This window comes from Mus caroli, unplaced genomic scaffold (genome assembly GCF_978045245.1).
Source record: "Mus caroli unplaced genomic scaffold, Mus_caroli_1 scaffold_6, whole genome shotgun sequence".
Lineage (NCBI taxonomy): Eukaryota > Metazoa > Chordata > Mammalia > Rodentia > Muridae > Mus > Mus caroli.
Genome location: NW_028227261.1, coordinates 119,576,583 through 119,720,761, shown reverse-complemented (window position 1 = coordinate 119,720,761; position 144,179 = coordinate 119,576,583). Strand labels below are relative to the sequence as shown.

Here is a 144,179-nt window from a genome sequence, read left to right as displayed (position 1 = left end):
TTCTGACATTATTAGAAACAAATTCTCACAGGAAACTCTTTGATCCTAACCTCCAGCTCTTGATCTACCTAAGTGCTGGGTGCTGAGATTATAGGCCAAAGCCACCAAACCCTAGTTCTTCACCTTTAGGATAAAAGGAAGAAAACTTTATACTCATAGGCTAGCTTTATGTTTCATCTTGACTTAACATGAGCTATATCTAATTATAAATTATCTCTAAGTTTCTGATTACAGAACCAAAATCCTTTTTTACTTAAAATTAATGAGAAATCAAAAGTCATAATTTATATATAAGTTTTATCTATTGACGTTAACAGAATTAGTAGCTAAAAGACGATTTAAAAACACATTTATCAGTCAATACAAAATAACAATAAATTAATTATATCTCAACACAAATACTTTTATGAAAAATATTTTCCCAAACAAAATATATTTGGCGAAAAGACTGGACTAGGTTTACATTCATTTGCAAAATTCTTTTATGTATGGCGTCAAACAAAGCTGTTTTTCATGTTATTTCAGTGTATTGTGACACCCTACATATTAAAAGTCTTTTAAAAATAACACTCATTAGAGAAAGAGAAAAATAAATAAATAACACCATCCTCTTGTCAAAGAATGAGTTTATTTCTGGATGTGTGTGTGTGTGTGTGTGTGTGTGTGTGTGTGTGTCTGTGTCTGTGTGTGTCTGTGTGTGTATGTGTGTGTGTATGTGTGTGAACACATCAAGGATATAGTCCTTGTTATATGAAGTGTGTTGGGGGAGAAAAAGAATGTGCAAGAAGCAGTAATTAAGAACGTGTGTGTTTTCCTCTATATATTTCTGTAAAGTCAATATTTTAATGTATTCAGCTATTAGTTTACAAAGGAAAGATGAGGAACTAACACATCCGCAACAGTACATGAACCCGGTTGGAAACAATGATCCCTGAGTGTTTATGGAAAGGTGTTTGTTGATCCTTCTCAGCCTTTTAATACTGGAGATACAAAATGAGAAACATAATATTGAGAAGAATCACTGTTTGCTGAGAAGGAGGATGGAATATGACTGAGAGTAAGACACAGGACTTTCCATGAGTGTTGGCAACTCTCAGTCCCTTAGGCTCACTGTTAGATACTTGAGCTGCCATTTTCCTTAACTCAACCTCTCTGTCCCTCCTCCCCGCCACCTCCTTCCCACTTCCTCTCTCCTACATTCGTGAATATCAGTGTTTGATATATCCCACAATAGAACCAAGAAAATGTTGGGCACTGTTCAGTTCTATGCCTTAGCCTTCTTTCTTTCTCTAGGTGGATTTTAGTGGAGTCAGATGCTAACTCGCAGATGTGTTCTCTGGAGTACCTTTTCTCTTCTTTGATAGCTTTCTGCGCAATCTTTCTCTCTTCTTCCCTGGCTCTCTTCACAGCCTCCATCTTCTCCTGGTGACACTCCATCATAATTCTCTGGATCCGATGGACCATACGCTGCTCTGCAGCTGTGTGCTCTCTGTTCAGCTCTTCTTTCATCTGTTGAATCATATTCACCTTGGTTTTATCTTCTAGAGCCTTAAAGAAAGGGAATGGAAAACTGGGCTTAGATCCTCCAGGTTTGGTGTCTTTAAATGAAGACTAAGAAGCAAGAGCCATCATTTACTTGAAATGATGCGTACCTATTAAATAGGTGATTTCAAAGTAGGTGTGAATCAATCATACGGAATTTTTAAATTTAAGTAAAATATTCAAACTGTGTGTGTGTGTGTGTGTATGTCTGCGTGCATGTGCACACAAACACACACACACACACACGAAAGATCACATTGAATGGGGGGTGTGCAAAAAGGGAAATAGGTTAGAAAGGGAAATAGTTTAGAAACAGTTTTCTGACTGTTTTTAATTTTCTGTTCTTTTCAGTGCTAGTGACCAAACCTGGGGTCTTACAGATGCTAGGTTATCACCAGGCTACAGTTCCAACTAATGCTTTTATTGTCACAGTGTCAGTGTACATGGAAATATAGATATGATATTGGAAAATGGCAGAAGTAAAAGCCATGAAGGGAACCCGAGGCTCAGGCAAGCAACAATTTACTGGAGCCTGTCTTCCAGTCCCCACTGCTGTTCCACATTCCATTTCATTAGGGCAGCCACCCTTCCTCATTCATGAGGGAGACAAGAACTCCATTGTTGTTAGGTAGAAGGACCTATGGAATATTTTCAACCAAGAGAAAGGAAGCGGAAGCCAAACCATTATTTGTGAAGTCTCACAAAAGTACCTAAAGGAAAAACCTGTCACTATTTGGACATGCCTACTCACTCCACAGGATGCCAGCGCTCTGCTGGGCAAAGACACTGCAAACACAAATACTCTTGGGTCTCTTCTCTCAGAGGACTCACTGTACACTGGACGACACCAAGTATTGCATTAGCAGCCAAGATTTGATATTTGTTCCTTATAATTGCATAGTGAGTGCTGTATCAGAAATATATTTAAGAAGACCAGTTGTTGCGTTCTGAACTTTCAAAACCTTCAGTAAGAGGTAAATCTTTGTCTCCTCCAGTCTTGTCAGAGAATATTAAGGAACTGAGTTACTTCATGTGTCCCCTCATCATTGCCTAAGATGTTGGAGTCCTTCAAGAAAATGTCACAATTTTGTAAGAAAACATCAGTCTAACCTTCTCCCCTCTCTTCTACCTTCACTCTTTCCCCTCATTCATTCCTCTTTAGAGCAGAAAAGCCTCATTTTCAAGTGAAATCTTACTCAGATATAAAGCACTAAAACCACCAAGGGGTCTCCTGGTTGAATTTTCTCAACCTCTTTTTGTGCCTTTTCTGGGTCTTGAGGGAGCGGCTTCTTGAATGTGTATCCAGGGTGTCCTCGCTGAGGCTACACAGCAAGAGGACTCCAAATGGCAAGGAAACATGCAGTCACTTGCAGCTCCTTAAAAAAAACTATCTCAATAATAACAATTATTGATTAGAAGAAGCATGTGTACAGGTCAGTGATAGAGCAATTTTAGCCCTAGCATAAGAGACACACTGAGTCTAATCCCCAGCACTGAAAAACTGTTAGAATCCAGGGTCCTCAAGGGAAAAAGATTTTTCTTTTTTCAAAGATTTATTCATATATTTTATGTATCTGGGTTTTTGTCTGCATGAATGTCTGTGCATCAGAAGAGGGCATCAGATCCCATGGGACGACAGTTATAGACAGTTGCAAGCCACAATGCGGGTGCGAGGAACTGAACTGAGGGCTGCCGGAAGAACAGCTAGTACTCTTAACTTCTGAGCCATCTCTCTAGCCCAGGAGAAAAAGTTTCAACTCCTCATTTTGGCTACTTTAAGAGTAAGGGAAAACTGGGTGTGGTAACACATCCTGGCACCCAGAAGGCAAGAAGAGCATCTTGAGTTTGAGGCCAGTCTATGTAGTGAGACCCCAAAAAACAGAATCTGGGGCCGGGGAGGAGACTGAGGAGAGTTAACAGTGCTTGCTGAGCAAGCATGGGGGCCTGAGTTTGAACCTCCAGCATCCAAGAAAGGAGCTGGAGCACGACTGATCGATCATTCTTGTCACCCCAGTATTGGGAGACACAGACAGGTCAACCCTGGACTGTCGCTGAGCCAGTCAACCTGCTCAAATCAGCTAGTTTCCAGTTCAGGAAGAAACCTTGTCTAAAGGCAATATGACAATAAAGAAAGACAACCTGGGTTCAGGAAGATAGCGTAGCTGACAAAGGAGTATGCTACCAAGCTTGACAGGATGAGTTCAATCCCTGGGCCCACATAGTAGAAGGGAGAGAAATGACTCTAGCAAGTTGTCCTCTGGGCTCTATATCTACATACTAAACATGTGTACATGTGTATCTTCACACACACAATGCACAACACATACCCCAAAATCAAAAGAGAAACAAACAACAGAAACAGAAAAAGAGAAAAAAAAAAACAGAAAAGAGAAGGAAACAATAGACTCCAACTTTAAGAATCTTTACAGAATGGCTTCCAGTGGCAAATTTTGAAAACAGTTATAGAAAAAAAATTTGGTTGTTTAGAAATGTTACCTTGGTTTTCACTGCAGAAGGCTTTGTCTCTTAAGAATCACATTTTCAATAGTAAAACATTTTGAAAGATAATATTTATAAATGTCTTTAACACTTAGCCTATTTCAGAAAAAGAGTACAATAAAATGTTCTAGTATTTGCATCGTGCTCTCGAGTTCTTGGATTGTTTTCACTATGGACATGTTGATTTATAATTTCCTGTTTCTACTGAAGTTGGGCAGCAAGCTCACAGAGCCAACCCTGACCAGTAACCATGCCAAACATGGCAGGAGTGGGCTGCTGAGGCCAAGCAGGGATTATCCTGTGTAGGGACTGTGGCAGAGCTCCCTCTCCCTGTTGGTCCTAGGACAAAGACAGTTCTTTTAACCTTATCGGCACACAATTAGTATATGCGAGGTGCTCCTTGTGGAATCATGAATGTTTCGTTTGTAGTCCTGAAGTTTCCTAAGCTTCTTATCCATCATGTTATTGGGATCTCTGCCACTTTCCTGCTCTGCCCATGCATCTAGTCCTCCTGCCTATCCTTTGGAGACAGTTCCGTACAAAGGTGAAGACGGTTCTGTACTCTGGTCCTTTGCACAGGTTTTGTGACAGAGATATTGAATTAAGCAGTGAATCCCTCTGTTTGCAATGTTGACCAGTTTGTAAGTTACAAAGTTCCTCCTAGCCAGCCTCAGTGTCTAACCACAGAGAAGCAGATTCGGGAAATGTGGTATGTACACACAATGGATTCTGTTGTTGTTGTCAGGGAAACTGACGCAACTAGAGATAATTATGAATTAACTTGGTCTCTGACAGGAATATCATGCTTCTGTCATGTGTGGTTCCTGGATGTTATGTTGCTACATAAAATCATGTATGTAGATATGATAGGAAAGTAAAAGAAAACTGTCCAGAGAAACAAAGAAAACTAATGGGAATGGCATGAGAATGAGAAGAGAGGGTGTGGAGGTAATACTTACAGATACAATGTATGCATGTGTATGCTGAAGTGTCACTATGTACCACATTTTTGTTCACAATGAATACATATAAGAGTGAAAATTTAAAAACAAAACAAAACAAAAAACAGTTCCTCTTATCTCCTGACCACTAGTCCTACTGGAATACTTCAGAGACAGCTAAGACGTCCCTCTTTACGTAGGTAGACAGGAAATACATCTAGATGTATGTCTGCTTCTGATTGGACCTGGTGGTAAATATGTATCCTTGTGGGCTGCCTTTTTTTTTTTTTAAAGATTTATTTATTTATTATATGTAAGTACACTGTAGCTGTCCTCAGACACTCCAGAAGAGGGCGCCAGATCTCCTTACGGATGGTTGTGAGCCACCATGTGGTTGCTGGGATTTGAACTCTGGACCTTCAGAAGAGTAGTCGGGTGCTCTTACCTACTGAGTCATCTCACCAACCCATGGGCTGCCTTTTGAAGCCTCTGAAAAATGTGACTCATCAGAATTTCCTAAGAACCCAGGGATGGACCTGGCCAGAGACTATCATCCTGGTCAGCACTTAATTAAAGCTTGCTTCAAATTTGGCTCAAAAACAAAACAAAACAAAACAAAAACCAAATTTAGGAAAAATTATGAAACCAAAAGCCCAGAAGGAAGAGGACAGGTTGATCTATTGATTTAATCTTTTAAGTCCCTGCTATGTTTGTCAAGGCACAGTACTGGACAGGGCTAGCAGAGTGACAGGACAGACTGCCCCTGTGGAGGCCATGGTCATGTCAGTGAACCAGACATTAAACAGCCAATCATACACCCAGTTATTTAGTTCCAACGGTGACGCGTGCTGTGAAAGGGCTATTACAGAGCTCATATCTGAGGTTCCCTCCAAACTTTTATGAAACACTCATCTGAACTTTATCAATGGCTACTCCACCCACTCCTCCCTTGTCAACTAACAGAAGCACTTTCTCTTTACTGACTTAAATGCTTTTTAAAAAAGACAATGGACAAGTCCTTATAGAGAGAACCTTTAAGTCTTTTTGATGTTGCTCTTCCAGAACCCGAATTTCAAATTTGTGTCTGGCTTCTGCATCTTCAAGTGCTTGATCCACGGCTTGTTTTTGGAGCAGTTCAGCCTTAGAAACAAAAGGTTCATGTGTCTATTAATATTTCAAGGTAAGCAGAGAGGGAGAAGCTGGGTCACTATTGAAGGAGTTGCTAAGTTAAGTGTTCTTGCTTAATGGAAGTTAGCACCCACCACAGAGTCCCTAATGGCAATGTTTCTACCCCCACTTCCCACAGTAGCTGCCTTAGTCTGGTGCATATAATACCCTGAGACCTGGCCTTCCTTTGCTGCTTTAGGAATTACTAAAGATAGGGAAACTATAATGTATATGCATATGCAGCTGAGTAGGTTAGTCTAGAAACCATAGAGAAGGGAACAGACACATAAAGCTGAAAGGAACTAAGCAGGGAGCATGAACACTCCTGAGTTCTCATCAGACATTGAGAAAAGAATTTAGAGCCAGGCAGTGGTGGTGTATGCCTTTGATCTCTGCACTTGGGCGGCAGAGGCAGGTGGATTTCTGAGTTCAAGGCCAGCCTCAAAAAACAAAAACAAAGAGAGAGAGAGAGAGAGAGAGAGAGAGAGAGAGAGAGAGAGAGAGAGAGAGGAAAAAAGAAAGAAAATAATTTAGATTAGATTTAAAGAAAATACGCATGCCCAGGGTCAGCTTATATTCAAACAGTATACGATTCATAAAATATGTTGGGATATTTAAGTAACTGATGGCTTTCACCATCGGATTTTTATTACTTCTAGATTCTGTAGGAATCACCATGGTGACTAGAAGCCCCAAGGACTTTAAAGACAGTAAATAAGAAGAGTCAGAGAAGATAAGGCATTTGGGGAAATGGGCATTTAGTTTAGAAGTTTTTATTACATAGTACACATATTAATAGTCCCGAATAAATAGAAAAGCCCATAATAAACAATTTACAACAAAGATCCCCTCTTTAAGTTTCAGTCGAATGAGAACAAAGTGGCCAGAGCCATTCAGGCAGAGAGAAACTTAGAAGGAAGAAGGTTCTTGACGGGACCCTCTTCTTCCTAAGCCTCACCTAGTGTCAAGTCCGTTCCTTGACTGAACCCTCCCAGCAGTGCTTTGAGAAGGGAGTTATTACTATCCCTCCTACAGATGAAGAAGCCCAGAATCCAGAGGGCAAAGAACATGGCCAAGACTCCAGTTTGTCGGGACGCTGTGGTCTATCTCTTGCCTGCCCTTCTGAATTTACAGGTGTAAATAAAGGCAGCATGGGAAAACATGGCTTGGGTTTATCTCTGAGCTCCTTTACCTTTTCCCACACTTTGGCTTCTGCTTTTTTGATTTGTTCCTTGAGCACAGCCTCTCGAAACTCTTCTTCTTTGTTCAGAATATTTGCCCCAATATCTGTGTATTTGGAGAGAAATGATTACAGGCCCCTGTAGACTGCTCTCTGCCTTGCCTTTCTATCACTGGTGAAATTGTTTATGGCAGCTGTCTACAAGACACATCTTTTTAGGTGATGTCAATCATTTAGATTATTTTTGGCACTAAGAACTGGCCCCATCATGCTAAGTAAGCATGGACCTTTCCACTCAGCTATACCACCACCACTCCCACTACCACCCCGCCTGCAATCTTTTCTTTAAAGATACTCATCAGAAAGGGAAGTTTTCCACTAGCTGATTAAGATGGAACTCACCACATAGGCCTGAAGAGGGTCCATTAGCTTTATTATACTCAGTCCAAACAGCAGGAGATGAAAGGTCAATGCCCTGCAAACTGTGGCACACTCAAAGCAGAATGCAGATTCACAAAGCTTTGGAGCCTTACTCACCTCCTCTCTCCCTGCTCTGTCAGGGTGCTTCCTTTAATACATCATTAATATATGCCTTTCATTAGTATGATGGTCTTTTTTACTCTGTCAGCTGTGGAGTGCACTAAAGTTTCTAGTTTATTATTTCTCTGTCAGTGATCTAATTTGACTTCCACATTATAACACCACAAATTACCATCTTCACTCAAAGTGTGACTCAAGGGAAGGTAGGGAGACGCCCAAAATCAGATAGGTGGGGACAATTCTGAACCAGGAGCTAAGAACTGAACCTTTCAGCCTGGTCTCAGTGTTGGCTCATGATCTCACCTGAGATAGCCTTAAAATTATTATAGGACCTAGTCTGAAAATTCTTACAGTAAGGTGCTGTAGACATGTGAGCTTGCTCAACATATCCTGCTGTGGTAACAGGCCTTGCTTCTCTTAACTCCCTCACTTGACTATCATGCATCATCTCCCTCCCTCCCTCCCTCCCTCCCTCCCTCCCTCCCTCCCTCCCTCCCTCCCTCCCTCCCTCCCTCCCTCCCTCCCTTCTATAAACTAGTCTGGAATTGGGCACATATTCAAGCTACACTCTTCCCTAATTTTTTGCACAGAGGACATAAAGAGAAACTAGCTTCTTTCCTTCTGGGATTTCTAAATCGGGGTTAAGAGATGTTAAAACCATTTGTATTCATATCTTTTCTACATGCTGGAGTAGGCCTGATGGCAGTACCAGCCCAGACAATTGACTGAGTGTGCACATGGTAGACTGAAATCTTGACGACAGATTCCACCTTGAGTTCTTGTTAAGAGGATCAAGAAATTCCATCACAATTTTATGTGTTTTGTTCTAAGTTGCTTCCATCATCTACAACTGGCAGATATATTGTGTGGAATTAAATGCTACCACTAGATCACGAATGAGTATTTTAAATTTTATTATTATTATTATTAAAGGATTTATTTGTATTGTTTTAAATTGTGTGTAGGTGTGTATAATCAGGCTCCCTCAGGAGCAAGAGATTCCCTGGAGCTATAGCAACAGTCGATATGGGTGCTGGAAACTGAAGGTGGGTCCTCTGTAAGAGCAGCAAGTGCTCTTAACTACTGGAATCTCTCCAGCACCCCCTGCCACATTAGTGAGTCTTTAAACATAAGCAGTAAACACTGTTATAGAGAAGGATGCGGATTATATTATAAAATCTCAACCCTGTGTACATGCATCACATTCATAAAAATGTAATGCAAAGCAGGGTGCTGTTATCCTTTTGAATGTTTAAATATCATTCTATCTGTTGTTCTCAGCCTTAACTGCAGAAGTTATCTATAGGACATTTAAAAAAAAAACATGCTGAAAAAGGAGACACTATTAGTAAAACAGCTGCGATGAGTCTAAAAACCACTTTGCAGATGAATATGTGTCAAAGACCACATATTATATGCCTTTGTTCCATACCATTGGTTCCATGGTGATAACATCGTGAAGACCGTGAAATCAGTGAATGGCTGCTGGAATTTTGAAAAGTACCACTGATTATTAATGGATAGAGTGAAGACGTTTCTTTGTGGTGATTGTTACATAAATAGACATGCAATCCATTTTTTAAAAACTGCACTTCTAAGGGGAAAGAGACTTGTAAGTTATGTACCAGACTTGAGAGCATCATTCTTATTATGCAAACTCCCTGGTTTTGACAATGTACCAAGATTATTGGTTTGAAAAGTTGAGGTTCATGGGAACTCTGTGATCCCATTTTGAAAGCTGTGAATCAAACTATTCCAAAACAAAGAGTGTTTTAAAAGTGTAAGAAAAAAAATGTACATGATAGAACCTGCCCCTGAAGGTTGTTAACAGCAACTAGAGAATCCTCTTGTATAGATACTTCAATGAGCTCTTATTTATAAAGGAGACTTTTCACTCTTCTGACTTATAATAATTTAATGACAAATACAGGCAAGCAAATATAAAATACTGACTTCTACATACATTTATCTGTCCATATAGCCTATAAAGTATAAGGAATCCTTAATGTATATCAAAGAACGTGGATAGCATTGTCTTGGGTCTAAAAATTACTTTAGAAATTACAATTAATAATTCATATAAAAATTTTGCCAAAAGTTCAAGTCAGTTGGAACTGATGTCTTAGAGGATGATTATAATTCTATCTCCCTTGTCTTTTAGTTCAGATTTGTCACTTCTCATTTGGTAAATTAGGCATGAAACCAAGTAACCATGAGCTTACCACATACATGGGAAAGAAAACAGGGAAAATATTTAAAGAGTCCTTTTCAAATATACATAAAATCTAGGATTAGATGGAAATTTTCTCGATATAAATGAGAAATAGAAATATGAATTTTAATTCATTTGCTTATATACTATATATATGTGCTGTAAATATTCCTATTTATTTGTATGTATCTGCTTTTGTCACTATCTACAAAGTAACGGCTAAGTTTCTCCCAGTCACTTATTGGGGTATTTAGGTATTTTCTCTTATACGTACAGGACATCCCCAAGAATAGGCAAAGTTAAAAAGAACACACATTTACTATGATGTCACAGATGTTGAATAGGTATGATATTACATTAAAGCTCTGTACTAGTTAGGGTTTTACTGCTGTGAACAGACACTATGACCAAGGCAAGTCTTATAAAAAAACAACATTTAATTGGGGCTGGCTTACAGGTTCAGAGGTTCAGTCCATTATCATCAAGGTGGGAGCATGGCAGTATCCAGGCAGGCATGGCACAGGAGGAGCTGAGAGTTCTATGTCTTTATCCAAAGGCTGCTAGTGGAAGACTGACTTCCAGGCAACTAGGGTGAGGATCTTATACCCACACCCACAGTGACACACCCATTCCAACCAGGTCACACCTATTCCAACAAGGCCACACCTTCAGATGGTGCCACTCCCTGGTCCAAGGATATACAAACCATCACATTCCACTCCCTGGTCCCCATAGACTTGTTCAAAAACATGAGTCTATGGGGGCCATACTTAAACATAGCATAATGCAAAATGCACTTAGTGCAACTTTCAAAGTCCTCATAGTCTATAGCAGTTGCAACAATGTTAAAAGTCCAAAGTTCAAGGTCTCTTCTGAGATTCATTCAACTTAATTAACTGTAATCCCCAAAGCAAGGCAGGAAACCAGCTGGGCAAACTCCAAACTCTGCATCTCCATGTCTGATGTCAAAGTGGTCTTCAGATCTCCACTCCTTTTTCATCTTTTTTGACTGCAACAAACTGCTTCCTCCTGGGCTGGTTCCACTCCCTGTTAGCAGCTTTCCTCAGCATGTATCCCATGGCTCTGGCATCTTTAACATCTTTGAGTCTCCAAGGCAATTTCAATGTTACAGCTTCTTCTTTCAGTGTCTGGGATTCCACTTGATCTTTTGGACTCCTCCTAAGGGCTGGCATCACTTCTCCATCTCTGTCCTCTGTAGCACTCTAAGCTCAGGTTGATCCACTCCATTACGGCCTCTGTTCTTGGTGATCATCCCATGGTACTGACATCTCCAATACACTGGGGTGTTCCACTCCAACTAGGCTTCACCAATAGCCTCTCATAGGCTCTCTTCAGGGTGCCAAGCCTCACATCCTTTGCATGACCCCTTCAATCCTGGGCCATCAACTACAGCTGAGGCTTCACCTTCTCCAATGGGCTTCCCTGGCCTCTCACAGTGCTAAGCCTCAGCTTCTCTCCATGATCCCTTCATTCCTTCACAAGCAGTACCACCTGAGTGACTCTTACACATTACCAAGTCCAGCCGCAGCATGAGGTACAACCTTGGGTATCTCTGGAACACAGCTTCTTTGTGCTCCCAGAAAACAATTTCCAGAAGATTTCACCTCAACGATGCTGGTCTCTTCTTAATCACCGCTAATTCCTTAGCTCCAGCTAACCAGCATCAATTTTCCCAGTAGTTCCTTCCATTCTTAATTCTAGAGCCAGAGGCACATGGCTGAAGCTGCCAAGTTCTGCTGCTTACAAGAACTAGAACATGATCCCCTTGTATTATTACATTATCATTATGTTTTCTAAATCCTTCACTGCCTAAGCTTGGCTATCCTGGTTCTTGCTCTGTAGATTGACCTTGAATGTAGAGATCAGCATGCTTGTCTCATGGGATTAAAGGTGTGTACCACCATGCCTGGATCTAATTTAGCTGGGTAGGATCTTGCCCCAAGGTCCCACTCCCTTAATCTTTATCTCCTAGAACACAAGATTTTGCTCCATTTCACTTCCTGGTACTCCTTTAATACTCAAACCATATATTTTATATTTTTCCTTTCTAAGCTTGCTATACTTGTTCAAACTTTTCTTCATAAGACTTAACCAGAGAACAAAGTCTCTGCTGGGCTTTTTTGAAATTTCTTTTGTCGATGCAATTAATCCAAGTCTCTTCACCTTAGCCTCAGGCAAACTTTTCAGACAAGGGCAAAAAGTAGCCACATTCTTCACCAAAATACCACAAAACCAGTCTTTATGCCACATTCTAAAATTCTTCTCCTTTGAAATCTCTTGGGCCAGGTCAACACAGTTCAAATTACTCCCAGCAACAAAGTCTTCCATATTCCTACTAGGATGACCCATTAAGCCCCATTTAAAGCATTCCACTGCTTTCCAAATCCAAAGTCCCAAAATCCACATTCTTTCAAATAAAAGCATGGTCAGGCCTATCACAGCAATACCCCACTCCCAGTACCAACTTGTACTAGTTAGGGTTTTACTGCTGTGAACAGACACTATGACCAAGGCAAGTCTTATAAAAAAACAACATTTAATTGGGGCTGGCTTACAGGTTCAGAGGTTCAGTCCATTATCATCAAGGTGGGAGCATGGCAGTATCCAGGCAGGCATGGCACAGGAGGAGCTGAGAGTTCTATGTCTTTATCCAAAGGCTGCTAGTGGAAGACTGACTTCCAGGCAACTAGGGTGAGGATCTTATACCCACACCCACAGTGACACACCCATTCCAACCAGGTCACACCTATTCCAACAAGGCCACACCTTCAGATGGTGCCACTCCCTGGTCCAAGGATATACAAACCATCACAAGCTCCAAAACAGTTTAAAAGATACATAGTAATGTTCTTATTTACAACAAGAAACAGTAAGAGGTTGAAAACTCTATCCCATTCACAAAACTGTTAAGTTAAATTCCAACTTGTTACCATTTCATCATGGAATTCTTACAGAGACCAGCAACTTCAAACAGGGCAAACCTGAGAAGTGTGGCACCCAGTGCTATTCTACCTTAGAACAAAGAAAAAGAATAAGATCACTGCTGAGCGTGGTGATGCACACACCTTAACACCAGCACACAAGAGACAGAGGCAGGTGAATCTCTCTGAGCTAGAGGCTGGCTTGGTACCCAAAGTGTGTTCCAGGATAGCCAGACCTATGTAGAGAGACCCTGTCTCAAAGGATTCCATTACCACTGCCACCACCCTGCCAAAGAGTAAATCACTTACCCAAGATATCTTTGTGAGTATAGAAGCGTGTCTTAAATGGCTTGTAGTCATAGATCCGTTTGAAGGTTTCCCCAAAAGGGGCTGGTGGAATTATTTTGTTGCAAACGGCACAGCAAACAAAATCTGTATAATTTGGATTTCTGATCATAGTTAAATTTCTGATCCCTTTTACTACTTCAAGTTAAAACAATATCAGGATCAGAAAGAAAAAAAAAATGGTGGTTTCAAGAGACGCTAGAAATCTGAAGGGCAGTCCAGGGTTTCAAGACTCTACTAGAGCCTGGCAAAGACTAAATAAGTCATCATGATTTGGCAGTGGCTGTATGTCTAAAGAATGGTGCTACCAGCCTCTGCCTTTCAAGGTTGAGCACTGGGTTGGGAAGGCATAAGTCGTTTCTCCCTCCCAGTGTCTAGCATTAAGTTGTCAACTTACTTAACAACTGTTGCTAGGTAAGACAAGCTTTGCTCATAAAAGCAACCTGAAATAATGTCAAATGAGAGCAGAAATAGCTGCTATTCATTTCCCTGAGTTTCCTCTTGCTGCTGTAAGTGAACACAGTCTTCATAACTCATCTACAACACAATTTATCCAATTGAATTTTGGGAAGCCAGAGTCCAAAATGATTTTAGGGCTAAAATGAAGCTACCAGGAGGGGCTGGTGCCTTGTAGACCTGCAGCAGTTCTCAACCTGTTGGTTGTTGTCGGGCAGTGGGTGTAGGGGAATAAAGGGAGTGGGAGAAAACCCATGTCCTGCCAGAGTTCCGGTGCTCTGGGCAGTCGGACTCAGGAGGACTGCTGCACACTTCTGCCGCATGCTTTCCACACGGCCCCAGGTGGGTGTCTGGCTGTGGGAAGCCACGGACCCCAGCCCACTGGGGGGTGGACAAGAGGCAGTCTGAGGACTATGGGCTTCAGGGAGGCCAGAGATAACAGATTCTCAATCTCGGGCATCCCAGATGCAGCTGGACACCACAGAAGAGCTGAGAACAAAGTGGGGGCCCTGTGGGTGGATCGGCCAGCCTCAGAGCCAAAGAAAGGAGAGGGTAGGGAGAGAGGGGGTGCTTGGTGGTTCCCACGCGGGCAAGAGTCCTTGGTTCTGTCCATGGCTGGAGTGCAGAAAGGCCTTCTGAAGGGAGGTTAGACTCTGTTCTTTAGGGGAAAGCCTAACCCATCGTTCAAGCATGGCGGGCCTTGATGAGCAGAGACAGTATATGGTTTTAGAGCTTTATTGTAGAAAGGCAAAGAGAAAGAGAGATGATAAAAGAAAGAGAGGGGCCAGCCATAGCCACACGGAGAGAGTGGGGAGGGAGAGAGAGGAGGGCTAGAGATGAGAGTAAGAAAGGTGAGAGCTTAAGCGAGCAAGGAGGGGTCAAGCAGTTATAGCTCCTTTTATAGTGAGCTAGGCTATCTTGTAGTTATCAGGTAACTGTGGGGGTGGAGTCTAGCCAGAATGCCAGGAGCTTGGGGGCTTTGTCTGTGTGACTGATAGTCACAGAATTATGGAGTTGGGGGCTCTGTCATGTCAGGCACCTGTCTCTGTGAACGTGGCTCACTGTTCCATCCCTTGTAGAGTTTTCTACTGGGTCTCTGGAGCAAGCCTAACTCAACCAAAACAGGCTGCCTTTCACAGTCCCACAGGTTGTGACCCCTTTGGCAAACCTCTGTAACTATTTACATTACAATTCATAACAGGAACAAAATTACAGTTTTGAATTCTCAGTGAAAATAATTTTATTATTGGGGGTCAACACAACATGAGGAATTGTATTAAAGCGTCACAGCACTGGGAAAGTTGAGAACTAGTGTTGTAGAGGCTTTGGGGGAGAATGTTTCTTATCTTTTCCAGCTTCAAACAGCCATACATCTTCCTAAGATTCATGTGCCTGCTTCTGTGGAGGAATCTCCCGCTCTGATCCTCTGTGAACCTCTGTGTCTATACCAGGCATCTCCATATGAGCCAGGCTGATCCTGTCATCTCAAATCCTACATGTGATCAGAGACACCAGGTCTCTCTCATCGTATATTTACAGGCGTCAGTTGTCAGGATCTGGCTGTCGATGGGAAGGGACATTCAGTTGGCCACTTCTTAAGTGTGCTTTTGTTAAATAGTTAATTTTTAATTAATGGACAGTGGAGGCAGTCTCTGAATAATATTTAGGCGATTATGAATGTGCTTTGGTGGCACAGCAGTAAAACTGGGAAATGTAGTGGTATTCTAATGGAAAAATTACTGTCACTAAATCAGTATTCACAATCACAAAGCCTGATTTTCAGATTTTTAGGATGTGCAACTTGGTCACTTTTCTACTGCTGGAATAAAATGCTATGAAGAATGACAGGAAGCATTCAATTGGCTTATGGTTTCTAAGGGTTAAGAGCCAATTGGCTTACGGTTTCTGAGGGTTAAGAGTCTGTGATGGTGGAGTAGAGGCATGGTGGCAGAGCAACTGGAGAACTCACATCTTAAGCTGCAAGCAGAGGCAGAGATGGGACACTTTTGAGGATTTTGTTTGCTTGTGACAGGGTACATCACCATGGCTTACCCAGAAATTGATTTGTAGGTCACACAGATCTTAAATTTGCAACAGTCCTCTTACCCTGTAATTATAGGCACATGCTACCACACCATCATGGTATGATGGTTTGTATATCCTTGTCCCAGGGTGTGGCACCATTAGGAGGTGTGGCTGTGTTGCAGTAGGTGTGTCACTATGGGCACGAGCTTTAAGACCCTTGTCCTAGCTGCCTTGGGAACCAGTCTTCTCCTAGAGGCCTTTAAATCAAGTTGTAGAAGGCTCAGCCCCTCTTGCACCATGCCTGGCTAGACGATGCCATGCTCCCACCTTGATGATAATGGACATAACCTCTGAACCTGTAAGCCAGACCCAAATAATTTTGTCTCTATAAAAGTTGCCTTGGTTGCTTCTAGATTCCCCACCCAACCCCACCCCAATATATCTGATGTTCCCCTTAAAAAAAAAAAAAAAAAGAGTTGCCTTGGTCATGGTGTCTGTTCACAGCAGTAAAACCCTAACTCAGACAATGGGTTTTAAACATCATAAGTAATTTGCTCCTATCATTTTAGAGAGAAATTGCTCTAGAAATTCTGCCTGTTATAAACATCTGTTCTGCTGATTATATGAAGCTATTGAAATTGTTTTCAGCCAAGTGTGGTGGCGCACGCCTTTAATCCCAGCACTCGGGAGGCAGAGGCAGGCGGATTTCTGAGTTCGAGGCCAGCCTGGTCTACAGAGTGAGTTCCAAGACAGCCAGGGCTACACAGAGAAACCCTGTCTTGAAAAAAGAAAGAAAGAAAGAAAAGAAATTATTTTCATTTTTGACTGTGTCACATAGTATCTCCAGTAGGGTTGGTTTTATTAAGGACCTGAACCTTCATTGAGATGAATTTCAACAAGAAAACTCCTAGAGGTCTCTGTGTCTTCCAAAAGTTAACCTAGAATTCCTTAATTAACCATGGGTTTTATTGACTATTACGGCCTAATACCTGTCTGAAGTTTAAATAAGTATATCAACTGGTGTCAGAAAAAAAAATGGTGGGAAAAAATGATTAATTAGATTTGGGAGACTGGTTAAAAAAGAAATGAATTCTACCTGAAAGCAGATCAGGTAGATACCTGCTGTATCAACATGGTTAAAGATCTAGATAGAGAATGAGGTCAGCTCTGTCAACATGACTGCCCTATGTACTCCTGGATCCTTTTCCAGAAGTGCGATTATGAAACTTCTGGTGTATCTGAAGACAGTGACAGTGTACTCATATACATAAAATGAATAAATTTTTTTAAAAAATCTTAAAAAAAGAAAACTGCTCTTTGTTATAAAACTTTTCAGTTTTTTTTTTTTCAACTCCATATCACAAGAACTTCTTTGGTGTCCAGCAAACTTCAAGAATTGATCACAATGGAGATAATATATAAAGCTAATAAACAATTGTTTCTCCTACCAGAGCTGGTGAGGTTATGGATCTTAGAGGTGACTCTACAACAGTCACCTTACTAAATCAATATAATTACTAACAGCATTGAAAATACTTACACTCACAGGTAAGTGTAGCTGTCATTCCTCATCAAAGAAGCTTGCAGTAGCCAGAGACCATTACAGAAATCTGTAAATTTAGATTTACAAATGTAGAGAAGAATGGATTATGGCGGGAGCCCACCCCCAATGGTTACATCTACAGCACAACCCTTGCACCTAAAGGAACACCTGCTGAGGGAACATCAAGAAAGAGGGGGCAGAAAGATTATAAAAGCCACAGGCCCAGGAAATTTGTGAGATTATGTCTCCTAGAAACGACAGGAAAGCTTCACCCATGATACTTTAACAATATGGCTGCCTGAACGAGACCTGAACAGTGGTAACATCAATAGGCATGGTATTGTGGAAGGGGTAAAAGTTCATGGAGCCCCACCCTAGTCACAGACCTACAACCGAGAACGGTTAAAATTTTAAATTAAAAATAAACGGGGGAAAAGAAATCCACTTAGACTAGAGTGTGACAGATGCCTTTAACATCAGCTCATGGGAGACAAAGAGTAGTCAGTAAATCTCTGAGAACTTCAGATCAATCAGGCAACCAAGGCTATACAGTGAGACCTGTCTTTTTAAAAATGGAAATAAATTCTTTCCAAAAAGTCTATTTTGTTTATTAGAGGTGTGTATATGTGGCACCGTATACATGTAGAAGTTAAATGACAACTTGTAGGAGTCTGTTCTCGTCAGTCATGTGGGTCCTAGGAATTGAACTCAGGTAGTCAGATTTGGAGGCAGGCCCCACTTAGCAACTGATCCATTTTGCTACTCAAACTTGAAGCAATCCCACCAAAATTAGGGACAAGACACAGGTGCCCATTCTCTCTGTACTTATTCAATATAGTATTCAAAGTTCTAAATAGAGCAATTAGGCAACAAAAGGAGGTGAAAGAGACACAAATCAGAAAGAAGTCAAGATGTCACTATTTGCAGATGATATGATAGTATACTTAAGTGACCCAAAAATTCTACCAGAGAACGCCTAAAACTGATAAACAACTTCAGCAAGGTGGCTGAAGTTGATATAAAATTAACTCAAATAAGTAGCCTTTCTCTACACAAAGGATAAATAGGCTGAGAAAGAAATTAGGGAAACAACACCCTTCACAATGGTCACAAATCATATAAAATATCTTGGTGTGACTCTAACCAAGCAAGTTAAAGATCTGTATGACAAGAACTTCAAGACTCTGAAGAAAGAAATCAAGGGAGACCTCAGAAGATTGAAAGATCTTCCATGCCCATGGATCAGTACGGTTAACATAGTAATAAAGGCCATCTTACCAAAAACAATTTACAGATTCAATGCAATCCCCATCAAAATTCTAACTCAATTCTTCACAGAGATAGAGCAATTCTCAACTTCATCTAGAATAACAAAAAAAACCCAGGAGAGCAAAAAAACTCTTAACAATAAGAGAAGTTCTGGGGGAATCACCATCCCTGACCTCAAGCTGTACTACAGAACAATTGTGATAAAAATTGCATGGTACTGGTACAGTGACAGACAGGTAGATCAATGGAATAGAATTGAAGACCCAGAAATAAACCCACACTCCTATGGTCACTTGATCTTTGACAAAGAAGCCAAAACCATACAGTGGAAAAAAAGCATTTTCAATAAATGGTGCTGGTCTAACTGGAGGTCAGCATGCAGAAAAATGCAAATCAATTCATTCTTACCTTTTTATACAAAGCTCAAGTCCAAGTGAATCAAGGACCTCCACATAAAACCAGATATGTTGAATCTAATAAAAGAGAAAGTGGGAAAACACCTTGAACATATCAGCACAGGGTAAAATTTCCTGAACAGAACACCAATGGCTCAGGCTCTAAGATCAATAGTTGATAAATGGGACCTCATGAAACAGAAAAGATTCTGTAAGGTAAAGGACATTGTTAATGTCCTACAGACTGGGAAAAGATTTACCAATCTTACATCCGATAGGGGACTAATATCCAAATATCCGAAGAACCCAAGAAGTTAGACTCCAAAAAACCAAATAACTCAATTAAAAAATGGAGTACAGAGCTAAACAAAGAATTCTCAACTGAGGAATCTTGAATGTCTGAGAAGCATCTAAAAAAATGTTCAACATTCTTGGTCATCAGTGAAATGTAAATCAAAATGACCCTGAGATTCTACCTCATACCAGTCAGAATGGCTAAGATCAAAAACTCAGGTGACAGCAGGTGCTGGTGAGGATGTGGAGAAAGAGGAACACTCCTCCATTGCTGGTGGGATTGCAAGTTGGCACAACTACTCTGGAAATCAGTCTGGTGGCTCCTTAGAAAATTGGACATAGTACTACCGGAGGATCCAGCAATACCTCTCCTGGGCATATATCCGAAGATGCTCCAACATGTAATAAGGACACATGCTCCACTATGTTTATAACAGCCTTATTTATAATAGCCAGAAGCTGGAAAGAACCCAGATGTCCCTCGATGGAAGAATGGATACAGAACTTGTGGTACATTTACACAATGGAATGCTACTAAGCTATTAAAATCTACAACTTCACGAATTTTGCAAGCAAATGGATGGAACTAGAAAATACCATCCTGAGTGAGGTAACCCAGACCCCAAAGGACATTGCATGGTATGTAATCACTGATAAATGGATATTAACTCAAAATCTCAGAATACCCAAATCACAGACCATATGAAGCTTAACAAGAAGGAAGGCCAAAGTGTAGATGCTTCAATCCCACTTAGACAGGAAAACAAAATAATCACAGGAGTCAGAGGGAGGGCTGCCTTATTTGGCATCAGTGGGGGGTAGTGGAGAAAGAGGAACACTCCTCCATTGCTGGTGGGATTGCAAGTTGGCACAACAGCACTTGGTCCTGTGGAGGTTTGTTCCCTAGTGAAGGGGGATGCTAGAGGGGTGAGGTTGGAGTAGGTGGGTGCGAGAGCACCCTCGTAGAGGCAAAGGGGAGGGTGATTGGTGTGCAGGTTTGCAGAGGGAAGACTGGGAAGGGGGACAACATTGAAATGTAAATAAATAAAATAATAAAGAATGGAAAGTTTTATTTTGACTGTTTGATCATGCAACCAATCATAGTGGGGACAGCATGGAGTGAAAAAACTGTTCCTGAATTCTAAAATTGAATGATGTTGCAGGTATGCTATTTGCAGATATGGAATGCTGGCTGTAAATGATGAAATGCAGAAAAACAAGAAACATAAATGAGACGAGAACTGCCAAGGAACAGATTTCCTGGCCATAATTGATAAGTAGACAACAATATAAATAAAAGAAAAAATAGAAATTCTCTAACATTTCAAGCATAATATAATCTGTAAGATAAATATTGTAATATATAAGCACACATTTTCACCAAAAAGTAGAGAACATACTGTGTCAAACTTCCAATGCTATCATCAGGACCAGAGAACATAACAGTCAACAGCATTTTTTCAGTAGGTCCTAAAATTATTACACAAAGAAATTTTGATAAGACATATATCTGCGAAGCACAGCTGTATATCTAGAATGGAATTTCATTCTTAGACATGACTTGGTGTGTGTGTAGACTTCTGCTTGATGCCACATTTGCCTTATGTGTAATTGTTTTTATTTCTCCTGCTTCTAAAATGTAGAATTGTCTTTGTAATCAATTGCTCATTATTCTGTTTCATTCTTGTTATGGTCAATAATTCTTTATGCTAAATGTTTCCTAGCTAATTTCTTATGTGGGCAGTCTCTTGGTTGAATAATGAATGACCACTAATAAATTTTACAATGTGATGTGACTGAATATTCATGAAAGGAGGTGGTAATGATTTGATTAAAGCTCTGTACCAAACAAAAGTGGGGACATGATGCTTAGCGATGAAGTCAGAAACTCTCGCACTGATGGCGTTCTTGAGAGAAGCTTGGAGCTAGAGTTAGTTACCATTGTGAAAAGGGGAAAAAAAAACTTGTGATAAAAATAAAATTTGTTTAAGAGAAAAAGAAAATTCTTGATCTTGAGTGTATAACATCATTGCAACTATTTATAAAAACAAACTAGGCAGTAATAAGCTAAAGACAAGTAACCATTGTGTGTCTGGCATGCGATGTGTGTGAGGACAAGTAGGTGGTGTATATGTGGAGGGTGGAGAAGGAGATCGCCATCCTTGTCTCCTCTGTTGTTTCTGTTAGGTATGCCAGCCTAGGGGGTCCAAGGGCTTTTGGGGGGGTTCTGCTGCTCCCACTTCAGAGCTCACTGTGGAACCCCAGGATTAATCATTCATTCGACTATGCCTAGTTTTAAAGGGATTCTGGGATTCAGACTCAGGTCCTCTTGTTTGGGTGGCAAGAGGCTTTACCGACTGAATCATTTTCTCAGCACCATTATATCACCCGTGGCGACTGGCAATAGATTTTGTTCTCATACAATATATCTTGATTACAGTTTCCCTCCATCAAGTCCTTTCAGTTCCACCTCCTCTCCTCCCCTCCCCTCTGGATCCATTTCCTTTCTGTCTCTGACTAGAAAATAATAGGCTAAGCCAGGTGTAGTGGTGCACGCCTTTGATCCCAGCACTCGGGAGGCAGAGGCAGGTGGATTTCTGAGTTCGAAGCCAGCCTGGTCTACAAAGTGAGTACCAGGACAGCCAGGGCTATACAGAGAAACCCTGTCTCAAAAAAACAAGCAAACAAAAAACAAACGAAAGAAAGAAAGAAAGAGAGAGAGAGAGAGAGAGAGAGAGGAAGGAAGGAAGGAAGGAAGGAAGGAAGGAAGGAAGGAAGGAAGGAAGGAAGGAAGGAAGGAAGGAAGGAAGGGAAAGAAAGAGAAAGAAAGAAAACAATAGGTTTCTAAGAGATAACAATAAAACTTGTCAAAATAAAATATAAGGGGGCTGGAGAGATGGCTCAGTGGTTAAGAGCACCGACTGCTCTTCCAAAAGTCCGAAGTTCAAATCCCAGCAACCACATGGTGGCCTACAACCATCCGTAATGAGACCTGATGCCCTCTTCTGGTGCATCTGAAGACAGCTACAGTGTACTTAGATATAATAATAAATAAATCTTTAAAAATAAATAAATAAAATAAAAGATAAGATAAAAACACCACACTGAAGTTCGACAAGGCAATCCAATAGAACGAAAGGAGCCTCAAGATCAGGCACAAAAATCAGAAATCCCTTAAAAATACGAAACTGAAAGCATATATATACACACACACACACACATATATATATGTACACACACACACACACACACACACATATATATATATATATATATAAAATCAGGGGCCCCGATGCAATGCAGACCTATGTCGGCCCTGTGCTGCTGCTTCACATATAAACTGTGTGCTCATATGAACTTTGTTCAGTTGATTTAGAGGAGCTTGTTTTCCTGGTGCCCTTCATTCCTCTCTGCCTCTTGGGGTTCCCTGAGTTCTGGAGGGAGGGGATTTAGTGGAGACATCCCATTTAGACCCATGTGTTCCAAGGTCACCGTCTTTCTCATCTGTCTCAGTCTATCTGTCTCTGTCTCTCTGCCTAGTGTCTGGCTGTGGGTCTCTGTATTGGTTCCCATCTGCTACAGGAGGAAGCTTCTCTGATGATGACTGAGCAAGGCACTGATCTATGAGTACAACAGAATGTTATTAGGAGTCATTTTATTGTTCCTTTTTTTAAAGACATTTTTTGACTTGACCCTAGGTTTCTGTGATATCTTGTCTCTGGTCTTGGTCACCTAAGCAGTGTCAGGCATGGGTTCCATCTCCTGAAATGGACTCTAAGTCAAATCAGACAGGTTGGTGTCTTAGGGTTTCATTGCTGTGAAGAGACACCATGACCATGGCAACTCTTATTTAAAAAAAAAAAAAAAAAAAACAAAGACAAGCCACTTAATTGGGACTGGAGGGGTTTAGTCCATTATCATCATGGTGAGAAGCATGGCAGAGTGCATGCAGGCATGATGCTAAAAAGGGAACTGAGAGTTCTACCTCTTGATCTGCAGGCAGCAGGAGACTGTGTACTACACTGTGAATAGCTTGAGCATAGGGGACCCCAAAGCCAGCCCCCATAGTGACACATTTCCTCCACCAAGGCCATATCTATTCCAGCAAGGCCACACTTCCTAATATTGCCACTCCCTATGGGCCAAGCATTCAAACACAGGAGTCTATGGGGGGTCATTCCTATTCAAAGCACAACTGGTTGCTTTCACAAGCTGAGTCACCATTGCCCTAACATACTTTGTAGTCAGTACAGCAAAGGGTTTGTGGCTGGGCTGGTGTTTACGTTTCTTTTTTGGTAGCCTGCAGAATACTTTCCCATTCCAAAGACACTAGAATATAGGGTGAAGGTTCTCTGAAGACACCAGCTCAACCTCTCCATGTTCAATGAGCTCTGTGGATGTTGTCTTCAGCAATGGGGCCTGGCTATCAGTTTGTGGACCGCAACCTGTAGTCTTGGCAACAGCCTGGGTTGTTTGGAGATTCCCATGGCACCCTTTGTCTAACAACTCAATTGGATGCACCCCAGTACTGAAAGTCTCATTTGATGGCAAGAGCTGGCCAGTTGGGACTCCATCTCCTCCATTATTTGGAGACTTTATTAAAATCACCATTATATATTTTAGGAAGTTTCCTCTACACTAGGTTTCCATACCACCTCTCAAATGCCCCTCTATTCTAGATGTCTCTCCCCATACATCCTCCCCCTGCCCACTTCACCCGTAGCCCATCCATAAAATCTACTTACTCTCTCCCTCCCAGGGAGATCCATGTGGCATCAGCACCCCAGTTCCTTCCTCTATACCTAACCTCTCTGGGTCTATGGATTGTATCTTGGTTATCATTTGCTTAGTGGTTAACATCCACATATAGGCCAATGCATACCATGTTTGTAATACATACCATGTTTGTAATACATGTTTGTCTTTCTGGGTCTGAGTTTCCTTACCAGAAAAGCTTTATTATTAATATACCACCAATAGACATAAAACCCCAACAGTCCCCGGCCCCAGTGAGGGAGTTGAAAAAAACATTAACAGAAAGAGCCTACGCTAAGGAGTCAGAAATTTTGTGATGTGCCATCTCTGCTTTGGTGCCCAGAAGCAAGTGTAAGACTCTTTAAGGCTTCCAAAGCTTTGGAAAGCCCAGGATCATTTTTGAGAGGACTCCTCAGGGTTCTGCCTGGTGGTCCCTCTTGGTGTTGAGTGGTAACTCTTGTACCCAATTCTTGTACTAGAGGTTGGTTAAACTAATACTTCCACCCCAATCCTTGGTTCCTTGAGTTGTACACAGACTACAGCTTCAATCGCTGAGCCTCAGACAACCACTTGAGCGTCATCTTATTTATGCCTTTCCTCAAAGAACCAAATCCTAACGTCTCCTTTTGTCAGTTTGAGCGCGTCAGCCAGGCCTCCAGAGACTCCTCCTTAGGGAGGTAGTCTTTCTTGAAGCAGTTTTTTAGCTCCTGGAACTGCTCATAGGTGAACCCAGATTTTCCATCCCAGCAGGACAAACTCTGAGTTGTCTCCATCTCAGATACTTCTATCTTGGCTGCAGCTCACTCCATATCCATACTTCTATGGAGGGACATCTAGGCTGTTTCCAGTTTCTGGCTATTATGCATAAAGCAGCAATGAACATGGTTGAGCAAGTGTCTCTGTAGAAGGATGTAGAGTCCTTTGGGTATACACTCAAGAGTGGTATACCTGGATCTTGAGGCACGTGGATTCCTATCTTTCTGTGGAACTGCCCTATTTATTTCTATAGTGGCTATACAAATTTGCACACACCCCCAGCAATAGATGAGTGTTTCTCTTATTCCATATTCTTAGCGGCATGAACTATCAACTTATGCTATTGATCTTAGCCATTTGAGAGGTGTAAGATGGAATCTCAAAGTAGTATTGATTTGCATTTCCCTGGTGGCTAAGGATGTTGAACATTTCCTTAAATGTTTCTCAGCCTCTATTGAGAATTCTGTTTAGATTTGTACCGTTTTTAATTGGATACAGTTTCTTGATTTCTTTTTTATACTTAGGATATTAGTCCTCTATTGAATGTGGAGTTGGTAAAGTCTTTCCCCATTCCATAGGCTACTGCTTTGTCCAAATGACAGTGCCCTTTGCCTCATGGAAGTTTTTCAGTTTCACGAGATCCCATTTATTGAAGATCTTAGTGCTTATACTAATGCTGTTGTGTTCAAAAAGTCCTCTTCTGTGCCAGTGCACTCAGGATATCACCCACTTGCTCTTCTACTGGGTTCAGTATTACAACTGTTTTAAAAGAAAAACTCAAACCACTTTGTTTTATTCTTTCATTTAATTATGATTTTAGTAACTGAAGGGGTTGTCTTCTCTACTAAACAGTAAAGCATTGCTGCAAAGGCACAATCCACTTTAAAACATTAGAAACTCCATGCAAATGTAACAGTACTGGGTACTTTTATTATACAGAATTTAATACCTTCAGCTGGAATGAGACTAAACTCAGCACAGTGGACTACTTTCGATTTTATATTCTCCCTTGTTAACATATTATGGAACAAGAAACAATTCTGTGCACTAACAGTCTTTCTTTCAAAGGTGTCGGAGTCTATAATAACACTCCACCTGAAGGAAGCAGCAGTTAGTCCCACTTGGATGTTTTTCTCCTCATGTACCGATGCCCTTCACTGTCAATGGCTTCATAGAGGTCCTTTCTGTTCTCTTGAGTTGCATGCAGATAACCAATGTAAGCCACACAAAGTGAAAGGGTTACCAATCCAAAAGCCATCACAGGTTTGTTCTGCCAAAGAAAAAGAAGTGTGAAGTGTCAGTAAGACTAATGATTTAAGGAGAGCACTTCCCTTTTGGCATGACAAGTCATGATTGCCACTCCGGCATTCTAACGCTGGCATTTTCATTCATTTGATAGTTACAATCATTTATCCAATCAGCTTAAAGTTACAACCATTTATCCAATCAGCTTAACTGCTGAGTAATTACAGGAGATATAAGACTCTTGCTTTTCATCTCCAGCTTTCTTTCTGTGGCCTGGACAACTTAGGCTTCTGCTCCAGGAAGGTGAGAGGCCACTGAGGAGGGAGGCATGGGGCTATTCTGGAGCTGTCACCTCTCTGAACTGCAACTGCAACTTAGTTTACTTTATTAGAACTTGAGGAATGTGGTACACATGCTATTTCTCTTGCCCAGCACATGGACAACTGTCACAGAAACCTTTCATAACTTATATAATGCACAGCAATGGAAACATAAGACCCTCTGCTTAGGGAACCTACACTATTCAAGAAATGTAGCAATTGAAACAGATAGTATGCTGTTTTAAGTACCCTGAAGTATTGCTGGGAGACTCAAAACTCTTAAAATCAAAGTGATATAGTGTAGAGAGCTCTTGGTGCCCCTTCAAGGATACTCACAAGAATATTTACATTGGGCTAGGACAAGGAAGTATGCTCAGGCAAGAATTTGACACTGGGCCTCACACTTGCTAGGGTCATGTTATAATGGTGTCTAACTGCCTTTTTTTTTTTTTCTTCTTTAATCCTCACTCCCTTCCTCGAGACCCTGTTGACTGACAGAGCTAGCTCATTTAATAGAGCTTTGAATTAAAGAGATGGAAAGTTTCAAGAGAAGTACTTGTCTATCTTTGCAATCCTTGTAAATATATAAATCAGACGTGCCTACCTTTGCACATGTTTACACTCATTAAATTGTTTTTTCTTGGATGATGCACATGCATGGTAGCAATACAATTAGTATAATAGCTTCCGCTTCCATGCCTCCTATATTAATTAATCCCCCTTGCCCATGGAGGATACATTTTAAGAACCTCAGTAAATACCTAAAACCAAAGATGGTACCAGACCCTCATACAGCATGAACTGTAGTTTTCTTGTAACACTTGTCTATGATAAAGTTTGATTTGTAAACTAAACACAACGCACAATTAACAACAATAATAAAATAGAACAATTATAACAGAGTAAGCAATTTTATGTTCTTTTCCTCTTTGGTCAAAACAAATATTAATATTTAGGGGTCATGGTTGAGAGAGAGCCTAGAAAGAAAAACACAAGGGGGAAGTACTGTATAATTATTTTCTCAAAGCTTAGTCTCAAAATAAGTGTCTTTTTTTTTTTTTTCAATCTGGATAAACATCTAGGAAAGGCTACAAGCTCAGAGGAGTTTAAATTTGCCACTATGAAACATCTTCAACAACTGAAATTACATGAAAGCTAAGGGTTTTTTTTTGTTTTGTTTTTTGTTTTGTTTGTTTGTTTGTTTTTCCAGACAGGGTTTCTCTGTGTAGACCTGGCTGTCCTGGAACTCACTTTGTAGACCAGGCTGGCCTCGAACTCAGAAATCTGCCTGCCTCTGGCTCCCGAGTGCTGGGATTAAAGGCATGCCCCACCACGCCCAGCTCAGCTAAGGGTTTTTAAATCCTTTAATGACTTAATTAAGTTGTTTAGCTTTAGAACAATTTATAGTCACAACTATTATTAAAATTCATATCAAGTATGAACTAATTCAATAATTATATTTAAATTTTTATTTCATTTATAAGTAGAATTTATATTTTAAAATAAAATTCATTAAATGAAATACATTCACTAGTTTGCAACACCAATAGAGATAAATTACCTACCTCCGAAACAGTATATAAATACATGTTTTGGAGTTTTCCATGTGACAGAGCATTTAAAATTTCCTTTTACCTTCTAAGACAGGTTATAGCCCCAGGCTGGCCTCGAACCCTGTTTAATCTCCTGCCTATTCTCCCAAGGGCTAGGATTATGGGTACATGCCACCATGACCAGCTTAGGGTCTTCTTAGTCGGCATAAAATTTCCTCCCCATACACCAAAGCTACAGGAAAGCGAACGAGTCTCCTGGATGTTTTTCTTACGGGTTTAATGAAGAGCTCGGGATTCACAGCTCGAAATAAGGTGGTTGTGTGCGTCCCTCGGAGGCCTGGGCTTTCAAAGTTTTTCTCTTTTAACGGTTCTTTTTTAACTGTTGGAGGATCAGGTGCTGAAGACATCTTGGCTACTGAAGATTACTACCTAAAAAAAAAAAAAAGTGTTTATTTATTTTCTTTGTACTGTTTGTTTGTTTGTCTGTTTGTTTGTTTTTCCAGACAGGGTTTCTCTGTGTAGCCCTGGCTGTCCTGGAACTCACTCTGTAGATCAGGCTGGCCTCGAACTCAGAAATCTGCCTGCATCTGGCTCCTGAGTGCTGGGATTAAAGGTGTGTGCCACCATGCCTGGCTTCTGTAATTATTTTTCAATAAACTTCTCTTGTTTATTTGAGACAGTCTTGCTATGCAGCTTTGGCTGGCCTGGGACTCCCTACCAGACCTTGTCAGCCCTGAACTCACAGAGCCCTGGGGGGTGGGGCGGGACAGCCCCAGCTGTTGTTCTTGCTTGTTCTTGGGTCTTCTTGAGGCAGCAGAGGAGGAAGAGCATCAGTGGGGGTTATGAGATTTTCAGGTTGCTGCATAATAATAAAATATTTATCTGCCTTAAGTCTACAGTGACTTTGCTGAGTGAGGTAGCTGACCTGCCTGTCTGAGTTCCTCAGAGGCCAGAAACTGTTTAGCACCTCATCATAAAACAGCAGGGGGGGCTGGTGAGATGGCTCAGTGGGTAAGAGCACCCGACTGCTCTTCCGAAGGTCCAGAGTTCAAATCCCAGCAACCACATGGTGGCTCACAACCATCTGTAAAGAGATCTGACTCCCTCTTCTGGAGTGTGTGAAGACAGCTACAGTGTACTGGGTTTCATATAATAAATAAATAAATCTTAAAAAAAAAAAAACAGCAGGGGATGAAGTGAAAGGATTTATTGTTGGTGCTCCTTTCTCTGGCGAATCAGCCAGAAGCCTCTCTGGCTACGCTGGTTAACTCTTTGTGAACCAGAGAGGAAGGAAAGGAAAAGAATTAAGATGTTGTATACAGGCAAATATGCACATACACATTCAAACATTCATACATCCACACTCTGGCCAGACTGTCTGTCACAATCAACTCCATAGTATTCATGCATGCTTACACACATAAACATATACCCTACATCCAAACATACACGTTTGGATGGATGGATGGATGAGCCAAAGCTCCCCAAGCCAAACCATTCAACCAATCACCAACTTTATTTCTTTTCTCTGGGTTTTTTGTTTTTTTTTTTTTTTAATATCTTCTAAGACAAAACGTCCTTTAGAAAATAACCTCATGGGCTCAGCAGTTAAGAGTGCTGACTGCTCTTCCAGAGCTCCTGAGTTCAAATTCCAGCAACCACATGGTGGCTCATGACCATCTATAATGGTATCCAATGTCATCTTCTGATATATCTGAAGACAGCTACAGTGTACTCATTTAAATAAAGACATCTTAAAAAAAAAAAAAGAAAAAAAAAAGAAAAGAGAAAATAACCTCAGAGGTAAAATGTTACGTAAAATGGGAGTTACGGAATGATGCTGATATTAAGTTCAGTGTTTCATCATAGTATACTCATTAAAAGTTCAAAGCAACCATTTTTAGATGGCCTTACCTTATCATAGTGCACACCGGTGACTTTATCCTTGGATCTAAGTGTTTTTCCTTGAACACAAAATTGTCCTAAGTCTATTTCTCTTATTATTCTTATTCTTTTCTTATATTATTTATGAAAGCTCATTATATTTCTTATTATGCAGCATTTACTATTCTGAGGAGTGGGCACATTCTATTCTTGATTCTAACTTTATTACATCTTTCTAGCATAAGACCATCTCTAAAGACTTTCTTCCTAAAATTACTTGAATCAAATCAGGATTTCTATAGAATTATTATCTATTTGTCTATATAGCACTACAAGATCGTACATCTTCATTGTTCTGCAGAGATCTGCTCAAAAGTGTGGCCTAGTTCCTAGTGATGGTTATATACTTAATAATAACAGGAAAAGCACATTCATAGCAGGAATCTTTCTTAAAATGAATTTTTTGGGGGCCTTGCCTATTGGAGCACATCTGTTATGGATTTTAATCCAAGGCAGATTCGTCTCAGGAAGATCACCTGCTCGCTATGAGCTCCTCCTATGATGGCTCCTGCAGAGACCTGCCTCCCTCTGAGTCCCAAGTGGTGGGATTAAACGTGTGCTCCATCATGCTGGACCCAAAGCTCTTAAAACAAACAACAAACAAACACTCTTTTTGATCCTAGATGTGCTCCAAGAATGATGGCCACGTGTTTCCTTTTTAGTTGGTGCTTTAGGTCTTGCTGGGTAAATTGCCTCTTCCCATCTCTGTTTCCATTCTTCTCTCCCTCCTTCCCCCTCTCCTGTCCTCTCCTTCCTTTCTTGAGTATGACAATACAGGTACAAGTTGGAAGTCACCTGGTTCTGGTTACACTGTATGCAGCCAGGGCTAAGGCAGCGATCAGAGTATAACCAACCATTCCTTCATTTCTGCCATCTTTACTTCTCCCCACCACTTGCCCTTCCATAGCAGCCTGAGGAAGACTACCATTCCTTTCTTACTATCTCCTCCAACCACTTAGCCCAGCTCATACTCCTCTCAGCCTCTCTGTTATCCTCCATGACCCCCAAAGCCTTAAGCCCTCCCCTGTCCAAACAGTAAGAAATGGCAGCCATTTCTACCTGTTCTCAGCCCAGTCGGCACCCTCCAAATGAGGACAGGACCTGCTACCTCCTTAATCTAAACACTTCTCTATCTAGTTAAACCCAAATGTGTCTTTTGTCTTCTGGTTCGTTTTGCTTCCAGGTATCATTCCTACCACATAATGCAGGGAAGTAGACATTTCCCCACAGACTCAAGTTAACAACCACACAGGGGAAAGACTGCAGCTTCCTACGCAGTAAATGTTATGAAGATGTAAACATTCCTACTCAGGTACTGGTGCTTTGTACACCAATTAATTCTCGGCCATTAGCTCTTCTGTTTCACAGGAATGAAAAGCAATATTTTTGCAACTTTATGGTTATGGAGAAAACTAGGTGCTCAGTACTTAAAAATAGCTGCAGCTGTCACTACTCCCTGCCAGCACTTAACTGGGTTAATAACGTGCTAAGAACATCAGCTTGCAAGGAAAGAATTTCTCATTTTGTATATCTGTCAAATAAAGGTTGTTTATTTGTTGGCTTTCCACATATGCTATGGTTATTACTGTCAAGACCTCTTCGCCCGTAATTGTAGACTTTCTGATTCCACCTTAGAACAGTGTAGGAGTCACGAACCCTCAAGAGTTAAGTTGTTCCCTATTAGCCAGTCTCAACCTGTGGTCATAATCCTGTGGGGTTAAACAACTCTTTCACAGATATTGTAATGTATAATCATATTTACATTATGATTCTCAACAGTAGCAAAGTTACAGTTATGAAGTAGTAACAAAAATAATTTTATGGCTGAGGGTCACCACAACATGAGGAACTGCACTAGGACGGGTGAGAACCACCACTTTAGATCCTTAATTTGGGACACCAGTGATGGTAGGCAACAGAGGGCAGAACCTATTCAAATACTCCTGTAGATGAAGCTTGAAGCTCTCACAGGAACCATCCCTGCTTTCTACCATTTCCTATACAGTTGACTTTATAGACCACTGGATCTCAGCAAACATGTGAATGGTTGTATAAGCGCTCATTTTTTTCCTCCTCTAAAATTTGAGTTTTCCCCTACCTGATTTGAAAAGTGAATTTTTATTGTGTGAATTAAACTTTGATTTAAAGCTTGCTATTAAAAAAAAAAAAAAAAAAAAAAAAAAAAAAAAAAAAAGGAGAGTTTAAAAGCACTGACTGCTCTTCCAGAGGTCTTGAATTCAATTCCAAGCAACCACATAGTTGTAATGAGATCCAATGCCCTCTTCTGGTGTGTCTGAAGACAGCAACAATGTATAAAATAATATATAAAATAAATATTTAATATATAATAAATAATGAAATAAATCTTAGAAAAAAAGAACAAAATCTTTTCATATAAGAGAAAGCCCTTGTCTGTCTCGTTGCTCCCCAGAACTTTGTATGTGTAGGAAGAATGGAAAGATTTGGTTCTTTCTTCACATCTAAATTACCAGTAAGTACTGTGTGAGAAAACAAACTGCAACTGCAACGAGTGAACGTGTAATCTAGAAGGAGAAGCTCACTGACTCTTTTCAAGGAGTCTAGAACTAAACCTAAGTTCCATTCTGAAAAGCTGCAGAACTAACCACAAGTTCAAGGCACAGCAATAACTTATCCTGACACTACCACTCGAATGAAATGTTACTTTCAGGTGAGCTTCCATTTGAACATCCTAAATCTTCCCTTCGCTCTCTTCAGCTTCTGCCCTTTTGTTGTTGCCATCTGTCACTGAGGTAACTTGCTCTTACTCATTTGCATACAGTTAGCCAACCTCTAGTTGAACCTTTCTTGTGTTAAAGGCTACACCCTACAGTGGGGATGATGGGAAACTGTCTTTGCACTACTCCTAAATAATTTGGTGATTAACCCACGTGCATCTGTTTGCAAAATATTTTTTAAGATTTATTTTATGTATATGAGTACACTGAAGCTGTACAGATGGTTGTGAACCATCATATGGTTGCTGGGAATTGAACTCAGGATCCCTGCTGGCTCCAACCCTGCTCGCTCTGGAGCCAAGATTTATTTTATTATTATATGTAAGTACACTGTAGCTGTCTTCAGACCAGAAGAGGGTGTCAGACCTCATTCCGGATGGTTGTGAGCCACCATCTGGTTGCTGGCATTTGAACTCAGGACCTCTGGAAGAGCAGTCAGTGCTCTTAACCGCTGAGCTATCTCTCCCTGTCAGCTGTACAATCTGTCCAAGTGCCTGTATTTCTGTCTTCCTTTCCCATCACACTTCTTATCTACTAATAATCAAGAACATGGGCGGGCATGCCATGAACAGAATTTCTCATACTTGTTGATAATGATAAGCTACACTATGTCATATGTTGCTCTATAATAGAATGTTTTTTTTTTATTTTGCTCTGCCTTTCTTCCTTGTGAGGGGAAAGGGTATACCTCAAGACAGAAGAGCAGGTCCATGAAATCATGACACCATATGGAAGTCCAAACAAAGTCAGGGCTAGCCATCGTGTGTGTGTGTTTCCTCCTCTACTGTACCAAAATCAATATTCAAGGGGATGATCCACAATATATTTGAGAACCAACACTTGAAATTTCACTAGTTAGGCTAAAGAGACAGCCTAGCAGTTAGGAATACTTGTTTCCCTTGTAGAAGACTAGGGCCAGTTCCCAGAGCCCACATGGTGGCTACAACTGCCTGCAATTCTAGTTCCAGGGGTCCAATGCTCTCTCCTGGCCTCCATGGGTACCAGACACGCACATGGTGCATACACACACACACACACACACACAGACAAACACTTATTCACACAAAATAAGCACCAGGCCCCACTCCTCCCTGAGGAACTATTAGCAGTTAACTAGTGAGAAAGTGCCATCTCCCTCAGTGGTATACCCACTGATAAACTGTTCTTGCTCTGGTGGATAATTTTATGCACACAGGGAGGTTGAGGGGAGGGAGGAAAGAGGGGCCTGTTGGGAAGAAGAGGTTCGACAGGTGGATTCGTGGGCAATGAAGAAGCTCATTATATAAACACTTGATAACGTCAGACGATATATTGCTACTAACTAGAGGTGCTGAGGGCCTGCATCAATCCCCAGCATCATTGGTGTAAAACCCAGGCTGTGGTGTGTCCATAAATCTCCCAGTGCTGTGGTCGGGGAGGCAGACTCATCTCTGGGGCTCTCTGACCAGCCAGCCCTTTGGGATCAGTAAGTCCCAGGTCCCAGTGAGAAACTCTGTCTCAGAAAACAAGGTAGGTGGCCCTTGAGGAACAACATCAGGCTGACCTCTGGCTTCTACACACATATTGCACATGTGCTTATGTGAACGAATGAACTACCTTTGTCTGTACACACCAAATTCACTACAACAAGATTGGCATAGATACCTATATTATATTGTATGGGGAAGTATGAAGATATAAGCAATATGAGAACTGGTTTAGGAAAAACACTCTATTTTCAAATATATAGAGAAGTGCCTCAAATGGACCAAACATTCAACGATAGTATAAATGCTCTTGTTAGTATGTTTCACATACTATACTCTTTTAGTGCTTAAGAAAGTAAAAGTCCGGAATAGGACACCTTCAATAGTTTAGATTAATATGAGCAACTTTGAGAAAGAATCAGGGCTTTATAGCTTGAGGAAACTATGTTTAATCGCAACTCTGGTACTTCTAACGTGCTTTTTTTTTGGGGGGGGGGGGAGTAAGTGACAACTCTGATTCCACCTTAATAAAGGGATGATATTATACACTGCAATATTATAGATGTATATTTAACATTGTTAACATTCTTAAAAGGAAAGATGTTAACAAAATAGCGGACATCCTACAGATACTGCAACCTTCCTACCTTCGATGTCTTTTCACTATTAGGGTAGGATAATCCAATTCATCCCATTGTAGTGGACTCCTATTCCATCAGCATCTTTTTCCAAAACTGATTTTTGAGGAAAGTATTTTGCACTTATAAAGTACTACCAGACGCAGCACCCTAAGATAAGCCCAGCACTAGAGAGGCAGAGGCAGACGGCTCTCTCTGAGCTCCAGGCCAGCCTTGTCTACAGAACGAGTTCCAGGACAGCCAGCTGTACATCCTGTCTCGCAGAGGGGAAATGAGATCGCTTAGATTTTTAAAAATGAACTCTATCCGTTTTTACTGTAAAATATAACTTTTAAAGTGAAAAAAGAAAAACACCACACACACACACACCACTTTCCACCTCGTAATTTACCCCACTCATGGATTGGGGAAAGAGTGTCACTGTGGCAGGGACCTGAAGGCTGTAAAGCTTTTCAGATCGCGGTCAGATACCCAGGCGCCTACGGAGCTCAGTATAAATCTTCATAAACAAGTGTGAGAACTTGTGTGGTCGGCGGGCAGGCTTCCCGGCACGGCTGTGGTCTTCCCCGCAGCGCAGGGTGGAGAGCTCACTAAGACCCAAGTGCTTTCGGAACTTCCCTACGGAACCAAGGTCAGTTAAGTCTGAATGTTGGGCTGTCGGCAACCTACCCTAGCATCTTCTGCAAACCACAACCCTCCCCTTCGAGCGCTGGCGGAGCCTGACCTTGGGCAATTGGAAAGCCGGGAAAGCTTCAGCTCGGACGCCGCCAGGCTCAGAGACTTCCGGCGTCCGGTGCGAACGCCGGCTGCTGGGCTCTCCTTCCGGTTCGCCCGGTGCGCGCCCAACCAGTGCGCGTTCCCTCCCGGTGCGCGCTCCCGCCCGGGACGCTCCCACCAGTGCGCGTTCCCGCCGGGGTGCTAAGAGCCGCACCACAGCGCCATCTATGCTCCGGAGGCCGTAGAGCAGGGGTCCGGGCTGAGCCCTGGCTTTGGAACCCAGATGAGCAGCCTGGTTTGATTTCTTGGGGCCTTTGACTTTCAGCCTCTCACATTTAAATAATCTTTCGTTTCGTGGGTTTCATGTATATTTACAAAAAGAGATATCCAGAATTGGAAATGGGGCCTAATGGCACGTAATGGAAATGGAAAGATTCAGGCTAGAATCCAGCTGCCTCCAAGAGAAGGAAGTGCAGTATCGCCAAAAAGGAGTCTGGGGCTTTATAGGGTGCTTTTAGTTGAGCAGTGGTGTGGCAGAAGAGCTTTAAGAGAAAGGGGACCAGAATTAGCAGTTTTACAGGTGGTGGTGAAGGGTTCGAGTCTTTAGAACCGGGACTGTGGTCAGTCTAGCCGTTCTGAGACAGGGATCATCTACCATCACTTGTATAAAAAAACACATTCAAATTGATCAGAGATTACTAATCAGAGTTTCCCAAATTAGATCTCCAGGGATTAAAGAGACTTCTCACGGGATCTCTGATAGCACTGACGATTTTGTTTTTCACATAGATATTAATAGTTCGCTTATATTTAATTTTAAAAATCATACATTATCAGCATTTTCTCAAACACGGTTTTTAAAAAAGTAATATAAGTGCTAGCCTTATTTTACGAGGACATCAAGCCAAAGTATATGATATAATTAATGGTGTTGACAAATGTGAACATTGTTTGTGATAATTTTCAAAACCAATCCTACTCTCTCTTTTCTATGACCTCCCATCCTGACTCCTGAGTTGTCCTGTGAAGGCTAAAGTTATATTTTAAGTTTAAATTATTGTGTGCTTTAGACATAAAACAGAAATGTCTCTAAACTGTAAGCCCCTCTTGGCAAGAACAGATAGCTTCTTGGAATGCTGGGAGCTGTTGGTCGTGTAAGACAACAAGCCACTTGTTTTCACTTCTGTAAACAAGGCTGGTGGTCCCAGCTGCACAGGATGTGCCCACTTAGGTGGGAGGTGTAGGCAGGAAGTATGTCAGGATGTATGCTTGCCCCTGATTACATGAAAGTGGGAAGTATATAGCCTTGTCAGTTTTGATTGTATACGCTTCTGACTAATGTAATTTGTTACTCTGGGATTCCTGGATATGGCCTGGGGCAGTGTCCTTTGTCCTGGCCAGTATTTAATAAAGCCTGCTTAGCTCAAAAATTTTGATAGTAGTCTTATTCTTGCCTTGTGGGATTAACAGTCCTTGTGATTTATTTCGGGTAGTATCATATATATTGTTTTATATGTCTATGCGTGAGTTTTCTATCTGATGCCTTTGGAGGCAGAAGAGGGCATGGAATTCCTGAACTAGAGTTAAAGATACTTGTGAACCTGCCCAGGGCCAGCCCTGGAAGATCTTCTTTCATGTTCTGGTTCTCCTTGAGCATTAGCGGTGATAAGATTTGGTCTTATGAGGCATTTAGGGTTACTATATAATAATATTACGTTTTCCTATCTCAATTATAAGTCACTTTGCTTCAGTAGCTAACCTGCATCCTGAGTCCTTCTGGGGTGAGCAACTGTTTTGCACCTCATCCTAAAACAGTAGGAGATTAAGTAAAGTGGCCTTTGTTCTATCTCCAGCAGGAACTGCACAGCTTTAACTTTCAGCCTGCTAGTTGAAGTCACAGGAAGAAAAAAGGGACACTTTGGGAAGTGATTTTGGCATTTATTTCTAAGTTGTAAAAAGTTTCCCATGAAAGCTCTCTGAGAAAAAGGGGGAAACAGGCTTGTAAGAAAGGGGGTGGGTAAGGGATCTAGGAAAAAGGCAGGATGTAAAAAAGTGGGACAAGGAGAATTGCTAAGAAAAGTGAGACAAGGAGAACTGCTCCCTTCTCTTTATCCTCAGCACTTATTTACATCTTTCAGAATACATGATCACATGGTAAAAAGTTCAGCACAAGTTTACACAAAATTCAAACCATAAATCGAATAAGACGTTTACAACAGAGAATATTTACATGCATATCCATTAGTAGTAATTATCTGGTATCTGACTAAACATTCATCACCTGCCACAGCTACACAGGTTCATGGAGAGTTAAAAACCATAACTAAGTTATTAGTGAAGCTTTGTATAGATAAACTCAGTCAATATTTCATTTTCTGTCCTTGCACCTATAACAAATTGTCAATTCTCTTTATATGACCTTTGGTTAATGGTTTTACAGTCTTTCAAAAATAACTGAGAATTCCAACTTTTAACACTATAAAAGCTTTCAATAAAACAGATCTAGCAACAGTTTCTCATGGCTGGGGTTAAATAAGAAAGATCTAATCACAAATCTTTATGATGTGTGATCATTGAAAGAAATACAAAATATGAGCTGTTTTTATCAAATACTATAAAACTTGTGTTTAGGACTCAGGACAAAGAAGTAAAATCTTTTATCGCCCCCAACCTTTTAAGACTTTTATGCAAATGTTTTGAGACCTCTTTATTTCCCATGTGCCAATTCTTTTCAGACTACACAGTTGAAAGAGATTATGAGGTTGGACCCCATTAGTTGGGGAAAGACTCACCTGGGTTCTGATAAAAAGCAAGTGCACCTCTCTCTCAATGAAGAATAAAGTTTGCCTGGTCCAGGCACTTCAGTTGCAGTGGTGATTTCTGGAACCTGAAACGTACTTCTAACATCATTACAAAGACGATTGGCTGGGCAGTTTTATTGTAATGCGATGGCATTTGTTCTGAGAAGGTATTTCCTGAGACTCGAAAAAAAGAACAGGAGCTTTTGGGAAGATTAGATTCTCCATTTACTTGCTTTAAACTCTATCATTTTAGGGCGTTAAACAAGAAACTGAGCCACTGAGCCACTGAGCCACACAATGTTTGATGAAGTATAACAGCATTCTGAAAAGTGTTCAATGATGCCTCTAAAAAAGCAACACCCATCTGTGGAGAGCTATGCCGTGAGCAATCGCCATTATAAGATGGCGCTGGCCGGTGTGCCTAACTAGTAAACAAGCCTTGTGCGCAAGTGCGAGAGTGAACTCACACCTAGTCACTGCCCATCTCGGGGCGTAGTAATGGGGTGATGGGTGAGCAACAAATCAGGAGCTGACACGCCATATCAGGTGCTGAAACGCCATGGCTGAGGGCTATATAAGCGACTCCATTTTCTGGGGTCGGGGTCTTCCCTCCTGAAGAAGCAATAAAGCTTTTGCCTCAGAAGATTCCAGTTGTCCCTAGTGTGTTCTTGCCGGTGGGGACAAAAGCTCGGGATACCCACCCATCACCAGCAACAAACCCTCTGGAAAGTCTCGAGTTCAAACACATCACCTTCGCCTTTGATCTTCTGCACCCCATCTCTCCCACCTCTTCTCCTCTTCCTCCTTTCATTTGAAAACTTGGACGCTTCCCTTAAGTAACATGGATGTTGGACTAAGATAGACGGTGTTAAAGGCAAGGCCTTTATAGAGTAAATGTTTTTACTCACAGCCAAGCTGTGAAGGTGCCGAGTTAAATAAAATAACCTGGTGATAAGCTATGTGCTTTTCTTGTTAGTAACAGCAGTTGCTAAAAATTCACAATGAAGAGATTACAATCCAGAGAGGTAGTATCTCACAAGCAAACAGAACCCCAGAGAGCTGTGCCCTCTGGAAGAGGCTCAGTTTGGTTTCATTTTAGACTGACAAATCTTTACCACTACCCCTCAAGCAACAAGGACCGCTCTGTACCTCATCCATGGAGATTGAATTCTCCACAGTTTCTTCCAGAAGGAAGTAGAATATTGATAAACTCACAGATAAAAGTTATGTTACTATCACTACTCAAACATTTGATGAAAGGGACGCAAAAATATTTGATAAAATTTAAGTTCATAAAGATGAAAAGGATAGCACTGTGTGGCTCTGAGTGATGGCTTTCTTTCAACGTTCTTGACAGTTTCCTTATTAGTGTACATTGGTTAGACAAACGAATAGTTCTCACTATTATGTTTTGATACATACTGAATTTCTTCTCAGTCACATATTTTAAGATATAAGCTGTGGTATAATTTTAGCCTCTATTTTGCTGTCTAAGTTACTCGTCTCATTGATTTTCTGTATTAACTGATTGTCTTGTCTCTTCCTTCCTTTTTTTTTTCTTTCTTTCTTTCTTTCTTTCTTTCTTTCTTTCTTTCTTTCTTTCTTTCTTTCTTTCTTTCTTTCTTCATTTTACATCCTGATCATGGTCCCTCCTGCCCCCACCACAGTCTCATCCCTTCTCTTCTGAGAGAGTGGAAGCCCAACCCCCATTCCCTATTCCTCCACCCCAGCACATCAAGTCTCTGCAGGGATAGATGCTTCTTCTCACACTGAGGCCAGAGAAGACATCTGAGTTAGGGGACAGGGTTTCACAGACAGGCAACAGCTTTTGGGGTAGCCTCTGCTCCAGTTGTTGTTGTTTTTATGTGTTCTGATGCCTATATTCCTTCTTTCCCCTCTTCTACAAGATTCCCTGAGCTCCACCTAAAGTTTGGCTGTGGGTTTCTGCATTTCTGGTGGGCTACTAAGCCTCTGGTTCCTGGCTCTCCAGGCAGTGTCAGGCGTGGGCTCCCTCTGGTGGCATAGATCGCAAGTCACTGGTTAGATGGTCCCTACACATTTTATGCCACCTTCACTCCAGCATATCTTGCAGGCAAGACTAATTGTAGGTCAAAGGTTTTGTGGCTGGCAATCCCTCCATTGTGTCCCAATCCCACCACTGGATGCCTTACCTGGTTACAGAGGATGACCAGTTTAGGATCAGTGTCCCCCATTACTAGGAGTCTTTTCTAGAGTCACCCTAATAGATTCCAAGGAATTCTCATTGTACTAGGATTCTATCTAGTCCACCAAATGACCCCTAATTCCAGTCATCCTCCACCCAACCTAATCAATCCTGATACTATCCCCACCTGCCTCCAGTCTACCTATGAAATCTATTCAATGTCCTCTCCCCTTGTCAGGGAGATCCATTCACACACACACACACACACACACACACACACACACACACACACCCTTTTTAAGCAACTTTCTTTGTTTTCTCCACTGTCCTAGTTACTTTTCTATTGCTGTGAAGGGACACCATATCAAAGACAACATATAGAAGAAAGCATTTAATTTGGGGCTTGCTTATAGTTTCAGAGGGTAAGTAAGTTCATGGCCATCATGGCAGGGATCATAACAGCAGGGCAGGCATGATACTGGAGTAGTAGCTGAAAGCTTACATGTTAAGACAGCAGCTGAGAGAGAGAGAGAGAACCATAGATACAGATATAGATACAGATACAGATACAGATACAGATACAGATACAGATACAGATACAGATAGATAGATACAGATACAGATACAGATACAGATACAGATACAGATACAGATACAGATACAGATACAGATACAGATACAGATACAGATACAGATACAGATACAGATACAGATAGATAGATACAGATACAGATACAGATACAGATACAGATACAGATACAGATACAGATACAGATACAGATAGATAGATACAGATACAGATACAGATACAGATACAGATACAGATACAGATACAGATACAGATACAGATACAGATACAGATACAGATACAGATAGATACAGATACAGATAGATACAGATACAGATACAGATACAGATACAGATACAGATACAGATAGATACAGATAGATACAGATACAGATACAGATACAGATACAGATACAGATACAGATACAGATACAGATACAGATACAGATACAGATACAGATAGATGCAGGACTAACTGTGACACACCCACTCCAACAAAGCCACACCTCCTAATCCTTCCCAAACAGTTCCACAAACTGCAGACAAAGCATTCAAACATATTGGGGCCAGAGTCACTCAAACTACCTCAATGAGATTGTGTATGTGTGTATGTGTGTGTGTGTGTGTGTGTGTGTGTGTGTGTGCATGTGTGATTTAGTAACTCTAGATACTGACCTTCTGTCAGATATTTAATGGGTAGAGTTTTTGACCATTCCTTAAGCTGCCTCTTCATTCAAATGATAGGGTCCATGCTTTATGCAAGCCTTTTAAAGGATTCATGAGATTCTGTGTCTCAATCGCTGGTTTTAATTCCCATGCTATTTGCATTCTGTTTGGAAAGACCTCTTTCCCGTGCCAATGGATTCAAATGTATTCTCTGCTTTCTCTTCTGTCACAGTTGGGGCATCAGGTCTCGTGCTGAGGTCCTTGATTCACCTGGAATGAGTTCTGTGTGGGGTGAAAGGTATGAATCTAGTTTCATTCTTCTATAGGCACTTGTCCAGTCTGACCAGCACCGTTTGCTGAAGAAATCTGTCTTGTTTCCAGTGTAATTTTAGCTTCTTTGTCTGAAAATATCATGTGTCCACAGGTGTATGGGCCTATCTTTGGGTTTTCAACTCTATTACATGTCTTTTTATAACAATACTATGCTGCTTTTATTAGTCTAGCTCTGTAATACAACTTAACATCAGGAATAGGGATACCTCAGGAGTTGTTTTGTTGTTCAGGATTACCTATCTTGTTTGCGTGTGTGTTTCTGTACATATTTTAATATTAGTTTTTTTGTGAAAGACTAAATGGATTTTGACAGTGTCTGAAGATTAATTTTGGTAGGATAGCCATTTTCACAATACTGACCCTACCAATACACAAGCATGGGAAAGTTTCCAACCTTCTGATGCCTTTCTAAATAAATAAATAAATAAATAAGTTATGATACGTGTGTCTCACTTCCTTCAAGTTATTCCAAGACATTTTTGAGACGATTATGAGAGGCGTTGTTTCCCTGATGTCTTTCTTGGTGTGTTGTTGCTAGTAATTTCCTCTGAGATGAAAACAATCCATCTTGGAGGGATGTTTACAGGAGTGGAAACTACAGGATGTTCTAGGGGAAGTGAAATCCTGCAGGGCCGCTCATTAAGATGGAAATAACCTGCCCCTAGAGGCATTGCAGGTGTGGCTGCTGTGTCCCAAGTACGTTAGTAGGTGGCAGAGAGGAGAGAGGCTGTGTCTAGGCTCAGCGTTCTGACCTGTGAACCTCTGAACGATTAGTAGTAGCCTAACACTCCATGAAAAACTCAGGCCTAAGGAGACCACCAGTATGGTGCTACAGGGCCTGTACAGGAAGCTAGCCTGTGACGACCACAAGGCCAGCATGGCACAGGCCTGGACGGGCTTCCAGAACAGAGAGAAAGCTGGAGACTAATGAACCCCACCTGGGACCATGGACCCTTAGCTGGAGTTAGCCCAAGACAGTCTATCTCTGAATGGGGCCATAGGCAGGCCCAGGAGAGGAACTAGCCCAACACAACCACCCAGACAGGGAGTTAGCCTGAGATGACCACCAGTCTGGCGCTTCTCATGCCTGTGGGGCACAGAGCATGCCCAAGATGCTGCCTGCGTGGTGCCAAAATGCACAGGTGGGACATAGAATTCCTGAGAAGAAATGATGACACCGAGGACCATGGTGGGGTCCTGGCCTGTGCTGCCACTGGGGGCCACATCTGGGTCCATGACTCTGCAGCAGCAGGAGTCTGTTACCATCAAAGGCTACACAGATGTCCCTGGCCTGGGCTGCCGTTAGGGGAACTGTTGATGTCTGAGGGTTGTGCAGAACTGGCCCCACCCATCTTCTGGGCATGGAGGGACAGTTGGCCCTGGGGGCATGAGATCAAGAGAGCCGGCTTCACCATCAGCCAGCTACAGTTCTTGAGAGACTGGCCCCACCTATTGCCCAGGAAGCACAGTAGAGCAGGCCTGTCACTCATCTCCCTACAGTGACATAGGCAAGGGATTACTCCCCATTCGACCCTTGCCACCTGTGCATTAGAGAGACCTGGCCATGGGGTCATGTGAGCATGAGAGCTGTCCCTGTCCTTCACCAGCTCTAACACTCAGGAGAGCAGTAGGCCCTGCACCTTGCCTGAGCAGCTAGGTAGAGCTGACCCTGATTGTGGGGGCCAGAGCGCAGGAATAGGGGAGAGCTGGCCCTAGAACTTGTCTGCTGTGCTGTGACATTTGTGAGGAAGAGATGCCATCCCCTAACCTTGCCCCTTGCCCCTTGCCACCGATGGCAGCCAGGAGGGCTGGACCTGAGATCATCAGAACAGGAGAGTGGGCCCTGATTGTTGGAATAACGTTCTTGTGTACTGTGTAAAGATTATCTCTGTATTATACAAATACTGATTTTTAAACTGGCAGAGATTTGATTATAGGCGGGGTTTTGGTATTGTTAAGCAACTCCTGTTGTAGTATTTTGTAAGCAAAGGAGAATAAGGTTGGACTTCCTGAGAGGGAGAGGAAGGAAAGGAGAGACAGGAGGGACAAGAGGGACAGAAGAGGTAGGAGGGAGAGGAGGGAGAGGAGGGAGAGGAGGGAGAGGAGGGAGAAGAGGGAGAGGGAGAGAGACTCTGTGAAGGAATCAGGCAGCAGAGATTCAGCCAGCCGGACATGGAGGAAGAAGCAGGCTGGGTTGGAAGGAGAGGTAACTAACCGGCCTGTGGCAGAACTCAGGTATGTGTAAACAGAATATTCAAGTAATGAGTGAGTGGGAAATAATGCCTTGCAATAAGGCCAAAAGGTTATAAATAAATGTAGTCTCCTTGTCATTTTTTGAAAACTGGGGTGGTCATATAAAAACCCACAGTTACACCTTGGCATAGGCTCACATGAGCCTGTCTGAGCCAGTCCCCAAAGGCATGAAAGCAGGAGAGCTGGCTCTGCCACTTGCTGGTGGTATCATTATCATTAGTTGGGCCAGCCAGAACAGGGCCGGAGAGCTCACCTCAAGGGTATGGGAGAGCTGGCAGGCTGATCAGCTCAGGTCAGGCCCAGATCCAGGGCTTTGAATTCGCCCACTCCAACATCTACACTATCAATGAACTGCTGGAGTTCATGAATGGGCTGGTCCTACAGATCCAAAACTGAGATCACCATGACACAGGGCAAGACCAGGACATACAAGAGGAGTCCCAGTGAAGTTGCAGTTTTGATAGTGTAGCAGAAGCCAAAAAAGCCTTGTTCCCGACCAATGACTTACTGCAACGAACATTTGCCAGCAAAGTGTGGACGAAAGGGTGTACTGTGGGACACACTGTGACATACCACGGCTTCCATGAGAGTTTGTTTTTCTCGGTTGATCGGGAGATTGCAGGGGTGAAGGGTGAATATGAGGAGTGAGAGATGAGTGGGATTGGGGTGCATTATGTGAAATTCACAAAGAACCAGTAAAAAGTTGGAAAAAAAGAGATAGGAAATAAAGAGCTGAAAATGCCTTAGGCACAAAGGTGAGGTATCAGACAGTTCCTCAGAGGATACATGTGACTTTTATTTATAAGTAAATATCTGGAGAAGAATAATACACTTATAATTTCCATTAATATTTTAAAATTATTTTTTCAGCTATATCTCCTGTTAAAAATACGTGTAATTGGTGTGAAGCTGGAGGCGAGTCTATAGGATAATAAATTGGTGCTATAGACCCTAGATTCCTACTTTTTAAGGAAATGTTCGCCATTAAATCCTTTGTTGCAGGTAACAGCTGCAGGTGACAAACATTAAGCGATTCAAGGGTTGCATATTTGCTATAAACATAATTACTAAATTGATGGAACTTGATCCTATTTCCAAACAATTATTAATCACGGAGATGGCCAAGAGCTTTTATCCATATTAATCTTAAATGAGTACTGTAACTTGAGACTGGACTTTTGGCAGAGATGAGCTAACCTGATACATTAAGCTCCCAGTTCATTTGACGGTAATATTAAAGGCTTACCACCTGTGCTCAAGATTAAAGACTCACCCTTAGATCCCTGTCCCCACAAGTTAGGGACCTGGTGCTTCAAAGCCCAATGTTTCTCATAGAAATAATTGGCATTCTTCTTGCGTCTTCCATCTCTCTTGTATGTATGCCTGCTCACATGAAAGAATCCCTATTTTACTCAGCACGACAATTTGCCCTGGGGAAAACTGCATTTCCAAGGGTTTTTGTTTGAATGTGGAGCTAATAATAGAACAACTTTATCAAAACTGATTTTTCGGGGGTGGTGGTGGCAGAGTTGAGGAGATTGGTGCTTTGGGGAGTTATTTAAAATGTGATACTTAGCATGAAAATGTCTTTTGCTCGATACCTTTTCCTGCCTGAGACTTCCTGCCTCGGTGTGCCTGCGAACATAGCTCACCTCTGGAGCACAGCAAATGTGCTTCTATCATGACCTTTCTGAGGGAAGCAAGATGAGGAAGGATAGACTCTTGGAACACTGAAGACATTCAGTTAACAGCGTCAGCGCTGACCCGCCTGTCTCCTGTGATTCTGGCAGCTGAATGAGAGACAACTCTCATCTTACAGGCCATTTTACCAGTTCATTACACTGACATTGTAATGTGAGTGGAAACGGAGAAGGTGTCTTGTAATCTGCTGAAGACACGAGAAACCTCTGGCCTGTTGCATGGCAGAGTTGAAACGTGATTTCGAAACATTTCTGTAGTGTGGGAACAAAGTGGTAGGTTTCAGGCCAGAATGCACTCCACTACATGGTATCCTTGGAGTTTTAACTGTGCATTACCCTAACCAGAGCAAAATGTAGAATGGAAATTACATTCCTCCTACCTGTAAATCTAATCTGGCTTGTAGAAGGCTAAGTAAGAACTGTCATAAGTTTGAGGAGTGAGTTCCAGGTCAGTCTGAGCTACAGAGTGATAAGAAAAATATCAAATAAGAAAGCAACAACACGGGCTGGTGAGATGGCTCAGTGGGTAAGAGCACCCGACTGCTCTTCCGAAGGTCCAGAGTTCAAATCCCAGCAACCACATGGTGGCTCACAACCACCCACAACGAGATCTGGCGCCCTCTTCTGGAGAGTCTGAAGACAGCTACAGTGTACTTACATATAATAAATAAATAAATCTTAAAAAAAAAGAAAGAAAGAAAGAAAGCAACAACACTGGGGCTGGAGAGATGGCTCAGAGGGTAACCGAAGGTCCTGAGTTCAAATCTCAGCAACCACATAGTGGCTCACAACCTCCCATAATGAGATATGACGTCCTCTTCTGGTGCGTCTGAAGTCAGCTACAGTGTACTTATGTATACTAATAAATAAATCTTTGGGCCAGAGTGAACAGGGACTGAGCAGGGCGGACCGGAGTGAGCGGGATGACCGGATCAAGCAGAGGTCCTAAAATTCAATTCCTAACAATCACATGAAGACTCACAACCAACCATATGTACAGCTACAGTGTACTCATAGACATAAAATAAATAAGTAAATCTTTAAAAAGAAAGCAAGCAAGCAAATACCAGAAAGAGGATAGCCTGGAGTGTTGACTCAGGTCTGTAATTCCAACCCTCAGGAGACCGAAGCAGAAGGATCATGAAGTTGCAGGCAGCCTAAGATACACAGGGGCGCCCCGTCTCATAAAACAAGAGTTCAGTTAAACTCGTATTAATAGATGTTTCTATGGGAGATTAGTTTGTAGAGGCTCAAAGGGCAACTAGTGTGTGATCTGAAGTTGCATTATACAATGGGTGAAGAACAGAGATGAAGTGCGTTCAAAACTTGGCAAACTTTCACCAATTCACACACTTCAACACTCACCTGATAAAACAGTGTGGTCCAGCACTGAATATGATGTTAAGGAATATTTCTGAATTGTATGGGAGGTTTTTTTTGTTGGTGGTGGTGTTGTTTTTGTTTTTTGTTTCATTTTGTTATTGTTTTTTGTGCTATCTGGAGAATGATCTACGAAAGCCACACCTTGGGTTTCATATGAGTTTATTAGGCATACAGCGAGCTGGAGTAAATAAATCAGCAAGCAGGAGACAGGCAGTGAAATATCAGACACATCATCTAGCAAAAGCCATTGGGGTCCCCCACCCCAAAAGTCAGCAGGAGGCCCAGGGATCAACTAAGAGAAGCCCAGGCAGGATGTGTCCAGCCTGGGTGAGATTTCCACCCAGACATTCCCAGACAGCATGTTCACATCCCAGGATCAAGAGTAGCCTAGTCTTTCGCTTTGGGAGCGTGCTTTCCTTTACTGTCCGGCAGTGTTCACCGGCACAGGATTCTCAAATGGTTTATTCCTATCCTCAAGGCCATGGCATTTCCACTCTGGCTGTTTACTGTTGTCTGCCCCTCACCATAAGGAGACCCAACCCAGTCCAGCCCTGAACAACACTTTTGAGACAAACAGTTGTGTATCTGAAGTTGGCTAAACTTCCCTCCTCAACTAGCTTCTCATGTCAGCACATGAGAACTTACTAACACAATGTATATTGTAGAGGCACAGTCTCCAAATGTCCTTCATCCATGGTTCTAGAACACAGTGTACACACACACACACACACACACACACACACACACACACACACGGCAATACTAAAATAAGCCTTTTACTATATAAGGCTAAGCCCACAACAAAGTATTTAACTAATAAACTACCTTTAAAGAACAAATTTGTAGTTCTAGCACTTGGAGCAGGAGCGACTGCACATTTGAGGTCAGCCTGGGCTACGCAGAAGACCTTGTACAACAAAACACCACAGAGGCACACATGGGGCAGACGTGGAGAACAGATTATAATGGGTTATACACATTCTTTGAAATCATGGCAGGTAAGTCAACATTTTCTATGATTTTATTCTCCTTTCTTCACCTGGAGTACTGTTTCAGGGATAGGAACAACTATTTCCTCGGGAGAGCAGGATCTGTAAGTGGGGAGACCCCAAAACACCCATGTGTTAGGCCTGCTGTGCAGACTGAGTAAGGGCATCCAGGCGAAACCCTGGGAGTTTAAGTACCTGCCAAATGTTAGGTACTGTGTGACACCATATCTCCTGCCATCACCTGCTGATACACTTCTGTCTCCCTCTAAATTGTCAGAACTGGAATGTAGGTCAGAATGATGTCTCGTATTTACTTTCAGGGATGAACCCACAGTACTTGGTTGGCAACAATGTACATATTCCCAAACTTTATTAGATGAACTGAGAGGATTAAAATGTCCTGTTACTGGATGAATTTTTTACTCTGTGTGTGTGTATGTTTTGCCTGCACATATGTATGTGCATCACATGCATGCTGGAGGCTAGAAGAGGGCTTCAAATATCCTGAAACTGGAGACACAATAGGGGTACTGGGAATCTAACCTGGGTCCTCTAGAAGAGCAGCCAGTGCTCCTAACCACGGAGCCATCTCCCCAGCACCAAGAAAATTAAAAATACAAATGAGCTCTGCTGTTACGAGCATTTGCTTCAGTTGCCAGAGCCACCTGAGACAGCTCGCAGAAGTCTACAACTCCGGCTCCCAGGGATCCAACTCCTCTAGCCTCTGAGGGGACCTGCCTTTGTGCACATGCCCACACACAGACACCTAACTAAGAATGACTACAGATGAGAACTGAAGCCCAGATCGACAGTGACTTGCCTGATGTTACACAAAGGTAAGAATTCTGTGACGAGAATGGAGTTTTCTCTATTGAAATCCAGTGTTTCGGAGGTTTCCCACCTAGAGCTGTCTCAACCTTTCTAACAGCAGTGTCACGTAGCAATCCTTACTGCTGCTTTTATTTCATCAAATAACTGAATATATGGATCAGGTGCAGAACAGTTTATTGATTTCCATTATGAAGCGTGGCTTACTTACCCCGAAATGGGCCAGTAACTAGTGGGTCATAGTCATCTCTAAATATTTTTTCAAAATTTATTTATTATTCTGCCTGCATATATGCCTACACACAAGAGGGCATTAGATCCCAGTATAGATGGTTGTGAGCCGCCATGTGGTGGCTGGGAATTGAACTCAGGACCTCTGAAAGATGCTCTTTACCTCTGAACCATCTCTCCAGCCCCATTTTTAAATTTTTGAAAATAGTGAACTACTCAGTTTTATCACTAGCACTCAAAAACATGTGGCTGCCTCATATCAGCCTGTGTTCCTTATTATAGACAAATAAAAAATGCAAAGGTAATTCTGGCTTAAATCCCAGATCTTAAGTCTACATTTCCTGCCATCCCTGGGCTCTTACTCTGATTCAACCGGACACTCAGTCACTATCTACCTGTAAGGCCCATGAATCAGGTGAACTATAAACACACACACAAACACACACACACACACACACACACACACACACACCAGAGAGAGGGGGCAGGGGAGGGGGTGGAGAGAGGAAGGTAAAGAAAAAACCAAGCTACGTGCACATAGATGTGTGTTGGTGCGTAGGCAGGTCAGAGGACAGCTCTCCTGCCACCATATGAGGTCTGGTGATGGGACTCAGACCATAGACTCGGCGACAAGTTACCCAGTAAGCCACCCCGTAACACCCTCCCCCAAACTGACTTAAGTAAACAAACTTGGCAGAAGCTTAGATAGATCTATGCTAGCTGCTACAACAGAAGCCAGTCATATAAAAATATATGGCAGCACATGACTAGACCAGCACTCAGCGGGTAAGGTAGGAATATTGTGGCTTCAAGACCAGCCTGGGATACATAGCGAGACTCTGTGTCCATATAAATACATACAAGAATCCTCTGAGATAAACACTCAAAAACATCTGAATATTTATTGAATAAATTATGCACACACATTAGCTGAAAATGAATGTCCTGGTGAACGTTGTGGCAGACCCCCCTGTAATCTAGCACTTGGGAGGCTGAAGCAGGGACTCTAAGTTCCAGGCGGCTTGGGCTATTTAAGAAGACTATGTGAGAGAAACAAAGCAAACATAGTAAGAATGTCGTTTTTTGATTGGGCTAATATGAATGAACATCACCTGTAAAGGTGGAAAGACAAGGTAGAAACAGTATTTGAGTGTAGATTTTGTCAAGAGGAAATTTTTCTTTCCAGTCGGACGGGGACACAGATTTCTAATACTAATACTTACTACACAAATCGTCAACCAAGCAGTCCAGATCTCTTCGAAATGTTGAATAAAGTGGTGTTCCACGAATAAAAGCAGTTATCTCCTATGTCAGCTATTCCTGGACTTTACAATGAAATGAGTTGATGTACAAAGGTAACAGTACCGTCCCTAGAACAGGAGTATTAACCACCCATGTTCTCACTCCCTACAGAGCGAAACCCGAGGCTTGGACTTTCCATGTCTCTTACGATCTTTGAGTAGGGCATTCTTTAGTCGCTGCCCACAAAAAGACTTGAAATCTGTTTCAGTATTTTTTTGTTTGTTTGTTTTCAAGACAGGGTTTCTCTGTGTAGCCCTGACTGTCCTGGAACTCACTCTGTAGACCAGGCTGGCCTCGAACTCAGAAATCCGCCTGCCTCTGCCTCCCAAGTGCTGGGATTAAAGGTGTGGGCTACCACTCTCGGTCAGTATTTTTGCTTACTGCTCCAATGCACTGACTCTGAAAGAGCTACCTACCCAGATACATACTTGGTTAGTAAAAAGGAAAAACAGAAAGGTAGGTTGGTCCCAGGGATGCAGGTTTAAGTCCCCCTTCCCATTTTTAAAGCATTGCATGGGTATCATCAGAGGGCCTTACACATTTCTATCAGTGGGCATCCCTAACTCCTAGGTTACTGCTTAAAATTCAAATTTCAGATTATTCTCTTTACTACCAGGGATATCAGATTTGGAGAATGGTGGGAGAAGGGGAAGCCCAATAACAGACCTGAAGTTCAGTGTCAGGAGGAGCCCTGCAGTCACCACGGAGTTAGTTCATCAGATCCTTCTGTTCTTTTGCTTCTGGGAGAACAGCATTTGCTTTTTATGTCACTGTCTCAATTACTTTGACTCGGAGCTAATGTGGCATCAAGATTTTTTTTGGAAAAAAAAATCAATTCAGTTGTTCATTTTACACAAATAACAGAGCCCTCCCCCCAAAAATCCCTTTAAATTTAAGAGTGCATATTACATGCGACTTAACTTCTAATTTTGTCTGATTTGTCAAAATAAGGATGCTTCATTGTTTGCCATATTTCAAAGGAAACAAAAACTTTCCCCATGTGACCATGACCAAGCAGAACAATAAAATCTGAGCCAGGATTTGTAGATTTGCTACTGCAAGTCAGTAATAACACGCATGCCATCTTTTTAATTTTTTTAACTTGTATATCTAAACTTACAATTTTTACTATTAAAAATATTAATTACAAAAACTTTCTTTTTTTTTTTTTTTTGACAAGGTTTCTCTATGTAACAGCCCTGGCTGTCTTCTTGGAATTCCCTTTGTAGACCAGGTTGGCCTCGAACTCACACAGACCCTGCCTGCCTCTGCTTTCCGAGTGCCAAGATTAAAGGTGTGGTCCATGTCTGCAGTTTTCTGTATAAGTTTCTTTTCACATTGCTAAACATGCGATGTCCTAGCTTGTGAGGTCAAAACTCACACAGTTCACTTTGGTAAATCCACAAAAGATCAATAAAGTTATCAGCTTCCTAAAAAATAAAATGGGCACATTCCCTGGAAAAGGTTACAAAATACTTGCAGACCCACAGAAAAACCGATGCTCTTGAGTCGGCAAGCTCTCCCTTGCTCCCTGTTAGAGTCCTTGCTATATTTGAGCCTGCACTCCATCCAGGGAGTGCTGTGCAAAGCCACCAGGAGAGTGGAGTCTTGCAGATACATTTATCACGTCACAGCACGAGAATTTAGGCTCAGCTTCTCTCTCCTTGTCAGAATGCTAACTTTTCTGTTGGCATGTGCCAGGGTGCATGGTGAGGACTGTTGTTTAAACCAACACCCAATTGCCAGATTACAAATTATCAGACCAGAGAATCTTTGAGAATGTTGAAGAGTGATGCAGCTGAGATGGTTTTGTCTCAAGCAGTTTTTCTTGTTGAAAACGCTGGAGATTAAACTCAAGTCTCACAGTGTGAGGTTAGCCTCTTACAGTATATAAATCCACTTGAATTCACCACCAGCTTTAAGGTTTGGGGGCAGCAAACAGAGACTATTGTATGACTGTCAGGAGTCTCTCTGTATACTGCATCCCCTGCAAACCTTAAGTGCCCCAAGTATCAGTTAATATTTTAAAATCTCACATAAAACGGGCTAGCTAGGCTCAGTAAGAGGTAGGCCATCCTCACACGTGTTCCAGAGAAGAACTCTCTGACACAATTTGCTGAACAGTTTGAGACCTAGCATCTATTCTCGAAAGTCCAGTGATTTCCTGAGCACCTCACAGTTACAGTGGGGACATAGCTCAGTCCACTGCCGCTTGTTCCTTTTATCCAGTGTATCCTCTCTCAGGGGACCCAGGGTAGCTAATCTGTGCATATGCAACATGCAAGGTGAACATTCTTTAGTCAAGTTCAAAGTTATTTGGGGAAACAAACAGAACTTGTAGCTACTTTTGATTATAAAGGTCCGGCTCTCTGCAAGAGGCAAGCCTGTGTTCAACTTCTGTGCAGGGCTTCTCACTTGTTAGCACCTTGTACTTAATGGTTCGCAGCAGCAGTGCAACTGTCCTAGAGACAGCCCTTTGCTCTTCCACACTCCCGGTTTCCCTTCAAGTCCCACGTGGGTTCCAGTTTTCCTTAAACACAAGTAAACCAGCAAATAAAAAATGACACAGGCCAACATGGCCTTTAAAAGGCCATCTATGAGCTGTTCTTTTGTTTTGTTTTGGATTTACTTTACATGCCAATCCGTTAGCTCTGGATGTTGCTTCTCAATCACCAAGAGAAAGTTCCCAGACCAGGATGGTTTCACCACCACCTTCTACTTCATTGCTTCCGTTCTCCAAATCACAGCCCAGAGAGCAGCTGGGAAACAAGCCTGCTGGCTTCAACCCCCTCGTGCACTGTCTTAGAGAGAGAGAGAGAGAGAGAGAGAGAGAGAGAGAGAGAGAGAGAGAGGAGAGATCCTCAATTTCTACATCTTAAAATGGGATCAAAAGTGACCTGAAAGTGGCTCAGTGGGAAAAACTGCTTGCTTTGCAAGCAGTTGAATCGAAATTGAATCCAAGGACCCAGGCATGGTAGGGTCTGTCTGTAATCCCAATGTTCCTATGTGTGACGGGAGGCAGAAACCATCATCTTGGCAAACTTGCCAGCCAGTCAGCCTGGCAAATGCAGCAGTGAACAAGAGACCTTGTTCTCCATGGAGGGAGGATGAGGAGTGACATGTACGGTTGTCCTGTGAATACTACGGATGCACCATGACACATGGCATGTTCAGGTGTGTGTGAACATTTACACATACACACAAAAAAGTAACACTGGGTACTAGGCTACCCAGTTGTGATGCCTATGAACCAATGCCTGGCACACAATATTCCTAAAGGTGCAATGGTGACACTCAACAGCCATCTAATTGGACGTAAGGCCCACTCAGCCAGAAATCATGTCTGGTAGTGGAAACCTAATCAACTGTCTGGAGCTGGTGAGATGGTGGCTGTAGAGAATTTACTATCGAGGCTTTATTAAATCAGCCTAATTCCTTACTGCTTTATACATACTTATTCTTATTCCCACAGGTTAGTGTTAACTCCCACCCCTCATCAAAGAGGCTCTGCTCTGCAGCAGATGGGGACCATCACAGAAAAGTACAATGGGTCACAAGGCAGAGAACGGCCGACTGGAGTGTGTCCAGCCCCAGTGTATAAACCTCACAACCCAATCCCTGCACCTAGGGCTCAGGGAACAGTATGAATGAAGAGGCAGATTTTAAGAGCCAGAGGGCCGAAATGAGAGAGGTTTCATTCATATCTCAACAATATGGTTGCCTAACCAAGCCTGGACAAAGGACACAATAGTCTTGCTAAAGTGGAAGGGAAAAGTCCCACCAGGTCTTACTTTAACTACAGGAAAATAAGGGACTCTGACAAAGGAAGAAATAGTTCTTCCCAGGGATAAGCCCCCAACTGGATATAAAATACCAAGTGATTAGCCTTGTAGTCATATACATACAGGCAATACTAGACACAGGCAGGTTGTGTTTATGTATAGACATGACAGTAAGTGTTCTGTAACAATTGGCCATGAAGTTGAGAAGGGTGAAGGACCATGGGACAAGTTGAAGCAAAGGGGAGACATGATGTAATTTGGTTTAAAAATGACGCCAAAATCGAAGGAAGCACCTGCCCTTCCCAAAGCCTAAGCCAAAGTGGAGGCCTTGGAAGCCAAGAAGGCAGTGCTGAAAGGCAGCCAAAGCCACACACAAAAAGATCCAATCCAGAGGTAACCTAAAAAACCTCAACAAGTACACCCAGGACAAACAAGCTTGACAGGAGCAAATTCCCAACCACAGCGGAGAAGATAGAGGACAATGACATGCTCTTGTTCAATGTCAAGTCCAGCAAGCACCAGATCAAAAAGGCTGTGAAAAATACTCTATGACATGGATGTGGCCAAAGTCAATACCTTGTAAGGCCTGACTCCTGATTATGATGCTCAGGATGTTGCCACGAAGACTGGGATCATCTAAACTGAGACCAGATGGCTAATTCTAAATATACACTTTTTTCACCATAAGAAAAAAAAAAAAGGAATTAGAAAACACAAGTAGTTCCTAACAGGCACTCTAGCTGTTGATAAAAGTTACAGGATAGCCGCAGTGTTGGGAGAGGCAGAGGCAGGCAGATCGCTGTGAGTTCTAGGTTAGCCAGTGTTACACAATGAGACCCTGTCTCCAAAGCAAACAAGAGTTTCAACTTACTGTCATTAGCTAATCTGGTAATGTGGGAAGGACGGAGAGGACACACTTCTGCTGCATTCTAACACTCAATTTGGAGGCCTTTTCTTACTTCCCCCACCCTAACTGGCACAAACACAATTAAGCTTTTGCTCAAGAGTATCGTAATTGCTTCTGTTATGTTTAGAATGGATTTTCTGTGGAAGTCATTCTCTTTTTGCTTCCCAGACTTACACACTGCAACTTCCTGTTAACGTACTCAATCTGGATCCCTCAGGACAACAGGGAGATGTGCACTAAGACGCTGCTCTCCGCTCTTCGTGTACCACGTAGCCTGAAAGGCCGGCTTCAACTGCTCCTAGCTTAGAATATCTTCTCGCATACAGCTTCTCTTATAAAGTGCAAATATAACCTATCCAGTAAGGTTTAAAATCCTTATTCTGCCTCTATCTCCATTCTAATAAAAAACCAACAAACCTGCCTACATGGTCCTTTTTAGACAGTGCTAGCTGGATTACTACAACTCAATGCCATATTCACGCTCATGTTTGACCTTATCCCTCTGCCTTCTCTCCAACACAAGCCAAGACCCCCTAGGCCATTTGCTTCCATTCCTTGGCTTTGTCACAGTGCTACCTATACTTATTCATTGCTGCATCAGCACCAGGACTCTGCATCCTGTGATTGCCACTAGGACTACCACACGATCAAGCAAATGATGCAACAGATACTGCCTTCTACGTGAGACGTTGAAGGTATCACTTGATTAGTGTTAATGCTGTTCCATTTATCATGTCAATATTTTATTTCCGATTTTCATTTTCTCTTACTGAGAACTTGTTTCCTTCCACTCCAATAAGGAGCTTAACATTACTATTTTTCGTTACTTGTATTCTGAGACAGTGTTTCACTGTCTTCTTACTTTGTATATCAGGCCTGTCTCTGGCTCCCTAGCTGTGGGACTAAAGGCCTGTGCCACCACTGCCTGGCTAACGACACTACTTTTAATACACATCTAAATTGTGTTCTCTATCATAATCCTAACATTACAGACTTTGTTCCCAGAACAGGTTCCATCTATTACCCCAATTTTTACCTCTTTTTTTTCACTATGCATTTTTTTCACTATGCATAACTAGGAAAAAACCCATACACTTACAGTTCTCTACATCAAAATGACTAGCAACTGGTTTTAGGACTCAGTTCTAACTAACTCCTCTCCCTTTGGCATAGCCAAACACTTTGCTATGACCTTTCTGAGTCTTGTCTCTTCCTTTCCGAGACTTGGCTGGTTTACTTTCTTTTGCCCACCAAGCAAGTATTGATGTTCCTCAGGCCTAGCTGCTTGGCCACTTTTCATTTTCTACAAGGATATAATTTTCAAATCTCCATCCTATGTTAATAATGGTAAATGCCCAAACTTTTACTTGTAGCTGTTCTTAACTCTAACAAAATATATTAAATACTCAAGAAATGAAAGACAGTTTCCTTTCAGTTTTCAACTCCAGAATTATTTCAATTAGGAACACTGTACTTCTTTGCCATAGTAACCTACAGGAGCCTCAAATTCAACACTGATTCTTCTAACCTTACTTCTGTATTAGTCTGCCAAATAACACTGCAAGGAAAATAAATTACCAAAGCCAAAACTCTTATAATTGAATATATACTATTTCTCACTTTTACCTCCTATCAAATACGTCATGGACACTTTTAGGGCATTACTTTCAAACACTTGGACAGGAAGCCATGCGAGCCTCCAGTTACCAATTCCTTCTGGCTTCTACTAAAAGGAAATAATTTCTTCTTTTAAACATTGGAGTTCCCCTGCACCAAGCTACAATATTTTTCTATGTACACCCTTCCTTTCACAACCATCCACTTACAATAAATGCTTGCTCCAGTCCTATCTGCACCAGTAAGTGGCATCTTGAATGGAAACAAACCCAATTTTTGCCTTTGTCTTCCCATAGTCAACCAAATGGCATAGAATATTCTAGATTACTCAATCCTATCTACATTTCCTCCCGGGTTTTTACTACTGTTCTATTCAGTCAGTATTCTCTCTCCAGAATGACTGAGACAATCATTCGACTACTTCTTAAATTATCCAGTGGATTTTTTCCCTTACTGAAAATGTAAAACTGCTTAACTCACATTTCTCTGCTTCAGCCCCAAATGTCAATTCTTTAGTGACTATGAAGTCCAGTACAGGTGGGTCTAAGACACGATGATGATGCAGCCCTTGCTTGCCTTTCCTGTTGACAACATCCTTTTACCAGCTCCCTACCACTTCCTTAAACCCACTCCTATCAGCCCCTGTATAAAAAGGCACACTCTTTTTTGGCCTAGAGTTAGCCCTGACTTTTCTGACCTATAAAGCCTCATCTCCTTTACCACTTTTCTCAATAACCAGCATCGCTCCTTTGAGAATATTACTCTATATTTCAATTCTGACCCCAATCAAGAGGGTAAAAAGCAGTAACTCAAAAGTTCAGAAGAAAACCCAAGTGTTTTAGCAATAAACACTCAATTATGGGGCCAAAAAAGCTGCATTTGATGAGAAAGTTGTAGCACAGAAAAAAAGCATTCTGAACAAAAGAAACAGCTAAGAATAAGGCCTGGAGATGTGAAGAACTTGCTGGTTTGAGGATTTAAATTGAAACCAATATAACCACTATATGATCAGCAAAGGAGAGTAACAAGATATAGGCAGAACCACAAATACTCCAAAAGACACTGAAGTTGAAAGGGATACTGCCTAAACATGCCACTTAGTGGTGGTGATGGAGACATTCAAGAAAACCAAGGGACAGGACAGTGTTCCAGGCAAAAGATGATTGATCTGGGGTCATTACATGAACAGAAGTATAAAGGTTTCTTCCATGTAGGAGGTACGAATGCTTTTGGTTTTCAGGAAGCATACATTAGATTTAAAAATCACAGAGCTTAAACTTCTAGATGAGGAATGCTAGAATAGATCAAAGCTGAGGTGATAAATGGTGCGGATGTGTGATGCTTAGCCTTGTAATAAATTGGGATGGTCATGTTTGTTCCTTAAGTACACTGGTAATACATAACTCCTCAGAATAGATGCGCGCGCTCTCCCCCCCCCAACCCCTCTCACACACGGGGGGTGGGGGGCGGCTGTTCTAGGTAGGTAAACATAATGGCAGTAAATACCAAGTGAGGAATAATGTATAGGAAGTATAAAGTGAGGGAATGGACTGTGTAACCAGATGAGTTTTGATTGGACTCAAATGAGCTATTATTGGGTATTACTTGCATGAATAGGACACACCTATAATTTTCATTAAAAAGAAAATTCTCAGCCTCTGACTTCAGAGCGCCCTTCCTAAGGGGATGTAAACTGTGAGCCGAAAGAGAGAAAACGGGTCACATGAATGAGCAGCACGAGTGTTATGTCTGAAGTTTGGCAGGGGCTTTGACAGGACTGGAGTGTGGTAAAAATACACAAGTGTATTACTGAATACACGGTGATATTCAAATCATTAATAGCCAATACTACATAAGGATCAATACACTGCAATGGTAGGCCCTTCAGAATGGTAGCCATCTGTATATGGCCGAGATACTGCACACCCGATCAACTCTGAGAAAGAGGCCCACGGACCCTGTTAGTAACACTGCTGATGGAGCTCAGGGTCTCTCATGCCGGTAAATGAGCAGCCTGCCAACAGAGTGAAGACAGCTCTGCAGCCCTTCAGAGTTCAATGCAGCAGAACACTCTTGATGTTAAAAAGGAAAAATGTTTTCATGACCACCTAAGCCTAACAGATTCTCCCACTAACCAGCGCCCTGTTTTCTCCAAGACTCTAAAGTATCCAGCACGCTAATGCACTCTTTCTCTTTCAGGGACGCTGCAGCACAGGAAATCACTGATCATAACTCGCTATCCAGGATCATAAAGAAGGCTTGCACTAGTGTCTTTCATAAACCTAGTTTCTCTCCCAAGTTCCATTTACTCTGCTTACATCAATCTTTCTAAACTAGGACCGTGGCTTCTAGCTAATCTCTACTCACTAAACAGTGTCAATTGTCCCAAAGGAGCAGCTGCTCAACTTAACTGCACTCAACGGACGCCTTTTCTTTCATTAAAAAATACGTTATCTGTCTAGCTTTCTAAAATGTAACGGATTTTAACACTGCTGAAAAACTTCCCAGAACTGTCATGTTAACTTATGGCAATGATTTACTTTGAATACGATTCTGACCTGTAATATTAAAGATTTAAATAGAGGGAAAACCCCACTTCTAATGAGGACACCTTGGGCAAATTTAGGTTGGAGAAAGAGAGTATTTTAAGAACAGATTGAGAAAAACTGTATTTGAAACCAGTATGTTTTTGCCATTATTTAGTCCCAAGGCATTCCACTTTGCCAGTGTGCTGTTTTGTACCTCATTCTTGTCTTATTATATAATTTCATCAGTTGCACCTTAAAAGTAGTCTCATTAACTGCTTTAACTTCACTACCTATAAAATACATATACAAATGCTACTCAATGTTGGCAATCCTCTTGGAAAATATAGTCAAGTGTAGTGGTTAATCTTCTAATGAGGGAAGAAGTTGCACAATATATTGTTTTCTCTTCCATATTTTCTGTCCTTGTTTCTGCAGACAGGATCTCATATGTAGCACAGGCTGGCTTGGGTTTTGAGGCAGACAATCCTGAGTACTAGAATTGGGTATGGACCACAATGCCTGGTTTTGCATTGGCTTTTTCACTTTACAGTGGCTAACTTAAATGCTTGGCAACAAATCTCTTTGCTACAGTATTCTATCAGATATTATTGCTAAATACCCATACTTAAAAGAGTTAGAAGGATCTAAGAAAATTGTATGAAAATGCCCCGTGAACAAAACGTTATTCAGTTGTTGAAAAAATATAAATCAACCATGAAAACCACCTTTATTTTAACATTAATAAATAACAGTGGGCTTACCAAGGATTTTAATATGTCAAGTATTATGCATACTGAAAAGAAACCTTAAAGTGAAACCAACTACTCAACACAACCCATTAGGCCCCCCAAATAAAACTGTATTACTTTAATAATTAAACTTTAAAAGTTTCCAAAAGAGATTACGGTCATTCTTTCACCATGCTGATTTATTCAGAGTGCCAGCCACCTTAGTGCCTCATTCCCTGCTACTCTGACACAGAACAGGGGACACATCCATGTGACCACACCACCACAGGCCGGGGTGGCACTGTGAACGCAGATGTTTTGTAACACATCAAAAAACAAACGAACGAACAAAAGGAAAAACAAACAAACAAAAAACCCCCAAAGAAACAATGCTATTTATGGCAAACATGAAGGTAGATATCCAAATGCTGCCTGGTTTCCAGTCCTGATTTCAGCTGTGCTGCTATCCATGAGGGCCGTCAGTGCTCCAGACATCACTTCTTCCTCCCAGCACAGATACGGTGAAGAAAGCTAAGCTAGAAGAACTAGTTACTGAGTGATCAAATAATCAATCATGACTAATACTGTTCTTGCAGACTAATCTAATGACAATCGATTATCATTAGATAATGTGACGACAGACAGATCTCACAACCGGATGCCTATAAATAGTCAAATCAAAACATAATACTTCCTTATAGAAAGTGTCTCATCTATGTAACTATAAATGTTAAGGATTCTTGCATTTTATAAACACAAGATGGGCTCACTTGGATGATACCAATTTTAAAATTTATAAAAATGTCTAAAAAATTCTTTCCACAAAAGTTTATACAGTTTAAAGCTATACACCATCCATAAATCTCAGAAAGTGGAAGGGGAAAAAAATCTTATAAGATCACATACAAAAGAAGAACTGAAATGTGATTTTATTTAAGGCAATACTGGGCTACTTCACAAACCACCACCTGGCATATTTACACTGCGCCACTACTACTTTCTATCACATTGACAAAGGATATCTTAAAATACCAATGTTTAAAATCTTCAATGTAGTAAAGTCTTTATTCACATTTCCGTTACATTTCAGGGACTCATAGTAACTATATCTGATCAGAAGCAATGGAAAAAGGAAAAAAAATCTGTAGCTATATGAATGAAATGAAGGAATCTGCTCTAACTTCACATGAACACCATCCAAGAGTGGAGGATGGCAAATTCACAGAGCAGAGTGCTGTAATGTGCCTACCGTGCGAAACAAAACACCTTGATCATTTTGTAAATGTTTTATGTTAAAAAAAAATTAAGTATGGCAGTTCTAGTTTTAATTCAAAAGGTTCTTAATTTAAAACAATAAAAGTTTAAAAACTTGATCACTTTGTTAAAATTAAAATTGCAAATATAAACGTATCATTTACTCATTTAGACTTACAGACTGCTGGTGGCAGCAAATGATTTACAATAATAAATATATACAAAAAATATCTACAAATAAAGAGTACTGCTATACATGAATGGTGATCTGCTGAAAAGATACCAATCACACTAATTCAGTATCGTTCATGGAAAGGACAACTGGGTGACAGAAATTTGAGGCTTAACTCAATTATTTACAATAACTGAAGTATTGATTCTGTTCAAGTCCCATAGGGATAAAATAAAGTTCTACATGACAAATGTCATGGCTTTTTTTTCTCATTTTTTTTTAAAGCTAGGTTAATCCATGTCAACAAATTAAAAAGCTCACAACAGCATGCTTGATGGCTTTCTATTTAAAATAAAACTACAAATGATATGTATTTATAGTACATGAGTTATCAGTACTGCCCTCTGCCCGTGGCTTTACCTATACTGATTTCTTTTAAAACAGTCCTATCTGGATTATTGGATAGTACTTCAAGTTTTTTTAGACTGACAGTAGGTTTCATTTCCTGAAGCTGTTTTAGGACAAGCTCAGAGCGATCTTTAAGAGTCTTGTCTAAAACAATTTTTACATTCTCACTGCACTGAAGCTTTGAGGGATTGGCAAACTGTACAAAGATTTCACTGTCTTTACAGGGACACACATGATTGCTACCAGCCGCCGCAGTCTTATCAACATGTCTTCTGGAGCTGGAATGGGATCCTCTTTTACTTCCACTGTTTGAATGGTCTCTGTCACTATTTTTCTTCTGCTTCACTGCAGATTCTTCAAGAAACTTCAGAAAGGATGCTTCAAATCCCATAGGCTTGAAGGAGCTCCAGTCAAAGGATGCAGGATGCTCCTCAGTGGTCTGAACTGCTACGGCAGTCTCTTCCTCTTTCCGTGTACTATTTACCACCAAGGATACTTCTGGCTCAGTTTTATCAATCTTCCGTTTCTTATTCTGCACAGTGTTTTTTTCTTTATAAACTCTCTTTAAGTTACCAGTCTTTTGTCTTTCTGACATGCAGGAATCATGTTCCTGAGATTCGTTATTTACCTTTAAAGTAGTATTGACTTGGTTTTCTGCATTTGTGCTGTCTTCATTTATTAACTTTGTAATAAATAATTCTGTTAACTCATCCATCTCATCCTTTTCACCTTTTCTACCTTCTTCCTGTGGAGCAGCAGCTGGTTCTGAGTTATCATTTTTCTCTAAAACAGATGAATCAGGATCTTTTTTATCATTCTTTTCATCTTCTTGCTCAGAGATTTCCTTTCCTTGTGGGTTGCCATATCGCTTAAAAACAATAAGAATGTTGCGGTGTTGTGATGTAAATGCCCTGGACAACTTATGACACTTATAATGTCTAATTATATTGCTTTCACTTGTAACGACTGAGGTACACCCTTTTATCATACATGGATACTGTGTCACAAATTTGCTTGTACACTCTGCCAAGGCATCATTCCTAGCCTTTATGGAATACACGTGCTTCCCACGTTTTAGAGAATAAGGCTTATTTTCCTCAATCTGCACTATTTTTGCGCTCTTGTTTTCTAAATTACTTTTTTTCTTTCGCTTTGTCTTTGGCATTTTCATTCCTTCTTTCCCAGATCTGTTGGGTTTTGTTGCCCGATGTTTAGACTTTGATTTTTCTTGGTTTGCCTTACTTGATATATTTTCCTGGCCAGTTAATTTTCTTGGCCGAATCAGATGGGCTTTATGCTTGTCATTATGTTTATTAAAGATGTGTCGGAGAAGATTAGACCGCGTGGCATAGATCCTGTCACAGCCTTCACAGTCACATTTGTATATGCCATCTTCTTCTGTCTTACTTGTCCTTGTTCCAATTCCATGGTCTACCTCAAGATGAACAACATAGCTCAGGTATGTTGTAAAAGACGACTTACATTCCAACTGATCACATGGAAATTTGCCAACATCCACAGCAGCAGTCATGCTTTCAATTTCCTCGGGGGTCATTTCATGAAGTTTCATGTAGTGCTGTATTAGGCCAGTAATTGCTTGGAAAATCCTAGAACAGTCACTCACCTGACACCTAAATTCTTTCATTGATTGCTTAGGTTCAGTTTCTTCACTTTCTTTAACAGCTTCACTCTCCTCTTCAACCTCTGCAGAAAATGTAGGAAGATTTGATTTATGTACAGCCTGGTAATGAAGAATCAAGTTTTGCTGTATTGTAAATGCAGCAAAGCATCCCTGGTGCACACAGCTGTAAGGTCTGTACGAACTGTATTTTGTTGGAAGTTCAAAGGCCTGGGAAACTGGATTCTTCTCCCGTTTTTCTTCCTTTTCTTTTCTATGCCTCTTATTTTTCCTTCCTTTGGTTTTTAGGTTCGCAAGATTTGCATTATATTGTTCAGCAGGAGATGTGACAGGCTGTGAAGAACTTTCTGGCTTCTCAGGACTTTTTTTTTCTGCAAGTTGTTTTTCTGGGATTACTGTTGCATTAGCAAGTGCAGCATCACCTGTCGCTGCTGGTACCTTGAAGGCTGGCTGTGACTCTGTTTTTGTTTCCTCTGCCATGGGTGGCTGTTTTTTCACTTGATTATTCTGTGGAGATGACACATTTTCACTCTGAGATTTTCTTCCATAGGGCCTTTTTATTTTTAGCTTTACCATTTCTTCTATTGTAAAATGATGCACCAACTGACAGTGTGCCCGGAGATTAGAGTTTCTTGTAAATGTTTTGGTACATGAAGGTACTACACATTTAAATGGAGCAAATTTTAACTGATTCTTCTTAATTTCAAGAATCATCTCTGGAGTATACTGATGAATTTTACCATAGTGCTTAAACAGGGCATCCTTTGTCATAGCACTGTAGTTACAGCCTTGGTTTTGACACACAAAGGGCTTATTAACTCTGTCATTAAGCTGAACATGTATCACTTCGGGCACTGGCTGGACTACAATATTTGGAGTTGATTTAGTAGGAGTAGGGGACAGTGCTACTGATTTGTTCATTAGCATAGCCTGGGAAGCTGGGGCAGAGCTGTCATTTTCTAGTTTTAAGTTTTGCAAACCCTCTAAAATGTCCTGTATTTGATCCTCCTTATGTAATGCTTCAGACTTTGTTGGCATTACAGTTAGGAAAGAGGAGCACTGAGAAGCATCAGGCAGCTTGTTATCTGGGATGGAGTTTACTGAGGGAAGTTGCAGACTGTAATTTATCTGAGCATTCTGTGTTGTCTCACCAGTACCCTGAGATCCACTTTTTACCTCAAGTATTTGAGAATTCATAGCAGTTTTAATAATTTCAAGAGTCTTCTCAAAGTTCTGAATAACATTATCTTCAGAAATCCGCAAATCAGAATTCACTGCTGTGCATGAACTCAAAGGCATCATTCGGGAATCGCCGTTTTCAGTTTTTAATGTTAAAGGGGTTAACATTGTATGGGGCTCAAGACTGGCTTTACGGTTCTCTTTTACATCAGTTATAAACAAGTGATTGTCAATGTTATTTAATTTCTGTGTGAGATTTTCCACCAAAGCCTGAGGTTCACAATCTGGAGTCATGTCTGACCGTGTGTTGGTATCAGGGACTGGAAGATTCTTTGCTGGAAGGCCCACTGGTAAATCAGTTGGTAGCACATTTTGGGAAGCATTAGATACAATTACTGCAGGAGCAACTTTTTTTCTCTTCTTAGATGCACTGTTTCCTTTTTTATTCAAATGACTGGATCTTGTATTTTGAGGCCCACTTATAACAGAAACATGTGCACTATTATTGGTAAAATTTTGTGGTGGTTCAGTAGAACTACTGAATGAATTGGAGCACAAGCCATTTTCAATAGTCTTTAGCAGTAAATCATCTGTTGGAAAGAGAGGCAAACTGTTACATTCTTTGAGGGTTTTGGAATTTGGTGTTTGATTCTGGTTTGATGGTGAGGTGTTTGGGTGGCAAACAGTCTGTAACAAGGGTGTCACAGGTGGCCCTGGCATCCCCGCTGCACTGACTTGTGCTGCATCGGAGACACTGCCTATTGGAACAACCTGAGAAAGCATTTCGGCACTCTCAAACGTGCTGGGAATGCCAGCAGTTTCTAAAGCCTGCTTAATAATTTCACTGCCTTCCTGACTAACACTGGCATTAAAGTTACTCACGTCACATCTTGGAAATGTACTTGGTAAAAAGGTTGGACGATTTTCCACATTAAGAAGTTGCAGGAATGATGGATCTTTAAAGCATGTTTCTGGATTAAAGTTAGACTGTTGTGGCTGTTGCATATTTACTGCACTTGTGGAGAGAATCATGCTAGCCAGGAGGGAAGGCTGTCTGTTGGTCTGTAGAAGTTCCTGTGCAATTTCTGCTCCATCCAGTGGTTTGCAGTAAGACCTTTTAGACAGGTGTCCACCCAGGGACCTGGGGTTGGTGAAAGCCCTGTAACACCTGCTACAGATGAATTTCCCATCTCTGATAATCGCAGGCCATTTAGCCCTTTTGTTGTGCTTGGGTTTTCTTTCCTTCCCATTTGGGCCTCGACCACGGTCTTTTTTCACTTTCTTAGGTGTAGACTGTTGGGCACTGGTGCTACTGAAGTCATCTGCAGTGCTTACTTGGGAAGCAAAAACCCCATTTTCACTGCTGCCTCCTTTCAGAAAAGAGGAATTTATGTTTCCATCCGTATGGGTGGGAAAATGATTTGTACTATTTTCCAGTTGGGAAAAAACAGAATTATTCTCACTGTCTGCTGGTGAAGAGAAGAGAGAGCTATTTTCTGTGGGTAAAGGAAGAAAAGGATCTGAGCCGCTGTCAATATTCAAAGGTAAAACTGTTTTGGTTAGATCTTCCATTTGTGCTGGTAAGGGAGTATTAGACAAATTTTCCATTTGTGAACATAATATACCATCTTGTCCATGTTTATCCTGAGAAGGTATATTTGGACTTAGGACACTTTCCACTGAGGGTAACAATGGAGCTGATACACTTGCTAAATGAGCTGGAAAAATGGAAGGCGAGACATGCTGCAACTGGGCTGAACAGGCAGGGTTCCCATTGGCTTTGGTCTGTGGTGTAAAAAAAGCATGATTAGAGCTGCTCACTTGTGACGGCAAAAAATAAACACACTTTCCATGATTTGGTGTATTTAAGTTGTTAGATTTCTGACCTTTTTTAGTCTTGCGCTGCAGTTTAAAAGCAGCATATTGGTCAGGGTGTGCTGTCTTCATGTGTTTTCCAATACTCTGTGAAGAGTTATATGTTCGAGTGCATCCCTCAACCTGGCAGCTGAACTTCTGACCTGGAGCTTTTGGAGGTACTGATGGAGATCCCAACGGACTGCTTAGGTCGGGCTGTGACTGAACAAATGTGATACTTTCTAGTGTCTTAAGAGGTAAATCATAAAGGCTGGATGAGGTTTTAACATCACCTCCACATTCAAACTTGCAAATTTGTGAATTGTCTTCAAGTCCTGCCTCATTTTGTACAGAAAAGGTCATCAGAGTGTTCACCTGTCTTTCTAAGCTTTGTGGGTTAAGGTCCCCCATCTTCAGTGATTCTGAGTTTGATAAAGAATTCTGGGCTTCATTCAGGCACTCATGACCTTTCTTTTCTTGGAAACCCGGATGACATAACTGGACCCCAGCACCTATACCTGGTTTATGCACATCTGTGATCAGTGGCTCACCAGTGCCTTCCATGGTTAGGTTTTCTTGCTTTCCAAAGTCATCCTCAACCCCATGGTTGACAGACACCTTGATGGACACAGCTACTTCATTGGTCCGAAGAACCGTAGTATTATCATGGGTTTCCAGACCATTTGACAATGGTATGTTAGCTTGCCTGAGTTCAGAGGTAGAGATCTGGCCGTGTTTAGTCACAGCGGACTCTCCTCTGTTTTTCTCCCAATCTGCACTTCTGTTTGATCCCAGGTTCTTGTCAATGCTGTTCTCGGACCTTCCGTCCACAGCCGTCCCTCCTGAGTTCAGATTCACATCATTTCCAGATGGCTGAAGCTGGTCTTCAGGAGGCAGCGCTGGTTCAGGTTGACTGTGGTCATCCTGATGCTTCTCCATCTCGCTCTGAGAACGGTACACCTTACCACAACCTGTGAACTTGCACGTGTACGTATTATAATGTTGGGCTTCATGGTCATACAGTAAATAAGCTTGGGAAAAAATTCTGCCACATTTTGGAAATAAGCACTTTGCTCTAAAGACTTGATGCTCCTTTCGGTGGGCTAACAGCTCTGCGTAACTGTTAAAACCAGCCTTACATTTCATCTGTATACATATATACGGCTTACTGCCACAGTGCATTTGTAAGTGATCATTGAGATGAGTGACGCTTACAAAGTGCCTTCTACAGTACTGGCAAATGACTTTCTTGCTTTGCATTTCAAGAAAGCGTTTGGCATCTTCACTATCCTTATGGCCTTTCACATGAGCAATTAAATTTTTGAAGTACTTAAAGCCCTTTTTACAAAAGGTCACAGGGCAATTAAACTCATTAACAGGTACTGGTTTCTGGACAGGGATCACCTCGGGCTCATAAGACTTGTCCTTGTCTTCATTTTCATCATCTGAACCATCGTTGTCATTAAACACTATGAAATCTGTTGAATAAAGACTATTCTTTTTTATGGGTCGCTGTTCCTGTTTAGCCACAGTACTAGTGTTAGTCTTTTGATTTTCATGGGTGGTTGTGATTTTAGGGGGCCTTCCCAATCTTCTTAATGGCTTCATAGCTGCTAGTCTTTCTTTACTAGACTGTTTAACATGCAGGGTAACATGAGGGACAAACGATTCTTTAGAATTAAAATTCTTTGCACATATGGGACAGCTGTAAATCCCATCTTTGTAATGTTTTTGAGCATGCCGTACTATTCTGTGTCCAAGGAATTCTTTGTCACAGAGCAAACAATACTGCATGTAGGCTTGCCAATTCCTAAACCTAGCAGATATAAACCCCCTATCTTTTAATTCTTTTATCTCTTTCTTCTTCTGCTTTTCATCACCAGTATCCATCAGCAGGCCAGAATCAGTACCAAGTCCGGCAGCAGAAAGGCCATTCACAGATGTGTCTCCCCTTTCTCCCTGGTAGTCTACTTTCTCATAGACTTCACTGTCATTCAGTTCGTCAATTGAGGACACAATAGACGCCTCTTCTCCCATGAGAGCAAGACACTGGCGTTTCAAAGTTTTCCAATCCCAAAATTCTGGATCAAAGGGCCACTGAGTTTTCAAAACAAGTAAGAGCTCACAACGTAGAGAATTTGGTATTGGAAGATTCTCTTCATCATATTTCTGGTCTGGCTGGTTGTATAACATTTCCACAGCATAATATGCATCTACTGTAGGCTCAATAAGAAATTCACTCAACTGACAAGCACGTTTAACTTCCAGATCCTCAGGCAACAAACATGAAATGGTTTTGCAAATTGATATTTTCACTTCAGTATTTTCTGTAGATTCCAAGCGAAGAGCTTTTACACATAATTCTATGCAGGTAGCAAGTCCAGCCCCTTCAGTCTGTGAAACAAGCAAAATACAGGAAAGGTTACTCTACACTATCAAGCTCAGATCCTTCCTTCCTTTCTTTCTTTCTTTCTTTCTTTCTTTCTTTCTTTCTTTCTTTCTTAAACTGGACTTTTAAGACTACATGTGCTGTTCTTGAATCTTAAAATAGCAACACAGAAAAAGACACCTGTGCCTAAAATCAGCTTGATGTGAAAATGGGTGTATAAGGAACCAGAAAGAAATCCTTAAAAACACAAGTAAAAACTAAGCAAAAACCTGTAAAAAAAAAAAAAATTCACTTTTCTAACTTTTCAGATCCCTTTTATAAAGCAGAGGTCAAGGGGATGGAGAGACAGCGCAGGGGCTAAGAATACTTGCTGTTCTTCCAGAGGACCAAAGTTCAGTTCCCAGTACACGTAGCTCACAACCAGATTCTGACTTCTAATCTCTGTAGGAACACACACACACACACACACACACACACACACACACACACACACACAAACACACACTCATATGAATAGAAAAATAAAAACACACCTTTTAATAATGTTTAAAAGACAACAAGTCCTATAACAGAGTCCACAACAACACTCAGACTTAACACTAGGTGTGATCTATAAAATAAATTAGAATCTAAAGTACCTGGTACAGTTTAGTAAAAGTGTCTGGGGAACAGTAAATGGTCATTAAGGATCTTTATCAATGTATCATTAATTTTACATTTGCCTTTGTAATTTTTTAAAAATACAACCTTAATTCAGTTACGAGCTCATTCCTCAGACCTGACTTGTTAGTAAAGAAGAAAATTACTTGAGCCTTTTTTTGCTTGTTTGCTTATTGTATTTATGGGTACACTGTAGCTGTCTTCAGAGACACCAGAAGAGGGCACCAAATCCCATTACAGATGGTTGTGAACCACCATGTGGTTGCTGGGAATTGAACTCAGGACCTCTGGAAGAACAAGCGGTGCTCTTAACCGCTGAGCCATCTCTCCAGCCCCAATTACCCCCAATTACTTGAGTCTTAAAAGTGGGGTTTCTAGTGCTATCATAAACTAAAATATCAACTCATGTACAGTATACTTATACATTCTTTAGAGATGATACACATGTACTAGGAGTCTCAACATTACAATGTAGTAGAAAGGGCTGTAGCATATATTGCATATACTGCAATTATTCTAGCAACAGATGATAAAACCTTTAAGGGCAGGGCTATAGTTTTCAAGTCTAACTATAAGGAGTTTGAGACAAACTATACTACATGAATGGAGATGTACCAAACTACCCTGCTGGGTGTGGTATACACCTGCAATGCAGACACTTGGGAGGAAGAGGCAGCATGAGACAAAGTTCTAAGTCATTAGTTACATATCAAGTTCCTGGCCACCCTGGACCATATGACATCCTGTCTCAGTTGATCAAAGCACACTATAATTATGAGGACATGCTACCATCTGTGCTACATAAATATGAAGGAGCCACTGGGCTTAAAATATGGCTGTCATCATGGAGAAACACTCTTGGCAGAACGAGAGGGCCTCCTTACAAGAAAAGAAGTAGGGACGAGGCAGTCACTTTCCCCTTATCCCTTTGACTCATCGAATTGAGAAAGGAATGCCAGAGTGGTTAGGCCCGTCAGCAGTGAGATAAGACTAACTAACACCTAGCTCCCATGGCCTCTGGTTCCGGGTTTCTTCTGCTCGTCATGCTACCCACTAAGCTAGATATTAAGTAGTAACACAGCGGATGGTTAAAACTGCACAGCAATCTCCTCGGACACTTGTTGCCCTATTTCAAGTTATTGTTAACTCTGACACTACTTTATATAACATAAAAAAAGTAAGGATGTGTTAACAAGGGTGAAGAGAGAGGAAGATCTACAAAGTAGAAAGATGCCCTTTGTTTTCACTCCTAAAAGAAAAATTATTTCAGGACAAAATAGATACAAAAAATTTATTTAAGACTTCTTGACCAAATATAGACAATAGGAGGTATTTTTAAAAGAGGATTATTTTTGTTCTTATTTCATCTTTCAAAAGAATTTGTACATGATTTTTAAAAATGTTTTCATGCTTAATTTTTCCGTTCTCTGCAGTGATAGGACTTTAGGTCATCCTGCAGTAAAGAGCTGAATACAGGTTACTGTAAGAAAATGAGTCCACAGGGCAGGGGTAAGCTCAGTGCTGGATTCTCATCGTGGTAAGTCTGCAGCACCTGTCAGTCTCTTTAGGTGCATATAATCTACGTGTTTATCTATGCTGCTTTTAAATTTTCAATTACTACATTTCTGCAGTTGCAAAAGTTCTGACTCTTAAAATCTGTTGTCATTGTCTTTTTAAAAATAATTTATTCTCTTTACATTATCCATACTATTAGACAAATTGATCCTGCTATTCTCGTTGATAGTGTTTTTGTGTATTTTTATGTGAATGAGGTCTTTGGTTGAAAGTATGTCTTTCCCATGTGTGCCTGGTACTCTTGAGTTCCACAAGGCGGCAGCAGCTCCCGAGAAGCAGACTGACAGGTACTGCAGGTAATAAGCTGCCAGGTGGGTACCCGGAATCAAACCAAAGAGCAGCTGGTGCTTGCAACCACTAAGTCCGTCTCTCCAGCACACAATTATTTTTGTTATTTTTAATTACGTGTTTGTGCACATGAGTTGTGGGTACAAGAAGAAACTAGAGGGACAGGGTTCTTTGAAGGTGGAGTTATGATTGTGACCTGCCTTCTATGAGCGCAGGAAACTTCACTCAGGTCATCCCCAAGAACAGTATGTGCTTTTAACATCAAAGCCTTGCCTCCAGCCCCAATCCTTCTGCTCTCTGGGGAAATTATTTCAGTTTTTCATTCATGGCTTTATATGCAGTTTATGACAATTATACCTGCATGCTTAATTCTATCCTTCTATCTGCTTTTATAAGCCTTGATGATGAACTCAGCTTAAGCAAGGCTTTAAAAATGGATCTTGTTCCCAGCACTCGGGAGGCAGAGGCAGGCAGATTTCCGAGTTTGAGGCCAGCCTGGTCTACAGAGTGAGTTCCAGGACAGCCAGGACTGCACAGAGAAACCTTGTCTCGAAAAACAAAAGAAAATAAAACAAAATCTTGTACAGACAGCACGCCCCTTCAAAGCAGTTCTGCTTCTGCAACTATGTCTAGTCCGGGTTTCTTACCTCTTAAATGCTGATTATTTACTTGTCATGAGGATATATAAACAGCCCCCTAATCTGTGTTAAGAGTTATGGTTATAATTTCTTAGGGAAATATTAACCTGTTTTGACCCAGAAGTTAGCTGAGTATAAGGGAAGAATTCAGATCAAACTCCCTAATTTGAGAGGGTTCAACACTTCATCTGATGTCTATATACTATCTCTGGTCTTTAAGAGGATACCCATCAGTTCAAGTTTCCGTTTCCTTACTTCTCTCCTCTCTCTCCTTCTTCCTAACAAGATCCGATACATCCCAAGCTTGCATTGAACTAACTATGTAGCCATGGGTAAGTCTGATCTGGGACTGTATATGTGCACCACCTTTCTGGTTCATGTGGTGTTGGGATTCAAGCACAGGGCATGCTATAGCAAGCACTCTACCAAACCTATAGCCTAGCCCCTAGTTCAGGCTTTTTGGTCCACTTATTAAGTTACCTTTTCTGTGGAATCCTAGGAGGGGAGGGGTATTTTCCTAATGTTCTTGTAATCTCAGCTGCCAAAATGTTGCTTAATTTTATCAAGTATTTGTGCCAGAGGAGTGTTTAGTCTGGTTTTTTTTTTTGGACCCACTGCCAGAAATAGAATAATTTCCACACTTCTTTATACACTTTCCGAACTTGCATAAAGCTAAACTCCCAAAGCACTATAACACCACACTAGGACACCAAAAAACAAAAATGGGGAATATTACAGATGGTAAGAGGACAGTTTTTGTATCAACAGCTAGGTTTCTCTAGATCAAATATTTCAAAGGATTAATTAGTGTGTGTGTGTACACACACACAGACACACACACACAGACACACACACATATATAAAAATAAAATCAAGGTCCAAAACACTAAAGTGAAAGAAAAAAAATTTCATTAAATAAAGTGTCAAAATAACAAAAGAAAAGATCTTACTAAAGACAAGTTACACAATTTAAATTAAGGAAAAGTAGCCTGAATAGTCTTACCTCTGAATTAATAACTTTAATCAGGAAGAAAATGTGATACACAGTCTTCGTTAACAGGGAAAGCTGCCGACACCTTTCCAGGTACACTTGTACTGATGGTTCCACCCTTTGCTGCAATTTACTCCAAAACAGAGTGAGTTCCCTTTGAAAGAAAAAGTTTGAAGGATAAACAGGAGTAATGTAATAATCATAGAATAATCATATCGTGCATTAATGTAGCCATTACATTTGAAATTAAAACTGACTTTAGATTCCAATTCTCTGGATAAAATTATGTCTGAATACAAGATAAATAGCCTCTTTGAGTTTCTAAAGAATAAAAATCAGATGCAGTTTCTTACTATATTAATCAGTATTTTTCAATCTCAGAGTAGCTGTCTTTTAATAAGAAAACATAATACTTAAACAAGTCATATAAAGAAAATCTTTGAGTCACATTTGGACTTTAGACTATGTAATATAAAAATACAAAGTCTGTGTGCATAACATCTAACAAGGCATAAGAATTAAAAACATACCTATCTAGGATTAGGGTGTACCTCAGAGATAGACCCTTCACCTAGCAGGCCTTCAATTACACCATCTCCCCAAATAACAGCTCCATAAAGAAAGTATTGTCTACATTAACGCCTATCCAGAAGGCTGTCACTATTAGGTGAACGGAACGACCAATGATGTTACAGACCCCGGAAGGAAAGCACGCATGTGACACAAAGGTTAAACAAAAAGGAAACTCAATTCTAAGCTTATCTGATGTTAATAACAATGTTTTCACAGAAAATAACTAAAATGATAAATGTGCCAGTTGTGCCCAATTTCTCTTCCATCACTCATTTAATCCCCCCGATTGAGCATTTTCAACAATTGTTCAAGAGCAGCTTTTGCTAATGTTTTCTTCAGACTCCAGCTCTTTAGCTACTATCTTCTTTGCTGCTCACTCACTGGACGGAACATCTCTGGAGGAGCTAGTGAGAAACTTTTGGCAGCATTCACCTTTCTAGTTCTTTAGAAGTCTCGTCTACTTTGATTTTTCTAAAACCCAAATCTGAATTAACCCATGATTCCTTTAACAGCTTGTAGTCAACAGCAGGCCACGTATTGTTTGATTGGCTCCATAACAATACCCCGTTAGTGAGGTATACCACCGCAGCCTTTTCAATGACAAATTCTTTAAACCACACATTTCTAAGAATGTTCCTATCTCTAAGCAGTGTGTACTGTGCATGAACAGGGTGGCTGCCATTCTTCCTCCTTCAGCTCTTTCTATTGAATTCATCATTATCTCCAAATAGCCTAAACTTTTTACTGTACTCAAAACAGATGCAGGACGTTTATTTTACATTTCACTTTTGCCTCGAGCCATACCCAGAGGGAAGGAAGGCCTTCTACACGCTAGTTGGATTACTCACTCACCTAAGCTCTGCAATTCCTCTTTCTTCCTCCTTGTGTCCTCTCTAGCCATTCTCCAAACAACTCCCAACTGTGCTTTAACTGTGTTTTCTACATAAAGTTTCTAACGCTGCCTTCAGAGGTGGTAAGAGGCAGCTTCTGTGTGTCACATAAAATTCGCTTTGATGTCGCTTTAAACCATGTAGCAATGATTCCCTAGATATTACTGACTCTCACATTATCTTATGCTCAGAAAATCTACTTGTCCATGAAACACACACTGTAGTTATCCATGACTTTAAGAGCAATCACCTCTGTATTTAAGATTTAACTTATTCACAAGAGGCAACTGCTCAGAAAAGCTTGGTAACTCTGAACTCTGATTGCACAGTCATTTATTTATTTACCTTGCCTGTTCTAGATTCATTCACATGCTGTGTGAATGCAAATATTCTTAAATGCCAGGATGCTATAATCCAGTTTCTTTAAAGACTACCTTGCCACTGAGTGACAAGAGCTCTTCTCGGGTAACAATAACCTAGGGCTGTTATCAAGTTTTTTATCTTAATGGAAGTCAGAATAAGCTGCAGCCCCCCCAAGGGTGCTACAGAAGTTTGGGAGTGTGCTGGGTCACATCTTAAGGAGAATACCCAAGAAGCCAGCCAGGAGGATGCTCAATACAGCTATTAAATACGCTGTATTTCCACCAATAAGTGCCAAGTAGCTCAAAATATATAATATGTAGGTGAAAAAATATACTCGGGCTGGAGAGATGGCTCAGCAGTTGAAAGCATGAGTGCTCTTCTGAAGGTCCTGAGTTCAAATCCCAGCACCACATAGTGGCTCCCAACCACCTGTAATGAGATCTGATGCCCTCTTCTGGTGTGTCTGAGGATAGCTACAGTGTACTTACATATAATAATAAATAAATATTTAAAAAGGAAAAAAAAATACTCTAATCACAGATAGGTAGAAAGAACTGAAAACAAATTTAATACTGTCTGATAACACAAAGAATTCCTAAAACTAAAATATGAACTATTTGATAATCAGATTGCATAGAACAGAATACCTGAAAATACACTTTTTGTCTTGGTAAGAAAAGATTTTTAAAAATCTCTAAATTTAGCCAGGTGTGGTGGTGCACGCCTTTAATCCCAGCACTCGGGAGGCACAGGCAGGTGGATTTCTGAGTTCAAGGCCAGCCTGGTCTACAAAGTGAGTTCCAGGACAGCCAGGGCTACACAGAGAAACCCTGCCTCGAAAACAAAACAAAACAAAACAAAACAAAACAAAAACCAAAAAAAAAAAAAAAAAAAAAAATCTCTAAATTTTATGAATTCTTTTCTGCCTCCATAACATCCCACTTCACAGTAGCCAGGCCCTTAAAGAAAACTGAGCCCACACCTTCTCTCTGTGTGTACCTTTTCTTTTATTCTCTCATTCATATTCTCTCTCTCTCTCTCTCTCTGAGGTGGGGGCAGGGGTTGTCACAACAGTCTTCAATGTCACTGTAGTTACTGAGGCCACTTGCCCAAAGTAGCAGGTAGCATGGACTAGCATGCCCATATCTCCAGAGGAAGCACAGAGCACAGCCATCAGCATGGCCCCCAGCAGCAGCACACAGCTGGTCTCCTTGCTGCTTGGAGGGGCCAGGTGCCTCTGTCATGTGTCCTGCCACCAGAGGCAGAGGTAATCTCGGTCAGGGTTACGGCCAGAGGCATGGCGATAGCTGTGCTCCCTACTACTGCAGGAGGCCATCTTGATTATATCAATTCTTAAAATCTACTTTGTATTCTTATAATTGTTTTTATTTCTTTTTTAGACAGGGTCTCACTATCTGGTGCTGGCTGACCTGCAACTTACGGCGTAGGCCAGGCAAGACTAGAAATCATAAAAATGAGTTGACAATGCCACCAGAGTAATGGGATTAACGGCTTGTGTCAGCGCACCTGACCTCTGTTTACTAATTTAACACAATCCTTAGAAATGAGAAGCAACTCACCAAGCACAGTACATGTCTCCTTGCTGGAGCTGCCGCGACAGAAAGGCAGTGCACAAAACCAGGGCGCTTTTCTCATCGCCCTCCGACTCTAAGTTACAGATCATTTCTAACGCATCTTTGCAATCCACTTCTGAAATCTATAGAAAAAGGAAACAAAAACAGGTCATGAAGTGGCTTTAGGATACACACACACACAACAATAAATTTAATTTTCCTTTTGATACACACAAATTCTTATCAGTAAAACATATCAAAGTTATATACTATCATATGATAACTGAGATAAAGACTTGGCAAGTTATTTTTTAAAATAACCACTCTTTTTTTTTGTTTGTTTTGTTTTTTTCGAGACCAGGTTTCTGGACTCACTTTGTAGACCAGGCTGGCCTTGAACTCAGAAATCCGCCTGCCTCTGCCTCCCGAGTGCTGGGATTTAAGGCATATGCCACTGCGCCCGGCTATAACCACTCTTTATAACTGATAAATGTTAATACAGTATTCTGAGAGAGTACTAAAACCACAGGATGCCAACTACCTTCAGAATGCATGAATGTTCGGTAACTACCAGGAGTTAATTAATCATAAGCATCTTTTACCCATTAAATTGGATCCATTACCAGAGAAGAAAACCACAGCACTTTCACTGTTACTCTTTGACTCACTGATTCAAACCATTACTAAACCCGAAGACACAGAGAATGTAGTGGATATAGACTAATAAACTGTCTACTAATCTTAAGGGGAGAAACAACCCAGAGTATTGAATACAGCTCTATCACTGTATGAGGCTCCCTCATCTCTACTATTTTGCTTTTCATATAAACTTGCTCCAACTCAAAGCGTTGCTGGAAGTTCATATTCTCTAAAGGCAACCTGAATCATTTAACCTAGTGTTTAAAACAAATGTAAGGTGTATCACTTAATTATTTATACATATAAAACAGAATTACACAGGGACTTCTACAATTTGCTATAACAATAAACAAGGAGAGATTATCTTTTCTTCAGGAAATAGAAAGATTGAATTCCTAACGGTATACATGAGATGGAACTGAGGAATGAAGGCCATCAGCACCCATGTACCACAGGACTGTGGTTGTCTCTCCTGGCTGATAAGTCTCTCTCACAACTCATCAGATGCAAGCAAAAGGATAGGTGTTATGTGTGTAAGACTGATATGTGATTTTAAGGTTGATCAGTAGTAGTAAGTAGTAAAAGGACAGGACTGGGAAACTAGAGGTTTGGCATGATGGTGTTTGCAGACACATCTCAGCATTCAGGAGCAGAGGGGCAAGTAATTGTAATTTCTAGGCTGGGGTGAATTACAAAACAAAAACAGGAAAACACTAAGAAAATCATTGACTTCCCTCTTTGTGATCTAACAATGACTTGTTCTTAAAGATGTTAAGAAAGATTTTGTTTTTGTTTATGTGTATGTACTAGTGCCTACATGTACATATATGTACCATACGTGTGCCTAGTGCCAGAGACCAGAAGATGGAATCTGACTGATGGAGTTCTGAAGATGGAGTCAGGAGTGGTTGGAAACCATCATGAAGGTGTGGGAGCCAAGTCAAGGCCTTTGCGCTCAATCCCTCCCTCAGCTCTTTAGCTTACTAACAACCATTTTAAAATAGGGTGCAATCGGTAGCTTGCTCTGACCGAATCCTAAACTGTGATCAGACACATGGAGCCAGCCACCCAGGGAAAAGGCTGAATAAAGACTGTGTGTGTGTGGACCACTTGTGGTAACTCCAGTCCAGTAAGAGCTGTCAGACAGGCTGTAGCAAAGCTTTATCTGTAAGCTATGCCATTTACACAACCCAACAATCAAGGGTCCAGAAGATGTATGTTTATATAATCAGTATTTTAAAGTAGCTACAATATGTTAAACACAGCGTCAGACATTTCATGCACACTGTAATTATAATTTTCTCATTAGGCAGAGAGTATAATATTTTATAGATAAGAAATTAATTTGCTTACAACAATTAAGAACTAGACCCACAAATCAAACCATATCTGACTGACATCAAAGATCTAAACCCTTATCATTTTATTACATTATCTTTTACAAGGCTTTTGTTAATTTTAATTACTCTAATACATTCATCATGACAAATGTCAGATGAGCTGCAAGTTCTTTTTAAAAGCATTTTTATAACATGTTAATAACAGTAATGGAGCAAGATACTTATGAGGGCCAGCTTCTTCAGAATTAGCATGGATAATCGACAGGAGAGGCTGCAGGAAGACACTACCAAAGCTGAGGGTCACTTACCTAGATTGCTTGGAACCAGATATGCTGTACCTTTCAGATTTTTAAAATTATTTGCATATATACAATGAGATACTGGGTTTGGGGTCCAAATCTGCACATAAAATGTCCTTTCCCATCTTATACACATGCCCGAAGGTCAGTATCCCATGCAGTATCTTTAGTGTACCTGTGTCTTGCTGTGACCCATAACATGATGGCAGAGGTGGGATTTTTCATTGGTGGTATGTCTGTGTTCAAAAAGTTAAGAGATTTGAGGAAAATTCAGACCTCAGATTTGCTAACTTGGGATGCTCAGAGATTTAAGTTACTCAAAATTATTAATTTACTGACAGTCAAGATTTTAATACAGGCTTAGATTTAGTCTCATCTTCAGAATTCCACATATCTAAGTATATTGAGGTCCTAGAGTGTTAAACATTGTTTTTTACTTGTTCAAGTTTAAAAAAATTCATTATCTCTTGAAAATATGATATCTTTGAATCTCATCAGTTTCATCTAAAACCTGAATTCCTGTTGAAAGCTCATATGGCACCAATTGTGTAATTATTTCCCACAATACCTCCATTAAACTAACTCTTAATATTTGAAGTGTATGTGCTAGTTCCTCTCCCTCTATTTATATGTATCTGTGTGTGTGTGTGTGTGTGTATATATATATATATATATATGTATATGTATATGTATATATCACATCTATGTATATACATATGTAAATGCATACAGTGTACCAAGTGAAAAAGTTCATATCCTCAAAATATACAAAAACTTCAACTAAAGACTGTGTTGCTGTACTGTTACCCAGTGTATGTTGAACGTGCTGTGCACTAGCATTCAGAGAAAACAGTTCTGTGGGCTGCTTCTCTCCTCTCACTCCTATACAGGTTCCAGAAACATGGCCCTTACCTCAAACTTAATTTTTTCCTGATTTGCGAGAAGTTCTTTAAAAAAAAAAAAAAAAAAAGCCAATAGCACAGATAAGAGAACTAAATTTTAAATTAATGAGTGAATAGTTAATTTGTGGAAGTAAAATATAACCATTTGAAAACAATTAATTGTTTTAAAATTACAAGGCAGCATAATTCAGGAATTACCAATATATCACCAATTTAGGGACTATGTCCTATTTTTATAAAATAGGCCAAATTTCAAATGTAAGACTGAATAGAACGATCTATTTGTTAAAGATATACCTTGCTAAATCCTCTTATAAAGCAGAAATATAATTTTAGAATGTAAATAATGACTTTATTTTCATATGGTTCTCTGTGCTACTTAATAAAAGTATAAAACATTTAAGTAGTACTTCATGTTTACCAACTATATTTTAAAATATATTAATTCAATTTTCCATTAGTAGTCTCAAGATTACAGTTTGCTCAGCAAAATACGTTTTTGTATCATACAGAAAGAATTTTCAAGGCAAACATCATCACACCTAAAAAGAAAGTACAAACACCATACAACTAGCAATATTCCTTCATCAAGACATCCAGTGTCAGAAATGAAGGAATTTCAGGACACAGTCATTGTCATGGGGTTTTTTTGTTGTTGCTTTCCTGAATAATTTGTCTCTACCCTATTTACAATATGTAGATTCTTTGTTTTAATTCTTGATTTTTTTTTTTTAAAGACCAGGCACACCTTGAGCTGGCCTTGACCTAGCAATCTTCCTGCTTCAACCCCACCCCCACCCCCCAGTGTTGGGATTATAGGTCTGTGCTACCATTCACATGTCTAAAATATGTAGATTCTTAGAATCAATTCCACATCACTGAATTAAATGTATCAGTATATTTTCAAGGATGCAAGGAGGTTCACTTACAAGACACCAATCTAAATATCCACCTGTCTAGTTAAATATACCACAAATTTATATTAACGAACTGAAGTTATTACATGTAAACAGAACAAATTGGAATGAGGTCAGTAAAACAAAGTGTTGTCAGTTAATGACTGTGTGTTTTAAATATATAAAATATATGTGTGTAGGAAATGTAAGAAAAGTATTTAAGTTATATTTCTAAGTTGATTTAAGGGAACTCTGAAAAAACTCTTTGTGCTGGGGGTGTGGTGGTGGTGGGCAAGTGAATGACATGGAGTCAGCTGGAAGTGGTGCCTGTTGTCTCTGGCTGGCTATCGTCCCTGACTGTGTCTGCCTTCACCTCGGCCTCTTGCTTACTGCTGTTCCCATCTCATCACAGGAGCACTGGGATTATAGACATATAAAGGCTTCCATGTTTTGTCTGGGTTTACAGGATCTGAAATCAGGTTCTCACACTTGTGTGGCAAACACTTCACCCACACTCTCCATCCCAGAGAAAGAGGAGAGAGAAAATGATGACTAGAGAGAAAACAAAAGGGCATTCAAAAAACTCTTCCATGTTTATTCTAAAGATAGAATCAATTGAAAAACTGGAGGTAAGCTAAAGCTGCCAACTGTTCTACTAGCTCTGCCAAGAGTCTAAGAAAAGCTTATTATAGCAAACAATGAAATATGCATCCTTTCTTACAGCCCTTAAGTCTGACATCTAACAGGGACAGCAGCTATTACTGCTGGAAAATAGTTCATTTCTTGCCCACTGAATCATGTGGACAAGAATTACCTCAGGATTATCAATTTAGACAACACCTGACTTTTAATTAAATCTATCCCCATATTCTCTAAGGAACATGCTTTTAAAACTCAAATCTTACACACACACACACACACACACACACACACACACACACACACTAAAAAAAGAGAAAGAGGAGGAGAAAAAGGAACAAAAACTGTGAGAAGAGGAGGGATATACATACATACATACATACATACATACATACATACATACGTACATACATACACTTGTAAACACAATCCCTAAAGGAGGCAATTCCTTTGGGAAAGTTTCAAGGTGCAAATGACATGACTATTTTCCCTTGGGGCAGAAATAAGAAGACTGGTTGACAAATCGACTTTAAAACATTTTCCTCATATGGGACAAGAAACAGTTGCAAATACACTTCTTAAAACAATATTACAGGGGCTGGTGAGATGGCTCAGTGGGTAAGAGCACCCGACTGCTCTTCCAAAGGTCCAGAGTTCAAATCCCAGCAACCACATGGTGGCTCACAACCATCCGTAACGAGATCTGGCGCCCTCTTCTGGAGTGTCTGAAGACAGGTACAGTGTACTTACATATAATAAATAAATAAATCTAAAAAAAAAATAAAAAACAATATTACAAAAGTAATCTATTTCTAAGAAAATGGACTTTCCACAAGGATTTATCCATATACACAAACCTAAAATTTGTTCACTATGGCTGACAGTTTTCCTTGGTTGGAGGACACAGAGATCTTAGTGAACCATATTTATTAATAAGAAGATAAAAACAAAATAAAAGTTAATTTTATATGTTTAGTAAAAGAAATGCCTAGAATCCCCAGAGAGAATTTTTCTGGTGTATATCTCAGAGTAGGCCAGATAATTATAGCAAGAAGGAAATGAATTGCATATTTCAAGACCTGGTCATTTAAACATCTAGAAACACAGTTTTGAGACTAAAAACTCAGTTCAAAGGTAATCTAACAACCGTAATCTCAGACAGTTCTCCATTAGCAAACTTGATTTGTGCAGAGCTTGATTTGTGCAGAGACAGTTGCAAATACACTTCTTAAATTTACTGATTACTGCCTCCCACTGTCTACAAAACTCATTCTGCATTTGTTGCCAAACACACTTCAGAAGATATTTTAAGAAATTTTATTTCTTAATTAAATTCTCAGTTTAATTCTCATTTTCAACTAATAGGAAAGTTTCGGGATTAGATTTGCTCTCATACATGGTGATTGAAAAATGCAAATTGTCTGAAAATAAAAGAATCGGTAAAGAGAAATAGTTACAGACTAGACAATGTGTAAACTAACAGAGTAAGGTCCAAGCCTATGTTTTACTCCCTCCAGCCTACAGACTGAAGAAACCACTCTGGTTTTCCAATATTCTCACCATATCCAAGAGGCTTATTTATCATCTTAGTCCAAATTTGTACCATCTAGCTTCTTCATTGTGCAATCACAGGAAAAAGCACACAGCTATTACACACAATCTTTACCCTCATGTGACAATCACCCGAGGCAACCATGCTTCTGAACTCTAATTACAGGCTTCTCAGTCTACTGATGACTGTGCACTCTACCTTAGGTTCCAGCATTCCTTTTAAAGTACCAAGTCCACCAAACAGAAAGGTACTCTACTCTTGGCAATTCAGACTGGTACACAGTGAAATATAATCACGACTATCTTCATCAACCTTCTCTAATTTCTTCATGTCTTAAAAGACAAACCAACCAACCAACCAACCAACCAGTGCAGAGCCCACTGAGTGCTGCCCATATGTATGTGTGAGGCTCTTCACTGGAACATGTAATCCCATCAGTGGCCAGCCCCTTGCCCCACCTCCTCCATTGTCTCCCTCTCAGCAACTACACACTGCTAATAGCTCCTTAGTAAGAGATGGAACCTGGTGATAATCTGCCCATTCTGTATCAGAATTTTGCCTGCCTTAATCTCCACATATCCTTTATTTCTTTTTACTGCTCTGGAGTCAAGATATATAGCAGAAATATAAGACATTTAAAAACAGTGTTCATAGAGTACTACACTACTAAACTCTTACAGTTCAATACATTATTAATTTTTATCTAAATTATTTAAACACAAACTACTATGTCAACTTTTAATTGTAAAATTGAATGTACAAAAATATAGTTTCCTTTTGGGTAATGATTATACTTCTAGAACTTTGCAAATTCTACACTTGAATACAAATGAAGTATAAACAGTCTGGAAAAGAAACTAAAATTCTATTTACATAAAATAGGCAAGTAACATTTAATTTTTGAATGGTATATTTTGTTATATAGCATGTATCTATTTAAATACAGTCTATATATACAAAGATAATTTATATGACTTCTACCTAGTCTTATTCTTCTTGTTAAATTAGTCAGGTAAAAATACTCTTAGGTATCCTGATGTCAAATAAAAATGAAGTTATGACATAAATACTGCCATGACCACCACTGCCATGGCACTGTTGAGGGCACTGTCTGTCCCATATGATTCAAGTTGCCCTTACCCACAAACATACCACAGTATAGACAAATGTGCTCCATTATTTACAAACAAGGAAGTCCAAAACATTCTAATCTAAACTTAAGTTATCCACTTTAAAAAATAATTACTAACAAAAAATATACTCACCTCTTCAATTAGCTTTTCACTTGGAGATGATGTGCAAAGACAGACAAGGTAAGTTTGTTTAAAACTACCTTTTGTACCAATCTCAGGATGATCAGAACACAGCTTTGCTAGAGCGGTTGCTTGACTTAACTGATTTGTTTTGATTAGATGTTTAATTCTCATATCCAACAAGATGGGACCCTCAAAAGCTAAAAATTCATTCACTTAAAAAAACAAGACATAATATATTATTAACATTTTGTAAATCATTTGCAACACAAATAAATACTTTAAAAATTTTTTTAAGACACAGAAACTCAAACTATTCCCTTTTAGCAAGTTTCTACTACTGTCAGTAAGGATATCATGCAATATTCAACTTTATAAATAAAGGGAAATCATACGGCCCACCTTGTAGCAGGGTCTTACTATATTGCTTATGATGTCCTGAACTCTCTATGTAGCCCAGGCTGGCTTACCACGTGTGACCTGCCTGTTTCAGTTGCCCAGTTGTTAGGGTTACAGGAATGTGATACTATCCCAAGCTTGACAACTTTTAAAGTCACAGCAAATGTTTTAATACCTAAGGCCACATTTAAAATGGACTAAAAGGTTCCCCACCCCCGCTTTTCTTTCTTTCTTTTCTTTTCTTTTTTTTTTTTTTTCTTTTCTTTTTCTTTTTTGGAGACAGGGTCTCAACAGTGTAGCCCTGGAAGGTTTGGAACAATTAGATCAGGTTAACCTTGAACTCATGGAGATCCTCCAGCCTTTGCCTTCAGAGTAAAGGTGTATACCACCACACCTAGCTTGAATAAACTTCTTGCTTATACAAATATTTCTGCATCAAATTCTTTTAAAATCATAGTAAATCTCCCAATGCAGTTATTCTTCTTGTTTGTTTTGTTTCTCCATGTAGCTCTGACTGTCCTAGAACTCACTCTATAGACCAGGATGGCCTCTGCCTCCTCAGTGCTGGGATTAAAGGCATATGCAACCACTGCTGGGCCCGATGCAGTTCTTAAACAACCCAAAGCACCATGCAATTACCCATGTAATAATTACCCGTGTAATAAGGGTAATAGGGTATTTGGACAGTCTAGAATAAGAAATTCAACAAATACTTGGTTTAATGTTGACAATACACTTATTCTTTTACAAAGGGGAAGACTATCTTTTTAATTGGTGTTTTAAAATAAAAATCTGCACAAAAAATAGTTAAGAAGGGGGGAAAGTCCGCCAAAGGAAGAATCCATTAAATGCACTTGGGATTTTACTTATTTCAATATATTATGGCTAAGACAGTTAAGTACAATAAAATTCTATTCTTCTTGAGCCTGTGCTCTTTTGTTTCTCTAGAATATGGAGTCATTTTGCACCTGTGAACAAGAATTAATGTTTTAGCAAGTATGAATTCAAATACTTCCCTTAGATTTCTGTACCTGGATAAAAATCATGTTTAAACATTTCGTTCTTGCCTTTAGAAAATTCCTAGTAACCAGTAACTAAAATGTTCTGTAGCTGAAACACTGTATTCTCTAACTGTAAGTTCATGGAAGAAGTGTCTAGTGAGTAGCTGAGAGATGGTCTTTTCTTTCCCATTCAGGTCCTGCCTAGAACCTTTATTTAGTCTACCTTTCTCTGCTCTCCTAGAAAGTCACATCCATAAAGCACTGTGACTGTGACTCTTGAGTACTAAAGTCACAAATACTTAAACAATAACACAGAATTACACATTTAAACCATTCCTTCAGTCTAGCATTTGTACCTACAGTCACTTAATCTTTACACTGAACTGAAAGGAGGACATTATAAAGACTAAACACAGATGAATCAAATGTACAAGTATCTAGTGTCTTTATCTGATACAAATGTAATACATTAATTACATTTTTTTAGCTCTAAATAATCTTATTAGGACATTGATATTTCAATATATTTTCCATTGAGTTCATTATCAAAACAAATTCTAATAAAAGTTTTAAATAACAATTTACATAACGTTAAAAGAAGGCTATTCTATTTATGAGTAACAGACATTAAGAAAAAACAGTTATAGGTTCTTTTGTTTTAAAAAGGAAATTCTAGAGATACAAAGTCTGGGAATTATTGCAAACTATCATGGAAACTCATAACCAATAGGATCTGAACGATCACAGTAAAGAATGAATTTCAAAGTGGCAAGTATCTATCAAAACTGATGGCAGTTCCTAAAAGGTCAATTTCAAATAATCCCTAAATTGTTTTTGGAACAGAGTACATAAATCAAAATCACAACCTGTGCAGAATACTTTTTAGATCAATGTACTAAAAAAATAAATATCAGGACAAGAGATTTGGTTGAGGAGGTAAGAGCACTTGCTGCTCTTTGGGAACATCCGCATTGCATCCCCAACACAGTAGCTCACAACCATCTTTGTAACTGCAGTCCCAGGGAATCTGATGCTCTCTGCTGACCCTCCCAGGCGATAGATACACATGTGGAGCACATGCATACATGCAAGGAAAACACAAGCATAAAACAATAAAATAAATCTAAAACAATTTTTACAGAAATGTTAGTCTTAAAAATTCAAAATGCTAGGCACTTATGTTTTAATGATGGAAACCAATAGCCCGCTTAAGAGACGTATATCTCTAGGGAGCACAGAGCACAGGGGCAGAACGGACTTTGTGTGGTTAGTGTCTGTAGCCCCATCACTCAGCAGAACGAGTAAACTGAGGCACTCACCAACAGAATGATTTCCCTAAGCCACAAAATCATCTCATGGCAGAAACAAGATTAGAAAGTGTTTTCTGACATCTAACTTTATCAATCTTTGTAGGTCCAGAGAGGTAAAGACCTGTCTGACCACTGTACCTGCTTCTAACTTAAGAATTATACGTTACCATCAGTGAACAGTTGGGAAGGAAGACTGCACATCCCACAGGTGCTGCTTCAGATGGAAGGCTCCACTAGCACTAGACTGCTCTGCTAAGTCCCTTCTCCCAGCTCCTATACCCTTCCTCCTCCTTCCAATCCTTCTCAGTACTTGGCATCATTCACAGTCTCCAACCTCTGCCATGGCTCTCCCCACACGACTGTGATGTTAGAGCAATGTGTTTAGTACTCACATTTCACTTTCTTCTATGCTTTTCATATACAGATACCATAAAAAATAAAGTTAAATTATAGTCATGTTTAATCTGTCTACTTTCTTTGCATCTACCCTTCAAGAGGAAAAGGGTGTAAACTGGTTTTAAGCCTATCAATATAGCTAAGTAACAAAACTGCAATCTAGGTGTATGATGTTCAACCAGTTTAAAAATCTTCTTTCCATTAGTGACACTTTTATCAATAATAAATTATCCAGGTGTGCTGGCACACATGCTTTACTCACGCAGCTGAGTAGCAGTCAGATACTCAGGAAAGTGAGTGTCTGAGTTAAAGTCCAGGCAGGGTTACAAAGTATGACTTTGTCTCAAAAGAAAAAAGAAGGAGAAGGGGAGTGAGGAGGAGGAGAAGAAAAGGAGGAAGAAATAAAGATACTTTTAAGAGATAAATAAACCACAGTACAAATACTGCGGTATGTAAAACAATTTGTCCCACTGCTCTTGATTTTCCCACAAAAAAAAATTTAAAAAAATGAGGCCAACTTATTTATTACTAAGTGCACACTCTCACGCCAGGCTTAACAGCTGGTTTTGTGACATCTTTGATGCAATGCTCCTGAAGGATGATTAGTCAGTCACAGACAAAGGACGTTCCTGCTGGACAAGACAGTAACATGTGGAAGACTAACACTTGAAAGGCTGACAGGAAGGCTGGCATGTGTTGGAGGTCGTCCTGGGCTACACAGTAAGTTCTAGACCCATCTGGGGTATACAGAAAGACCAGCTCAAAAAAGCAAACGAGAAAATTCCCACGAGGGCCGGGGGGTACTATATCACACAATATGTAACATATCCATACCTACATCTACTTAGCTATCTTCAACTCAGAAACTAAAGAGTCAGCTGCAAAAAAAAACAAAAAAACCCTGTATGAATAAATTACTAATGTATCCAATTCATTTAGTCCTTCGCCTATTCATTTCCTTCTACTCTACCATCGATCACTGACTAACCCCATCCCAAATCACTAGGCCATTGTAAGGGGCCTCCTAATTCTCATGGAGGAATCTAGGACACTAAAGTCTTTAGCTGCTGCTGTTTGTTTCAGCTTTTTAATTTATTCTGGTAATTTTATATATTTAATTTAATATATTTTGGATATATTCATTCTATTTCATATCCTTTCGCATTCCAACTGGAATGTTTTTCCAACAAATAGTCTATTTTCATGTCTTAAAAACAAAACCAAAAGGGCTGGAGAGATGGCTCAGTGGTTAAGAGCACTGACTGCTCTTCCAGAGGCTCTCTGAGTTCAATTCCCAGCAACCACATAGTGACTCACAACCATCTATAATGGGATCTGACTCCCTCCTCTTCTGGAGTGTCTGAAGACAGCTACAGTGGGTAGTGTACTTACGACAAATAAATAAATCTTACCAAGTACTACACACACAGATGAAACACTTTTAAACCTCTGCTGACAGGTGGAGGCAGTCCTGTCCATCCATCCTTTACTGAGCAGTTAGTGGAAGGTGAACAGCTCCGGCAGAGGAAGGAAACTCCTTTTTTATGGTGTGGGCACTTGTAGATCTCCCTTCACCCCCAACAAAGCCCAATGTGATACTGACATGAAACAGGCACACAGATCAGGTAACAGAAGAGAAGTCAGGAGAAACTTTACCACCTACGATCAAACCATCATCGAAAAGTGCTCTTAAGATATGACTCAGTGGACAAACAAGAGTCTCCTCATCAGTTAGTGCTAGAAAAACATAACGAGTGATGCCGGACCTTTAATCTTGTACCATTTAAGAAAATTACCTTTAAAAGCATTAAACATCTGAACGTAAGACTCAAAACTACACTTCTGTACTAAATCATGGGAAAACTCTAAATGACATTGTATTTTGAAATTATTTCTTAGCAATTACACCAAGGAGACAGGCAATGAAGACAAAAACCAAGCAGGAGACTTTCACATTTCTGTTCAAAGAGAATAGTCAGTAAGCTGAAAAGGTAAATAAATGATGAAAACATTTACAAACCATACATGTGATCAAGGATGACTCTGCAAAGTAAGAACTTAGAACTGAAATAAGCTCTTATTTTAAATGGCTATGCAGTGAGGAGCTCTTCCTCTAAAGATGATATGCAAACAACTAATAAGCATAGAGAACATTAAAACTTAATTGGGAAAATGAAAGCGTCTTCATAGCAGCAGGCTAGGCTAATGAAAGAACGAAAAGGGTTGGTGACAATACGGTGAAACCAGGACTGTAACATCTTATAAACTCTAGAGTAAACAGTACAGCAGGCGGGCAACAAAGCATCCATTTTTGGGATATTACCTCAAAAGAACAGAAAGCACAGCTTCTGCGACAGTAGTACCCAGGTTTATAGCAAAAAGTGCTAACTAGTTTTATGCCACCTTGAATTAGGCAAGAGTCATTTTGAAAAAGGAAAACTCAATTGAGACTAGAATGCCTCTGCTGAACTGAGCTGTGGCATACTTTCTTTCTTGATGAAGGAAGCTCAGCCTGGATGGTCCCACCCCTAGGCTTGTGGGTCTGGGAGCCAAAAGAAAGCAGGCTGAGCAAACCAGGAGGAGGAAGCCAATAAGCAGCACTCCTCCATGGCCTCTGCTTCACTTCCTGCCTCCAGGTTCCACAAGCTATAAGATGAAATAAAGTTTCCTTTGAGGAAGGAAGGAGAACAGAGAATTGCTGGATTTGAGATTCAATAAAAGGCTGAGAAGCTGACAACTAAATTAATTATTTCACTAGAGAAGCACAGGAGGGAAATGCTGAAGAACTCAGTGCGGCAAAGTTTTGTTTTATAATTACATTTTTATATTTAAGAATGGTAGATAGAGGGGCTGGCGAGATGGCTCAGTGGATAGAAGCACTGACTGCTCTTCCAAAGGCCCTGAGTTCAAATCCCAGCAACCACATTGTGACTCATCCCACCCCGCCCCCGCCCAATGAGATCTGATGCCCTCTTCTGGCCTGTCTGAAGACAGCTACAGTGTACTTATGTAAATGGTAGGTAGAGAAGAAAAGCAAGCTCATGTCTAAAGATGTGCAACAAGTATCAGAGCTCAGTGCTAACATGTGAAAAGTTAGTAACTAAACTCCAAAATGAAAATCATGCAAAATATTAGAGCGCTAAAGCTGAAGGAGATGGTGTCAGGGAGGTGCCTGCTGCTTACAATTAGGTATTGCTTATTATAAAAGGAGAAGTCGTCTCTTAGGAATTGTAGTAAGGCTAACTTGAAAGAACAAAGAAACTAATGTGAAACTGAAATTAATGTTCAAAATGAAGCTGATGGTGCATTTTCAAAGCAGCAGAAAGGAGATGTTTTTCTAAATACAAGCCTGAGAATGGCTTGTGACTAATTAATTCAACACATGTAGGTTATAATTTTTAAATAAATTATCTCAAAACACATGAAAAACCCATAGGTAAGACATGAACCATGACATCTAAAGAAAAATCCAAAAGGAAAATCTCTGTGATGTGCTATTGGCTGATGATGTTTTAGATAAAAACATAAAAAACATGACTCATAGCACTAAGGAGCGGGCCTTTAATGGTAAGACCTGCTCTATCAGTGGCTGTTAAGAGGAAGGCTAAGATAGTGTAAGCAAACACCCCCACAAAACTTATAACAAAGCATTTGTATGTCACAACTGTTAATAGTCAACAAGAAAACAACAGTCCAAAAAGTAGGCAATGATACGAATAGATTTTTTATAAAACAAAAAAAATACAGATGACAAATGTACATTTTTAAAAGATATTGAATATCATCAATTACTGCAGAAACACAAATTAAAATAAAATATTGTGGTATCTGCACAATATCCATCAGATGGCTAAAATATCGAAACCAGACAACTGCTAGTAAAGATCTAGAGTCATAACAATTATCTGACAAAAATACAAAATTCTATATAAGCATTTTACTAGACAGTCTAGCAGTCTCTGAGAAAACTAAACAAAGTTTTCCACCAAGATATTCTAACCAAACTCTAAGGATTTGCCTAACTCATGTGGAAACTCACGGAAACTTACATATAAGCATTTACAAGCAGCTTTGTTCAAACCACTAAAAATGATGGTGGCCAGGAAATAAATGAATCATAGTACATATGTACAACAACATGCTAACCAGTGAGAAAAGGATTAACTAGTATGTCACACAAAGACACAGGGAAATGTTAGATGGATACTGTTATGTCAAAGACACCAAGTGGGAAAGGCTGTAATTATTCAGCACAGAAAAGGCCAAACTACAGGCAGCACGTGGATCGGTAGTTGTCAGGTTTTGTTGAGAAAGGTGAATGGGTGATATATAGATTTTTTTTTTTAGAACAGTAAAACTATTATGGATGTATATATAACACAGTTTCTGACTTTATAGAATTTTATAGCAAAAGGAATGAATGTTAACGTATTTGGATTCCAAAATTTTGGAGGCACAATAGTCCAGGTTAGACTGGAATGTGACAAGTAAACCTAATGGTGGCACCAAGCTACAACTTATCTGCCTACCATGAGGCAGGGGCGTGTGAGTCCCACTACTGAAAAAAAGACAACTCAGGGAGGGAGTCTGACTATATGACAAATGTCTACAGATCCCACATTAAGAGATGACGCGACAATAACAAGTGTGTAGTAATGCATTAGTACCGTAGCATCCTAATATGTTCATAAATGTACTACACAAAGACTAGTTTGTTTATATGTGTGCATCTGTCCAGTGACCCACATATTGGCTTCTGATACTATTCTCCAAAAAAAGAAACAAGGGAAATATTCAAGACAACTCTGGAACAGCTTGTAATGGGAGAAAATAAGGAAGTAGCTCATATAAAACACAAAGCTCACAATGCTAGGGTTATATCAACGCAATCAGGAATAGTCTCGCCAAAAGCTACAGAAATTTGAGCAATAAAATACTGTAGCATTCGACTAAGATCAAAATGTTTTTAAAATGTCCATGAGTACACACTAATATTAAGTAAATGAGCAAGCAAGTAAACAGGGAAGACATAACTATCTGCAGCATTCTGAACAAAAGATACATGGGGCCTCCTCTCTCCAGGAGGCAGAGGGTGATTTCCTACCTCGTAAGTGTGGGATTTACGAAGGAACATCCTTGAAAGGACACAGCATGGGAGGAAGATTAAGCTCAGAGTACGGAAAAATGACACACTGTTCAGCTAGGTAGACTGTCAAAAGTCTTCCAACAACGGTTAAGTCATGCTGATGTGATGACAGAATGGTATTGTCCCCCACTGTGGTCCTTCCTCCAAAGTCCAAAGCCCCATGTGATCACAGAACACTGAACAAGTTTCAGTGAAAACATTGCACAAAATATCTAAACCAGCACTCTCAAAACCATCATGTTTGTAAAAAGTAAAGTCTGAAACGCTCTCATACCAGAAGGGAGCTTGGAAAGATGACTAATGTAGTGCAGTGCACTGGCTTGGATCCTGGGACAGAAAAAAGAATGAAGCACTGGACTTCACTAATACAGTATTTATACTGGCTTATTAATTTTGTTCAATGTACTATACTAATGTAAGACATTAACACCTCACAATCATTCTGTAAATGTGTAATTTAAAAATGTGTAATAAATGAGCCTGGCACTGAGGCTCACCAGTGTTAATCCTAGCACCCAGTAGGCAAAGAAGATACAGCAAGTTGGAGGCCAGCACATCTCAGAGAAAAAAAAGCAATATAAAGAATAGATGAGCCTTTCCACCGCGGCCTCTGCCGAGGCTGCTTGTGTCCTGCAGAGCTCCGAGCACGTGTGGTGCCCAGCTGCCAGTTTGAGACGATGTCTGCCCTGGATGACTTGAAAGTAGGGTGGTCTTCACCAGGCTAAAAGAAGTAATGATCCACAACAGGGTGCACTGTGGTTCTAGATCTGAATGAAATCGCGTTCATCAGGACTTCAGGTTTCTGACAACACTGTGTTTTGAGTAATGTATATATGGTCTCTGTAATGTAGAGGTACTTCAGTTCAGATGGGGAAAGTTGAGTTTGCTTTAGGATTGCAGAACTGCGATGTAATTCCAGAGAATGCTTGTAACGTCCAGCTACGCTTTGGCAGATGAGGCAGTGAAGGAGCTCACCCATGGCCACTGACCTGCATCTCCAGCTATAATTTTTAGAGGGACTAGATGGTGTCTGGACTACATGTGGCTGGCTACTTGCTAATTAAAAAGGGATTTCAGACATCTATTTGGATGGTAGCCATCTTAGGACAGCTTAGAATGTTCTGGAAAGTTTAGGATATTGTTTTTTAAAAGCAAAGTTTTATATAAAGGTTCCTATAATGGCCCAGATAGTAAGTATTAATACTGTCTTTGGTTTTGCAACTATGTTGCTTTTGTGTGAAAAGTAATGAATGTATCATCAAATAAATGAACATGGTTATATTCCAATAAAACATAACTGATGAACACTGAAAAAAAAAAAAGAATAGATGAAGTCAAACTTACTTCAATACTGAACGTTCTTGCTTAAGAGAACTCTGAACAGTAATTGTGATCTTTCATCAAATACTTAAAGAGAAAAGTAGAGAATCGTGGCCCAGATATAAAGAGAAATAAGTGTGTTTTACTAGTAAGGCAACAATAACTAAATAACCTGGATAAAAAACAACTGAGAGCAGCTAAGAAGCCAAGAGTATGTGAGCACCTGAGTTTCTGAATGCAGCCATCCCCACCCGATCCCCATACACAGCCTTGTGCAGACTAAGCAGGTACTTACCAACCAGGTCTGGATTTTTTTTTTTTTTTTTGGAGATAGAATCCCAGAAAAGAGCTCAGAATGGCCTTCAGTTCAGTATGTAGCCCATGCTGTTCTAATATTTAAGATCATTCTCCTCTAAATTGCTAGAATTACAGGTATATACTATCATGGTTGGCTCTAAGATGTCTTTTTATGGTTATAACTAAGGACCTTGATTAAAAAGCTATCATATAGATCTCCTATTGATAAAACTGAGAAAGAAAAATAGCTTGAATAATAAATGCAGTGCCCAAAGGAGCTTGGTAAGGGGGGGAGACAGAATGGATCAAGTACTGAAGTTAGCTTTAAAACATTATTTATGGAGGACTGAAGAAAAAGCTCGGCAGTTAAGAGCACGTGCTGCCCTTCCAGATGACCCAAGTATGTATCCCAGCACCCACACCAGCCTCAAAAAGCTCTTGGGGATCTAATGGGGCTCTTCTGGCCTCCACAGGCAGACTCTCACATAAATAAAATTAAAATGCATCACTTATGTATTTAAAAAAGGTTTAAGAATGCAGACTGGGGACATAAAGAACAACAGTGAGTGGGGCTGAAGGAATGACTCTCCAGTTAAGAGTTCATACACTCTGGCAGAGAATCTGCGTTTAGTTTCCAGCATCCACACAGGTGGTGCATAACTGTCTGTAACTCAAGTCCAGAAAATTTGAAACCCCTGACCTCCTGGGGCACCCACATATGTACGTACCCAGAGGTACACATATAAAAAACTGAAAATAAATTTTAAAAAGAAAACCAATCTTGTATAACTAGTGATTTCAATGACTTACCAAAAACATAACTGCCATCATACTAACTTAAGTACACATTACTACAATGAATGCGGTGACCTAAAGCTCACCATATCATATTTGGGATACAAACTAAATGCCAACAGAATGATTCAGTAGAAGAAAAACATATTATCTAAAAGATGAGGGATCATGACAGCAGATGTCCATGCCACATCAGGATTTTCAGACTGTATTAAAAACAAAACTAAGGGCTGGTGAGATGGCTCAGTGGGTAAGAGCACCCGACTGCTCTTCCGAAGGTCCAGAGTTCGGATCCCAGCAACCACATGGTGGCTCACAACCATCCGTAACGAGATCTGGCGCCCTCTTCTGGAGTGTCTGAAGACAGCTACAGTGTACTTACATATAATAAATAAATCTTTAAAAAAAAAACAAAAAACAAAACTAAGCATGAAAATTATAGTGGCTTTAAAAAATCTCAGGTGTGGGGGCCAGGGAGATGCAAAGTACTCTCTGCTCAAACATGGAGGTCTTGAGATCGAGCCTTAGCACCTATATGAAAAGTTGGGCCTGGTGGTGTATGCTTATAATCTCAGTGCTGGAGAGGAGATAGATAGATTCCTAGAACTCACTGGCCATCAGTCAGTCTAGCTGAATGATGACCTACCTAAAAGTTCAAAAGGAAAACTTATCTCAAAATATATAGAGTAGACACTCTGCTCTTAAGGTATGACACTCAATATTATTCTCTTGCTTCAACAAGTACTGGCATACATGTCCATGATATATATACAATATATATGATTTGTGAAACACACACACACAATTGCAGATTTTGGATGAAGCTCAAACGGAAGAGTGGTTTCTTCTGACTTAACAAAATGCTACTGAGAAGCTAATCCTCCACTGGCTGCAGTTATTTTATTAGGCCAGTTGTAAGAGGATATAATTCTAGAGGAAGCTCAGGACCCAACGTTAACTGTTATCTCTGCTTCACATCACTACAAATGTGACTCAGAAGACAACCCATCTTTTTAAGCCTCCACTTCCTCCTGTGAAACAGACAAGGAAGTCTACCTGTATCAGAGAACCATTTTAAGACTTATATTAAATGACACATAGAAATACACACCTGCATGCTATTATGAACTATATTCAAAATAACTTAGTATTAGAAATTAATCATGTCGGTGTTAACCTCTCAGAGAGAAATGCAGTATGTCAAAAGCAAAGAACCTAAGACTCGCTACTCTAAAATTGTTGTTTTAAGCATGAGGTTCAGTCAGAAAGGGTGACTTTTGACTCTTACTCCAGCATTAAGCCTGAAATTCCAGGCCACTTTCAACTATACAGTGAGATCCTGCCTAAAACACCACCAGCACCACCATAACCACCAGCACCACCACCAGCAGCAGCAGCAGCAGCAGTAGAAAGTAAGATCTACTTTCCATCTCTCTAAGGTCTCGGTACTACAGAGACCTGGATGTCTTTGAAGGAAGGGTAACACTCCAGCAATCAGGAAAGCTTGGCCAAGGTGGCAGAAAAAGGAGGGAACCACTTGTCTGAAGAAATGTTTATAGAGATGAACAGAAACGCCTTCTGGTAAATTTCAAAATATCAGTAGAGAACAGTAACACTGGCTTATGGCCCCAGACTTTACTGTCACAGAGCAAACTACCTAGACTTTGCCAACAGTCACTAGGAAAAACAGCAATGATGAAAGAGGTAGACAGAAATAACTATATGCCCTTCCTACTGGACATGCTAACTTCTTATCACTCCAGTTAAGTATCAATTCAATACCTTGGGTGTAGGGGAAATCTAAACAAATGTCCACAGGCTATTTTCTTTTTTCTTATTTTACTTATTTTGGAGAAAGGGTCTCACTATGTAGGCCTGGCTGGCATGAAACAATCTACATAGGCCAACCTAGCCTCACACAAAACTGTGCACTTCTGCTTGCCAGAGCAATGAAATAATTTAAAGAAAACCTACCTGTGCAGCTGTTCTTCATGGTATAAGCACTACAGCACTCTCAGTTAGTGCTAGTCTTAGTACCTAGTACTAGTACTTAGCTACCTACCGCCAGTTTGAATAATCCTTATTGCCTGATAAACTGATTCATAAAACACAATAAAACTGACCAGTAATCTGAAAGAGTTAATCTTAGAAACAGAATGCTGAAGAGTCCCACCAGCGACTGCTCGCTCTCTCTGAGGAAAAGCGTTTACCATCTTCCTTCTGCTCTCCATCTGTGAAATGAGCTCCTCAGTACATATAATGATTGCTATCTACCAGAGCACTGCACAAAGAGCTCTCCTGATGAAAACAAGTTGAGGAAAATTGTAATTTGGGTTATTCTAAATTCCTATAACTACATCTTCCCCCACAAGACTTTGTAGGGCTTTAATTTAAGGCCTTCAGGTAAAATTATATGGGCCTCATTTGATACATCTTGACAAGAGTTATATCCAAACAAATTTAAATATTTGTTTTTCATAGGCTAATGACCTTCTGCTTTTCTTTCTCTCTCTGGAAATTTACCTTTCTCTTTATCCAGTGGTTCCTGGGAAAGGATAGTGGAGAGCACTGCGTTTTTCCACACCCCAGTCTCCTGAGCTAGAGTAGCTAGGAACTGCAGTTCACAGCTGCCGCTCTCCATCAGTGTCTCATGCGCTACCTACAACAGTAAATAAACACAGCATTTAGATGCTTTACAGTTTAATCGAATAAGTGAATCCAATTAAACTACATCTGTGGTAAGTAGGTAAGTATTCTCACCTGTACCAAGGTCTGAAATTGTTCCCACTGCTTATCTGACAGCTCAACAGGCAGACACAGTAAAAGTTCAACACAGCTTCTAAAACAGAAACGGATAAAACTGATTATTGAAAATAAGACAAAAATCAATAATCCTACTCTTAGAGTCTTTATTAGTTATTTGAAATAACTCTATTTTAAATTAAATATTATAAGACCTGAGCCATAAAGTTTAAGGAAAAGTTAATTATGGTGTTTGATTCATTTTTCAAAGTTCTACTCACAATGCCAAACGTTCCAGCACCAAGGCTACACTTTCACACTCAGAGGTAAGGTATGGTCGAGCTTTAACGTAGCTCTGGATGGCCACTGTGTACACCTCCAGCAAAGGTAAAGGGTCTTCGGAAGTCTTCCATTTCTCTGCATATTCAAGAAGTGTCTGTTTTGGAAGGAATAATAGAACATTCAAATGTAAATAAAAAAACATATACTGACTAGTCACTGATGTTTTTCTAATTGTTTTGAACAAAAATGTCTCCAGTATGTCTCCAACACGGTTGTATCTCATGCTGGCAGCCAAACTCGGGAATGCATCAATTTCCCAAATCATACTTATTTTAAGACATGGAGAAGTCATGCCAATAGTTGAGGGAGAAAGAAAAACTTTCTATGTTATAATCAAACTAACGGAATTCATGTCCAAACAAAATAGTTCTTCAGAGAATACTGTAAGGAAGAGGTAACACTGGAGAGGGAGGGAATTAGCACAGCCAAGAGAACAGACCACAGAAAGGAAAACGGAAACTACAGTGACTGAACACTAAGGGTTACAGCATCTGCACGAGCACACACACCCCCTACTGAAAAGAACTCTAAATGTTGATGGTCTCAACTAGCCAATAAGAAGCATGAGATGAATGGATTAACAAACAAAATCCAGAGCAGGCACGGTAGCAAAGACCTGTCATCCCAGGAGGCAGAAGCAGGAGGGTCTGAATCTTGGCCAGACTACTGGACACAGCCAGTTGTAGGACAGCTAAGACTACAGAGACTTCTCAAACAAAACAACAACTACAACAAAAAACCAACTTTCTGTTGTTTACAAGAAACTTTAAAGATGCCTTAAAGACAAAGGATAAAAAGAAAGTACCCCAAACAAATGGGACGAGGAAGAAAAGTTGTCACTATCCTAATTTCTGATAAAACAGGCTTCAAATGAAAATTAATCAAAAGAGATAACAAAGGCACTTCATCCTAGTCAGAGGAACAATTAACAGAGAAGACATTACACTCCTAAACGTATATGCACCAAACTCTGGGACACCCAATTTCATAAAACAAACACTACGGGAATTAAAGATGGATTAGCTCCAACTCAATACATACAGGAGGTGATTTCAATACTCCATTTTCTCCTATACATAGATCCAGAGACCATCGGAATTAAATGACACCAGACACCAAAAAGACCTAACAAGTATCTACATACTATTTCAGTCAAATGCCGAAGAATACACATTCCACTCAGGAGCCCACGGAAGCTTTTCTAAAAATGGAACATATCCTGGTACATAAAACAAATCTTAAGAAGTTCCAAAAAAACTTGAAACAATTCTGAATTCTGTGTCCTATCTGACTACAATGCAATAAAGGTTTAAAAATTCAACAGCAAATGAATGTCTGGTAACTATACAAACTCATGGAGATCAAACAACATATTACTAAATGATAAGTGGGTCAAAGAAATCAAGAAAAAATGTAAAATTCCAGAACTAAAGGGACATGAAAGCACAAGTGAGCAAACACGCTCTGGAGTGTTGTTCTAAGGGAGTTGTAGCTGTAGGTCCTACGTTTAAAATTCAAAGAGCGCACAGATAAATGACTAAATAATTTAACTCAGGAATTTGGAAAAAAAAGAAGAAATAATAAAAGTCAGAGTATAAATGGAATAAACACAAAGAAAACATTATAAAAAAAAATCAATGAATTAAGGAGCTAGAGGGGAGAGGGAGGGTAAGTATGATCAGCAGCAACTTGAGCTAATTAACCAAAAGAAAAACAGACAAAACCAAAAATCAACAGAATTAGAGATACAATAGACACACAAAAAACCCAGAATACTAATAGATTTTAAAACTATACCCATTTAAATTAGAAAATCAAAAAGAAACGGAAACCATGGGAAACCGTGGAAGAAAAAAATCCAAGAAGAGCTCAACAACTTGAAGGGACCTATAACAGTAATAAAAAGCCTTCCTCAAGGCTGGAGAGATGACTCAGTGGACAAGAATACCTGCTTGCTCTTTCAAAGAGGACCAGTATTTGGATCTGACCTCCAAGGTTCCTGTAATCATAACTCTTGTGGATCTAATGCCCTCTTCTGGCCTCTATAATGGTGCTCAAATGCACATGTACATACATACAAACAGAAACACGTAAATAAAAACCAAACATTGTAAAGTCATCTGAGCCTAGGTCCAGCAAAACTCTACCAGGATTCTACAAAGAACTACAAACAATACCTCTTAAATTATCGAGCTGGAGAGATGGCTCAGCCATTAAGAGCACTGGCTGCTTGCTCTTCTAGAGGTCCTGAGTTCAAATCCCAGCAACCACATGGCGGCTCCCAACCATCTGTAATAAGATCCAGTGCCCTCATTTGGTGTATCTGAAGACAGTGACAGTGTACTCATATAAATGAAATAAATAAATCTTTAAATTATCAAAAGAGAAACAGAAAGAGCATTTTTAAACCCCTCTATGAAGGCAGTATTGTGCTAATAACCAAATTCACGTAAAGAAACAACAACAGAAAACTACATGTCACTATCCCTGATGAACAGATGCAAAAATCCTCAATAAAATACTTATATGCAGCCGGGCGTGGTGGTGCATGCCTTTAATCCTAGCACTCGAGAGGCAGGGGCAGAGGGGCAGAGGGGCAGAGGGGCAAAGGCAGGCAGATTTCTGAGTTCGAGGCCAGCCTGGTCTACAAAGTGAGTTCCAGGACAGCCAGGGCTATACAGAGAAACCCTGTCTCGAAAAACCAAAACAAAAAACAAACAAACAAAAGACTTGTATGCTTAATATAGGCATCAAAGATCATTTACCTTGAGTAAGCTGGCATTATCCCAGAGATAAAGGGATGATTCCACATATGTAAATTAGCAAAAGTAATAAAATAACACAAATCGGCAAAAATCACATGATCATTTCAAAGATGCAGAAAAGACATCTAACAATAGCCACTATGCAGTCCCCTTTACTGCACACCCACAGGCTCGGGCAGTCAGGTGAGTGTCAGGTGTCAGTAATAAGCATAGCAGTGATCCTACCTCACATACTACAGGGATGCAGTGCCACACGTATGTGTCCCATGCTGTGCTTATGGACTAGAGCCCTACACCATGGACTCAGTGAGCTCAGGGCCCTTCCTTCTGCAGACCATCATCAGGCTGGGTAACTTCTTAGGATACAGGAAGACTGGAAACAAATGGGCCAAAGCACTACACAGAAGGCGCAGAGCTGCTTGAGTTGGTGTTGGACACTGAGAGGAAGGAAGCTGAGAGCTGTGACTGCCTGCAGGGCTTCTTAGCTGACACAGTCCCTGGGTGGGGAACGGGTTGTGAGGTGAGTATCCCTCCTTATCAGCAAGATCCGAGAGGAGTATCCAGAAAGAATCATGAACACCTTCAGTGTAACACCTTCCCCCAGGGTGTTACACTGGTTGAGTCCTATGGTGACACCCTTTCAGTCCAACAGCTTATTGAAAACATAGATGGGGTCTATTGTACGGATAATGACATGTGACTGACTGGCTTATCATATCTGCTTTGAAGCCTAAAGCTGACCATACCTACTTATAAGCCTCCTATTTGCCACCACAAACAAGTAGGGTAACCACTTGCCTGCAAAAACGGTACCCTCTCCCTGCCAATACTTCATGCCTGGCTTTGTCCCCTTGACCAATTGGGAAGTCAGTAGTACCCCATGTGGACAGTGCCTGAGCTCACCCAGCAGATGTCTGATGACAAGAACATGGTGGCTATCTGTACCCTCCCATTGCCTTGTACTGCTATGGGTTCAAACTGACAACAACTACCATGTTCAAGTACCACGTGTACATGACGGAGGTGCAACAGACGCTTCACATCCAAACACGAACAGCAGTGACCTGATGCAGTGGATTCCCTAACACTGTGAAACAGCTGTCTGAGACATTACACCTCAGGGACTAAAATACATCCTTCACCTTCCCTGGCAACTGCACCACCATCAAGGAACTGTTCTAAGGCATCTCAGAGTTCACAACAATGATCTGGTGCAAGGGCTTCATGCACTGATGGATAAAGGCACAGATGGGTGGAGTTCTCCAAGGTACCAGGATACTACAGGCAGAGGAGGAAGTAGCCTAGAGCTGCCTTAGCAGCTAAAATGCAGGAGCAGAGAGAACTCTGTACTCACTCAGAGCACGGCTGTTAGACACGTCTAATGTGCATCTGCTGCCTTATTCCCACATCGCTTGTATAAATTTCACCATCAAACCAATTTCATGGTGTGAAGGAAAGCCCCAGAGAAGGCAGAAAGAACTTCAGGAATCTTCAACATATAAAAAATAAAGGCTATATGACAAATCACAGCCAACATCGTCATAAAGAAAGAGAAACGAGACAATGCCACTACAATTAAGGATCGGACAGAACTGCCCACTATCAACACTCCTTTTGGCTGGAAGGGAGTACTCAGCACATGAGCTGGAGCAACAAGGCAAAAGAACAGAATCAATGCTATACAAATAGGAAAGAAGCTTTCAAACTACCCCTACTTCCACATGATAGAACAGACACCCACTAAACATAAGGGATCATAAAAATTTTACCAGAAAACTTCTAGAAATGTCAAACACTTTTAGAAAATCTGTAGGAATCAGAATCAACTTAGAAAAACCAGTAGCCTTTTTATATACCAACAGCAAGCAAACAAGAGGACCATGGGCACTTTCCACTCAGAACAGTCAATCTATACAATGGCACAAAGTACAAACTATGTGCAGGTTGGTTACCACTTGAGGATGTATACTAAACAGATCAGGCTTGTCTTTCTCACAGAACAGGAACTTTTCTGGATGCCAGCAAGGTTGAGTAACTGACTTCTATTTGAAGCCAAAAAAGTCTTAATGCATAATAATTCACAGATTACATTCTTTCACAAACTGTATGGTGTCTTTATCTCACCTGGAAAGTATTCAGGAAGTTTTTACAAATAATGAAATTTCATTTTCAAAACCTGTGACCTGGAGACAAGTCCTGTGAAGAGCTCACTAGGCAAGATTAATGGCTATGAGTAACTTTATTTTAGCATTAAGTTGGGCATTTTCTTGGAAGTTTATGCTAAGTTACCTATACATTACTTATTTTTAAAGCAAATACACAAATAAACATCATTATTACTTAAAGCGGGGGAGGAGGAACAGCACTACTTTGTATTTGAAATCATATTTTGAAAATGTATGCACATAGTTAAATTAAAATTTTGTACATATTAAAGTATATGTGAGGGTTTGTATATGCTTGGCCCAGGGAGTGGCACTATTTGGAGGTGTGACCTTGTGTCACTGTGGGCGTGGACTTTGAGACCCTCATCCTAGTTGCCTGGAAATCAGTCTTCTCCTAGCTGCCTTCAGAACAAGGGGTGGAACTCTCAGCTCCTCCAGTCCCATGTCCGCCTGGATGCTGCCATGCTTCTGCCCTAATTATTAAATGTCATTCTTATAAGAGTTGCCTTAGTCATGGTTTCTGTTCACCACAGTAAAACCCTAAGGGGGGAAAATATATATATTATAATAATTATAACAATGAATGAGCATCGATATATTTGGGGCTTGGGGATAAAATCTAACACAAGGTTAACTACCACTTCTATTCCCTGAAGTAAGACTTAGGATTGGTACAGCCCTACCTCTTCATGTGCCCCATCCCTTCTTTCTCTACACGTGGTAGGTGTGTTTGTTACCACTCTCCGAGACACCGCAATGCCACTGAGAAACATGTTCAGGAATTAGGTATGAATGGGTGACTCCAGTTCAGTCTGGATTCCTGCTGCCCTCTCCACGGCCCAGCGGCCCCTGTGCTGAAGGTGAGTTCGTCAAATCTACCCCCAGCAAACAGGAAGCCTCCACGGGGTCTACTCAGAAGACTTAAGTCAACAGCAGAATGAGTTCAGTCATGGAATGAGGCTGCGCTCCCATTTTTATATACTTTTGAACATTTTACCTAGCTAACATAGGCATCGTATGTAAGAATTATTTGAAAAGTCAGGCTTACGTGTTATTTCACTTCACTTTCTTACTGACTTTATAAATTAGTAACATAGCACTTTTAGAGACAAGGGAACACACATTTCAATAAAAGGTGAGTTTGTAGATTCAAATTTACTATAAGTAAATATAGGTTCTTTATCAGTTTCCTATAATGAAATTATTTTTATACTTTATTAACATCCTATTTTTTAATGCTTAATATTGACATATGTGTGCCGTGATTAAAATAAACCCTAAGTAATCTGAGAAGCTGTTTTGTCTGATTTCATTTAATTAAGTTCTAAAGAAATACAAATACAAACAAAACTGGTATTAGAAAGCATGATAGTAAACATTCTATTTATACTGGAAATAAAATAAAAATAGAGTAATAGTCTTTCTTCTCCAGTCAAAAATACTATCCCCCAAATAAACTGCTTGGAAGACACTTGAGCAAGCAAGAGCTCACAAGGCACGGAATGAAGAATTCAAGAGAATACTTAAGTTCCCATGTGTAAAGTGAAAACATACTTTTTTTTAGTTCATTAAAAAAGTAGTATGTAAAAATTATTTTGGTAAGTTTTACCGTTTCTGCAGACCACACACACAAGACCAACTTTAAACATTAAAGAATGATTATATGGTCGAAACTATTTGTTAACAGGGAGAGGTTTTCTTGAATCAAAAACATCAATCACAGAGGCAGGCTGGTTTCTGAGTTCGAGGCCAGCCTGGTCTAAAAAGTGAGTTCCAGGAAAGCTGGGTCTACACAGAAAAACCCTGTCTCAAAAAAAAAAAAAAAAAACAAAAAAACCAAACAAACAAAAAGAATAAAAACATCAATCACTCTCAGCCAAGAAAGTATTTCAAATTGACCTTACTGAAATACTACAAAAGAAAAATGGTGTTCCCCTTCATAAATGAAATAAAGAGTTAGAAAACATGGCAACAGGAAAAAAGTCCTCAAACATCATAAAGGTTTAGCTGCTAAATTCACCAGTCACTAAAGACTCTCCCCAAGTCTTTCTGGTCAAGATGAAGGAAGAGGGACCCTAAGCATCTTTATAATGTTGAAGACCTCCAACACTGGTGATGTCTGTCCCTCAATGTTGAATACACATTTAATCACACATGTAAATCCAGGTATCTTCTGCTCAAAGACACAAAACAAAACAAATAAACAAAAGCAACAACAACAAAAACCAGACTGATTCTTGGTCAGCAGATCCATACCTCACTAAAACCCGTCATGGTATAAATTAGGCTGTATGGGGATAACAATAATCAGGTAAGTTTTGTATATCCATCCAAACTAGACATATGCAGAAAGAGAAACCTAAATGTTGAAGGTCCGGGGGGATGTTGTGCATTTGTGTTTGTTTTATCCCCACAGATAGGATTTTGTTATATGCACCAGACTAGCTTCAAACTCATACACTCCTCCTGCCTTGGCTCACCTGGTGCTAGGGTTACAGCAGCGCATCCATTACCTGTTTCGGAAGGGCAGTCACGTTTCTACAAAGCTACTCTAAGGGGGTGCAGGTCTTTTAAATCGTGAGGACTGGCTCTCTCTATTCAGGACATACACTGACGTGAGGCTATTCTAGCCACAACATAGCTCAGCTAGAATTGTGTCATCCCAATTTAATTTTTTTTCTTTTTTGCAGAATTCTTATTATTGATTTCCTAAATACCCTGGAGATAAAAGAGTAACTTTTCATTTCTCATAGATCTAAACTGGTTATATCCTCCAGTCTCTTAAGACTAGCTAGATCATTCAGATAAATAATGAAGTGGGAAGCTTAAGAAATTAAAAAAACAAAAACCAAAAAGAACTACAAATGGTGTTCATTACTGCAATTACAAACTGGCATTAGTTCCTGGGTACACCAGCATGAAGCAAAACAACTACACAAGAAAACTGGTAACTTGGAGACACAAACCTTCTCTAAGGAGAGCTGTTGAATTGTAGTTCTCTTAGACTTCCTGCCACAGGCATGCAGTTACTGGTGGGGCTGGGGAGCACTCCTGGTTTCATGTTCAGTTTCTAGCACACAGCCTCTAGAATCCTTGAAATCCACTTGAGTACCGAAGTCTTGAGGGGCATCTTACTAACTTCACAACGGAGAATGACCACGTAACAATCAGCCCCACTGTGCCGAAGCTGCTGGGGAAGGGAAAGGAGTTTGGAATTGTGGTTGCTTGAATATGCTCTGCCCAAGGAGTGGCACTCTTAGGAGCTGTGGCCTGGTTAGAGCAGGCATGGCCTTTGTGGAGGAAGTGTGTCACTGCTGGGGTGGGCTTTGAGACCTTTCTCCTAGCTGCCTGAGGAGTCAATCTTCCTTGCTGGCCTTCAGAACAAGGTACAGATAGAACCCTCAGCTCCTCTAGTGCATGCCTGCCTGGATGTTGCCATGCTCCTGCCATGATGATGGACTGAACCTCAGAACCCGTAAGCCAGCCCCAATTAAATACTGTTCTTTATAAAAGTTGTTTTATCATGATATCTGTTCACAGCAGTAAAACCCTAAGGCAGAAGTTGGTACCAGGGACTGTGGTATTGATTGCCACTATAGGCCTGAGCACGTTTTTCTTTGGAGGAATGTGGATTTTGGGACTTTGGATTTGGAAAGCAGTAGAATGCTTTAAGTGGGGCTTAATGAGCCATCCTAGGAGGTATATGGAAGACATTGATGCTGAGGATGATTTGAACTAGGGGGGCCTGACTCAAGAGGTTTCAGCGGAAAATAATGCTACTATATGGACTTGAGCCTGTACTTGTGATACTTTGGTGAATAAAATGGCTGCCTTTTGCTCTTGTCTGAAGAGTCTACCTGAGGCTGAGGTGAAGAGATATATATTAACTGCACAGACCAAGAAGTCTCAGAAAAGCCCAACATAGACTCTGTCCTTCACTTCACTGTCATAAAGAACATTTTGATAAAGTGTAGCCAGCTTAAAAAGAAAAAATACAAAATGTTTGGTTCAAGTGTTAAAGGGGCACCAGAAGTAGAAAGGACCTGAATCCTAGTTCAGATTAAGGGAGTGGTGACTTCAAGGCAGATCCCACCCTGCTAAATTTATTGTTTACAAAGATCAGCCTGGGACAACGCAAGTTCTAGGTGAAGAGAAGTTTAAATCCAGATACGGTGGCACAAGCCTTTAATTCCAGGATTCTGGAGATAGAGCCATGCAGATCTCTGAGTTCAAGGTCAATCTACAGAGCAAGTTTCAGGACAGCCAAGCTTAGGCAGTGAAGGAGCTGGAAAAGAGAAAGCTGGTGATAATGTTGTTTTGTCTTTTTTTTTTTTTTTTTTTTCCAGAGCTGAGGACCGAACCCAGGCCTTGCGCTTGCGCTCTACCACTGAGCTAAATCCCCAACCCCTGATAATGTAATAGAACAAGGGAGCCATGTTTCAGCTCCTGCAAGCAGCAGAACTCAGTAGCTTTAGCCATGTGGCTCTGGCTTTAGAGTCCAGAATAGAAGGGACAACTGGGAGAATTGATGGGTTAGCTGGAGCTAAGAAATTGACAGTGATTAAGAAGAGATCAGCATCACTGAGGTGAAATCTTCTGGGAAGAATTTTCTAAGAGCACAAAGAAGCTGTGTTCCAGAAACAGCTAAGACTGCACCTCATGCTGCTGCTGGACTTGGTAAGAATCACCCAAGTGGCACTGGTTTTGAAGTCATGAAGGATTCACGGTGAGCAGCTGAGGCTTGGCACTGAGGGAGGCCAGGAAAGGCCACTAACGAAGGTGCAGCCTCAGTTGTAGTTGATGGCCCAGGGCCAAATGGGTCATGCAAAGAATTTGAAACTTGGCACCACAAAGAGAGCCTATGAGAGGCTACAGGTGAAGCCTAGTTGCAGCAGAAGACTCCAGCGAATTGGAGATGCCAGTACCATGGATGATCACCAAGAACAGCAGCAGCAATGAAATGGAGTCAACCAGAGCCTAGAGTGCTACAGAAGGCAGAGCTGGAGATGTGACCCAAGACCTTTTTGAGAAGCCTCAGAAGATCATGTATGGATCCCAGACATTGGAACAAGAAGCTGTAATCTTGAAGTTGCACTGGAGACCCCAAGATGTTTAAGATGCTAGAACCACAAGATACCTGCTAAGGAAAGCTGCTCTCAGGGTGGGGGACCACCCAAACAGAAAGAATTTTGTGCTGCAGTCAACAAAGCAGGAAGGAGTCCAAGATCTGAAGAGAACATCAGACATGGAGAGGCAGAGTTTGAAATTTGCCCAGCTGGTTTTTGGACTTGCTTTGATCAAACCCTTTTGCTTTTCTTAATCCTGACGTTTTCAAATGGTAGTGTACAGTTTCTTATGTTGAAGGCATGTAACCTGCTTCTTTATGTTAATTTTATAGGGGATTTTAATATCTAATTATGACTATGAACCATACATAACAAAATACTCAACAAAACCTAAGCATGCAAAGGGGTGGCATATTCCAGCCCCACGGAGACAGGGAAGCCCTCAAGCCTCATTGTCTTTATCATGGTCTAGAATGGTCAATACTTTCCTTAATTCCATAAGTCATTCTAACAAATTATTCCACCAAATCAACTAAGCAACAAATCAATTAAACTGTATGGGATCATAGAGCCTGAAGCAGCAAGCAAAGTTCTTGCATGGGTCTAGACCTGGTCTTGTGTGTGATGTTATGGCTCTTGGCTTGACCTTTTTTGTGAGAGCAGTGTGTCTCCAATTCTTTTGCCTGATCCTGGGACTCTTTTCCTCCTGTGGGGTTGCCTCGTCCAGCCTTGATGAGGGCTTTTGCCTTGCCTTTCTGTACCTTGTTCTGTCCTATTTGACTGTTGTCTCTTGAAGGCCTGATCTAGGGGAGAGGGGACGTGGGGGTGGGGATGGGTGCGGGAGGGGCAGAGGGAGGAGAAAGGGGAAACTGCAGTCAGGATGTATTGTTTGGGGAAAAAAAAACCAATCTATTTCCTTTTTTGCATAAAAAATGTTTTTCATTGACCTCTTACCATACAAAATTTATTCAAATTACTTCCATTTGAAATGGTAAGATCACAGCAATAACAAGTCACCCTGTAACAAATCTATTTACAAAATCCATCATAAAAGCTGTTTCTGGGCCTATTTTTACATTCCCACACCCTTGCCAGCTGCCACCAAGCTTCTCTGCATGGTATCTTCCTTCAGATCCCTTCTCTTGTCATACTACACACACTCAGATGCTGCCATGTTGGTCTTAAAGCTAGTAAGACATAAGAGCTTTCAGTAGCACAACTCAATGGGGAACCTGCATTACAAAAATACTATAGCACTCATGTACTTTGTGGGTTAGAAACTGTGAGCAAAAAAAGTGCCTTAATACATAGTAAGGGTGTCTTATCTGTGTGTGTCAATTAAGTCCGTTGACTGCAAAAGTCTTGTTATGCATAAAATAAAAAACCCTTGAAGACTCATAATATTCCTTTCATTTTTAAAAAACAATAAATACAGTATTATAATTCATGATTTATAATTACAGATGCTGGGAAGAATGGAGGGAGGGGAAACTATGGCAGGAATGTACTGTATGAGAGAAGAATCTTTAAAAGAAAGTCAAAAGTCAGAGAAAAAACAAAATCAAAAGCCAAACCAAACAACAGCAACAAACAAACAAACAAACAAAACCATACCCGAAGAGGAGACTGTAGGAGTCCTTAACTTTGGAACCATGGAATTAAACCACAGGTAACTTTGAAGACATACCCTTAGCCCGTGGAGCCTACCTGCAGGTAGGCAGTATCAGAATTGGATTTGGTGCTGGACAACAACAGAACAGAAGCTAGTTGAAAAGACTTGATGCTTTTGGCAACAGCAGTAGATGTCAAGAAGATTAATAAAACTCTGAATTAAACAGGTGAAGTGGTAGACTGGGGCTGGTGAGATGGCTCAGTGGGTAAGAGCACCCGACTGCTCTTCCGAAGGTCCAGAGTTCTAATCCCAGCAACCACATGGTGGCTCACAACCATCCGTAACGAGATCTGGCGCCCTCTTCTGGAGTGTCTGAAGACAGCTACAGTGTACTTACATATAATAAATAAATAAATCAAAAAAAAAAAAAAAAAAAGAAGTGGTAGATACCTGTGGTCTCAACTAAAGTGGAAGATTTAGCTGGAGGTTGGCTTGAGCTCAAAACTTGCTTGAATGACATAATGAAGCCTTTTTATTTTATTTTATTTTATTTTATTTTATTTTATTTTATAAAAAGCCAGCTTGGTGGCTCATCTTATGATCTTAGCACCCAGGAGGCTGAGACTGGAAGATCACCTCAAATGAAAGGTCAACCTGAGCTACACAGTGAGTGTACACAAGATATGCCTGGGTATTTCAGTGGGGGAGGGAAGATTAAAAAAAAAAAAAAAAAAAAAGAGCCTGGAATGTTGGCTTTAGCCCAGCACTTGGGAGACAGAGGCAGCCTGTCTCAAGGCTCAAGGCCAGTGCTCAAGGCCAGCCTGATTTATGGAGTGAGTTCTAGGACAGACAAGGCTACACAAATAATCATATTCATTCATTCACTCATTCTCATTCTCTCTCTCTCTCTCTCTCTCTCTCACACACACACACACACACACACACACACACGCATGCATGCACACACACACACACAGAAAAGATAAAGAAGTTTTAAGAGTTAACATCCATAGCAAATAAGTATTGACAGCCCAGTATTGCTACTGAAGCACTCTTCTATAATGTCAGTAAAATGGAAACTACCTACAATATAATCTAACAAATTATACCTTATTTAACTAGAGAATTATTTGTATCTATTGTCTTAACTACACAGCTTTTAGGAAAGAATACAAAAGTGATTAGATTCATTTAGTAAAAAGTGATTTTAGAGATCATTTAATTTAGATCTGGTCTTGGGAGTAAAATCCTGCAGTCCCTATTACTTAGGAGGCTAAGTCAGGAAGATCATGAGTTCAAGGCTAACCTGTTAAAGGGCAACTAAGAAGACTGTCTTAGTCAGGGTTTTACTGCTGTGAACAGACACCATGGCCAAGGCAACTCTTATAAAGGACAACATGTAATTGGGGCTGGCTCACAGGATCAGAGGTTCAGTCTGTTATCATCAAAGTGGGAGCATGGCAGCCTTACCGGCGGACATGGTACAGGAAGAGCTCAAGAGTTCTACATCTCTATCTGCTGCTAGGAGAAGACTGGCTTCCATGCAGCTAGGAGGAGGGTTTTAAAGCCCAAAGCCCACAGTGGCACACCTACTCCAACAAGGCTAGACCTCCAAATAGTGCCACTCCTTGGGTTGGGCATAATCAAACCACCCATTCTCAAATTTTAAAACAGGAAGTAGGCTGGAGGTATACAGTTTTGTCTTACCTAGAGTATTCAATACCCTGGGTTTACTCTCCATTGCCCACTACTGGAAAAGAACATTTAATTCTGTTTTATAGTGTTGTCATCAAAGGGTACTATGATATGAAGTTACATACAACAGGGAAATAGGGGTTGGAGAGATGGCTCAGCAGGTAAGAGCACTGACTGCTCTTCCCAAGGTCCTGAGTTCAAATCCCAGCAACTACATGGTGGCTCACAACCACCTATAATGAGATCTGACACCCTCTTCTGGTGTGTCCGAAGTCAGCTACAGTGTACTTATATATAATAATAAATAAATCTAACAAATAAATAAATAAATAAATAAGGAGCCATCATGTGCAAAACACACAGCATTTTTAAAAACAAAACAAAACAACAACAGGTAAATAGCCAAAACATGCTGCCAATTCCCTCTGCAACATTTAAATGAATCTTTCTGGCAATTTTGCTACAAACAAATATATCTTCTGGTAACTTAGGTCAACTATAAATTGATGGAGTTACAATGTAATCTTTACTTACAAAATGTCAAGTATTTCCCACAAGTCTAAAAAGCAAGGACTTCTCCCACAATTTGTAGCTACGATTGCACTTTTTGTCAGTTGAAGAGGGAATTTCTGGTTTCCTTGGAGAATCCATGTGCCATGTGATGTTCTGCTGGAAGCTGTCTTATAAGAGGATTTTCTGCGGATCAGACAGGTTAAGAAGATGTTTTGCGTTTTTCTGGAAGCTGTCTGGTGAAAGGGCATGTGATGTTTTGATGGAGCATATGCTACAGTGGACACATGATGTTCAGAGAGTGGACAACGCTTTGGCACTGGTTCGCCTTGCTGGTCTTTGTTGGGCTTCATTGACACTAATCTTTGCTGGGGACAGTGGTATTGGTTGATTTTTGACTTCATAGAGAAATATGCACCAAAGAACTTCAAGAGGTGTTCATGCTGCTTCCTGCTGCTTCAATGGACTTCGGCCAAATCGGCAGAGCCTCGAAGTTTCTTCTGGATTCTGCAGCTGCTGGTAATTCAGGTGGAGTGGACTGCTGACAATGAAGACTGGAATCGCCCCAAAGAACTACTAGTAAACAGGTCCACGTCACACATGTCTTATTAGCCGTCTTCCTCCCCTACCTTTGATCAGTAGGCTATAAGTGAAGTTGAAGCATTTAAGAACCCTTACTAAAGTAGGTTTTGAAAAATCTAACCCTACAGTTGTTTATGCTTGCTTACTTTTACTAAGATTCCTTCCTTCTTAGAATGGGGAACAAAATACCCATGGAAGGAGTTACAGAGACAAAGTTCGGAGCTGAGACAGTAGAAAGGACCATCCAGAAACTACCCCACCTGGGGATCCATCCCATATACAACCACCAAACCCAGACACTATTGCATATGCAAGCAAGATTTTGCTGACAGGACCCTGATATAGCCGTCTCTTGTGAGGCTATGCCAATGGCCGGCAAATACAGAAGTGGATGCTCACAGTCATCTATTGGATGGAAGACAGGGCCCCTAAAGAAGGAGCTAGAGAAAGTAACCAAGGAGCTAACCCTATAGGAGGATCAACAATATGAACTAACCAGTACCCTACAGAACTGTGTCTCTAGCTGCATATGTAGCAGAGGATGGCCTAGTCGGCCATCAGTGGGAGGAGAGGCCCTTGGTCTTGCAAAGATCATATGCCCCAATACAGGGGAATGCCAGGGCCAGGAAACGGGAGTGGGTGGGGGGAGGGTATAGGGGTCTTTGGGAATAACATTTGAAATGTAAATGAAGAAAATATCTAATTAAAAAAAAAGTCAAACCAAAGCCATTTAGACAGTAAGAACGTTTTCACGGGGGTGGGGGGCGGGTAGCTAAGAGAAGAGCAGGGTCGGGATTAGTTTTTTTCAATTACACCCAGCTCCCATCAATAGACTTTTCTTTTCTTGACATGTCACCAGTCAGAAATACAGTGAAGAGAATCACTCTGACACAACTGGAGGGGGGGAGTACAAGGCCCTAGGTTCCTGCAGTGTTTAAAAGAAAAGTGTTCAGAAACAATGATACACCCAAAATACAAAAGATACAGTGTATGTTTGTTTGTTTGAACAGCAGTCATAATAGAATCCTGGTGGGGTTTGCTAGGAAACCTAAATGGAATCACAGGTGGCTTAGAAGGACTAGATCAGGTAGTAGTCTACCTACAGCGTCCAGAAGCAGGGCAAGCTCTACTGTGAACCATGCAGTCATCAGAGTGGCACTAGTTGAGAAGATTAGAAGGTACAGCCTCAGAGGAAATATGTCACTGTAGGTGGGCTCTGAGGCTTCAAAGTCCATGAATGCTCTCTTCCTGACGCCTGCCCATGGACCAGGACTCAGCTACTTCTCCAGCACAATGCCTGCCTGTATGCTGCCATGCTCCCCACCATAATGGACTACTAAGCCTCTGAAACTATAAACCAGCCCCAAATGTTGACATTAAATGCCTTAGTCATTGTGTCTCACAGCAATAGACTAAGACAGAATATGTAATATTAACACTCCAAGAAAAAAAAAAGTGACTTTCAGGAAATTTTAGGTCTAAAAATTAGGGGCTGATTATTGGAACCCAAGGATGAAAGAAGAGGACAGCTCCTGCAAGCTGTCCTCTGATCTATGTATATGTGGGACACACACATGTGTCTTCCACAATGAATTAATAAATAAGACAGACAGACAGAGGGAAACAATGTGATAAAACAAAAAATGAAATCACTATGGTGATACATTCTTGTCAAGCCAACATTTGGGACACAAAAGTAGAGGCAAGAGAACTGAGTGAGTTTGAGACCAGCTTGGGCTATAAAGATCCTATTTCAAAAAACAAAGTGCTTACTGTAAAATCACCAAAGGACTCAAGAGCTGCACTGGGTGCCCATGGAAATAAGGGTAAAGAAGAGTTAACGGTGAGAGGAATTTGGAAACTTTTCTGATTAGCCAAGTCTCCCATATTTTTTTGTTCCTTATCCTGTACAAAGAAGAGACTCAGGCCAGACAGTATTCGTGTCTCTCTCCAGCACAGTCTAAAAGGAGTTTGGACAGGACTGAAAGAAAGCACCTCTTATTTTCCCAGTATTAAGTCAACATTCCACAATAAAGAGAACCACTTCTAGTCTCACTGCAGAACCTCTTAGTGTTGGTGCTTTCCTGGGGCTCACAGAGAGACTTCGCTGGGACCAGATCACAAAAAACAAAACAAAATTTAAAACAAGAAACCTAACAAACAACAACAACAAAAAACCCACAGCCTGGCTTGGAGCTCAGAATAAGCGTTTTAGCGTTGTACTTTTTAAGTGAGAACACCTAAGGACCACTTAATACTTAGAAAAGCATATAACATGAGGAATTCAAGCAAGAGGGTAAGAAGTGACTCAGAGTGAAGCAGAGATGCTGCAAGGGAAAATAAAAAAACGCAAAAAAACTATATAGCATCAATAGTAACGACAAGTGCAAATATATTTATATTGTTAAACAAAAAATGCCACAAAACAAAGAAATATTCATAGAAAAACTAGTAAAAATGAAATTCCAACAAGACTTAGAAAATGAGCTAAGAGGAACCACCCTATTACTACATGGCCCACGCAGGCTACAGACACCCAGAGGCATGCCCAGAGCCAGGCAACACAGAGTGGGAGGAGGAAGACATCTAGAGTCCAGTCTGAGGCCCACAGAGCTATAGACACCTAGGGGCCAGCTTGCCACCACTCCAAGCAGCTCTGGCAGAGGAGGACACCCAGACAACCACCAGCCACAAAACACACCAGCAGCAGGAGCCACTACAATGTACATGTATGTGGGGGACAGGTGAGAGAGAAAGAGGAGCGGAACAGTTTGAGTATTATGCAGATAAAACTGGAGACTTGAGGATGGAGAATAGCCTGTTGTGAGCAGCCAGCCCCACCAACTGAGGCCATGGTGAAGTCCCATGCTGCTGTTGAGATATGTCAGGATCCATGGCCAAGCAGTGGTAGGAGTCTATGTCAATGTTCTGGGCAGCTGCCTGGGACCACGGAGATGTTCAAGGGCTATGCATTCCTGACCCTGTCCTTCGCCAGCTGCAGCACTCAGAATAATGGGCCTTGCACCTCACCAGGGCATACAGTGGAGCTGGCTCTGGTGGCATGAGTACAGGAGAGCCAGTCGAGGTCATGAGACAGAGAGAGTTGACTCAATCCCGGTTGGCCGCAGCCTTGGGTAAGCTATCCAGGGCAGTGTTGGAGAGCTCACCATGATGGTATAGATACAGGAGAGCTGCCTGGCTGACCAACTCAGTCAGCTACTTCCCTACTACCCAGACTGGGATCCAGTGCTTCTAGTTGGCCCTTTCTTCCTGGAACCTCTCTCATAGTTCCCCAAGGCACTGTTCACAGTACAACATTCTTTTGACTGTGTTCCAACAATTAACAAAAATAATACTTCTATCTATACAGGGTAATTTTAAATACAAGTCTAAGTCATAGATGGGAGAATTCAGAATAAAAATCAGAGGACCCACAGATCCAAACTGTAACTGTCTTGTCGTGTATGAAGATAAACTAAAGAGACACTTGTGCTCCTCCTATCAACTCTCAGACTACTGACATAACAGACCCCACAAAACTGGAATTTCTTATGCTGTGAGAAGGAAATGCTTGGCACTCTGCTACCAACAGAAAGAGGAGCTTGTCTGTTGGACAGATCTCCACACAGCTCTGAGAACTTGTCAGACCATGATGGAGACACAATGATGTCTCCAGACAGTGATGGCGGAGAAGATGACACTTTAACCAGGAATGCCTATTTATACATTCCCTTTCTCTCTATTTAAATCCAAGCCGTATGTCCTAAAGAAGGACTTGGGAGCATAACTGGGTCTCTTTGCTGTTCTTTCCAGTGCAGACCCACTAAATAAATCTTCTTTCTCTAGCCACCATTGGTTGTCTAACTGGGCTCTAGGATGGGCAGTTGCCCCTCGAGTGTTAAGAGTTGTCAAAAATCAGGCTCTGACCCTACCAACTCTGCTATCAAAAGTTTTGATAGCATAAAAATAACCAGTATTTGTAAGCTGAAGATTAAGCTTTTTTAGAGAGAAATGTACAGATGTGGTGCTTATACTATCATTCCTGTTAGTTTTTAGATTCATTGTTTTATTTCATTTTATGTGCCTGTGTATGCTATAGGTGTGCAAGTGCACACAGAGGCCAGAAGTAGGTGGCAGACCCCCCTGGAACTGGGATTATATGCAATTGTGATCTACTTGGGAGCTAGGGTCCAAATTCAGGTCCTTTGAAAAAACAACAAGCACTCTTTGCCACTGAGCCATTTCACCAGACAGACTCATATACCTAAAAACAACAAGCCGGGCAGTGCTGGCGCACGCCTTTGATCCCAGCACTTGGGAGGCAGAGGCAGGTGGATTTCTGAGTTCGAGGACAGCCTGGTCTACAGAGTGAGTTTCAGGACTGCAAGGGCTACACAGAGAAACCCTGTCTTTAAAAAAGACAGAAACAGTGTACTCGTATATATAATAAATATATATTTTTTTAAAAGTGGTTTCTCAGGGCTGGAGAGATGGCTCAGCAGTTAAGGGCACCGACAGCTCTTCCGAAGGTTCTGAGTTCAAATCCCAACAACCACATGGTGGCTCACAACCATCTGTAATGAGACCTGACACCCTCTTCTGGTGCATCTGAAGACAGCTACAGTGTGCTTGGATATAATAATAAATAAATCTTAAAAAAAAAAAAAAAGTGGTTTCTCATTTCATCAAAGTTTAAAGTCATCTTTCTAGCAAGGCGTGGTGTGTACCCAAGGATAACCTTGCACTTCTGGCCAACGGCTCTCCTTCTTTAAAAGTGAACTATCTACCCAGCCTAAATGCTAACCTAACTTGCTACCTAAACAGCAATTCAACCCAATACCTGAGCCACCCAATACCTGTTGACAAAAAAGAAATTTCAACTATCCACTACTCATAGCCAAGAAGATGTTGGTCAGTGATGCAATGAGACACGACTTACCATGTCCACATGGCTGACCACTATTTGCACAGACAGGCACAGTAAGTTTGTGTTTAACTTTTAAGGGAACTGGCAGTGCTAGGATCATAGGTATACAGCAGCATGCTGACTGCTGAGGATCAAACACAACTTCCCCCGTACCGGGCAAGCTCTGTACCAACTGAGCTGTGTGTAGCCCCCATAGCTCCTTTGCTGACAACTGAAACGTTTGTTTTTCAATATTATAAAAGCTAACCAGTTTTATCTGATTTGTTGTTTGCTGACATCTTGCCCTGCAGTGGCTGGAATGACAGCTCACACTCTACATCTAGAGCCATCACCAGCTTTATGCTGACCTTGTCTAAAGACTGTTCTCATCCTATATATAAAAAAATAAAATGTTTGCTTTCTCTTTTTATGTCATCTGGACTTATTTATTTATTTATTTAGGTTTTTCGAGACAGGGTTTCTCTGTGTAGCCCTGGCTGTCCTGGAACTCACTTTGTAGACCAGGCTGGCCTCGAACTCAGAAATCCGCCTGCCTCTGCCTCCCAAGTGCTGGGATTCTAACTGTCTACTAGCAAACAGCCTCCGACTCTTGCGTACAAAGGGTCAGGTGCTGCCTTTTATATGGTTTGCTTTGCCTTAAATCTGCATTTTTCCTCTGTACTAAATTAGCTAGACAATGGCTCAGCGAGCAGTTAAGAGCACTGGCTGCTCTTCTGAAGGTCCTGAGTTCAAATCCCAGCAACCACATAGTGGCTCACCATTCGTAATGAGATCTGGTGTGTCTGAAGATAGCTACAGTGTGCTTACATGTAATAATAAATAAATCTCTGGGCTGGAGCGAGAGCAGGGCCCGAAGTGAGCTAAGGTCCTGAGTTCAATTCCCATCAACCATATGGTTGCTCACAACCATCTGTACATAAAATAAAGAAATAAATCTTAAAAAAAAGAAGAAGAACTAGCCGCGTACTCATTAAAGAACATCTGCTTACCTATCCCACGAAAGGTTCTAAGTTTAATCTGTACCAGAAATACAGTCAAATAGTTTAAAATACTTTAAAGCATTAAATTTTATAATTTTGGTATATTTGAATATATACTTTGAATGACTATCCACCTGTTTACCCACTTACACTAGCAGTAAGAAAATTTTTAATAGCTTAGTTAAAAAAAAATTAAAGGTCACAAGACAACTGTGCAATTTTCCATCCATAAAAAGTTCTGTAGTTTCAGTATTTGTAGGTATTTGTAGTGGTGTCTCATACTATGCCATACAAGGCAAATGGCGTGTTATTTTATGTGTATGACAGTTTTGCCTGCATGTATATATGTGCACCATGTGTGTAACTGATGGCCTCAGATGTCAGAAGAAGGTATCTCAGACTTCAACTGCAGGTATGTGTGGCTGTGCTCAGAACTAAACCCAGGGCCTCTGCAAGAGCAGCAGGTGCTCTTAACCACAGAGCCATCTCTCCAGCTCCAGACATGGACCACTGAGTCTAGATCACCATCTCAACCCCACTTTGGTCAGACTTATCACACAATTTTTCTCCTTAGGAACTATTTTTTCTGTTGGCTATGATGACTTATACCTGCAATCACAGCAGTTGGAAAGCTGAAACAGTTCAAAGCCAGCCTCAGCTACATGAAACCCTGGCTCAAACACTACCCAGACCTAATATCAACAGGAAAAAAAGAAATTTTTATTTTTTAATCTTTGCTATATACGGCCTTTCCCCCCTTCATTAATTTCATAATCTATATTTACTAACTCTCCTGACTTTGCTCACTCTCTATGGTCTTAAGAATAAATACTGGGTACAGGTGGCTAAGCAGTAAGAGCACACACTGCCCTCACAGAGGAAGGAACCCAAGTCTGGTTCCCAGCATCCATGTTACGTAACTCACAGCCTCACGTATTTCCACCTCCAGGTGAATCTGATGCTGTCTTCTGGCATTTGAGGGTAATGCACTCATATGCATACATAAACAGGCTTGCATGTATTCACATAATTAAAAAAGAAGTAAGTTTTGTTTTTTCTTTTAAAGATACAAGCTGACCTGGCCTGTGGCTTGGTGATAGACATGCACAAAGCCCTGATTCCAGCCCCAAACTGAGAAAGAACAAAATGGGAGAGGAGAGAATGACACATAACTAAATCTCATTCCTTCACTGTTTTCAACGAAAATGTTCTGTAGAAGGCAATTTTAACTGTTTAAGGACGGACTTCAGCTGGGTGTGGTAGCACAGGCTGTTAGTCCCAGCACTCTGGAAGCAGAGGCAGGCAGATTTCTGAGTTTGAGGTCAGCCTGGTCTACACTGTGAGTTCCAGGACAGTCAGTGACAGGAAAGAGACCCTGTCTCAAGAGAAGAAAAGGAAAGAAGAGAAGAGAAGAGGGGAGGGGAGAGGAGGGGAGAAGAGGGGAGACTCCAAACAACCTTTGGGTAAGAAACGATACATTGATCTTCCATACTTAGCATGTTTTCTTCGTCATTGCCACCAAGGTGCTCACTACTGTTTCTTTTCCCACACTCTAAGGACTCTAAGCTCTGTCATCCTGAGCATCCAGTTTCCCATCCTCCAACTTTCCCCACTCATCTGAGCTCACTGAAGAATAAGCACTTTACATTCTAGAATGAGAATACATTTCCTTCTCCTGTTTTCCTCCTTCCTCCATCAGACCTTCTGCTTGTTTTGTGTCCCTCCCTATTGATCTCATTTCAGTTTCGCCTGTCTTTATGATCTGCACTGTCTTAGGGTTTCTACTGCTGCAATAAACCACCATGACCAAAAGCAACTTGAGGAAAAAAAGATGCATTTTATATTACAGTTTATCTATCCATCTTCCAGGGAAGTCGGGGCTGGAACTCGATGTAGGAGCTGATGCAGAGACCATGGAGAGGTACTGCTTACTGGCTTGTTCCCTGTGGCTTGCTCAGCCTGCTTTCTTATAGAACACACAATGGGCCAGGCCCTCCTACATCAATCACTAATTTTAAAAATTCCCCAAAGCAGTAGTTTTCAACCTTCCTAAAGCTGAGATTCTTTAATCCATTTCCTTATATTGTGGTGACCCTGGGCATAAAATTACTTTCACTGCTACTTCATAACTGTAATTTTTCTACTATTATGAAATGTAATGGAGGGCTGGCGAGATAGTTCAGCAGGTAAGAGCACTGACTGATCTTCCGAAGGTCCTGAGTTCAAATCCCAGAAACCACATGGTGGCTCACAACCATTCATAATGAGAGTTGACACCATCTTCTGGTGTGTCAGAAGACAGCTACAGTGTACTTATGTGTACTTATGTATAATAATAAATAAATCTTTGGGCCAGAGCTAGCAGGGACTGACCGAGCTGAGTTGACCAGAGCAAGCAGAGGTCCTAAAAAAATTCAATTCCCAACAACCACATGAAGGCTCACAACCATCTGTACAGCTACAGTGTACTCACATACATAAAATAAATAAATCTTTAAAAACTATGAATTGTAATGTAAATGTTTGTGTTTTCCAACGGTCTTAGGCAATGCCTATGAAAGGCAATTCAACCCCCAGAGGGTCGTGACCTGTGGGTTGAGAACCACGGCCCACAGGCTTGCTTACAGCCTAATTTTATGGAGGCATTTTCTCAACGGAGGTGAGTTTCTTCCTCTCAGATGACTTTAGTTTGGGTCACACAGACATAAAACTAGTTAGCACATATGTGAAACTGAGAAAAAAATTTTTTTTTTTTTTTTTTTTGGTTTTTCCGAGACAAGGTTTCTCTGTGTAGCCCTGGCTGTCCTGGAACTCACTCTGTAGACCAGGCTGGCCTCGAACTCAGAAATCCGCCTGCCTCTGCCTCCTGAGTGCTGGGATTAAAGGCGTGCGCCACCACGCCCGGCTCGAAACTGAGAAATTTACACATACAGCATGAAATAAACGTTTGGAAGAGCTAGAAAAGATAAGGCTCAACAGGTAAGAGAGTGTGAACTACTCTTTCAGAGGATCGAGTTCAATTCCCAGCACCCATACCATGGTGGTTCACAACTGCCTACAACTCTAGCTCAAAGTATTCTGATAGCCGACCTCTCTGCAAGCACCATTACACACACACACACACACCCCACATGATTTTAAAAAACAAAAACAAAACAAAAAAACTTTAACTGAGCAGTGGTGACACAAGCCTTTGATACCAGCACCCAAGAGGCCAAGGCAGGCAAATCTCTGAAGCCAGCCTAATCTACCGAATGAGTTCTAGGACAGCTAGGACTACACACAGAGAAACCCTGTCTCAAAAAAGAAATCATTAAAAAATGATGGCAAAGGGGAGCATCAGCAGGGCATACGTATAAAGGGGTGCTAGGGAGATGGCGCTGTGATTGAGAACACCTGGTGTGCAATCATGAGGCCCTGAGTTCAGATCCTAAGGCTGGACAAAGTACAGAGACCAGAGAGGATCGCTAGGGTTTACTAGCTAGCTTAAAATACATGAAATCCAGGTGCAGGGAGATGCCCTGTGTCAGCGGGAAATGAGTTATAGGTCACCCTCTATCCCTCTTTATCCTCTGCTCACACACAAAGACAAAAACATTTAAGTCTCTGTATACATGTATATGAACAATTTGAAGCCCTTACATAAGTCATAAAATTTATTTGCAGTGGAGATGTAAGGGTTCTTTGGAAAGTTGGTTGGATAGTGTTTTGCTGGGGCAAACGTGAAAGTGGACACAGGTGTGAAAGGCGCAGGCAGACTCGTGTAGGAATGTATGATTGAAGCAGACACAGGAGAGAGGATGTTCTACCCCCATATACACCTCTACATGAGGAAGGTCACATAGCCTCAGTTAGTTTATAGGACCAATTAATTATTAGTTATTAGTTTCATTTCCCCTGACAAAACCTGTTCAGCTAGCATCTGAGATTCCTAAAATGCTTCCCCCAAGCTAATGAGGCATTCTAGGTACCCTAAGACCCCAGCCAGTGACCTTTGCCCATCATGGATGTCCCTGCCCTCAGTCCAAGACTTCAAACACCCTAAGCTGATCTGCCTACTGACTGGGGGTCTGGTGTGGTTTATTCACTGTAGGCACTCACAGGGCTTCCAAACTCCCTGTTCGACATCTCTGCTTTCCCTGCCCTTGTGGATTGTATTGGCCAAAGATCTCTGAAGGTGAAGAGAACCGCAATAAAATGAGATATTTTAAAACGTGAACAGGGGGTACAGCTTGGTGAGAAAAGCACCTGTCAAGGGGCATGATTTCACAGTTGATTCCCATATATCCATCTGACACTAGAGTACTTTCCTACTGTTCTGATAAAATACCATTGACCAAGGACACTTACAGAAGGGAGCATTAACTTCCTAGGCTTATGGTTCTAAACGGTTAGGGTCCATGATGGCAGAGAACAGGCCTGGCAGCAAGAACCCAAACAAGAGAGAGCTACGTCAAAACATCCTGAGTTGTTTGAAAGCTCGGAGCCGGCCCCTAGTGACACCTCCTCCACCAAGTTCCACCTCCTAATCCTGCCTCAACAGTTCCACCAAGGACTAAGGACTCAGAGACAGGAGCCCGAGGGAATCACTCTCATTCAACTGCCACAACTGGGCTTTGTTGTTTTGTTATGCTGGGAATCAAACCCAAGACTTTACAGAGCTAGGTAAATACTCCATAACTCAGTTATATCCCCAGCACATATTTTTAAAAGTTCTTTATTAAGTTCATTTATAAATTACATATTTCATTTGCTTTCGAATGAAGCAAACTTTCCAAAATAATGAAGGTTAGTATGACTGTTCATGTAGTAAATTTAAATTTGGTACAAAATGTTAAAAAGATGAACTACTTTAAAAAGGATTTGAGTATTTAAAAATGTTTGCACTAGGTAAACTTCTATATTACCAGCACTTAGGAGATGGAACTAGGAAGATTGTGAAATGAGTTCAATGCCTATCTCAAAAAAAAAGTAAAATTTAAATGTTTAATCATCTCATTTTCATGTTAGCAGCTGCAAACTAGTGTTACCTCTGTTCTCTTATCCTTCCCCTGAATTACTTACAAAGCCACCTATGAATGCACTCAATGCTTATACAGTTGTCAGAATGACCCTGGGCTTTGTTTGTTTGAATCTAGGAGACTTTATGTTAGAGTAAACCAGAGGCTAGTACTCTTCTTACGAGAGTTTCTCTGTAATAATCTCGGTTACAAAAAGTTTCTTTGATAAGTGAGATTTACACTTACCTATGGGTACTAAAATGCGTACTTAGAATGTAGTTGAGTACTTTTACAACTCAGGTAAATGATATAGTAATAAATTCCCCTCTAGGGCTGATGTGGGTCCTTGGCTATGTTTTCAGTTTCAACTGTATTATATCCTACTGAGCAGGCCTTAAGCCCAAGCAGATATCTATTGATTATCCCCATGACATTACCTCCGACAGCTACTGGTGAAAGTCTGAGCCCAGAGCTGGGCAGTGGTGGCGCACGCCTTTAATCCCAGCACTTGGGAGGCAGAGGCAGGCGGATCTCTGAGTTCGAGGCCAGCCTGGTCTACAGAGTGAGTTCCAGGACAGCCAGGGCTACACAGAGAAACCCTGTCTCGAAAAAACAAAAAAAAAAAACAACAACAAAAAAAAGTCTGAGCCCAAAGACAAAGAACCTGGAGTCTGATGTAGAAAGCATGCGGCAGCAAACTTTAGGGAAGCAGGATTAAAGTGAGGAAGAACAAGTTGCCTCTTCTCCCTAGGTGGTTGTTCTGAGCATCCCTAATGTTGTGATCCTTTAATACAGCCCCTCATGTTGTGCTAACCACAAACCCTACAATTATTTTTGTTGCTACTCTGTAATTTTGCTGTTATGAATCTTATAAATATCTGATAGGCAGGCTATCAGGCTATTTGATATATGACTCCTTGAATGGGTTCAACTCCCTTGTACAGAGACACACAAGTTGGGAAATTTGTCCTAGGGGCTTCTAATCAGTAGACTGCTGCCACCACTTTGCCACCTACTTAGTGCACTAACCCAGAAGCCATTCCTCTTCCCTGAAAACATCACCACAGACAGACATACCCAGGACAGTCTGTCATAACAATAGTCATACACCACACTTTACAGCTCCTTTGCATTGCTACTTCTGAAGTCAAGAAGCCACCGGCAACCAGGCAGTGGTGACACACAACTTTAATCTCAGCACTCAGGGAGAGATAAGTGGATCTCTATGAGTTCGAGGCAGGACTAACTACTACCTCCCAAGCCCCAGTACAGGATGGTAGCTTGTGTAACTGTCAGACAAATTAGTTGCTTTGCTCATATGGAAGAGGAGAATCGTCTGAACAGCATATGCATACAAACTACCAGAGCTGTGAAAGCCAGTCTACCAGTTTATGGTACAGCCCTGTTGTTAGGCTTCTTGATAGGTTTAACGCAAACAAAATCTAAGAAAGCCAGGTGGAGATGACTGGAGAGGAATACAATGTAGAATGCATAGAGGTCACGCTGGCATCTTCCCCTGCTATTTAAATGTAGGCCTTGTCAGGGAGAAAGAGGAAGGAGGTAGGGGAGGGGAGACTAAGAGACTGCAGATGTATACAGGAATATGTACATGTGCTTTTAGCTCTGAAGGCAGAGATCAGCTTTGCGAGGTTTCCTCTATAGCTTTATATTTTTCAGACAGGATTTCTCATTAACTTAGGTTCACCTTTGGCCATCAATACCAAAATCTACTTGTCTCTGTCCTGCTCCCTACCCTCTACATTGCTAGAATAACAGATACGCACAGTGTACCATCTTTTAATATGGGGACTTGACATCAAAATTCAGATTCTCGTGTGTCTTAGTGACTTTTCTATTGCAGTGAAGAGACACCATGACCAAGGCAACGTAGAAAATAAAACATTTAACTGGGGGCTTGCTAACAGTTTCAGGATGAGCCCACAACCATCACAGCATGAAGCATGGCAGCACTCAGGCAAGCAGACGTGAGGGTGGAGCAGCAGCTAAGAGTTAACATCCCCACATGCAAGTTGAAGGCAGAAAGACGCGTGTGGACCTTTGAAACCTCAAAGCCCACTTCAAGTGATACACCTCCTCCAACAAACCAGTCCTCCCCTAATCCTTCCCAAACCATCTCCACCAACTGTTCAAGTACTCAAATATATGAGCCTATGAGTGGTTCAAATTCAAACCACCACTGACTGAGCCATCTCTGCAGCCCCTGTATGATAGTAACATGTTCTAGCTGGGCAGTGGTGGCGCACGTGCTGTTAATCTCAGCACTTGTGAGGCAGAGGCAGGTGGATTTCTGCATTCAAGGCCAGCCTGATCTACAGAGTGAATTCCAGGACAGCCAGGGCTACACAGAGAAACCCTGTCTCGAAAAAAAACAAAGACAAAAAAACCAAACCAAAGCAAAAAATCATGTTTTCATATTTGATTTGCAAGAATCTTAGCATTTATGTTTGCAAGAGATATTGGCCTGCAGTTTTGCTATGTCACCCTTATCTGGTTTTGGATGAACTTAGTAGTGCTACTTTCCTTTCTACTTCATGGAGCAGTTTGAGAAGTCTTATATGAAATCTTTAAAAATTTAACTGAGAGCCATGGTGTGCATACCTTTAATCCTATAAATGAGGTAGTTCAAAGCTACTCTGGTCTCTAAGTGAATTCCACACGAACCAGAATTACACAGTGAGGCCCTTTCTTTAAAGGAAGAAATTGGACAGAATTAGTAAGTGACTCCATCTCGTGCTAGGCTTTTCACTGTGGAAAGTCTTAGTCACAGATTCAATTGTATTGCTTATAATGATCTGTCTGGGTATAAACTCTTACTGTGGTTTTAGTTAGTCACATGAATTTACAAATTTATAAAATTTTAAGTTGGCCTTTGCAGAGGACCTAGGTTTGGTTCCTAGCACTCACCTGGTGGCTCAAAAACACCTCTATCTCCAGTTCCAGAGAATCTAACTCCCTCTTCTTTCTGTCTTCTGTAGATACCAGGCACACACTTGATATATTTTCATACATACAGACAAAACTCTCACACATAATTTTTTAAAAAATACTTAAAAAAAAAAAAAACCCAAAACAAAAAACCAAAGAAACAGGTACAGTAGCCCATACTGTAATTGAAGTATTCGATATGCTGAGAATGCCATAGATTGAGGAAAACCTGGTCAACATAGTAAATTCTATGCCAGTGTAAAGCTGTAGTCTCAAAAACATTTGTTTTCCAAAAAATTCTTCTTTTTACCCATCCTCCACTCACTGTATTGCTCACTCTTTAAAGAGCATTAATTTTTTAAATACAGAGTTAGAGGGAAAAGCAACATTTTTCTTCTGAGGTACAACCGAAAGTCCTCCCTTCCGGAGCACCTGGGAGGACCAGGACGCCAAGCCCCTCCTCTGCACAGCAAACTCCAGGCTGCAGAGACCTTGCCTCAAAACAAAAATCCTCTTCTTGGTATTGTAAGGAAACGTTCCTAAGGGCTGAGGGGTAACTCTGCTGGAGTACTTGCCTAGCAAGAGTAAGGCCCACGTTTGACTCTCCAGCACTGAAAAGTCAATAAATAAACCAAGAAACAAGGGTATGAGGGATAACTACAGAACACATTTTCTCATCCCTTCTTTTAATTTCGGACCAAAATGTGTAAGGCAGCAGAAAGAAGTTTGCTAAAACTGACATAAGCACATTTAAAAAGTGGTACTAGGGCTGGTGAGATGGCTCAGTGGGTAAGAGCACCCGACTGCTCTTCCGAAGGTCCAGAGTTCAAATCCCAGCAACCACATGGTGGCTCACAACCATCCGTAATGAGATCTGGCGCCCTCTTCTGGAGTGTCTGAAGATAGCTACAGTGAACTTACATATAATAAATAAACAAATCTTTAAAAAGTGGTACTAAAAAGGCGAGGCTGACTCCATGACAGGCTTCAAGTTGGCAGTTCAGGAGGCTAGGTGTAAATCTCTGTTTCTAAGGACTGGGCAGGTCCAGGCCTCAGAAGCAGCCTGTGGCAAGGTCAAAGGGTCAGCAACAGTTTCCAGTCTTCCTCAGCAAAGGTTTCCAGTCCCCTTGCCCCAGGAATGGACTGTCCACAGAGAAGAGCAAGACGGAGATCACCTAACCTGGATTCCCTCCTGTGCTTTAAATCAGCCTGCCAGCTCACTTTAAATCAGCCTGCCAGCTCACTTTAAATCAGCCTGCCAGCTCACTTGGGTATCTATCTTGGTGATGGGAGACCTCAGCATGCTGGACTTACTCTGCGTTCACAGGCTATTGAAATCCAGGGTGTCATTCTTCAGTGAATCATGGACCCTTACAGTATTTAATGTCTTCAGTATGCAAAAACACACTAATTATGAACAGTTAAAGTGTTTTCCATGAACATTAATTATGTTTTTAAATGATGGCCTATTATTCCCTCAATACCTAAATTATCACTAATTAAGAAGCACGTTATCTTATATTCTGATTTAATGTGTTCTTCATATTGAGATAGCCTCTAATAATCAGACTAGTTTCTTAAGGAACATGCTTACACAGTTTCAAACACTTTGCTCTTATATTTCTAAAAATTACAAATTAAAGCTTTTGTCCTTGGAGTCAAGAACTCTACCACTGAGTTGCATGTGACACAACCCCAGAACACACTTATTAGGCAGTTTTTATTGTAGTTGGGATTTTATTTTTATTTTTTAGACAGTGTTTCACACTGTAGTTTACACTGAGTTACGAGACTATTCATTATACCTGCCCAGGTAAAACACAAAGCCAGAGAGTTACGTGATTTGCTATGAAACTACTATCTAGACAATATATTTTTGAGTGAAATAAACACAGATAAAACAGGACAGGGCTGGGGATGCAGCACAGTGGTAAAGGCTTGCCTAGATGACAGGAGGCCCTCCCTTTGCAACTCTCAGTATGCAAAAAGGGAAGCTATTTTGTTGTTTAGTGATACACAGCATCCTGACATGTGACAGTCATAATGAAGTGGTATTTAAATTTTGTTGTATTAATAGATATTGTACTATAGTCTCTTGCATCTTACAACTCCTATAATATCTAAACCTAGATTCTTGGCTATAAATGATGTATTTTTCTCTTTAAAAAAAATGGTTTACTTTCATTTTTATGTGTGTGAACGTATGTATGTCATATGTGTAGATGGCCATGAAGGCAAGAGGAGACACTGGATGCCAGGAAGTGAACTGAGTCTCTGGAAGAGCAGCAAGCATTCAATGGCTCTTCCTCTCCTGCCCCATCTGCTTGTAAACCTGGCTAGATCTCCTTCATCCCTCTACTCTGGAGTGCTGGGATCACAGGCACAAACCACAATGCCTGGCTTAAATGCTTCCTTCTCCTTTAATCCCAGTACTTGGAGGCAGGGGTCGGAGGTGTGTGTCAGAGTTAATCTAAAGACTGAGTTCCAGAACAGCCAAGTTCAGAATTTAAACCAGTGGTGAGAGGCATAGGCAGGAGATATCTGTGAGGCTGAGGTCAACCTGGTCTACACAGCAAGTTCTAGCCAGACAAGAGCTACAGAGTGAGACTATTTCAAAAGAAGAAAGGAAAAAGAAAAGTTCAGAATTTCAATTATGTCAGATGGGGAGAGGGGATATCTTACTATGTAGCCCAGGCTGGCCTCAAAGTTACAGCAATCGTGCCACTGCTCAGCCTCCTCAGTGGAGGTGAGTGCCACCACTCCAGGCCCCAGATCTTTTTTTTTTTTTTTTTTTAATTTACTATGTAATTTTCATTGGACCCCTGCTAGGTCTCCAGGCTGCAGAGCTGCTTCACACTTAGCACAGTCAAGTGGCTGAGACCCAGTGGCAGACAGCTGTAAACAGCTGTTAAGGAACTGCTTGCAACTGGGCTAAAAAAGTAGGAAGGAAGTCTGTTAACTCTGATGCTCAGTATAAACTACATTTAAATTCAAATGCTTTTACCCAAACCAGTTTCTAGCTGGCTATGCTGCTGTGACTTAGTTATCTAACTGTAAAAACTCCTCCCATTCACTGTAGTCCTTTTCTGGGAAGAGAACAAATATCCAAGGACAGGACTCCTCCAGCTACTTCAGGAATTCAGAGTCCAAGCTTTTAAGAATAAATGGCACACGCCTTTAATCCCAGCACTTGGGAGGCAGAGGCAGGCGGATTTCTGAGTTTGAGGCCAGCCTGGTCTACAAAGTGAGTTCTAGGACAGCCAGGGCTATACAGAGAAACCCTGTCTCAAAAAAATAAAAAAAATAAAAAAAAAAAGAAAATAAATAAATAAATAAATAAAAGACTAAATGGCACTATCACAAACCAAGTCATTATTAGAAGGATGAGAGTGTGTGTGTGAATGACACAGTTTAAAAACTCCAATGTAACCTTTAAAACAGAGCCTAGTAGGCTGGGGGTTGTAGCTCAGGGGTAAATCACGTGCCTAGCTAACATCAACTCCTAGGGTTCAATCCCCAGCACAGTCAAAACAAGTAAAATGTTTAAAAACAGACAAAGTCTTGAAAAAGTCACAATCAACCAGTCAACCAGCCCAGTGTACATTGTTAACAAACATTATACCCAAGCAAGCCATTCTCCAACTATTAAATCGGCTTCTTTTTTAATGAATAATTATCTTAAAGTGCCTTTAAGAACCCTGCTGGAATGTTTCTATTTAGATTCCTAAACAAATAACTTCCCGTTATACTGTATTCATCTTAGAAATAAAAAATACAAATCACATTCAAAATTACCTTTCTGTCTTCTAGAGACTGTAAGGTACTTGAGCCAGGAATCATGGCCACTCATAATAGTAAGACGTCAATGAAAGTCCAGTCAGTACTACCTCAGCAGAGTAAAACCATTCTAAACGTTCCATGGAGCCAGCCAGACTTTACCTTAGTAACTAGAGGAACTATTCTGAAACAATGTACGAGGCTGTCCCTGAGGAGTCTTGTGATGCTCTGTAAGCAGATGTTAAGAACCTCTGTGATACAATTAAATGATACAGTTACATAAAAATAACAGGACAATTAAAGATCTACAACAGGTTCTCTTGCACCAGGTTCTACTACTTGGCACTCCTCCAAAAAGGGAAGCTTGAAGCTATTTTTTCTCTTCACTTGCATAGCAGGGAAGAAGGATGGGATTAAGAAGGATGGGCCTACTCACTAGAGGGCACAGGGAAAGCATCCTAATTAACAAAATCAGAAATGAAAAAGGAGACATAACAACAGATCCTGAAGACATCCAAAACACCATCAGATCCTTCTACCAAAGGCTATACTCAACAAAACTGGAGAACCTGGATGAAATGGAGAAGTTCCTAGACAGATACCAGGTACCAAAGTTGAATCAAGATCAGGTTAATGATCTAAACAGCCCTATATCCCCCAAAGAAATAGAAGCAGTCATTAATAGTCTCCCAACTAAAAAAAGCCCAGGACCAGATAGGTTTAGTGCAGAGTTCTATCAGACCTTCAAAGAAGATCTAATCCCAGTTCTTCACAAACTATTCCACAAAATAGAAACAGAAGGTACTCTACCCAACTCATTCTATGAAGCCACAATTACTCTGATACCTAAACCACAAAAAGACCCAACAAAGATAGAAAACTTCAGACCAATATCCCTTATGAATATTGATGCAAAAATCCTCAATAAAGTTCTTGCTAACCGAATCCAAGAACACATCAAAACAATCATCCAGCCGGGCGTGGTGGCGCACGCCTTTAATCCCAGCACTCGGGAGGCAGAGGCAGGCGGATTTCTGAGTTCGAGGCCAGCCTGGTCTACAAAGTGAGTTCCAGGACAGCCAGAGCTATACAGAGAAACCCTGTCTTGAAAAACCAAAAAAAAAAAAAAAAACAATCATCCATCCTGACCAAGTAGGTTTCATCCCAGGGATGCAGGGATGGTTCAATATACGGAAATCCATCAACGTAATCCACTATATAAACAAACTCAAAGACAAAAACCACATGGTCATCTCCTTAGATGCGGAAAAAGCATTTGACAAGATCCAACACCCATTCATGATAAAAGTCTTGGAAAGATCAGGAATTCAAGGCCCATACCTAAACATGATAAAAGCAATCTACAGCAAACCAGTAGCCAACATCAAAGTAAATGGTGAGAAGCTTGAAGCAATCCCTCTAAAATCAGGGACTAGACAAGGCTGTCCACTTTCTCCATACCTATTCAACATTGTACTTGAAGTCCTAGCCAGAGCAATTCGACAACAAAAGGAGATCAAAGGGATACAAATTGGAAAAGATGAAGTCAAAATATCACTTTTTGCAGATGATATGATAGTATATCTAAGTGACCCTAAAAATTCCACCAGAGAACTCCTAAGCCTGATAAACAGCTTCGGTGAAGTATCTGGATATAAAATTAACTCAAACAAATCAATGGTCTTTCTCTACACAAAGAATAAACAGGCTGAGAAAGAAATTAGGGAAACAACACCCTTCTCAATAGTCACAAATAATATAAAATATCTTGGCGTGACTCTAACTAAGGAAGTGAAAGATCTGTATAATAAAAACTTCAAGTCTCTGAAGAAAGAAATTATAGAAGATCTCAGAAGATGGAAAGATCTCCCATGCTCATGGATTGGCAGGATCAACATTGTAAAAATGGCTATCTTGCCAAAAGCAATCTACAGATTCAATGCAATCCCCATCAAAATTCCAAATCAATTCTTCAACGAATTAGAAAGTGCAATCTGCAAATTCATCTGGAATAACAAAAAACCTAGGATAGCAAAAACTCTTCTCAAGGATAAAAGAACCTCTGGTGGAATCACCATACCGGACCTAAAGCTTTACTACAGAGCAATTGTGATAAAAACTGCATGGTACTGGTATAGTGACAGACAAATAGACCAATGGAGTAGAATTGAAGACCCAGAAATGAACCCACACACCTACGGTCTCTTGATCTTCGACAAGGGAGCTAAAAACATCCAGTGGAAGAAAGACAGCATTTTCAACAAATGGTGCTGGCACAACTGGTTGTTAACATGTAGAAGAATGCGAATCGATCCATTCCTATCTCCTTGTACTAAGGTCAAGTCTAAGTGGATCAAGGAACTTCACATAAAACCAGAGACACTGAAACTTATAGAGGAGAAAGTGGGGAAAAGCCTTGAAGATATGGGCACAGGGGAAAAATTCCTGAATAGAACAGTAATGGCTTGTGCTGTAAGATCGAGAATTGACAAGTGGGACCTCATGAAACTGCAAAGCTTCTGCAAGGCTAAAGACACCATCAATAAGACAAAAAAACCACCAACAGATTGGGAAAGGATCTTCACCTATCCTAAATCAGATAAGGGACTAATATCCAATATATATAAAGAACTCAAGAAGGTGGACTCCAGAAAGTCAAATAACCCCATTAAAAAATGGGGCTCAGAACTGAACAAAGAATTCTCACCTGAGGAATACCGAATGGCAGAGAAGCACCTGAAAAAATGTTCAACATCCTTAATCATCAGGGAAATGCAAATCAAAACAACCCTGAGATTCCACCTCACACCAGTCAGAATGGCTAAGATCAAAAATTCAGGTGACAGCAGATGCTGGCGAGGATGTGGAGAAAGAGGAACACTCCTCCATTGTTGGTGGGATTGCAAGCTTGTACAACCACTCTGGAAATCAGTTTGGCGGTTCCTCAGAAAATTGGACATAGTACTACCGGAGGATCCAGCAATACCTCTCCTGGGCATATATCCAGAAGATGTCCCAACCGGTAAAAAGGACACATGCTCCACTATGTTCATAGCAGCCCTATTTATAATAGCCAGAAGCTGGAAAGAACCCAGATGTCCCTCAACAGAGGAATGGATACAGAAATTATGGTACATTTACACAATGGAGTACTACTCAGCTATTAAAAAGAATGAATTTATGAAATTCCTAGCCAAATGGATGGACCTGGAGGGCATCATCTTGAGTGAAGTAACACAATCACAAAAGAACTCACACAATATGTATTCACTGATAAGTGGATATTAGCCCAAAACTTAGGATACCCAAGATATGAGATACAATTTGCTAAACGCATGAAACTCAAGAAGAATGAAGACCAAAGTGTGGACACTGTGCCCCTTCTTAGAATTGGGAACAAAACACCCAGGGAAGGAGTTACAGAGACAAAGTTCGTAGCTGTGATGAAAGGATGGACCATTTAGAGACTGCCGTATCCAGGGATCCATCCCATAAGCAGCTTCTAAACGCTGACACCATTGCATACACTAGCAAGATTTTGCTGAAAGGACCCAAATATAGCTGTCTCTTGTGAGACGATGCCGGGGCCTAGCAAACACAGGAGTGGATGTTCACAGTCAGCTATTGGATGTATCACAGGGCTCCCAATGGAGAAGCTAGAGAAAGTACCCAAGGAGCTAAAGGGATCTGCAACCCTATTGTTGGAACAACATGATGTACTAACCAGAACCCCGGAGCTCTTGTATCTAGCTGCATATGTATCGAAAGATGGTCTAGTCGGCCATCAATGGAAAGAGAGGCCCATTGGACTTGCAAACTTTATATGCCCCAATATAGGGGAATACCAGGGCCAAAAGAATGGGAATGGGTGGGTAGGGAAGTGGGGGGCGCTATGGGGGACTTTTGGGATAACATTGGAAATGTAATTGAGGAAAATATGTAATAAAAATATTAAAAATTAAAAAAAAAAGAAGGATGGGCCTTCAGTGTCAATTAGAAATTGCTTATCCTTATAAGTAAGTACTTATCCTTATAAGCAATTTCTAGTTTGGCATGTTCACTGTATTCTCCAGCCCAACTCTTGCTGAGGTAAAAATTCAAAATTTAAACAAATTCATTTTTAGCTTACACATCTACAGCTAACTAATGTTCCACAAGGTGCCAAGAAAATACGTTACGGATGAATACTGCCTTCAGTAAGGGAACTGGGAAAGTCAACATCCATAAAAAGAAAAACCAAGCTGAAATGCTTTCTCTCTCTCGCTATATATAAAACAACTCAAAACAGACTTCAGCATAAACTATAAGACTACTACAAGAAAAAAGACTGGGTAAGGGCTTTTTAGACATAACCCTAAAAGCAAAACTAGGTAGCTGGTGTTCCATCCAGCTGAAAGCCTCTGCAGACCTTACGTACAGGAAAGAAACAAGATAAAGAGAACCTTCTGAATGGAAGAAAAAGAGGTTTTACAAACTGTACTTCTAGCAAGGGGTTTATATCCACAAGATAAGCAATCCAAAAAAAAAAAAATCTAACTCATTAATTGTCAAAAAACCTAATAGAATGTTCTCAGAAGAATGGATGGAGACATACACATACACACACACACATTTTAAAATTCCTGAGATCCACTAACCAATTAAACCCACAATGAGAAGGCTGGAAACGAGGCTAGCTGATTGGGAATGGTTACTTAGCTTCTGTAAGGTCCTGGGTTCACATGAAAAATAAATAATTAAGAATAACACCATAGAAGCACCTCACCCCAGTCCATGACTATTACCAAAAAGATAAAATTAAAAACAAATATCCCATAATAGCCAAAAATCTCACTGCTGGGTCCTCATCCAAAGGAAATGAAATCAGTATGTGGAGGAGACGCCGTCCAGGTCGATCAGTGGAGACTATTCAGAACAAGCAAGGGAGGAGGCTAGCCAAGTGCTCGTCATGTGAGCAGCGTGCACCATGGAATTCCGTTCAGCAATAAGAGTGAAATACTGTCCCCTACATATACGTGGACTAAACTGGAAGGCATGAAGGTTAGTTAAATGACCCAACACAGAAACACAGAACAAGTACTCTCAGCCATATACAGAACCAAAACTGTGAAACCAGAGACTTCAGAAAGAGCAGACAAACAGAACTTAATAGTACAAAGTTACAATTAAGAATAGGATGCCCTATTACACACTAGAGTAATAAGAACAGTGTAATGTGATGGCGCACGCCTTTAATCCCAGCACTTGGGAGGCAGAGGCAGGAGGATTTCTGAGTTCAAGGCCAACCTGGTCTACAGAGCGAGTTCCAGGACAGCCAGAACTACACAGAGAAACCCTGTCTCAAAAAACCAAAAAAACAAAACAAAAAAAAAATAGTGTAATGTGTTTTTCAAAATGGCTAGCTAGAATCAGGGATATAGAATGACTTCACTATAAAGAAATTATTGATGTATTGAGATGATAGAGATGTCAATTACCCCGATTCGTTATATAAGCACAACAGTAACATACTCTCCAAAAGATATGTACCTTGAGAGAAGACAGGAAAGAAGGAAAACAATGGAGCCACCCTCGATGGTCTATACTTAACTATAACTGCAGCACTTAGGCTGAGGCAGGAAGACCAAGGCAGCCTGTGTCACTCTGAGACTGAGTTTTGTTTTGCTTTGCTTTGTTTAAAAAGGGGAGGAGGGAAGAGAAAAATGGTAATTGGTTTAGTGTTATCGGGGGTTTTTGGTGTTGTTGTTATTCTGAGACAGGTTGCCCAGGCTGGCCTAGAACTCAGCAATCCTTTTCTGTCTCAGATTCCAGAATGTAGGCACCTGGCTTAACCTTCAAACACAGAGCTGTAGGAATGGCTCTACAAGTAAAGATGCTTGTCACACAAACCTGACAATCTGAAACTGACCCTGGACCCCACTGTGGAGGGACAGTCCAATCTGGAAAGCAGTACTCAGACCGCCACTGCATTTATATACACATGCAGAGACATACAATAACGATACTACTACTAAAGGTAGGTAGGGCTGGAGAGATGGGTTCAGTGGTTAAGCACACGTTGCTTGAGGAGGGCCTCAGGTAGGTTCCCAGCACCTTGCTACCTGTAGCTCCAGGTCCTACGGAAAGCAAGGAGGCCCTTATGACCACAGACAAGCACTAAGGAACCAGGAATGTCAAACCCATAGGGTTGTTCCATAAAGGAAACAATTCATAACCCTCTTCTCTGTCCTGAAGGCTTGCAGTGGAAGTGGGTAATAGCCTGGTGACCACGCCTCTTACTGAGAGTTTGTCAATTTATACCACCTATCTGTATGAAAGGTTTCCTAAGTACAAGGAGTTTAGATGCAGTCCTTTTTTTTTTTTTTTTTGGTTTTTTTGTTTTGTTTTGTTTTTGTTTTTTGAGACAGGGTTTCTCTGTATAGTCCTGGCTGTCCTGGAACTCACTCTGTAGACCAGGCTGGCCTCGAACTCAGAAATCTGCCTGCCTCTGCCTCCCAAGTGCTGGGATTAAAGGCATGCGCCACCACTGCCCAGCTTTAGATGCAGTCTTAAACGTCATTGTACACATGGGATTGAATCAAGTATCACCAGGAAACCCTTTGCCAAACTGTGCTGTGCTTAAGTATGTCTAAAATAAACTACTAGAGGCCGGTCCTGAAGTTACACCAACACCCACTATTTAGAACTGCTGAACCAATACACCCTCTTGCTTCCTCTGCTTGCTGGCCATGGTGGCTGAAGAGCCATCCAAGAGGTTCAAAGGATTGACATTCTTTCAGGCTTCTGAGGACAATGTACACACGATGCAGACGTAAATGCAGGCAAATTACCACATACATAAGATAAAAAGAAACCTTTAAAAGTATTTTTAAAGCTGGGCAGTGGTGGCGCACACCTTTAATCCCAGCACTCGGGAGGCAGAGGCAGGTGGATTTCTGAGTTTGAGGCCAGCCTGGTCTACAAAATGAGTTCCAGGACAGCAAGGGCTACACAGAGAAACCCTGTCTGGAAAATACAAACAAACAAAAAACCAGTATTTTAAAATAATATATAAATAAAACTCGGGCTAGCAAGATAGCTCAGTCAGTAAAGGCCTGAGTTTGATTCCTGGGACCCGCAAGGTAGAACAGTGCTGGCTGGTTTGTGTGTCAACTTGACACAAGCTGGAGTTATAAGAAAGGAAATGAAATCTCCTCCATGAAAGCCAGCTGCAAGGCATTTTCTCAATTGGTGATCAAGAAGGGAGGGCCTAGCCCATTATGGGTGGTGCCATCCCTGGGCTTGGGTTCTATAAGAAAGCAAACTGAGCAAGCCAGGGGAAGCAAGCCAGTAAGTAACATCCCTCCATGGCCTCTGCATCAGCTCCTGCTTCCTCACCTGTGCTTGAGTTCCAGTCCTGACTTCCTTTGGTGATGAACAGCAATGTGGAAAGTGTAAGCTGAATGAATAAACCCTTTCCTCCCCAACTTGCTTCTTGGTCATGACGGACAAATTAGTACCAGCATAGTGGGGTATTCCTTTGACAGAGGATTGTGGAAGGACTTTGGAACTTTGGGCTAGAAGAGCCATCGAGATGTTAAGAGCTCTGTGGGATGTTCTGTAGGAGCTTGGAAGATAATGTTGAGAACAGTGCTGAAGGTGGAGGTCTGGTTTATGAAATTCCAGAGTGATGCTTACAGACTCTTATCAGGGATGTTGCTGTTTGGATTGTGAAGATTCTGTGGTTTTGGTTAGCTGAGAATGAAGAATCAGCTGTGATTAACAAAATACCAAAACTACTAAAAGGAAACCTTTGTGTTACTCAGACAATTGATGTTGGTTAGCTGGAGCTAAGAAATTAGCGGTGATTAAGAAGAGACCAGCACCACTGAGGTGACATCTTCTGGCAAGTGTCTCCTGAGAGCACAGAGGCTCTCTTGTGTTCCAGAGATAGCCAAGGTTGTATCCTGCTGCAGTGGGACTTGGTAATGTGTAAGAGTTACCCAGGTGGTACTGGTTTTGAAGGCATGAAGGGGTCATGAAGAGCAGCTGAGGCTCGGCACCGTGAGAGGTCATGGAAGGCCATTGGGGAAGGTGCAGCCTCAGTTGCAATTGATGGCCCAAGACTGAAAAGGCCATACAAAAAGAGTTGAGGTTTGGCACCATGAAGAGAGCCTATAAGTGGCTGTTAGTGAAGCCTAGTTGCAGCAGAAGACCCCAATGTATTGGAGATGCCAGTACCACGGATGATCACCAAGAAGAGCAACATTTGTGGAGTGGATCAACCCGAGCTTAGAGTGCTACAGACGGCAGAGGTAGAGAAGTGACCACAGCCCTCAGAAGATCCTGAGTGGATCCCAGACATTGGAGTTAGAATTTGATTTTGCTTTTGATTGTGACTGTGCCCTGATATTTTTCCCTCCTGAAGGAAGAAAGTATTTTAGTGGAGCCCACGGTTAAGAGACTTTGAATTGTAAAATGACTTTGAATTTTAAAAGAGACTTGATATTTTAAAGGGATGGAAATTTTAATATGTAAAAATTTGTACAAAACACCCATGGAAGGAGTTACAGAGACAAAGTTTGGAGCTGTGATGAAAGGATGGACCATCTAGAGACTGCCATATCCAGGGATCCATCCCATAATCAGCTTCTAAACGCTGACACCATTGCATACACTAGCAAGATTTTGCTGAAAGGACCCAGATATAGCTCTCTCCTGTGAAACTATGCCGGAGCCTAGCAAACACAGAAGTGGATGCTCACAGTCAGCTATTGGATGGATCACAGGGCCCCCAATGGAGGAGCTAGAGAAAGTACCCAAGGAGCTAAAGGGATCTGCAACCTTATAGTTGGAACAACATGATGAACTAACCAGTACCCCGGAGCTCTTGTCTCTAGCTGCATATGTATCGAAAGATGGCCTAGTCGGCCATCACTGGAAAGAGAGGCCCATTGGACTTGCAAACTTTATATGCCCCAATACAGGGGAATGCCAGGGCCAAAAGAATGGGAATGGGTGGGTAGGGAATTGGGGGGGGGGAGTATGGGGGACTTTTGGGATAGCATTGGAAATGTAATTGAGGAAAATATGTAATAAAAAAAAAAACAAAAAGAGGAGTTATAAAATTATTATTAAAAATCAAATTAGAAAAAAAAATTGTAAAGACTGTGGGACTTTTAAAGTTATTAGATCTTGGGGATGAATAAGAAAGTAAGAGTTGAGGCTTAATAGTGATGTGTTTGTGCCAAGTTGAGAGGTCAATTGTACTGGCTGGTTTTGTGTGTCAACTCAACACAAGCTGGTGTTATCACAGAGAAAGGAGCCTCCCTTAAGGAAATGCCTCCATGAGATCCAGCTGTAAGGCATTTTCTCAATTAGTGATCAAGCAGGGAGGGCCTAGCCCACTGTGGGTGGTATCATCCCAGGGCTGGTAGTCTTTTTTTTTTTTTTTTTTTTCCTTTCTTTCTTTCTTGGTTTTTCCAGACAGGGTTTCTCTGGGTAGCCCTGGTTGTCCTGGAACTCACTCTGTAGACCAGGCTGGCCTCAAACTCAGAAATCCACCTGCCTCTGCCTCCCGAGTGCTGGGATTAAAGGCGTGCGCCACTACTGCCCAGCCTGGGCTGGTAGTCTTGGGTTCTGTAAGAAAGCAGGCTGAGCAGGACAGGGGAAGCAAGCCAGTAAGTAGCATTCCTCCATGGCCTCTGCTTCCTCACATGCTTGAGTTCCAGTCCTGACTTCCTTGGTGATGAACAGCAATATGGAAGTGTAAGCTGAATAAACCCTTTCCTCCCCAACTTGCTTCTTGGTCATGATGTTTGTGCAGGAATAGAAACCCTGACTAAGATAAGAACTAACTCCTGCAAGCTTCCCTCTCACCTCTGCATGCTATGGCACATGCACAGAGATACACACAGACACAAATAAATGTAAATATGACAGAGCAATCTTTAAATAAGCACAAAGTTGTGGACTTTAAAACTGAGCCTCAATGCTGACAGAATATTAGCTCAAGTCCAGTGACTGCCAAACGTTTATTTATCCTGGCTTTCTTGAAGCATGTGGACAGCCCAGGTCTACTGGAGAAAGACATAGAAAGGTCGAACTGTAATTCCAAGGTTAGAAAACAGGATTTAATTTCTAGCTCCTCCTACATCTAACATTACATCCCATGTTAACTAAGACAAAATTCTAAGGATATTTGAGTTGGAGCCCAACCCCGACTCTCTGTTCTGTCTTATGCTATAATCTGGAACTCACTATGTAGCCCAGGATGGCCCTAAACTCTGACCTGCCTGCCTCGGCCTCTCAAATACAGGATTAGAGCTCTGGAGATCACTCTTATAATTTATAATACTGGGGTAGGAAGCATAAATCAGTCTTTAGAGGACAAGCCTCGAACCCAAGAGACACTGGGTTTGCCCCTCAGCATGGAATGACACCCAACACCAACACCATGGGACACACCTGGGATGCAGGAACTGGTGAGATGGAAACAGGAAAAGCTAAGATTTAAGGTCAGCATCCACTGAATGTAAGGCCAATACATCCTCACTATAAATTACTATTTCTAATTTTTGAAAACCACCAATGATTACTTCATTACGATTTGATTTTATCAGCAAGGTAATAAAAACGACTTATATACCTTAAGATTTATCACTTAATAAAACCAATATCGGAAGTTATTTTTTATTTTTTTTTAACTGTTTTATTCATTAGAAGTAACTTTAAAACGCCAGGCAGTGGCACATGACTATAATTCCAGCACATGGTGGGGCAGAGGGTGAGAGGGGAACAGGTAAATCTCTGAGTTCAAGTCCAGCCTGGTCTACAGAACAGCCAGGGCCACCCACACACAGACAATTCCTGTCTTTAAGAAAAACAAGAAGAATGTAAAACCTGGTGATGTACCTAGCATGCTGTACCTAGTACCATTTTAACCACAAACACACACACCATGATACTTGTGCATCGATCTCAAAAACGAAATAGAAAGCTATACTCTGTATTGCATGAGCCTTCATTTTAACAGTATTATCAATCCGTAAATCATCAGTGGATTCTACTAAGGAATTAATATCCCAACCTAAAGTAGACTTTAGTCTGCTCCCAACTGGTCATGGTGGCACAAATCTGTAATCCTAGCATTTGGGATGGTGAAGTAAGAGGACTACCCAAAATTAATGCCAGCAAGGAGAGCATGGTAAGACTGTCTCAAAACATCTCCTCCAGAAGTGGACTCCATTTACAAATGAAAATCTTGGCTGGGCGTGGTGGCGCACTCCTTCAATCCCTGCACTCGGGAGGCAGAGGCAGGCGGATTTCTGAGTTCGAGGCCAGCTTGGTCTACAAAGTGAGCTCCAGGACAGCCAGGGACAGAGAAACCCTGCCTCCAAAAAACAAGCAAGCAAACAAACAAACAAACAAACAAGCAAACAAACAAATGAAAGCCTTATTTGTAAATCCTACTAAAATAATTTCTCAGGGCAATTTCAGGGCATAAAAAAATAGCAAATTTCAAAGTTTCTTTAATACTAAGGTTTAAAACAATGACTCTGTAATGTGGCCTCCAGATCTGACGAACTTTCTGACTGCATATATTTGTAGACAAGTCATCCTTGGTCCTATTTTTTTTTTTTTTTAAATAACGAACCATCAATGCATGAGCATAAAATGCATACGGCAATCGGGCTGCTTCTGTATGTGATCAGATACCCTAGAAAGATTTCAGCATCTGGAGGCTGGCAAGTGGAGGCTGGCAAGTGAAAGTATCCCTGTGAAATCCTACAATGCTCCACCATTGTTCAAATCTCAGTGTTTCCAAAACAAAATCTTAAGCATGACACATCCATTAGGTTTCATGCTTTATGTAAAAAACGGCCTCCTCAACTAGGCAGTTTAATCAATGTTCTCCCTCCCTCCATAGTCAGCACACGTTAAGACCAGGTGGAGATCCAAACTCTGATATCTGTCATAAGATAACATTTAGATTGTCACTAACATTCTAAATCTTAGTTAGAACACGTTGCTGAAAAGCAATGTCCTTGGGCAAGAAAAGAATGGGAAGGTCTGAAACTGACCCAAGCACAAATCCCTTGTCAACCAAAGACACTTAACAGGAAAGAACCCAAGAAATGTGGGGGTGGGGTGCACGGGGGGGGGCCGGAAATCGTACTCTTCCGGAACGTAAAGGCGAAACAGGCACTGGTAAAGCCGCCCCCAAGGGACGACTGACTATGGAACGGTGACAGCTCCTTTGCAACGCGGAGAGCAGCCAGCAGGAACGGCCGCAGCGCAGACGCCGCCGCCACTCCCAGCTTGCAGGTCCGGCGGGATTGGCTCGAGAACATCAACAAAGACCCTCCGGTCGCAGCCTAACCCAACAACAAAGGCCGAGCGACTGCGCGCGACGGCCGGCGGCGACAGGGGGACTGGCGCGCGGCGGGCAGCCCGGCGCCCGCGGCGCAGCCCGGGAGCGTGCACGGAGCCCCGAGGCCGTCCGGCCCAGCCTGGCTGCGGAACACAAAGGCGCGGACCGCCCGCGCTCCGGCCGCCGAGGCCCGCGGAGGGGGAGGGGCTCACCTGGCACAGCTGGCGGCAGTAGGCGGCGGCGGCCTCCACCGCGGGCTCCCGGCTCTCGCACAGCCGCCGCTCCAGCTCTTGCAGCCGCTCGCCCAGGCGCCGCAGCTCCGCCGCGCAGCCGCCACCGCTCAGGCGCTCCTGCTCGGCCTCATCGTCCGCCATCTTCGCAGCCCGCTCCGTCGCGTACGCACCTGGGTCACGTGATAACACAATGCCACGTTCGGCGGGGTCACGTGCCCGGTGCGCTGGCACGCCTGGGCGCACGTACAAAGGCCGGGTGTGGGGCTGGCGACCGCCGGGGCAGTGCTGCAGCGAGCTGAAGCTGAGGCCTCTGCTGCTGCTGCGGCGGCGGCGGCGGCGGCGAGGGCCAGGGCGAGGGCAAGGTCTGCGGAACAGCCGGAGGCCGGGGCAGGGTGGAGAGCTGGTGCTTGCCCTGGTTCTGGGCCAACCCGAGAACGCCTCCTGGAAACAAGCGCACTAGGTGTTGGGGACACACACACACACAAAACAGTTGGGTCAGAACAAAATGAGAGGTTCAATTCTCATTCTGGGAAATCTAGCAGCGAACACAAGAAAAGAATAGTGTGGAGAGAATTCAAACAGACCGAAATGATTAATGTTGTAACCGGGGGTTTTTAAGGCACAAAAGCTTTTCTAAAATCTGGTTACCGTTGGGCGTTACAAGAATCCACATCGAATCTTAGTTTGGGAAAGTAGGTCGAAGGAAAGAACACAATTAAGGATGCTAAAGTAAAAAAAGGAACACGGATGTCAATAAATAAATGCCAGTAGCAACCCTCCTCTTGGTGCTGCAAAACAGGTAGCCTTCTAAACCGTATTTTACTTGCAAGACGAAAACAATATTTGGCATTAGAATTGGAGAAGAGAGCTGTGTGTTGTGTGCACGGTTGTAATCTCAGCACTCGGAGACGAGAGGTTCAAAAGTTCATCCCTGGCTACATAATATTTCCTCCTGCAGCCTATGCCAGATGGGTCCTTAAAAATTTAAAGGGGAAGGGGGTAGAATAAGAGGTAGTCGGAAAATCAATGTGCTTAACCATAAATTTCATAATCAAACTAATAACAAACCCAGTGTTTGAGGGCTGGGGTGTGACTCAGTTGACAGAGTGCTTGCCTAGCTCTGTTCGCTGCATAAACCAGGCAAAAGGCCCACAACTGCCTGTTTAATCTCAGCCCTCCCCTGGTGGACGCCAGAGTAGCAGAAGTTCAGAGACTACACTTATATAGCCAGTTTCAGGCCAGGAAGAACAAATAGACAAACAAAACAAAACACCCCACAACCTAATGTTTATATAAGAGGCAAGATGTCTGCCTTACAACTGAATCCTTTTAAAACAAACAACAGCGTTGACACACCTGGTCATTTTACTGTTGTGTTCTGACTGCACTGTATTTTTCTAAGTATAGTTATCTAAAATGAACATCCAGCCTGGAGGTTGGCTCAAGCAGGACTGCAGCACGAAGGAAGCTGGAGCTGAGGGTCTCCTGGTCCAGTTCGCCCGGGCTACATTGTAATGCTGGGTCTCAAAAACATAATTTCTATTGTATCCAGTGGCCTTTTCAGGAAATGTATAG

The 144,179-nt window shown here is 41.1% G+C and overlaps 3 protein-coding genes and 1 non-coding gene across 9 annotated transcripts in view; 1 reads left to right on the top strand and 3 right to left on the bottom strand.

The window, feature by feature from the left end:
* Positions 1-13,685, bottom strand: part of CUNH6orf163 (chromosome unknown C6orf163 homolog) — a 15,073-nt gene extending 1,388 nt beyond the window's left edge. Inside the window, exons 1-4 of the mRNA XM_021161147.2 lie at positions 13,333-13,685; positions 7,342-7,436; positions 6,015-6,122; positions 1,346-1,548 (exon numbers count right to left, since the gene is read on the bottom strand). Of these exons, the coding sequence (XP_021016806.1) occupies positions 1,346-1,548; positions 6,015-6,122; positions 7,342-7,436; positions 13,333-13,480 (554 nt within the window). The 5' untranslated portion in view covers positions 13,481-13,685. The remainder of the gene's footprint in view (positions 1-1,345; positions 1,549-6,014; positions 6,123-7,341; positions 7,437-13,332) is intronic.
* An 11,972-nt stretch (positions 13,686-25,657) lies between these two features.
* On the bottom strand, positions 25,658-35,628 carry Smim8 (small integral membrane protein 8). Of its 3 annotated transcripts, none has more exons than XM_085838481.1 (3): positions 35,453-35,628; positions 28,252-28,404; positions 25,658-26,131 (listed from the first exon to the last, which is right to left on the bottom strand). In XM_085838481.1, exons 2-3 carry the CDS (start codon positions 28,384-28,386, stop codon positions 25,973-25,975), a joined length of 294 nt encoding a protein of 97 aa, XP_085694607.1. In that variant the 5' UTR covers positions 28,387-28,404; positions 35,453-35,628; the 3' UTR covers positions 25,658-25,972. The 3 variants fall into 3 exon arrangements, with proteins under 3 accessions (XP_085694607.1, XP_021016604.1, XP_021016605.1); XM_021160945.3 differs by having other exon boundaries at positions 28,252-28,408; positions 35,508-35,628; XM_021160946.3 differs by having other exon boundaries at positions 28,252-28,408; positions 35,453-35,627.
* A 7,057-nt stretch (positions 35,629-42,685) lies between these two features.
* Positions 42,686-42,820, top strand: LOC115030991 (small nucleolar RNA SNORA17). The gene has a single exon (XR_003836583.1). It is a non-coding gene; the product is annotated as a small nucleolar RNA SNORA17 (small nucleolar RNA).
* A 7,083-nt stretch (positions 42,821-49,903) lies between these two features.
* Positions 49,904-142,963, bottom strand: Znf292 (zinc finger protein 292). Of its 4 annotated transcripts, XR_015047438.1 has the most exons (9): positions 142,584-142,963; positions 97,934-98,088; positions 97,671-97,749; positions 97,434-97,569; positions 84,259-84,461; positions 76,733-76,869; positions 73,339-73,480; positions 53,143-69,179; positions 49,904-51,512 (listed from the first exon to the last, which is right to left on the bottom strand). XR_015047438.1 is itself a non-coding variant. In XM_021161175.3 (8 exons), exons 1-8 carry the CDS (start codon positions 142,743-142,745, stop codon positions 62,097-62,099), a joined length of 8,097 nt encoding a protein of 2,698 aa, XP_021016834.1. In that variant the 5' UTR covers positions 142,746-142,963; the 3' UTR covers positions 49,904-62,096. The 4 variants fall into 4 exon arrangements, 3 of the variants coding, with proteins under 3 accessions (XP_021016834.1, XP_085695558.1, XP_085695560.1); XM_021161175.3 differs by having other exon boundaries at positions 49,904-69,179; XM_085839432.1 differs by lacking the exon at positions 142,584-142,963 and adding an exon at positions 105,891-106,419 and having other exon boundaries at positions 49,904-69,179.
* Positions 142,964-144,179: the final 1,216 nt, after the last annotated feature.

Excerpts from the sequence above, each read along its gene's own strand:
- Znf292 (XM_021161175.3), bottom strand. The coding sequence starts at position 142,745 with ATGGCGGACGATGAGGCCGAGCAGGAGCGCCTGAGCGGTGGCGGCTGC. Across the intron at positions 73,481-76,732 it reads GGAGACATGTACTGTGCTTG|GGAACTCACTCTGTTTTGGA; the intron begins GTGAGTTGCTTC and ends TTTCTTTCAAAG. Across the intron at positions 69,180-73,338 it reads TTAAAGTTATTAATTCAGAG|ACTGAAGGGGCTGGACTTGC; the intron begins GTAAGACTATTC and ends CTTGTTTCACAG.
- Smim8 (XM_085838481.1), bottom strand. The coding sequence starts at position 28,386 with ATGTCTTCAGCACCTGATCCTCCAACAGTTAAAAAAGAACCGTTAAAA. Across the intron at positions 26,132-28,251 it reads CCGAGCTCTTCATTAAACCC|AACAAACCTGTGATGGCTTT; the intron begins GTAAGAAAAACA and ends TTTCTTTGGCAG.